Genomic DNA, 144179 nt, shown 5'->3' on the forward strand with positions numbered 1-144179 from the left:
TCTCCTGAATTTACATTGGCATGCTCCTTAACGTGGATTGACATGCTCGTTACGGTGCATTGACATCCTCATGAACGTGGATTGACATGCCCATGAATGTGGATTGACATCTCCCTAAACGATGATTGTTTGATATGCTCCTGAACGTGGATTGACACGCTCCTGAACGTGGATTGATTGACATGCTCCTGAACGTGGATTGACATGCTCATGGACGTGGATTGACATGTTCATGGGCGTGGATTGACACGCTCATGAACGTGGATTGACATGCACATGAACATGGATTGACATGCTCATGAACGTGGTTTGACATGCCCCTGAACGATGATTGATTGACATGCTCATGAACGTGGATTGACATGCTCCTGAATGTACGTTGACATGCTCATGAACATGGAATGACATGTTCCTGAACGTGGATTGATTGGCATTCTCCTGAACGTCGATTGAGTGACATGCTTCTGAACGTGCATTGACATGTTCCTGAACACGGATTGGAATGCTCACGAACGTCCATTGACATGCTCCTGAACCTGCATTGACATCCTCATGAACGTGGATTGACATGCTCATGGACGTACATTGACATGCTCATGGACGTACATTAACATGTTTATGAACGTGCATTGACATGCTCATGAACGTGGATTGACATGCTCATGGACGTACATTGACATGCTCATGGACGTGCATTGACATGCTCATGAACGTACATTGACATGCTCATGAACGTGGATTGACACGTCATGGACGTACATTGACATGCTCATGGACGTGCATTGACATGCACATGCACGTGCATTGACATGCTCATGAACGTGGATTGACACGTCATGGACGTACATTGACATGCTCATTGACGTGGATTGACATGCTCCTTAACGTGGATTGACATACTCCTGAACGTGGATTGACGCCCCTGAACGTGGATTGACATGCCCATGAATGTGGATTGACATCTCCCTGAACGATGATTGTTTGAAATGCTCCTGAACGTGGATTGACATGCTCCTGAACGTGGATTGATTGACATGCTCCTGAACTTGACATTGACATGTTTATGAACGTGCATTGACATGCTGATGGACGTACATTGACATGCTCATGGACGTGCATTGACATGCTCCTGAACGTGCATTGACATGCCCCTGAAGGACGATTGATTGACATTCTCCTGAACGTCGATTGAATCTCATGCTCCTGAACGTGCATTGGCATGCTCCTGAACACGGATTGGCGTGCTCCTGAACGTTCATTGACATGCTCACGAACGTGCATTGACACGCTCTAGAACGTGCATTGATATGCTCATGAATGTGGATTAACAAGCTCATGGACGTGGATTGACATGCTCATAAACGTGGATTGACATCCCCCTGAACCATGACTGACATGCTCCTGAACGTGGATTGAGACGCCCAACGTGGATTGACACACCCCTGAACGTGGATCGACATGCCCCTGAACGATGATTGATTGACATGCTAATTAATGTGGATTGACATGCTCCTGAAGGTGGATTGATTGACATGCTCCTGAAGGTGGATTGACATCCTCCTGAACGTGGATTGATTGACAAGCTCCTGAACATGGATTGACATGCTCATGAACGTGCATTGACTTGTTCATGAACGTGCATTGACATGCTCGTAAACGTGTATTGACATACTCCTGAACGTGGATTGACATGCCCCTGAACGATGATTGATTGAAATGCTCATGAACGTGGTTTGACATGCTCTTGAACGTACATTGACATGCTCATGGACGTGGATTGACATGCTTACGAACGTGGATTGACATGCTCCTAAATTTTTCATTGGCATGCTCCTGAACGTGGATTGACATGCTCGTTAACGTGCATTGACATGATCCTTAACGTGCATTGACATACTCCTGAACGGGGATTGACATGCTCATCAACGTGGATTGACATGCCCATGAATGTGGATTGACATCTCCCTGAACGATGATTGTTTGATATGCTCCAGAACGTGGATGGACATGCTCCAGAACGTGGATTGATTGACATGCTCCTGAACTTGGATTGACATGCTCCTGGGCGTGGATTGATTGGCATGCTTCTAAATATTGATTGACATGCTTCTAAATATTGATTGACATGCTTCTAAATATTGATTGACATGCTTCTCAACATTGATAGACATGCCCTTGTGTTCTTTCTGTCTACGATTTACACCATCTACAACATAGAGTCCTTTCTAAATGGATGTCTATCTGCTTCGGGTTCAGACCCAACACAATCTCAAGTTATGTTAAAAAATGATAAACCATTTTATACATCGTTGGCAAGTATAAGGTAATATGAACATTCTGTGTGGTCCTCGTTCATAGTTTTATGATAAGACACACACGTTTACTCACGTGATGCAACAGGTAAACAATCCGTATATGATTTATTGTCATGTTTCATATTTTCGTGAATCATGAAGTATTTGTGAATTTTAAGACAATATAATCCACTAGTTTAGATTTCCTGTATCAATGATATGTATCCACGATGACAGCACGTGGCTGGTGGAGGAGTAAGATAGGTTTCAGTGTGGTAGTTCATGGAATAATTTATAAGGAACCCAATGTACGCGAGTATTGAAGCAGTAAGGTCCTGTTTTGAAACATGTTGTCTCATCTAGTATGAAGTATGACTTGATGGTGTCGAGTATTGAAGTATGATATCGAGTATAGAAGCATAATGTGACGAGTGTTGAAGTATGACGTGATGGTGTCGAGTATCGAAGTATGATATCGAGTATAGAAGCATAATGTGACGAGTATCGAAGCATGAAGCGATAGTGTCGAGTATTGAAGTATAAAGGTGACAGTTGAAAATAGAACTCGTAGCTCTCGAGTTCCATAGCTCACAGTATTACTAAACCGATACACCCCAACACTGTTTCACAGCAGTTAGTAGACAGTTGTCGGCGTGTCCCTCTCTTCGTCAAAGAATCCTCCCTTCATCACCGGCTTTAGAAAATAGCATATGGCTTTGAATTCATTCTAAAAAAGGACAGTTGACGCCCTGCAAGATGAGTACAACTGCTCTGAAGTAATAGGACATTAACTAAATTAATATGAACTAATAAGGTAGTGGTTTATGTTTATGTAATGAGCTTGGGTTCGAATCCCAGATTCGTACTGATTATTAGACATAGTGAGACGGTCAGAAGTCAACACCTCACTTTAAACATTCACCTGGAAAAACATAGCTTACCCTGACGTTTCAAACAAAATAGCAATATTTGAAATCCTACCCTGGGTCAGCGTTAACACAGTGACAGACTTATTTCGAAATACAGAAGCCAACCTCGTGTATGAAAGGACATTTGCGACTTGTTTTGTTTGTTTGTTGTTTTACGTCGCACTCAGCAAAATAACGGTGGTCTGAAAATAATCCAGTCTTGACCAGACAATCCAGTGATTGATATCATTGATCTGTGCAATTAGGATCTTGGTCATTGGTGATAAAAAGTAGTTCCCAATTTCCAGCATGTGTATTGCAGAAGGCACGTATACTCAAAACAATGTAATAGCTGACGCTGCCTTTACACAGTGTACATATACAAAGTGTAATGCCGATTTTTGTTGAAAGTGATTGGCCATTTGTGATAAAGGGTGTCATTTTACACGTGTGAGTTCAGAGTTTAGAATCTATAACATGAGCGCAGCAGACAAATCATCGAACCAAAGAAAAAAGCCCACTACTGGTAGAAACAATGTGGGCAGTTACTGCATAGGTCTTCCTGAAAGAAAGGTCACAACAATATATGTGTGTAGTTTGAAAATATCGTTTACATAATATTACCGTTATTTGTAACCCTTTCTCGGTTATCCTATTTTCATGTAAACAAGGAAAGAGGAGTACAAAAATTAATTGTTTATTTATCTAACATATCATTTTTTTACATTTTTTATATGAATTGAAAATATACTACTCCATTTGTTCATAGGAATATTGTGTTATCCTTCTTTGATACACAAACATATATTCATAATATGTCAAGAATATATTTATCTGGCATGTTGATTATTCCTATCAAAAGTTTAGTAGTATAACATAGAGAAAACACCTGAGCAAGGAAAAAACAAACAAAACAATACATTCAATGTAAACAAACCGATCCTATCAGCTGTTTAAATACTAATATCACAGATGAGCTTAAAATGTGTTGGGTACAATGATTATCATAGCTGTAAACCTCAGTGATTGGACCAGAATGTGTTTCATGATGCATGGTTACTCTAATGCTTCAACAGAGACAACCATACGAGTTAATAACGAGTGTTGATTGTCATTTACACTAATAGACATGCATCCTGCCTGTGCGCTGATGTCCATCTAATCATTGATACCTCGACATTTACAGAATCTTCAATAGATTTTCAAAGGCAAATAATAACAACTTTATGAAATTCTATAGAGTATGGGTAACTTTTCCCGTCCACGTCACGAAGGTCCACGTGTATTATTCATATCAGGAATAGAACTCGTGTCGTTGGCAGCATGACTGAAAGCTTGCCCCACGAGGCTAAACCACTGTCATACTGACTTCCTAGTCACAACTTGAATGAGGGCTAAACGGGAGCCGATGAGGGATGTAGGAAATCGTTGGTCATGTCTCACTTCACTCGCCACTGAATGAGGACAACAAACAATGGATAGACATATCACAAGAATAACAATATCACAGGCTTGCAATGAACAACTTAATAATAAACTACAAAATTATATATGAAAACGACTGATCGTGGCTCCTGTCTCCCTTGAGCAATTGTTTAATGTCCTTGGGAAGGTTGAGTATGTTTGGGGTTCTGCAGAGGTTTATGCTGTTATGGCGGTGGTTGTCGAGGAGGTTCAATCAGAGACATCAGGCATCTGTTCAGCCACGGTCGTAGTGTTGTCTTGTGTTGTGTCCAGAGTGTCGCCGACTGCTGGAGTTTCTTCTGGATATGGAGAAGCGTTCACTTCTGTCTCTTCGTCCCCCTTACCAAAAAGTATAATATCAGGCACGTATTGATTCAATTTAATTAATAATTCATCTAATTTCTTTCCACTCCAACGATCCTGAACGGATTTATCCTTTGCAAAGTTGATGTACAAAAGTTGTGTGAACACCATGCTCATCGGACCAGATGGCGGCCATGTCATCTTCTCAAACAACAGAGGCACTATTGGTTTCTTGAGGGCATCAGCGAGACTGATTTCCCTCCTGCAGTTGGCCGACAAAGAATACTTCGAAGTGACACATGAGAGAACGACCTTTGCCCCTCGCACGCCCTTGTCAATTTTGTCATAGAGGGAGTCCCCACCTCCCATTTGGTAGATGTCCATCCAGACGGTGAAGCCCATCTCAGTCAGGCGCTTGTACATGAGCTGAATCTGCTTCTGTTTTCCCCACTGGTAGGAGATGAACACATCAGGAGAGGCTGCTCCAGACTGTAAGAGAAAATATTTCTGTGTAATAATGTAACAAGATGCACAATAAAACTGTCATTTACAAATATGAACGCATCAAACATATTGGGTATTACTGTTTCATGTCAGCCTGCTCCACCTACCTCCACTTTCTGCTGTGTCTGCTGACAGGCGGCCGTCATCGCCTTCACGTCCTTCTTTTCTATCTTGATGACTTCAGCCACAGGATACCACCAGTTCTTGTATTCTATGTACAGGAATGTAAACTTGGACTCAATAAAAATTCACTTCCCATGTAGTATCTTTCCAGTTGCATACCTGTAAAACGCATAACTCATGTCCTTTGTTTTTGTTATAATCCATTAATAAGATCCAGGAGTACTTATGAAAACAGGTTACAGAACGACCACAGTTAGAAGGCTGTGTGTGGCAATACCCACAAGCCATGAACTTTAGTCATATGAAAAATAAAATTGGGTATTCTGTACCTTCTTCAGAGGTGTATATATTAATTTCATTACTTTGTGTACTTTTTCCACATTTCTGAGCAAAACATCCCACAACAAAACCCCAATAGCGATTAAGTCTTAACATAATTGTTTTGGTGGGTATCATTTACCCCTCAGTGTCATTAAACGTTCAACACACACAGTTCACCCTGTCACCTTGCACCATACCACAATTGACACCAAAGCAAAACACACTTACCTTTTTCCACCTTCTGTTCCTCCGGCTTGACGTTGTTGTAGTTGACCTGCATCAGGAGTTCCTGGAACTTGGCTGCTGACCAGTACCTGACGTCACCAGTCTCCTCCCCAGGCCGGGTGAAGAATCGGATGAACAGATACTCACTGAAGATTGGCCCCATTGCGCCTGGTGGTAGCCATGATAGTTTCTCCATCAACAGAGGGATGATGGGCTTACCCAGGCTTACCGAGAGGTTCACCTGAATCCATATTGAATATATATATTCGTAAAGGTGTGGAAATTGAGAAAGTTATACAAAAGTGTAATTGTAGTACCCAGTGTAGGTAACAAATTACAATTCTGTTATTGGTTTCAAACCACAACAGGGAACTATATCAAGAAGTTGTGCCACTGCATATAGTGAGGAAATATCAAGATACAGAACGTGTTTATCATTTCTCATTGGTAGTAAGCTGTACTGATATAAGTAAATGTGTGTTACAAAATGGAAATTCTTGTTTACCAGAACGGATGTGAGCATTACATTAAGGACAGAGACGCATTTATGTAACATCTTCATGATGCTTAGGCTGCAAAGCTTATCATAATGGCTGTTGACACTTCTTCCTTCCTGATATCGATGACCCATTAGTTATAATCCACAACCAACCACAAACATTAGACTCAATCCACACATCACCAATAATTACCTGTGCATTTGCTTTAATTGCAGAAAGGGGGTCAGCCATACCCATTTTATATGCACGGTGAATGTAATCCAATTTCATCCATAAAATTGTGTCTTGATGAATGTAATGTTTCCCACCCTTACAAACTTGAATCTCCAGCTGCCACTTCAATTATACAAAGATGAGTGGTGTGACAGATTGAGATTATGTCTTATCATATTTTTGACTTGTGCAACCACATCCTTGCCTCTCTAATGCCATTGGGAGACTTTGTGTATTTCTCAGTGACACAACATATGACGATCTTGGCTGCTCTGATTCCCTGGTCAATCTTCTCCGCCTCCCATCTGACCAATGTCCATCCAGCACGTGAAGCCTGCCTTCTCCAGGTGCTGCTTCAGAAGCTTCACCTCGTTCTGGATTCCCCACTGGTAGCTGATGAACACCTCTGGAGGCTCCGGGTAGTCAAACTCTTTGTCTTTAACAACAGCTTCTGGGGAGAGAAGTTAATATTTTCATATCAGCAAAGAATGCAAAACAATTACCAAAAATAAGGTAACATTTATCATCATAAATAATACATCTTAATAGAAGTTTCAATGATTGTTTCAGTTACTGTTGCTATAACCCTTTTCAAATCATATCAAACCTTCCATTCTAAAAGGCCATTTGCAAGTCACTGTGTTGTAACATTGGACAAGGTTACTGACCCACTTTGATAAGACTGAAACCTAATCTAACAAGCAAAAGAAACGTTCCCAAAAACAGAATGTCAAGAAAGATACTTTGTCAGAAGACATGAATTAACAACATCATTAATAGTTATGTCATAAGAATCAAGTTGGCCTAAAATGTACCCTACTGCAGTTTGAGGTGCATCAGTTGTGAGGTAGAAGGGTTTGTTTTGGTTGGGATATGCAAGGACGGAGGCTGTTGAAAGCACTGCTTTAGCTTTTCAGCTGCCTGTTGGCAATTGTTAGACCATTCGAAAGACGCATCGTTTTTCAGAAGGCTGTATAGAGGGTCGATGCCAGAAGGTTTGAACAAAATTGAGATAACACAAGGCCAAACCTAAGAAATGATGCATGTCATGGACATTGTTAGAGGGTGGGATCTATGTGACTGAATCTATGAATCTATTTTTGAAGGATCTACATGGATGCCATCTTTGATGAAGATATGCCCTAAAAAGGTGACTTGTTTTGTCACTAATTTGCATTTGCATTTAGAGTGAGTCCTGCTTCTTTGATCTTTTGGAATACTGCCTTGAGGGGATTCAAATGTTCTGAAAACGTTTTAGAAAATATTTTGATGTCATCTACATATATCAATATGTAACCTCAATTAATTTCTTTTAGTGTCTGAAATGGTTTGCTATAATGCAATAGGAGAATATTGTAGGCTGAAATTGAGGCGATTACATTCAAAAACACCATCGAGGGTAAAGAAGGTCGACTTGTGTTTTGTATCTGAATGGAGTGGTATTTGCAAAAGCCACTAGTACAATCAAGGACACTAAAAATGTTGACATGGCTGTCACCTATATGTGGCATCAACGACATCTTCAATACATGGTAGAGGGAATATATAGGCTTGGTAACTGCATTGAGGCGTCTATAATCTACGGCAAAAAGGTGAGAACTACCCCTTTTAAACCATGACAACAGGAGAATGCCATTCAGAATAACTGGGCTGAATGATATTGGCTTCTAACTTTTCTTGCTCCTGCCTGGTACATTCTTTCCTAATGGCCGAATTTGCTTATAAAAAGGGAGTCTAATGGGTCTGGCGTCACCTGTTTCTATTATGTAATGATGAAAGTGAGTATGTCCTGACCAATCTGGGGCAAAAACGGATTTTTGTGATTGGAGAAATGCATTTTACTGAATACTATCAATATTGTCACTATTTTAAAAACGCTTTTTGTGACAAAAGCTCCACCATGATCAGGGGTATTATGAATTGCAAACCACTCCAAAATCCCTAATTGTTTTCACATGATTCCAAAGTGCACAGAAATTATATCTCCTTTTTCTGTTTAATGTATACAGCAAACTTTCAGCATATCCCCTCTTATCAAAAGACCCCTCCTGGCAGGACCTTTAATCCCCAGTGCTATCTATAAATGTTAATTAACACTTCCTTACGTCGCCTGATCTTACGTATGGTCTTTTATTATATAAAAATGCATTATTATACGGCTATTGTCATTGTTCTGTTTCAAAATCGCCTACATCTGTAGGTATTATGTTTCAGTGAACAGTGAAAAAATGTTAACATTCCTTCCAATTTGAATTTGAAAAGTGCCATGAAAAAATATGAAATGGTCCGCCACTAAGAATCTAACATCTTCATCACTTCATCAGGGCAGTGGGGCAACCTAGGAGGAGAGAGAGCTTTATTTCAGTAAAGGGGCCACTGGCCCATTATACAATACATGATATCAGAGTTAGACAATTTCAGCGCCAATGAAAAGTTATTACGCTTTTTAAAAGCAAGCAATATAAATTTAGCTAAAGCATTAATTATGCATGGTGTTTTAGATGTACAGAGTGTTACAAATATATCAAAAGTTACATTTGTGTAAAAATAATAAGGTAGAACCTTACGTCTCAAACTGTCATAGTATGGACATTGTAAACAAAAATTATATTCAGATTCCACTTCAGGTCTTACACAAAATGGACATAGTCTATTAGCTCAAGGTATATTGTACTTCCTTCCATTTTCAATTAGCAAAGTATGACCAGAACATCTAAATTACTCAAAGCAATAGGCACTTACTGGAATACAATCTAGATAATTTTCAAATACATTATATTGCTTAATACAAGAATAAAAAGAAAGTTTTGAGTAAGTTCTTAAACTGCTAGACCATTGTTGGTTATCTATATCTTGTTTTAAAGTTATCAGTAAAACCAATATGATTTACTCCTTGACTATTCCAAACATGGCCAAAACCAAATGAATAAAGAAGTTGTTTTACTTTTAGTGCCCAGCAATTTATTCCTTTTTCTGACAGATTGTATTGATATGAATAAGCATGGCTAAGGATTATATAAGTTTTTTTAGATACAAGTCAGAGCCAATATTTGACAATACGCACATGTGGGGTAGCCTAGTGGTTAAAATGTTTGCTCATCACGCTGAAGACATGGGTTCGATTCCCCACATGGATACAATGTGTGAAGCTCATTTCTGGTGTCGCCATGATATTACTGGAATATTACTAAAAGCAACATAAAGCAAAACTCACTCACTCACCCATCACTGTCATCATATATAATATGAAGCAGATTAACCTTGATCAACTTTAACAGATCACATACCTGACATCTTCATTGCATTCTCCACGATCACAGCAGCATCCATTCTGTCAATCTCGAGTGGCGTACCATTCATTCAGCATAGCCATACATGGGTCGTGCATCTGAGCCCAGCTCCTGATGTCATCATTGGTATAGCCAAGACGACTTGATAGATTTGTCCAATCCAGAAAGCCTTCAGGATTGAGTAGTCTGGCCACGTCTCTTGACCAGATGGGAGCATGACTCAATGTCTGGGTATGGTTGTAAACGAGGTATATGATAAAAGTTACAAATGTATAATGCCCCTTTGAGCATTATTTCAGTTATATGATATTGCAAACAACAACAGCAGCAACAGCAACAATAATATTAATGATGACCCAAATGAGGATAAACAATGACTAGACAATGTACTACAAACAAAAACCTTAAAGGATTCAGTGACAAACAGAAAAGCAAAGGACTAAAAGAATCGCCCTGAAATATTCCTCTTTTAACAGAAATGGGTTCCAAAGTCACCACCTGACCTTGCGAATACATCTCAAGTACAGTTGGCCAGCAATACATTAAAGACTTGAAAACAAGAAGTCGCTCAGGGAGGTCAATGCATTCTGGTGACTTCAGAATCCATTCATGAGGTACAGAATAATAAGCTCTTCTGTAGTCAATCTAACACATTGAGAGGTTTTCTGGTACGTTTTGGCTCTTCAAGGATAATTTTTTAACCAACAGTTGATCCTTGCAACCCCAACTGTTATTATTACTATTATTTATTTTTTTGCATGAGGATTAATGATGGTTAGACATGGTCCAACCAACATGACAGACCTTTTCGTCGAGTTCCTCCACTTTAGCCTTTGTGTCATCCACCGTCTCCTCCAGTTGACCCATCTTCTCCACCTGTTCTTTTACTTCATGTTTGACTTCGTCCAGTTCCCCCTTCTGTTGCCCCAGTTCCTGGTTGACCTGCACCAGACCCTCTTCAGTGTTCGTCACTCGTACATCCAGTTTTTCCACATCTTCCTTCACCTCCTTGATGTCCTCGGCCAGGCTTTCACTGAGAGAATTTAATAATCCGTCATAGTACTAAAATCGTAGTCAGAATGTTCTACAACAGCAATTCCATCATCTATCATAATCAGAAGTACTATAGATTTCAAAATGACAGAAAAGTCATTTACTTACATCACCACTGGATATTACTTGAAAAGGATAATTTGGAATACTGTAATTGTTTTCAATAAAATGAAAGTGAAAAAACCCTTTCCATAATTGTAAGAAATCCGTTCTAAATGTCTATTGTATGATTCCTTCATCTTATCTCAGGGGTGGAACACTTGGGATTTATATTATGGAAGGTCCAAGGGGTCAGCACATAAGACGACGTAGGTACAAGGCAGATCAAGTTGAACATATGGAATATTGTGCAAATGAATGACAAAAAGATAAATGCTTGCATCGTTCAGGTGTAATTTAGCCGTTGTATGTGGTACATTACGTTAGAAAGTTGCCATGACACTCACGCTTTTCCCTCCAAGACATCAATTATATAGGTACAGTGATCCTTTGTTGTCACAACAGTAGATCTCTCCCTCAGGTCCTCTAAGGCAGGCTTGCGGCTCTCCAGGACATGTCGATGTACTTGGCCTACATTACGCATCCCCAAAAGATAACAAACTGTCACGCCATGTACTTCGGGGCCCCGGATCTTCTTCTCTAGAAATGCCATCACTCTCTCACACAGGGCCTGATATTACCAAGAAAGGTTTGTACATTACAGTGAATGAATAGAGATTATTAGCTGAGTGTTATTCCGTATCATATATCAAATATTTTGAATAAAAATTGTAAGTCACGAGGTCATGACTTCAACCAATGCCTCTTGATTCCAAAGGGTGCACCGGTGACCCATGTTTAATAACAGTCTGCCTGTAATGAATGAGGAAGTACGTCATCTTTGCTGCTGACGGCCACATTCGTTAAGACCTGGAGGAGTGAGTACCAGGTTCCAGTTGCGCTGTCTGGTTCCATATCCATCAGGGTTTTCAAGTAGGGAATGAATCTGCAAGGCATCTCAGTAGACAGAGGATCCATGATATGCAAATACAAATTCTGATTGTCGTCGTCGGCTTGCAACAAATCATCAATCAGTCTTTCAAAGTGCCTCTCCTTGAACAGCTGTAAAGAGCAAATCCCCAAACAATATGTACAAGTGTTTCTGCATGTGACTTTTTCCAACATAATGCTATATTAATATGTTTATTCTTTATAATTCATACTCTACTTACAGCATAGCCATCGGTCAACCGACAGATGCAGTAAAAGGTACACATGTTTCTCTTTCCTTTGCAAATCAGATATAGGCTACGTTGTCTCCATATGTAAATAAGTGACACAACCCTTTCTATAACCATATGAATTCTCTACTCAAAGCAGAGTCCATAGTACGATTCCGTCTGTACCAAAATCATGTGCTTATGAATCACTGTCAAACAGTGCTGATACCGTATCCTGCTCCGCCAGTGGCAAACAAACACATGCCTAAGCAAACGCAAGTGTTAACATCAGCAAAGACGGGAACACATGGCACAAGTCAAAATAGGGAATAGCATCGGACACCATATTCAAATTTGGAAATGTCATCCACGTGTCTATCATAATACCTATTGAAAGTTTTGCACGACCTAAAGGGGAAGTTGTGCTCATGGTGGAGAGTTGTACAGTCAGGGTTTTCACATTAGTTTTTCCCTACAGATCAAGATCAGACTTGAGGTCCAAATATAATATGTCCTTTGGTTTTCATTAATAAGCAATATTTAGTTGTTAAATAAGATCAAGTTGGCTCATTTCATAATCATCCAAATGCTTTGCTTGGATGGCGTATAATACTTACAATAGACTGTTTCTTGGCGATTTTGTGCAACCACAGTAAAGCTTGGTGTCGATAGTTGGTGTCAATGAACGAGAACACGGCCTCAAACTGTGACTCCAGAAGGTTCTGACTGTGTGGATAGAGTGATGCGAGGGCATCCAGAAAAAGGAAACTAGCTTTGAAAAACGTCTTTGAGAAGCATTTTGAAGTTGTAGTAAGTGGAGTAAAGAACTTGTTCTTCCATATATCTTATGCTTACTCCCTTTGAAAAGACCAACAACATATATTAAAGAAGAAAACTTTTTTTACCAGATGATGCCTGAAAGTCATATTTAAAGACAAATATATGAATTGCTTCTCAGAAAACTCACATACTACCGGGTGGCCCAGTCGTCTAAGGCGCCGCGATTCGTTGTGCAGAGTTGCGTCTCTTGGGCACGCTAGAAACCTATGATTGTGGGTTCGAATCCCGGTTCGCCCCGATTATGTTTCTAGGTTTGTCAGCACCATACCCATTCTCGTGGGTTTCACCAAAGTGATAAACATCTGAAACCTGCATCACTTCGGGCTTTCCTTCCACATTAAGCTGACACGCCATGATATAACTGGAACTGGCCTTGTGTATTGATAGTAAACAATCCCAAAAGCACTAAAGACTGTGTCCTGAGTCTGTTGTAGCACATGTGTTTAACTGTGGCCTCCAACATTTAAATGATAACATAGTTTTACCTACCAATTAAGGAATATTTGTCTGTGTTAATGCAGGCAGTAAGGATTTGTAGGAAGAATTGCGTCATGACCTTGGTCCCATGGTCCACTAGATTCTGGACCTGCCACATAGCCTGATCTGCGATGCTGGGGCTCTCGTGAGACATCAAGCTGATCAATTGTCTCACCACCGGCATAGCTCTCTGTATTTTCCGAGGATCGTCCAACTGGCAAAGTGACAGAACATGTTAGACTTGGTAGTAAGTAACTGCACCAAAGCTACAGAAAGAAGACACTCTTATTAATGATTTGCTATTATGAGCGTGGTTGAATAGAACTTTGTGTGCAATATAATCAGATGCACCATTTAGATGAAAAGCCAATGCATGTACATGCATGACAGAAGTGGAGCGTGATGCTATGATGAAGAGTTATTTGAGGTACTTTTACATGTAACGTACAAGTCGGACGAACGTGGATCCCTGCTCGTAGAAAAGGTGATAGCGCATTGATTCTTTCTCTTTAGGGTTTTCACCCACCAAACCGTCTTTCAACACTGCTCGGAAGAACTTGATCAGAACAATGAACTCTTTCTCGTCCGGCGACTTGGACGCTCTATAATAAAAGCTTTACTCATGAAGACAACCACATTGCTATTATTCCATCTACTGTATGATTTCGTTTGTGTGCTTCTTATTGCTGCACACCGCAACATTACAGCTGCGTCACTGCTACATGGACCAAACTAATGATCGATATCATGAGCAACGTCCCACGCCGTCGGGGTACGATTACACACAATCAACTAAGTCACAGAGCTTGGCCACCCTGTCCATTTGATGGCCTCTAAATGTAGCTGGGGACCTGCTCTTACCCAGATCCCACACAGAGCTCGGCAGCAGGAAGTGACAAATATCTTAACATGGCTGTCGATTAATGTCTCTTATTGCAAAAAAAAACGTTGGTGGAAAGTTTACCTAAATCGGGTATTAGTATTCGAAGCTGGCAAATAGGTACATTTATTCACTTGCTAATGACAACCCGCAAGTCAGTGTCTATTCAATCTAGTCTGGTACAACTGTCTTTGTGTCTGAATGGTCATGTCTGGTGCCACTGTCTTTGTCTCCGTGTGATATCTGTATAACGCCGCTGTGAGACGTGCAACCCTTGGCGGAAACATACGAGCACCTGTCAGTATGTGTCTGGCAATACGTTCATGTGTTTGAGGTTACATTTTCCAATTACACATAATTGGGGGTCAGTGCGTGTTTCGTTACATTTGGTGACTCCTTGTGTCTGTCCAGTGGAACCCCGTTTGCCCGGAAACCCCACTATACAAATGATACTGTGTGGAATACCTAAACTATTCGCAGGACAATACTCTGTGTGCCTGATTGCTGAATACAGGCGATATCTTGGGGAACGAGGTACCACTCTATCTGTATCTTTGTATCACACAGGGAGGGAGGGCCTAACGATCATCTTAGCGCTAAGATCGCTTGGTGAAACCGTACTTACAAGGTGTCCATCCCGACCCCTGCTAGGTCTTTCACGGTACTGGAGGCATCGTCATTCCAGTCGAACCTGGGGTCTTCAAGCAGTGGGAGTACCCGTGCCATAGTCGATATGATTACGCCTTTGTGATACTGGAAACATACGCAACGCAAATATAGGTTACATGGCATAAACACACGTTTGACATACAGTAAAGTACGTTTATAACGAACATGCTTATAACGAACTGACGGATATAACGAACTGATTTTTTTGTCCCGACTATTTGCTATAGTTATAGTGTATATATGCTTATAACGAACTACGGTTATAACAAACTAAATTAAGTGGTCCCTTCGAGTTCGTTATAACCGTAGTTTACTGTATAGGTTACATGGCATGACATGGATCAACACACGTTTGACATATAGGTTACATGGCATGACATGGATCAAAACATGTTTTGACATATAGGTTACATGGCATGACATGGATCAAAACATGTTTGACATACACAGTGCAATCCGTTTATCCATAGCTCTGGGGGCCATGATCATGTAGTAGGGTAATTCATATTTCGAGTATCAATATTAGACCACAGTGTTTCTGATGGAAAATGAACGCATATCAGCAAAACGATATCAAGTAACAACGAAGTGTGAGTGTATCTAAAAGTCGACAGGAAAGTTTTCATTGCCCTAATGATAGTGTAGGCAATCAGGATGTTTCCGTGCTGATGTTTCTACGTTACGTGAAGTGAAGTGTCATCATGCTTCATGACGTACAAGATATACACGTCGGATCCGTTCATGTTTCCCGTGTACCTTTTTCAGCTGTTCAGGGAGGGAGTATTCGAGAGTTTTACGCCCCTTTTAGCAATATTCCAGCAACATCACAGGGGACACCAGTAATGGGCGTTTTGCAATGAGCCACATTTCAACCATGTGGAGAACCTTATGGAGATTCGAACCGGGGCATTCGGATTGGCGAGCGAACGCTATAAGCACTAGGCCACCCCACCGCCCCTTGTTTAGCAAAGTTTAAAGGGCTGGGCCTGAACTGTGTCCTATGGTTGACAGTGTGTGTACTTGAGCTGCTTTGTCTGACGTCATTAGATGAAGATAGCATGCACCTCGTGAAGCACTGCCAACATACAATGCAACTATACAGCTGTATCAAAGCAGCTTGATCACGCCTTGCCAAAGAAAACTGAGTTTAACATTCTTGTTTTAAACACGCACAAAACGTTTAGAGAGAGGGCGCAAGGGCGTACCTTTCTAATTGCCTGAGATCACATGACCCATTTACCTACCCTCCCTTTAAATTCGATTCGGTGTGCTGTGTCCCTTGCTGCTTTGAATAATTTCGGCTCCCTCTTTTCAAGTAGTGTCAAAGAAAAATCCGCCATTTTTGCAATCATTTTCGACAGAACCTGCTCCCGTCTGAAACGAATTCGATGTCATTCATTGCATAGTCAATAAATAAACTGGACAACAAAAGATTACAAAATAATGCCACGGCACTGAGTGAGTGAGTGAGTAGGCGAGTTGAGGTGAGGGAGGGAGCGTCGCAATCATCACTATTTCAGCTACAACACAACGGCCTGTAGACATTTCAGCCTTGGCCGTGTAAACAAGTGATATGAAAGCAAGGTCTACGTCGTGGCGGTAAGCTGAAACACCATCAACCAGGTCACCCATTGTGGCCACCCGATCCTCATTTTAATCTGGTTTCACAGCCATTGGGCGCCGAGGTCCTTTTCGAAACCGGAATCTGTATGAATCATCATTGTTCGGAACATGCAGACAAAGTAACGGCTTCACCTCTCTAACACATGACGGCGACCTCTCACTGAGTCGTTACACATATCCGTCTAAAAAATAAGACATCCAATCCATGAGTTCTAGGCTTTACAGAAGGATTAAAAGTCATATGTCACATAACAATAGACTGGTACCACATAGTGATGGAGTGTGTAAGGGAGTGAGTGTTTTACGCCGCGTTAAACAGTATTTCAGTTATGTCTCGGCGTGTCAACTTTATGTGGGCCCGGTGTGTTGTCGATTTTTTCTCACTTTGGTGAAAACCACGGGCACGGATGTGGTGCTCACAAATTAAGAATATTAATCAGGGCGAAAATGTGATTCAAATTTTCGATCATAGAATCTGATGTTAGTTTATTATTTGGGTGGTCGGGTAGCCTAGTGGTGAAAACGTTCGCTCGTCACGCCGATGACCCGAGTTATATTCCCGACACGGGTACAATGTGTGAAGCCCATTTCTGGTGTCCCCGACGTGATATTGCTGGAATATTGCTAAAAGCGGCATAAAACCATACTCACTCGTTTAATATTTTGAATTAATGATTGTGTACTCACTCCAACAAATACCCGAAATGGTCCGTGAGATTGCTGAAGTTACTGCAATACTCCCTTGTCTGCTTATCATCCCCAATCACTTGGACTTGTGTCAGGAGGTCAAACAGGTCACACGCATCCTTCAAATGATACTAAAATACACGGAAGCAGCTAAGTTGGTAAAACACAAACTACTTTAAGAATTACTTTATGCAATACGTTATGTCTTCGTCGGCAAGTGAATTTGCACGAAATGTGCCTCTCTTCTCCCACACCGGATCGGAATCCGACAAGTCGGTTGTCTGCAGACCAGTGTGGAATCGCTTCAAGGCTGCTGGATATCTAGATAACTGTCTGTCCTGTATAGACTAACAACAACAAGGCCGATGTGATGTGTGGCACAACATCGTCAATGTCCTTCGACCTTCGACCTGAATGCTACTGAAGGCAGGTTCAGTATCTGGAGAACACCTCATACTGTATATGACGCCACAATAATGTTGTACAGGAAACGGTTTGATCGTGGTGAGGCCGAAACAGCCATGGATGTTGTTTTTTTCCACTATTACAAAAAGGATGTAATCACTGTGCAAGATCAGCTTCACAGGCGAAAAGTACCGCCCAGACATCCGATGTCTGCATCACGACCAGTTTCATGGACGAATATGGCCATCGTGCAAGCTCTGAAGCATGAAGTGACGACTCCATTTTCTTGGCCTGAAAGTTACACCGTTTTAAAACATACTGATCATGGGTAGACGTTTCCGCGAAAAGACAACGCCAAAGACAACGATCAAGACAATGATCATGTGACTTCTAAAACATCTTACCTTCCATTGCATCTTGTTTTGCGATTCATACATCATCATCTTAGCTGCTTCGATTGTTCTTGGTTGATATATTCGTATACACGCCTTGATCAGGTCTATAGTTAACCGGCAATGTGCAGGAGTCCTGAAAGATTTTTATGCCAACAGTCATGAGGTTTCAAAGATTTAAACCAATACCATACCGGCATCGCAAAAGTGGATGATATTTATGGATAGACCTACGTCCAATAAGAGGAAAGTACCCTGTTCCGAATAGTTGATGCATGCTTTCATTTGTATATGCAACTAAACAGAAAATAATTGTTTGAATTTCAGTTACAAGTTGTGTAGATAAAACCTACAGATTTATATCGTTCGTAAATAAAAGGGACAAAACTGTTTCCGTTATCATAAGGATTTCATTTTACGATTCCGAGTGAATCATCCATATGTTTTTGTTTTTAATAATTGATCGAAGTTAGGTAATAGAGTCTAGCCCAAACCATGGATAGCGGCGATATGATTGCTCGAAGAAGGTTTACAATGTCTAGCCCAAACCATGGATAGAGGCGATATGATTGCTCGAAGATAGTTTACAGTGTCTCGCCCATGCCATGGATAGCGGTGGTATGATTGATCCGAGACAGTTTACAGTGTCTCGCCCATGCCACGGATAGCGGCGATGTGATTGATCGAAGACAGTTTACAGTGTCTCGCCCATGCCATGGCGGTATGATTGATCGAAGACAGTTTACAGTGTCTCGCCCATGACATGGCGGTATGATTGATCGAAGACAGTTTTACAGTGTCTCGCCCATGCCATGGCGGTATGATTGATCGAAGACAGTTTACAGTGTCTCGCCCATGCCATGGCGGTATGATTGATCGAAGACAGTTTACAGTGTCTCGCCCATGCCACGGATAGCGGTGGTATGATTGATCCGAGACAGTTTACAGTGTCTCGCCCATGCCATGGATAGCAGTGGTATGATTGATCCGAGACAGTTTACAGTGTCTCGCCCATGCCACGGATAGCGGCGATGTGATTGATCCGAGACAGTTTACAGTGTCTCGCCCATGCCATGGCGGTATGATTGATCGAAGACAGTTTACAGTGTCTCGCCCATGCCATGGCGGTATGATTGATCGAAGACAGTTTACAGTGTCTCGCCCATGCCATGGCGGTATGATCGATCGAAGACAGTTTACAGTGTCTCGCCCATGCCATGGCGGTATGATTGATCGAAGACAGTTCACAGTGTCTCGCCCAGTGTCACGGCTTACAGTGTTTCATCCATAGCATGGATTGGTCGAAGAAAGTGTCATGGCTTACAGTGTTTCATCCATGGCATGGATTGGTCGAAGAAAGTGTCAAGGCTTACAGTGTATTGCCCATGGCATGGATTGGTCGACGATAGTGTCATGGCTTACAGTGTTTCATCCATAGCATGGAATGGTCGAAGAAAGTGTCACGGCTTACAGTGTTTCATCCATAGCATGGAATGGTCGAAGAAAGTGTCACGGCTTACAGTGTTTCATCCATAGCATGGATTGGTCGACGATAGTGTCACGGCTTACAGTGTCTCGTCCATGCCATGGCGGTATGATTGATCGAAGACAGTTCACAGTGTCTCGCCCAGTGTCACGGCTTACAGTGTTTCATCCATAGCATGGATTGGTCGAAGAAAGTGTCATGGCTTACAGTGTTTCATCCATAGCATGGATTGGTAGGAGAAAGTGTCATGGCTTACAGTGTATTGCCCATGGCATGGATTGGTCGAAGAAAGTGTCATGGCTTACAATATCTCGCCCATGGCATGGATTGGTCGAAGAAAGTGTCAAGGCTTACAGTGTATTGCCCATGGCATGGATTGGTCGACGATAGTGTCATGGCTTACAGTGTCTCGCCCATGGCACTGCTAAGGACTGGATGGATGGCATAATCCACATAATGGACCCTCATCAGGGTGTGGTCATCCAGGTTGGTCAGAAAGTCGATCAGCTTCGTCGTCATGACGGTGAAGGCCTTAGAGTTGCCCTGGAAAAGGCAGATCATAAAACATGTGGCTTGCAAACACTCTTTTCAAAATGATGTAATCTGGGGCTACAGATCTGGTAAATATATGACGTATGACCTCGTGTGGGGTGTATGCTGCGACTCATCAGTGAAACAAAGTGCAAGTGTGCCGTGCCACAGGTTTATGTATAACATTATAATAATGGACACAGCTCATGGCATTTCGAAGTTCAAGTTATTGATTGTGCTGCGTTAAAAACAAGCAGATTCGCAAAACCTTTCAAATTACCTGTAATGGTAGTAGAACCTCCCCACTGCTTCTACGATGGAGTGGATTGGACTTCCTGCCTTGGTGTCACAGATCACAGCCACGAAATCCAGCATGTCCCGGTACACACTGAGGTCAATGTGGCCATGCCTGCAGTGGAATCATATCCAATCGTTTGGTGTTTTGATCTGTTCGTTTGGTAGTTGTTAAAGCGTTCGATTCCCCATATAGGCAAATTGTGTGAAGCCCATTTCTGGTTTTCACCGCCGTGGAATATTGCAAAAGACTTGAAACCATGCTCACTCAATCAGTCCAATCGTTATCAGGGTGACGCTTGAAATCATAACAGCTAAACAATCATATTACTAGGAATGAATCATTTGTAACATTTTAAAAATATATCTGCGTAGTAAACACTCTTCTTGCCGGCCCTGTGGTCTTCCAGAACATCGGTCCCCGGAGAGGCAATGGTGTCACAGCAGCTCGGTACATTGATCAAGTCTTGAGACCACACGCCATACCTCATTTGGCAAGTCGCCGCAACCATGAGTTTCAGCATGATAACGCCCTTGCCCACACTTCGAGAGCAACAAGAGACTTCCTCCAGCAGAATGGCATCAGAACCATGCACTGGCCCGCCCTCAGCCCCGATTTAAATCCCACTGAGCACCTGTGGGGCGAGATTCAAAGATGGCTGAATGACGTCCGACCAATCCCGACAACTGCAGCTGAACTGCGTCAGGCGTTCCTCAGAGTGTGGGCTCAAGTGCCTATGGCCTCATCAACCGCCTCATCCATTCCATGTATCGACGTTGCACGGCAGTCATCAGTGCACATGGCGGACACACGAGATACTGACTTGTGATGCCATTTTTCTGAAACTAGTGTTGTGTTTCACGTTAAGAACATCTGACACTTTAATTTCAACCATAATGATCAGTTTTCCCAAGTTTCATCGTTTTAATATGTCTCAAAGTATGTTTACAGTGTATGGACAAATAAGGTTTCTCATATATCTAGCCATGGTGACGTTTCTTTTGAATCAAGGTCGGTCGCGGAGTGTAGTTGGATATATAGGTGACCATGTTCGGCAGCTTGACTCCCGAGTGTATGTACGGCTTCAGTCCTGTCCCACACTGAATTACAAGTAACACATGTAGTGTCTCTATAGTCACTATGTTGCAAGTATACCTCAGTTCAACCAGCAGCGAATGGGTACCCGGAAGGATGACTGTTAAACTTCTCGCACCTCACAGGCAGCTTGTGTCTTACTGTCTCCAGAGAACTGAGAAAGACAATCGAGTGAACACTAAACGCAAGAGAGCACTTATAAATCGGAAAGTTCGCCATACACATTCATAATAATTTATGATATAATTGTATCAGGTGGAGAATCGAACCCGGGTCTTTGGCAGGCTGAGCTACCCATTAACACGTGGGCAATAAGCTGTTTGAAATGACTGTGATTAGAAGAGTGTCAAGTATTAGTACTTTTCTTAAATGTTAGAATCTAGATTGCATTTACATTCACATTTACGATAAGGTTGTCGTTACTCCCATACCTTAACATAGACTTGCGAAGTCGTAGCGCTGAGGTTGTTTTGTACAACGGCAACCGGGACTATACCCGTATATTTAATGATAAGACATTTATCCATAACTGATTGATATATTCATTGTTCTTTCATTTATTTCTCTTACATACCAGTGATGTCAAACAGTATGCCCAGCAAGAAAACCAGCGCTGCATTATGGGTATATTGAAGTTGTATGTGAACTTTATACCAACAAGGGCGGTCGGGTAGCCTAGTGGTTGAAGCGGTAGCTCGTCACGCCGAGTACCCGGGTTCGATTCCCGACATGGGTACAATGTGTGAAGCCCATTTCTGGTGTTCCCTGCCGTGATATTGCTGGAAAATTGCTAAAAGCGGCGTAAAACCATACTCACTCACTCAATATACCAACAAGCGGTCCATTCTACCGACGGCCACTACTACCTACTTCGGAGAACAGGCTGAGGTATTCAAAACAAAAAGTTGGACTCCACACACTTCAGAAATTGCTAAGTCTATTTGTGCTTAGGCTGGCCTGAAAGGCAGATTTACTGGACATTCTGGAAAGGTAAGCTGACGAAAGATAATGTTCTTTAGTTTTATTTCATGTTGTCAGTAACTTGAGCATATGTTGCGAAAACAGTAACACCCTTGGATTGTCAGTATCAACCGTGGCCAGGTCCTGGAAACTGCAGAAATGAGACAAAATACCTCAACCTTGATTTAGGCATTATGCTTCGTTTCTGCATTGTCCCGAATTGAGGTATTATACCTTGATTGAGGTATTACACCTCATTTTTGAAGTTTCTCCTATTGAGGTATTAAAACTTGATTTAGGCATTATACCTCATTTCTGCAGTTTCCCGAGTGGAGGTATCATACCTTGAGGTATTATACTTCAATTCTGCAGTTTCCGGGATTTAGGTATTATACCTCATTTCTGCAGTTTCCCGGATGGAGGTATTATACTTCATTTCTGCAGTTTCCCGGATTGAGGTATTATACCTTGAGGTATTATACTTCAATTCTGCAGTTTCCATGGATTTAGGTATTATACCTCATCTCTGCAGTTTCCCGGTCTCGCCTCGGTGGTGCTGGCTCTCCACCTGCCTCCAACTTGCCGTCGGGATATAACTGTTGAAAGCTACGTTAAGCCCATTCACCCGCCCCTTCAGTAACTTGAGCAGTTTAATACCATGTTATAGAGATACAGAAAATAAAGTGTAGTTCATCACGTATCAGTTGTGAAAGTGATCTTACAGACACACGCACACAGATCTAGTATCTATATCATGTAATAACTTAATTTCTAATATTCGTTCAGTTTACTTTGTTACTACCTTATTAAACGAGAAAGTTGATGAGCAACTAATGATGGAGAGATCTGGAGACAGAGGCAGTGCTGTGCTTGCGACGTACTTCAGAAAGACATTTCTGATAAATTGTAGCCACCCTTGAGCAATGAAAAGAAACAGACTGTTTAAAAAGTGCGAAGTGAAACGGCCAGAGGTTAAAGAAATCACATTTGAAGCCTGTAAACTTTCAAAAAAGGATTCTGTGCCTGAAATTTGTTCTTTGATGACTATGATGGGAGTTCTTTTGAACTTACCAGTAGTTGACTTTTAAGAAGCACTTCGCCTCCCGTCCTCCCATGCCGTCACAAAGGAATTAGACAATAGGTTATTATTCGTATTGTAGTACTGACAAAGGAATTAGACAATAGATTATCATTCATATAGTATTATTGACAAAGGAATTAGACAATAGGTTATTAATGAGGTGTTAATCAAGCAATCAATCAAACAGTAGTGTCAATCAATCAATAACCATTAGGAGGTTCCATTCTAACAAAGTCAATCAAGTACAACTTATCTATGAACAATGCTGTCTATTGTTCTATTGTATCCATAAACAATGCTGTCAATACGGTCTATTGATCCAATGACTTCCAAATAAGAAAGTGTAGCAATATTTCAAAGATGGGAATTTGCACACATAATGCAGATTCTACTTTCAGGGCCTTTGGTTAGCCCTGATACATACTCTTCAAAAAGAAGAAACGCATAAGTGATTTAGATGTATAATTTATATATCATATAAATAATCAACAGATGGTGATCGATTGTTCAAAAGAGGCACACACCATTGTCATTGACCCAGGTTCCATATGGCACACATGGATCAGTAGATTTTCAAGGTGAAGGTCATCTGTTCGCAATATCATGTATGGTCACCACTAGAGTCCAAAACTTCCCATGGAAGCAATGAGATCCTGAATTGTGGCCTGGGGAATGTTCACCCACTCTGCATGCAGAGCTTGTGCCAACTGTCGGGGGTTCTGTGGTTCTTGCTGAGGTGCTGGTTGTCGTCCATCCAGTGCATCCAATAAATTTTCAATTGGGTTTAAATCTGGAGACTAAGAGGGCCATGGCAGGACCTGGATGTTGTGGTTCTTGTCAGTCTTGCTGCGTGAGGTCGGACATTCTCTAGTTGGAAAATGACGTCTCGATGTTGCCGTCAAAGTACCCGTGAAGATCTGGGTTATAATTGGTCTTCAGCAACACATGTTTGTCGTAAGGGGTGACTAACGGGTTCGGGTGGTCAGGCTCGCTGACTTGATGCATGTCATCGTACCATTATTGCATAGATCGATGCTAATGATGTCAATCACTGAATTGTCCTGTATCATTTGTACACGGCCGTCATATAGCTGCTGAGGGAGGTGTTAAAGAACAAACAAAAAAGGTTAAAATCCCCAGAACTTGCTTCAAGGCTGTTCTACTGGTGTAGGAGATGGCCGCCCACATCATCACACGACACTGGTGGCCCAGTTGTCTAAGGCGCCACGATTCGCTGTGCAGAATTGCGTCCCTTGGGCACACCAGAAACCTGTGATTGTGTGTTCGAATCCCGTTTCGCCCCGATTATGTTTCTAGGTTTGTCAGCACCATACCCGTGCTCGTGGGTTTCACCGAAGTGGTAAACATCTGAAACCTGCATCACTTCGGGCTTTCCACACACATTAAGCTGACACGCCTTGATATAACTGGAATACTGTTAAAAGCGGCGATAAACCCAACTCACTCACTCATCACACTGCCACGACCAAATCTGTCCACTTCCTTTAAGCAGTTTCGTGCAAAAAGGTTCCCCCGCGACGCCTGAAAACACGACGTGTATCATCCGCACAGCAAGCATAAAACGTGACTCGACACTAAACCAAACTCGTCTCAATTGCAGTTATGGCCATACTCCGTCACCTTGACACTAGTGACGTCGTAGCCGACGATGCAGATCCGTCAAATGTGACACCTCGAACTGGTCGTCTGGCGCGAATACCTTCAACGGGTAAAGGGTTCCTCGCTGTCTGGGCTGAGATCCAACACAGTCCTGGTATTGCCGTAGTTGTAGAGGTGACCGTGGTGGGTCTTTCAAGTAGGTGAATTCTGTGCTCAAGTTGTGATGCATGGTCGACCGGATCTGGGAAGCTCACGTGTTATCCCATGTGTATCCAAGGTTTCATATTCTAGTAATGGCGCTTGGTGCTACGTGGAAAAACCTGGCTACAGCTGAAGATGATTATCCTGTTTGCAGTAAGTCGATGGTGTTGTGTTGGGCTTCCATCAGTCGTGGCATGTTTATAATTGCAGCTCACTTGCTGTAAGATTGTGATGGCATGCAAATGACAACCTAACATTTCAATGGCCCAAGTGATGCACATGTGTCATGCACATATTGGTGTGTTTTGGTGCCATGTTCTCACATGGTTGTGTTTTTGCGATTTCTTCCCACCAATTGTTTGCAGTACCTCATTTCCCCACAAATCAATCCCAATCCATGCAGAAATGACCAATCTATTTTTGGTATTAATTTTGTATGGATGCTGGCAAAACGATTTGACTATTTTGGCTTAGTTTTTTTTTTTTTTTGCAGAGTACATACATTACTAGACTTACATCCCTTTTCCTCAATAAACGACTACCCACTTCACGTCTTGTCCCCTGGTACCTTCACATGAAGAAAATCGCTATACCTGTTCTTCCTTCTTTACTTAGGAAATACATCATATACAAACATTCATGCTTTATGTGATTGATTGATTGTTGCTCTTAGAAATATTCTAGCTGTATGACAAAGGTTGAAGACCAATTTAACCCTAAACCATGCTTTATGTGAATCGCATTCATCCACAGTTGATGTACAGAGATACCTTTAACAATTTGTTTTAGAATTCTACCATTTTGGTAAACCTAGGGTGGTTGGAATTTAAACCAGGTATGATTACATGCAATCAACTAAGTCACCTAGCGTTGCCACCACATCCATTATTTATCCTCTTACAACCAGTGTTGGATGCTGAAGACAAATGGTGCCACAAATGACGGAGTGTTTTGTTAGTCGCCTCTTACTACAAGCAAAGTCGCCTTTTACGGCAAGCATGGGTTGCTGAAGACCTACCCTGGATCTTCAGGGGTCTTGGATACATGTATCAAATGATGAGATCATGGTCCACTGAAGCTGACTGAAGCTTTATCTTTCCTCAAACATATACAAGTCAAAACGAATGAGTGCATCATCAGAAAGAAATGTGACCATTAGTCACTTGTAGTGTAACCACTCAATCTCATTAAAATCAGATGTAAGTTCTCGCTGCCACTAAACAAAGATCTGAGGACAGCTCATTATGGGTCACGTCAGAACGACCTTTCGCGAACTTTGACCGACCACGGAAATGACTAACAAGAAGTAGACATCAGCCAAATAGAAATCAGCTTTCTGGGGCACTCGTTTCAACCTGGCGACTTCCATTTCAGACTTTGCTTGAAATATATGTTCGAACAGTTCTCGATTAAACTTTTGAAAACTGAACAAACTAACAGTCCGGAATGTCTAATACATGGTTGAGATTGTATGGCAACACCTCCTCCGTTCCAATGTTTATCCCTCGGAAGCGAGAGAAAGAGCAGTCGTACCGGCATTAACGTTTTCGAGGTTGCATAATTAGAAAACACATTCCGACTGTCACTTTCATGATCTGGTAAGCGACGCTTTGATTGGTCGGATGAAATGTCGTTCTGACTTGACCCGTAATGGGATGTCCTCTTTGTTTAGCGATAGCGAGAACTAAGATGTGCTTTTAATTAGATTGTGCAACCACTGACCTGTAGTGAGTTCTTGTCATTAAACAATATATCATGTGACTAACCATGGGTCTGGGTAGTACTCAGAACCCGTCCCAGACCTTTTCGGCTTGAATACTCCTTGCATCTACGTTATACAAAGGGGCTGTATAGAATCCGCACAACAAAGAACAGCAATACTTGGATATAGATCACAGACTTATTTTATTTCAAGTCATGAAACACTAGCTGTGATAATACAGATGTCAGCTGCCAGCTTATTTGAAGCAAGTCCTTCTCCAACAATGGTCTTTCACATCTAAATTTGCTGGCAATATCTTTTTACATAGTTAGCTCTGTAAAGGTATCCCTGAATTCCTTATTGTCACCATGGCAGAACACAGACACTGATCTCAGAGTGTTGTTTCAAAATGTAGTCCTGGATGTTGAGTCTTCGAAACACAAACAGATCCCCTCTCACACTAACAACACCGCATTGATGCAGCCATCATTCTCAGGGTTGTTGGTAACTTGTGCATATTTCCCTGGAAGAAGACAAAAGGAAAGATTAATATCTATTCTTGTTGGCAATGAACATGTTACCATGGTGATAATTAGGTGATCAGCAACATACACAGACACATCATGTCACAGGCAGCTATCCTGAAATACATCCCACACTATTGTTGAGGTCAGGGGCTGTTTCATGAAATGATCTTAATGATGAGATTGTATAAACCTTGATGACCATTTTCTGCCTCCACTCCCTTGGCATGTGAGTGAGTTGGGCTTAACATCACTTTGAACAGTATCTCAGTTATATAACGGTGGGTCACCTTTATGTGTCAGGTGAGATTGGGTTTAATGACGCGTCCAAGATTATTGCACTTATATAGCGACGTGCAGGCACGTTTGCGTGTGTGTATGGCTGCTTGTACTAGTCCGGACTGATGCCAATTTATAGTGCTAGCCCACTTAGATACCATGCCGCAGTTTAACATGAATACCCCTCTCAGACACAGTATACTGACTCTGAGCTGACCAGTCCTTGTTTTAGCCCCTTAATGACAGGAAAACAACAAGTACCATCTTTTATCGTCTTTTGGTATGACGCAGCCTGGAATCCCGGACCTTCCGCTCTCTGAGCGGATGCTCTACCACTAGACCACGGAGGCGGTCTTAGGTGGCATGAAAGACCCAAGTGATGCAATCCTGACATGTAGAGCACCAACAAGAAAATTTATAAAACATGAATTAAACTGGTCTTGGCAAACCAATCTATTCCAAATAGCCTGCACACTATATCTATGAAGCCTATGCTGTACATACCCCATACCACCTTTCCTCCCTGCGTCACTAGACCAAGCTCACTGATGTTAACCTGCAAGGATAGGATAATGTCAGTATTTGTGTAAAATACATAAAAAAATTAAACAACCATGTCAAACACTGTCTGAAATTTGAATACTCTTATCGTGTTCATGCTTCTTGATATTTAAGGCGTTACTTTACACGTATGTAACATGTAATGGTAAAGACAATGTCCTGTGTACAGATGTTATTTTAATAGTCTGTAATCTGGTCTGTTTAACTCAGGAATATACCAGCTATATGACGGCGGTCTGTAAATAATCAAGTCTGGACAGACAATCCAGTGATTGACATGAGCATCGATCCACGCAACTGGAATACGATGACAAGCATCAACCCTGCAGCGAGCGGCAGCCTGACCACCCAATCCCGTTAGTCGCCTCTTAAGACAAGCATAGTCACCATTTACGGGAAGCATGGGTTGCTGAAGACCTACCAGTATTCTACCCCCGATCTTCACGGGTCTATTCTGGTCTCTGAGATCTCATGCAGTCCTGTAACTAATAACATGACACAGGGAATGCTATCCTTACAAAATTGCAACCTGTTTGCACACTGCTTGACTGCCATTCTGTCAGTGACAAGCTGGTAATTTGGGAATGCAGACTGTACACTTTTCTAGATGTCACCATAACTTACATGAGGAGTTTGACAGTAGCCATTTTGTCCTTCAAGCATGCTTACTGTGTCCTGTGTCATGTCATCACCGAATGGAGCAGAAAATCCAGCATTTGTTTAATTGTAAATTTGTGCCGCACTCAGCAATATTCCAACTATATAACGTCAGTCTCTAGATAATTGAGTAAGGACCAGAAAATGTATCAACCAGATCAGCAAGACTGACCACCTGATGCAGTTAGATGCACCTTTCGACAAGCATTGATTGCTGAAGACTCGGACCGTCACATGGGTACATTATAAGAAGAAATGAATCCTGCTTTAATACCTCTACAATTGTTCCCTTTGTAATAACGCCTAGTGATGTGTACATTGTAGAACTTGGGTTCTTCTTAACACCAATGATGGGAAGGCAGAATGTGGCTTTCAACTCAGGATGTGTCACATGTGCCTTTCGGAATCGCAGACCCTGAAACCAAAAAACTTTATGTCACTCCTGATAACAGCAATTATGATGTAAATGTATAGTCACTCACTCACTCACTCAGTTGCATGTGTAAATGTTCCTGACAATCTTCTGATAATCAGTTGGGAAGGCCTCTATAAACATGTCATTGTTTTATCTCCTTAATGCCAGGAGACTATCTTCTTTTAACATTGTTTAGTATGACACAGCCAGAGATTGAACAACCGACCTTCCACACACTAGGCAGACGCTCTGTCCAAAGTCATGTGTCTTATAGACTGAAGGTTCATCATGGTAAAGGTACACATATTTAATACCGGTCAGTGTCAATAACAAAACAATTCCCTCCACATACAGTAGGTGCAGAATTATGTCACAACGACAAGTCATTATTTTCAACTGCCATTGCAAAGCCAGCAAAAGGACATGGATTGAACGAGTAAAAGTATGCACACCATAGGTCGAATGAATCTTTCAAACTTGGGAGGTTTTCTTGTGAAGCCTTCTCCCACAAATGTAACCTTGGTGACCATTCTCTTCCATGCTTTCCCTGGAAGAAGATAACAGTATGAAAACATAATGGTCATTTTACATGCATTGTAGGCATATAAGGACAGCAGACTGAGATGAGCAGCAAAAGTGTTTAAAAAAACAACGGCTCCCCAGGATATAGCGCTTTGGCTTGATATCTCCTGGAAGATATTGTGATGACATCAGTTACCAATCACTAAACTCTAAGCCACTGAGGCTGGTTAGCTCCACTTGTTACATGCAAGACACTGGTTATTTAAGTTGTATGAATGACTTGGGATGATAAATACCATCTCAACATATAAACATATAACTGGCGAGTTTCAAGTGCAGATGAAGATTCATCATCCAGAGAAAGGTTCTTACAAATAAATATACACTGCTTCAACAATGTCCACAACACTTATCATGCTTATGCTTCAATTAGTTTATACTTACGTTTAGTTTTTCCAGTCTTGATTACTTTGAAAACTTCTGATTCACTCATTCCTTTAACTTTAGGAAGAGGAACATCCCACTTGCCCTGAGAGAAAATGTTACATAAATATCACATCATGATAAATGATCCTTAACTAATCCTCTTATTAGTTATCACTGAAAATTATATACGAATGTCATAAAATAGTTCTTAATGGTATCAAAAACGAAAATGATCATTAGAACAATCAATTAGATATTGATATAATAGCCAATACAAGCATCAGAAAGATTCAAAAGACAATACTGAAGGACCCATAGTTGACACAAAAGATAAGTTACAGTACAAAAAAGTGCCTATTAAAATACTTACAGCTTTTTCCTTCCTCTTCTGTTTAATCATGTTAGACAGGACCTTGGCCCTGGACTGGCCTTCTCTGTCTAGCAAATAGGCCGGCACTGCTCCTTGAGGAACCTCATCACTCTTCTTCTGCTTCGTCTTTCTTTCCTCGTGCATCTTGATGCTAGAACAATGTCAATGGTTGGCTGAGTGAGGGAGTGAATTTGGATTAACACTGCTTTCAACATTATTTCAGTTATATAACACCGTGTCATGTGTTGGCTGAAGTCAAGTGCCATCGATATAGCCATAATGAAATGTCCTGTTATTGACATTGTCATATGACTCTTTCAAAGTGGAAACCTTAGTTAGCAGTCATCACAAGCAAGTTTGATCATATAGGTGGTGGACACTGCTCCATGTTCATTGGTAGCTGGTGATAAGAATGAAAAAGGCTCTTCAGCCAATTTTTTTGTTCTTCAGTAGGTTTTCTGAATATGATGCCATTTGCATTGTGATAGGATCGTTTAGCATGTACCTATTACTTACTGTACCCTATTGTCTTGCATTTTTTACACATATTTGGCAAAACAGTTTTGTACTTGGAGGAACAAGTGGATAGTTAAACTGTCAACACAGTCAAGAGTTCAAATGGGACTTACGTCTTCTTCATCTGTATTTTTTCTGAGTGCCTCTTCTTGTTGTATAATTTGGCTCTGAAAGGAAAACAGAAATGTTTCAAGTCAATTTAAACAAATGATTACCTTAACTCAAGCTTTACAATCCTTGCATAATAAACAATAAGAAACCAGATTTTAAAATTTGAACACAAACTGAACCATGCTGAAGTCTTCAAAAATCTTTGTAATTTTTCAGCATGTTCAGTCAATTCACATGTAGCCCAAGCTGTACTCACTTTATACCCCTCAGCTTCTTCGCTTTCTCTGCCAACTCATGGGGTAGACGACCCTCCTTTTTCCTCCTGAAAGGTTTCAAATCATATTAGAATTTGAATTGCTGGCAATTGACATGATTGATAGAGGATATTTGTGTATTTCAATATCTGACAACTAAAATTTATTATTTAAATTATTGACAAAAATCAACTTACTTTCTTTCTTCATAGTTGAGTCTACGTCCATGTCTCTTTTGGTGAAGTTCTATATGCTCGTTCTGTGGCTGTAAACAAAACAAAAAACAAAACTGTCAGATATTTGTCAAAGTTTTTAACTTCCAACCTCACAAATAATTCATCATGATTACCAAGTTAAAAGAAAATTCTGACAACATGAAAAAGTTCATGGTCATCTAAACAACATGGAAAGTTTGCACTGTACAGGACTTTGAAGCTAAGCTAATGATTTAATGTAATTAGACAACGATCGGGAGTAATGCACTTTAGCGAGCAACGCTATGGTGTATAACGATGTTTTTCGCATCACTCTCATGATTACTCAAAGACTACAGGGATTAACGCATTGAAAAGGTAAGAATTTATGGCTCACCCTTGCTCTAAGCAGGCTAACCCTAAGGATCAGTAAGTGGTGTAGGATTGTAAAGATGTGTCCGTTTCCCTAAGACTGTAAAGGGATGTTGGATCTTAAAGGCGTGTCAGTTTCCCTAAGACTGAAAAGGGGTGTTGGATGGTAAACGTGTGTCAGTTTCCCTAAGACCAAAAAGGGGTCTTAGACTGTAAAGCGAGACCCACTGGAGCATGAGCTAAGGTCACGGTTTAGCGAGACATCGGTTGCACTATAACGCGATAATTGAGCGGATGGTAGCGCTTGGGCTGTGCCTGGTAAGCTGCATTATTGCCCAACACTCTACAACATGCGCAATCATAAATAATTAGTGCTCCATTAATAACCAACATGACCAAGTGATCAACAACCAATTGTTTACCTTCATCTTGATGAGCACTGCTAGTATCTATTATGTGTCCAGAGATTGGAACACGAGAAAACTTTTACAGCTTTTCCTCAAATTACATTTGATTATTGGTTAAAAGGTATAGCTAACCATTACCCTTCCTCACAACTAACCCTAGGATCCCTAAAGGCGTGCTTGACTCTGAAGATCTTTGTAAAAGGCGCGTTTGATTGTCACGTCGTGCCCTAAAACCAAGGACCTTGCACTCTTTCCGACTTCTATCTTGGCTGGGGATGCACACTAAGGCTTACAACTATGTACCATTCGGAATATTTGCTGTTTTTGAGCTGGGACCTTGCTAGCCGAGATGTAGGGGCATGTCTTGACTGTAGGACCTCATCGCAGCTCTCCGCTGGGGCCTTGCTGGACATATTTCCATACAAACACTATTATATATCGACCATCTTCGGTCATGTATATCATGTGTAGGTTCTAAGTCTTACCATATTGAATGTGTGTTAGTTGCTTATGAATTCAACAAGTGTTGAATGTGTGGTGCAAGTTATTCACAACACAGTTGTGAAATACACCAAAACAACACGCTGACACTGTAAAAAGGAAGTTGAACAATGCGCATGCGCTTGACTTTATAAACGTCTGAACAGTGATTTAGAGTTTATTTTGGCCCCTTTATGTGTGGGCGTCTTATATAGGCATGATTACGATTTTGTAATTATCCTAAAAGGTGAAACTAATGACAGAAATAGCAATCTACTTTGTGATGTTCTAAGTTTGAAAATCATTATTCGAAAGTGTTTACACAATTTTTATGTTATAAGGGCAGGTAACTCTTACATATTTCCGGTTAGGAAGAGCGAGGTAGTCTCATTTTAGTCATTTATGTAAACATATTGCCCTTCCTGCTGATTGTCATGATTTATTGATTAAACACATACTTTTGAAAAAGCGAAATTGCAGTCAAAGTACCGTAGCTCGCCTCCAGATGTGACTTATGCCCTCACGTGAAGTCTCAACCGATTCACTTTTATGGATGCATTCTTCCGACTACGCAAGATAGACAAACAAACAGTGTATGTGGTAATAAGGAACCCTTGAAATCGATAGAATTTGCAACTAATCGAGTATGGCTCAACATCCTAAACTTCATCTGTTAACCTAATTTTGGTATAGACCTGCTTATCAAAAGGTCGAATGACTGCCTTAAACCTCAGTAATGGATTTTGCTTTTGAAGTGTCATGCTTGGATACCAGGTGTATGTTGATTGCATTCTCAGATGGGCAAGACAGCTGTATACTGCATGTAGCTTTATGGTGCTAATATTGGTTCCAGCTATATCATCACATTATATGTTTTTTTTACATCATATGTTTTGGACAGCCATGTTTATTGCGATTATTCACCCTATTACAATGAGTGTGGCGTCACCCTTTCATTGTAAATATTCTACTCGCAAGAAAGATTGTTACCCTCTAGAACAGACTATGTAATTAGCTTTCATGGCCAGATATCACCCTGATGACATTATTTGATTTTGGTTATACATTGTAATTACGAATATAGTCACATTAGTGCATTTTGTGAGGCTAAAATCATGATGGGAATCATTTTTATTCCAAGATTTACAAAACCTTTTTCTGATTATTTTTCTCTAAGTTCAAAAGAACATTTTGAGTATTTTTTATAGTAAATATGCCGCAGAACTAAACAGTGATTTTTCTTTAGAAAGAATTCAACTTTCAATAATGCTGAAAGTAGGAAAGGTTTGTCAATAAAGGTTATTATCATGATCATTCGAAAACTTTGTTATTCAATGATTGATATAACATGAGTGATCCAGATGTTAAAGCATGACACCCACCTCTGGTGCCTAGGAGGTTATTACACTAAAGCATGACACCCACCTCTGGCGCCTAGGAGGTTATTACACTAAAGCATGACACTCACCTCTGGCACCTAGGTGGTTATTACACTAAATCTTGACACTCACCTCTGGCACCTAGGAGGTTATAACATTAAAGCATGACACTCACCTCTGGCGCCTAGGTGGTTATTACACTAAAGCATGACACCCACTTCATGTGCCTAGGTGGTTATTACACTAAAGCATGACACCCACTTCATGTGCCTAGGTGGTTATTACACTAAAGCATGACACCCACCTCTGGCGCCTAGGTGGTTATTACACTAAAGCATGACACCCACTTCATGTGCCTAGGTGGTTATTACACTAAATCATGACACTCACCTCTGGCACCTAGGTGGGTATTTCACTAAATCATGACACCTACCTCTGGCACCTGGGAGGTTATTACACTAAATCATGACACTCACCTCTGGCGCCTAGGAGGTTATCTCAGGGGAACCTAACTCAATTTTCTAAGCACTAGCCTGAATAGTGATGATATTCTGGCAGAATATCAATAATATAAAAGTTATCATGCCAGAATGATATTTTAACATTGTGAACATTGTGAAATAGTTTCAAACATGTTGATTCCATCAAAATAATATTTTAATACCTCATTTAAGCAATTGTTTTTCACCCAAGTGATTTTTTTCAGTTACAGCAATGGAAACTGATGCTCCATCTGATGACGGCGAAAGTGAAATACCTATGAGTTTGTGTTCAATGGCCAGCATTCCAGATTCTCTCCTCCTCAGTATCTTCAGTAACCTGGTTGCGAAAGATGTCTTGAAAGCTTCTCAGGTGTGCAGTCGGTGGCGAGCAGTAGCATACGATGAGAGCCTGTGGCGACAGCTAGTGTACAGGAAGTGGAACATCAGTGGCAAGATCGCTCCTGGGTACTGCTCCTGGAGGAATGAGTACAAGCGGCTGTATTACTACGCGCCTCTCGTCTGGAGTGAAACACTCACTGAACACTCAGATGAAGTTCTACATGTTAGCTTTGCACACAATGGCTCTCTGTTTGCTACCACATCAAAGGATTGCTCGGTGAAGGTATGTATGTCATGGTGTGTAAAGACTATGTTATTTTTGTCATGTTACATCTACTGACTGGTGGTGGCACATGGTCCTATGCACAGTGCACAGGTCACAATCAGGTGAAGTTAAGCAACATCAATCGCGGAGAGTTCTTGGATGGGTGACCGCGTTCAGCAGCTAAAGCACATGCAGCACATGTGGTGTCTCCTTGGGGAAGTGACTTTGTTTGAATTGTGCCTCTGTTCACCCAGCAGTGAACGGGTACCCGGTAGGAGGAGATGGCAATGTGTTTGTTAACCTTCGAGCGCCTGACAGGCAGCTTGGGTTGTGTACTCCCCAGGGAGCTGAGAATGATTGTTGAGTGCACACTGATCCATTGACTCACTTCCTGTACATGCCAAAACGTCTACCGTTTGTTCTTCATGCCAAAACTTCTACCATTTGTTCATCATGCCAAAACTTCTACCATTTGTTCTTCATGCCAAAACTTCTACCATTTACTATACATGCTAAACCTTCTACCATTTACTATACATGCCAAACCTTCTACCATTTGCTCTACATGCCAAAACTTCTACATTTTGTTCTACATGCCAAATCTTCTTCCTTTTGTTCTACATTCCAAATCTACCTTTTGTTCTACATGCCAAATCATCTACATGCAAACACAGCCCAAGAGACAGCCATGCTATATATAAACTGATAACTGGAATGATTATCAGAGAAAGCTTAGTTTGTAATGTCAGAGTTAGGAACTACCCAACTAGTCTTGTGTATTTGTTCTGTAGATATTCAACTCAGTTGAAGTTAAAAGGATCCATTCATCTTCTTGTTGGTTGTCAGGTCTGGCAAGTTGGGTACCCTACAAGGCTGAAGTACAGCTATGACTTCCGTGCAGGGTACAAGTGGGACTTCACTCAGTTCTCCTGCTTCAACGAGGCAGACACCATGCTCCTAGTCTCCAGCGTCAAGAGCACAGAAATGGACAGGAGGGGATTTGTGGCAGTCTTGTCTGTCCAACACAGTCAGTCATAGTTCTCTCTTTGTCTTGAACCAACTCAGCTGCGTAAGATTCCAGTGGACATACTGCAGTGTATACAAAATGATTGAGGGTCTTGATATTTGCTGCAATAGGATTAATCAATTATGACAAGAAACCCTTGACCATTCATTATTTTGAAAGACTTTCTGTCATATCGGCCATGCATTTTCTAATAATATGTTTATGGACACACGATACAACTGTATAGCATTTCAAAGCAAGTTTTGTGAATGTTAAAGCTACATGGTTAGTGCCCACTTCAAGCGTGAACTTGAAGTCCATATCACTTGCAGAGGGGTGAGGGTGGGGAGCTTACTGACTTCTGCTTGTGCCACGAACATGATGCTCTTTACTTAAGAAATAAATCATCAGTGAAGTTGTTTGTTGTACAATAAAACACTGCAAGGAGAATAAACCAGGAGATATCAAGATTTTGTACACCTTTCTTAATGTTGTTAATAAGTTGAACAAGCTTTAAAAACATTTACCCATATTTAAATAATGATGACTCACTGAAACAACCCAACCTTGGCAATGTCGGCAACTCCATTCTATGTACAGGGGGGTTAAGTTTGGTATTCTCACAATTTTTACGTCGATTATCTGCACCTTTTCTTCCAAAACCAATTGTCATATTTCTCCCACTTTTGGGTGTGACCGTTCGGCCATTGCCTTCATCTGCACTGTACAGCTAGATCTACGAGGAACAACTAACTAGACATTTCCCTCTCAAAAATAACATCGTCCAATTTATAATGTCATCAAGTTGCGAGCTCTTGTTCGAATTTGCAGAAATGACTTCATGATGGAACAATGTTTTGTTGTAAAATAAACTTCATTCTTAATTGTCCTGCAATTTATCAAGTAGCTGTCTTTTATATGACGATACAAAACCGTGAACCAAGGCTCACTCCCGTCTGAATCAAATCGTCCAAGCTCGGGGTCAATACAAAGAATAATGACCCACCGAAACACTGGACATGACCCTAGTTGTATGAGTGTATGTAATTTGTTCCTAGTTTCAGAGTGAGAACTACACATAAATAGCAATGTATCATGTTTCATAATATTTTCAGATTTCCAGCTACTCCGAGTGGTATCTATGGACCCGTCCCAGTTGTTTGGGACATGGCTGAATGGCTGCACCTTCTTGGGAGGGTCCCTAGAGATTAGTCTAGACAGATTTGCTACTACTGTCCAGATACAAGCATTTGAGGTAAGAAGTAGTCATAGGAAGACACTATTCTGATGGGTCAATACGGAGTATCAAATCACATAACCCTGATTTTGGTCAGGACCATCTCCGTGGTAGATGCCCGGAGAGCGAAAGGTTGTGGGTTCGATCCCCGGCCGCTTCATACTAAAAGATGTTACTTGTTGTAACCCTGCTTGGCATTAATGGGCTAAAGCAAGGACTGGTCGGCTCAGAGTCTGTATACTGTGTCTGAGTGGGGTATTCATGTTAAACTGCGGCGTGGTATCTTAGTGGGCTAGCACTATAAAATCAGCATTAGTCCGGACGAGTACAAGTAGCCACACACACATTTTACTTGCACCAATCTCTTTACCTCAGAAACAATTGGACATGACATATTTAGGGCTGAGAATCTTCCACGGATCTGTGAATTTCTGCAAGTTTTAGTGACCACAGATTTGTAAAAATCTGATGGCTTCATGGGGTCAAGCTGCCCAACACCCCAAATTATGGATCATGCTCCATTGAAAAGAAGTTTCAGCTGAAAAGGAAAATATCCATCCTCATCCCTGTGTGTTTCAAGTGGCATATTTTATCTGTACTTGAATCATAATGTTTAGGAACTGCTATCAGCGTTAGTTGTGACAAGTAGCATATTTTATCTGTACTTGAATCATAATGTTTAGGAACTGCTATCAGAGTTAGTTGTGACAAGTAGACTATTTGTCATGTTCCAGGTTAAGGATGTCCCACAGCTGCTTCCAGCATCTGCATCGGTTGAGACCCACTCAGGCCTTGCTCTGTTTACATTCTGTAGTGAGACAGCCAGTCTCATCAAGTTTCTCACTGTCGTTAACGTGCCATGCAAAGGTATTTCTCCTATTCAGGAAACCGAACTTGAAAATATTGATGAATCTGGGTGTTCAGTGATTCACCATGAACATGATGAATGTACGAAAGAAGATGTGTATCCTTCTGTTGCCACCTCATCAGGAAACTCCAGCAAAGGGGAGCAGTTCTGTAGTAATATTGTGATACAAGAAAACGGACACCCACTGCATATGGATTATTTGGATGATTCAGAAATGGAGGAGGAACCGGAAGAAAAGTATGTTACAAAGCGAAACACGAACACTCACCCGAAGAGGAATGTAACATCAATGCATCACTTAAAACTGAGGAACTTGATATATGTGACAGGGGAATTTGCAGTGGCTCTGCACCAACTTGGGTTCAAAGATATTTCACCAAACACAATTTCTGACATAGTGGTTGAGCGGACAATGGAGTCAGTTGTGACTGACCTTGACAGTATTCAGAGCCACATGGTGGTGAACTATAGCAACCAGGACATCGAGATGAGGCGGATTCGCAAACCTGACATGTCCGATCACATGATTGATCTGAATGGTCATGTGACCGGTCTGTGTCTCTCTCAGGACAATCGGTAAGAATGGCATTCTTTATCTTCTAATTTCTATGCTTTCCTTGCTAACTACATCAGTGTTCAGGGATTTACCTTTGTCAGTATATATACTACTCAAAACAAGTTAAAGAACACCCACAATTGGAAGGCTGTGTGTTACAATGTTACCAGACATGACAGATTAACTATAGTCATATAAAAAACATTGTGTGTTCTTTGAGTTGTATATTTACGTATCAAAGGGAATCTTGGTAACAATTGATTTCGGTCCCAGGCATTACGACCACTGTGCCAACAGCAAATAAAATACATCTATGTGATGCTGTATCATACTGATACCAGTATAATATATGGGGATTTGTTTGACTGATGATGGTTATATCATAGACATTGGGACTGCCTCCATGGCCTAGTGGTAGAGCGTCCTCCCAGAGTGCGGAAGGTCTGGATTTCGATCCACTGGCGTGCCATACTAAAAGACATTAAAAGATGGTACTCATTGTAACCCTGCTTTGTGCTCAGCATTAAGGGGCTAAAACAAGGACTGGTCGGCTCGGAGTCAGTATACATGTACTGTGTTTGAGTGGGGTATTCATGTTAAACTGCGGCATGGTATTTCAGTGGGCCAGTGGGCCTTTATATTGGCATTGGTCTGGACTATCACAAGAGCTTCACACACATACATGCATGCACGTTGCTATATAAGTGCAATAATCTTGGACGCGACGTTAAACACCATCTCACCTCACCTCACCTCACCTCACCTCACCTCACCTCACCTCACCTCACCTCACCTCACCTCACCTCACCTCAGACCTTGATTAGTGTAATGACTGAAGTACTGTTGAAAGTGTCACAATAGTAATACATTTTTGTAAAAAAACTTTGGCAAAATTGGGCATCAGACCAAAATTACATTTTCTGTATAACTATAAGGGCACAATAAGGCAATAAATCAAACATTTATAAAAAATGTAAGACTGGATGCATTTTATTTTTAGATTAATTTTTAAACACACAATTGAAGGCGTATAATCATGATAAGTTTATAGGTGGGATTCACATGAACAGTTGTGGGGTGACACTTCTCAACATTTAATAGGGATAAGATATGTCTTTCTATTTAAATATACACTTGACATTTTATGAGAATCATTTTTTGTGTATCGTGTAAAGATAAAAACATCCCTATCACAAGTGGAGTAGTATACTTTGGGATACTGGCAATGCTGGTGTTTTGCAGGTATCTCTTTGTAAACTGTCGACCGTGGGTGGGGAAGATCGATCGCAGTGACCCATGGGCAACGCCAGAACTTTCCCCGGAGATAGAAGTGCGGGTGATTGACCTTCAGGACCTGAGTGACACAGGGGTCAGGTACAGAGGTCACAAGGGCTACTCCCAGTCCACGATGTGCTGCTTTGTGTTCCTGGACTCCAGTGAACACTACATCGGCAGGTGTGTAGACATATTAACTAGCTACATTTGAGAGAGACTCATATTGTATAAATATTATTATCATACCTCCATATCAAAATGATGAGATCTGATTGGTCTACGTGATATTGATAAAATACTGTGTGTCATGCCTTGGAGGGGAATAAATTTCTCAGCAGGGGTCTAAATCTCTTTTACCCCGCCACGACAAAGACAGACTGCACATGGATTTCTGAGAGGCAGGATACATCCTCTATACCCTGCTTCAAAGCAAAAAGTCGCAGGTTTTTTCCCGAGTCAATGGAAGTTATGTGACACAGCACAAGCTGACCTAAGCTCCATCTTACAGCTGTTTTCTATCAATTTTGAATGTACCCCTCGTGATCCTGCTACAACTTATATTCTTGATTTCCCTCAAACATAAGTATTATTTCATTGGACAGTTATTATTCATGTTTTTGGTTCTTTAACATTTGAACTAGACTCATTATGGTAGCTGATGAATCCATGGTATTTAGAATAGGAAACACTGGATGATCAAAGATGGGTAAAAGAATTAGTTCTCAGGCAATGGTTTTTGAAAATGTGTGTGTGGGTGGTGTCTTTCTTCAGGGGGTTGTTCAAACTTGTATGTAACCAAATAAACAGTTGTGTAACCAAATAGACTACATAAATGGAATACAGTATTTGACTACCATTGGACTTGGAACATGTGAGGATTTTTTTGGTTGTTTTTTTAAATGGAAATAAAAACGAATCATGCGGCAAACTTTATTATGATGCGGGCGGTGCCTGAGAACCAAGAACATTATTTCTTTTAGCCTGTTCTTGCCATGTATTCTGCTGCACAGTTGGCATGATGGCGTCCTTGCTGTAGTTTTATGTAATTACTGTAAAAGTGGTTTTGTTTGACAACATTGGGTTGGTAAATTTCAGTTTTTAGCATGTTTAGAGATTCTTTTTTTTTTCTTTTTTTTTATTGTTCCCAGAGTTGGAGATTAATACAGTATTCCATCAAAAACATATTTCGGATAGCATAGAATGGCACAATACACTCATTAAAAAATTATTAAAGGGTTGGAGTTTTCTGAGATTCTTTATCTTACAACTAATGATCACTACCCAATTAAAAAAATGTAAAACATGTATACTGCTAAGTAATGCCTATCAAACATGTATACTGCCAGGTAATGCCTTTCAAACATGTATACTGCTAAGTAATGCCTATCAATCATGTATACTGCTAAGTAATGCCTATCAAACATGTATACTGCTTAGTATTGCCTATCAAAGATGTATACTGCCAAGTAATGCCTATCAAACATTTTTACTGCTAAGTAATGCCTATCAAACATGTATACTGCCAAGTAATGCCTATTAAAGATGTATACTGCCAAGTAATGCCTATCAAACATGTATACTGCTAAGTAATGCCTATCAAACATGTATACTGCCAAGTAATGCCTATTAAAGATGTATACTGCCAAGTAATGCCTATCAAACATGTATACTGCTAAGTAATGCCTATCAAACATGTATACTGCTAAGTAATGCCTATCAAACTGCTGTATGTTAGGCATGATAGGGAATTATTGTAGTATTATTTATTTACTGTAAATGTAGTATTGGATGTTTTGAAAATTTGATTGAGGCTAGTCATAGTGGATCCGTGAAGATGCGGGGTAGAATAGGTCTTCAGCAACCCATGCTTGCCGTAAAAGGCGACTGCTTGTCGAAAGAGGCCACTAACGGGATCAGGTGGTCAGGCTCGCTGACTTGGTTGATGCATGTCATCATATATCAATTGCATAGATCGATGCTCATGATGTAAATCACTGGATTTTCTGGTCCAGACTCGATTATTTTCAAACCGCCATCATTTAGTTGGAATATTGCTGAGTGCTGTATTAAACAACAAACAAACAAACAAACAAACAAACAAACAAAGCAAAATTGAACATAGTTTAAGAAAGAGATGACATGGTATTATTTGTTTCTGTCAACAGCGGGAGTGAGGACACACAAGCTTACCTCTGGGACCGCCATTATCAGTGTTGTCTTGGTGTGTTTGGACATGGGCCAGGTGTTGTCAACTCTGTTGGATTTAGTCCTCGAGATGAGGAATACTTTGTGACTGTGAGTGATGACCACACCATCAAGATTTGGCGATCAAGAAACAGATTAAAGCAAGTCATAGAAAATGCACAATCTTTGGATAGATGACGGAGTATGCAGATGGTGAATGTCTTTCTCTTGTATGCTGTTTAATTTATTTTCCATGTATTCACTAAATTTTGCAATATGGAATTATTTCTACTCATATTTTTAATGTCGGTGATGTGTAGTCTGTAATCATTGATATTCTTTTGGGGCTTGAAAATGTCTCATGAAATATGCATCGGTATCTGCTTACATTCTAAATTTCATCAATAAATCAGGTTGAACGTGATTGTATTTTCAAGACCTAAATTTATGCATGTGATGGGAACATGAGAATATCAACATGTTATGTGTATGAAACAACATAATTATTTTATATCTATGATCTTTAAATTGTTATAGGACATCTTGCATATGATTTCAACATTGCTTCTCCTCTCATCCCGTTGATGTCTACATATATAGCCGATATTGGTTTGCAACTAGTCAGACAGATTGAAGGTTGTGTGATGTTCGTGGACTGATAACCATTGAAAGACTTTCTAAATAAAAAATAATGAATTTGCAATTATTATGAGTAACAGCACATTGTAGCGTTGTCCTGGCAGCCTGTGGGCACCTGTAAGTCAGCAGCAGACTTATCAGTGGTCGATATGGTGAACATCCCTCTCCTGTTCATACTCTGTACCATTGTGACGGTATGTGACCATGTGACCTTATCTAGGTCGTGGGGACCCATTCTGCCCCAGAACCCTCAGGACATATTGTTTCTTTGTGTTTCAAGCTTGTTGCTTGATCTTCTATACTTGTCTTGATACTCATGCTATGTGGTTCAAGGTCATTTTTCAGAGTTTGTATTTGAACATGTTATGATCCAAGTTCTGTTCAACATCATGAATGTGGGAAATAAATGTAAAGTATTGCTTATTCAGAACAGTGAGAAGATTATCTCACACTAATAAGAGAGATATCCCTTCTTGACTGGAATAAATTGTACACTTTGAGGTCGAGTATGTAGGCAAAATATTTATCTATCAAAATATGTAAGGAAAAACAGGCCACAGAAACAGATCTTGTACTTTGATCAAAAAAATTTAAGATTAGGAGATCACAACTTGTTGCTATGGTTTTATGTACATACTCATACTGATGTGACGATACCATTTACAATGTATATGATAGTCAGAAAGTCTTTGTGCTTGACTGTGCAGAGTTGTGTCCCTTACCTGAGCTAGGATCTGTTAGCCATTGAATCAAATCCCAGATTAGCTGATCATGATCCTTGGTAAATGTCTACAACCAGGATCAAGTTTGTCTTACCTCTCGAATTGGCTGCTACACAGTGAGAGAAGTACTGTACTGTGTTAAACCCAACTCACTCACTCACTCTTGGAAGCTGTCTTGCTCTAATTATCGAGAGAAGACAAGCTGCAGGTATCACATGATATCTCTCATTGTGTATAGATTGTAGAGCAACTGTAATAATGTGTGCTTGATCTTGTTTTGGGTTTTCATGATTGTGATGAAAATCTTCATGTCTGCGTGATGGATGTGGTTTTAATGCGAGTCAGGTTTTCTGTAGAGGTCAGTATATATTTATGATCAAAGTTATTACTGTGATTCTTTCATTGTTGAATTTTGTTGTTTAAGCTTGTTAAACAGCAATTCACCCTTTAGTGATGGCAAATGTGCTTCACCCTGGCTGGCAGTGTGAGACTACTCACAGAAAGTAAGGGCATGCTTCTGGCTGTGAATGTTCTGGATGGGTGATAATCCTCCATGTCTTATTGACACATGCATATTGATGCACATCATGAGTACACATGGAGTACATTTGTCATAATGTGCTTGTACAATTCGCTGAGTCGCATCTCTTGGCTCATACCAGAATCCTATTTGTTTGTTCAAATCCCAGATTCACCTGATTATTGTTCATGGTGTGAGCACCATGCCCATCAGTGTTAGAAATTGGCAGTAGTCCTATGGTCCTTGCCAAACTGCCCAATAGTTAAGGTATCAAGGACAAGCAGCAATTTCTGCTTAATGTTATCATTATGAGGACTAGTGGACTTAAACTGTTTCTATCGCTGCTCATGGGTTTCAGCCAAGTGATATAAATATCCAAGACCTGCATACTAGGTGCTTCCTTTTAACATCAAACTGACAGGGATGCCGTGATATTGGTGAGATTCTGCTCAAGGCAATGTTAAACCCAACTCACTCACTCAGTGTGCTTGGGAACTGGTCCTTGTAAACACACTGCAAGGAGATGGGAACTTTATTATCATTTATGGAAGAATTTGAATATCACTTCAACATGAAGATAAGACATGAGGGAAAGTGAAAGGGTAGGTAATGTCCTAACCACTGCATAATCCCTCAATGTAAGACAGATGTAAGAAACAAATACATGGTATCGAGATAGTATTGACTGCCCAAATAATCAGAAACTTGGGAAATGAAGAAAACAATCAAATGTGGTGTTTCCTTATTTTCTGTCGAGAGTCATATTACAGTGTTCCCTCAGTATTGCAACTTCAGGGGTAACTCGGTTATAGCGTGCGGGACCGCATGGCTCACAAAATTTACTTACATTTTTTAATGAACTCAAGTTTAACACTGACAATGTTTTTCCCCATCTCAGAAACCATTATCAACTGATCACCGAGAGCATGTAACACTGGTCATCTACCCTCTACAGCTTCACCTTGGTTTAACCGCTGATCATCTATAACGCTCAGCAATTATTTGGACCCCGAAGGTAGCGATATAGCAAGGGATCACTGTAATTTAAAAGTGATAGGTATGTCAAATTACTTGAGATATGCATGAAAACGACATACCTTATCCAGATTAATAGGAACAGGGACACAGCAGGTTGTTTACATGATAGACATTAAGAATTATGCGATACTGAATGTCTACCTCACCCTATCGCTATGGTAATTACCTGAACACCTTTTTTCCTAGAGAACAGATGTACTACAATCGTAATTCAGATGGATTTTTAAATGAAACGACTTAAAAAATAATTATTGAATTAGTTAACGTTCACCCTCCATATTAAAACTCAATGAAATCTAAACTTCACATTTTTCTCAGCACTGATCAATATTCTGTTTCAAATTTTGTACTTACTATATATAAACTGCTGGACAAAAGAAGGTATAGACTTGAAAATTGGATTTGACAAAAAAAATTATAAATGTTATGAAAAGGCTGAAAATGTAAGGTCCACAACACAGCAATGATATGGGTGTTACAGGGTGTATACTTTCTGTTGCCCAGCAGTTCATTCTTCTCTTGCTATGAATACAACCTCGCTGTCAAGCCCCATGCTTCAAGCCAGCCAGAGGTTTATAATACCCAGGATATTCAGGGTCATCTGTTGAATAATCTCTCGGATTAAGTCGTCTCCACCGGATCATAATAAAACTTAACATGTACTGGGTTTCATGTTGTTTATTCTCAACTAGTGCAGGGCTGACAACAAAGCTTGGCACTGTAGTGGATGTCATACGTACACCACAGTAGTCAAAGGGAACACTTTAAAACCATGACACTGTCCAGAGAGTGCCAACCCTCCCTTCCATCTCTCTCACCACTTAATTTGTTTTGGCATCCAATTTAAGAACTCTTGAGTCATAACAGTGTAAACAGCTGGTACATAAGAATTAGCCTTGGATTTTCACATAGTGCATGACCATGTATGCTTAAAGCTTAAGGTTAACTCTCTTATTGATCTGCCACTCTGTATTCAACACTGAAATATTGGCACCTACAGCTGGGATGATTGACTCTGGTACTCTGGTACTCTGGTACTCTGGTACTCTGGTACTCTGGTACTCGGGTACTCGGGTACTCTGGTACTCTGGTACTCTGATACTCTGGTACTCTGGTACTCTGAAACTCTGGTACTCTGGTACTCTGGTACTCTGATACTCTGGTACTCTGGTACTCTGGTACTCTGGTACTCTGATACTCTGGTACTCTGATACTCTGAAACTCTGGTACCCTGGTACCCTGGTACTCTGGTACTCTGGTACTCTGATACTCTGAAACTCTGGTACCCTGGTCAGGTGGGTCCTGAGTAGCACCCGGGTACCCACAGGACTACCCGGACCCATGGTTAGTCACATGATATATTGTTTAATGACAAAAATGATCTGAAACTCTATGGTTACACAACAAGTCCTTAATGTTAGTATTTCTTTCTTACCTCCATTCCTTCTGACATTCATGTTTTGAATAAAGATTAAACTTCAGTTAACTTCAGTGTATGCACGACCAGATCCTTTTATCTGTGTATCTAAATACATTTCGCCAGGGCTAGTCAAACTATTCCCAATCGGACAGTTTGTACCCATCTCTTGAGACCCACAGTGGGTAGCCCGTAGGGTCGGGTGGTAAGGGGTTGAGTACCTGGGTAGGGTCAGGTAATAGAGGGTTGGGTACCCGGGCAGTAAATTTTGACTCGTCCCAGCTCTATTGCCACATGTACTGCAGCATCCAGAACACCACTTACAGGGCTCGGCATCTGTTGTACCAAAAAGGGGTTGGCACCTTCTGTCTAGGGTTGGACATTCAAGTTTAGACAAATGCAGCAATTAGCATGTTATTATGACAGAACATCATATCCACATATGAATATGATGAATTCTACAAGATATGCATATAGGCAAAATAGTATTTTAGTACATTTTATCCTGATGATGAGAGTTGCATGATTTACATCATCTACAACCCATTAAACAGGTAAACTGTAGTATACAACAATAATTCATTATCACATTAACATATTATTTCATTTCACTACATTTGAAAGTTTGATCAAATTTAGTCATTTGGTTAAAATGAAAAATGTCTTGTGAACAATGCTCTAAAAGATGTAGATTCTAAGGCTTGGAATATGAAACATTACTGCTTGGAAATAGTGAATTACTGTGAATGGATATGTTGTACATCATAATGCTGTCTGCTATAAGACTACAACGGAAGATGTCTAATCAACACAGTTCCAGGCTTTGCAAGACTCATGACTCCATCAGCCACTAGCACTGACGTCTGGGCTGAAGACTCGTGACCACACCACCGCCTTCCGGAAGTCCTTGCAGTGTCGGAGCATATACAGCGACTCTGAAATGGAGGTTACTCAATTTTATAAGGGCAAAATACGGTACCATGGAAACAGAGCCTCTTGCATCAATGTGATGAAGATGGGGTGGCCATATGTCGAATCTACCAAAGATCCACTTGTATATACAAATCTCATTTCTGGTCAATCATATTATCGGAATATTGCCCAAAGTAAACTTAACCAAACTTACACTTGCATCAGCAAAAAAGACCTGAAAGTAATGAATTAACTAAATATAATTCAGACATAAATGAAAAGTGTTTTTTTTCAGTGTCATTATCAAATCTCTTGTCATGAAGGATGTGAATGACATGACTCGATCTGTGAAACTCATAAGGTAGTTTTGCTAATTATTGTTTCATTGCTTCAAATATTGCTTCATCGAAAACTTTTTGGTGGCAATACTTCTTCATGATCTCAACCAAATTATTAACAGTACTGACCTCTGGTTTGTTTCCTGGAGACAGGGGAGACAACTTCTGTGGAGCTCTCAGACAGCGTCAGCAACCAGTCAATTGCCTTAAGGTTGAAGACATTATTCATTGTCAGTAGGGCAAAGGAAATACATGTTCAAAGACAGTGGTCTGTACAGAGCAAAAATTAAAAGACAATTCACATCATATTTCTAAATTTTTATTTCTATCATCTTTGATTAGATGAAATGTGAGTTGGATCGAGAATGAATGAAAGGCTGCTAACTGTCCCATCAGCTATTTTCGGTCGACATGAGCATTGACGATAAACAGTAAATGGCTGTCTATATATTTTAACCATAACAACACATGTTTAATTCTGTCTAGGTAGGGTAGCCTTGTGGTTAAAGCATTCGCTCGTCACGCTGAAGACCCAGTTCCCAACATGGGTACAATGTGCGAAGCCCATTTCTGGTGTCCCCCGTCGTGATATAGCTGGAATATTGCTAAAAGCGAAAAACGAAAAAATCACTCACTCACTCATTCTCTAGGTACTATGGGTACAGATTACCCCACATTTTTTATAAGGGCTGTCTAGAAAGAAGATCAAGTTGTTACAAAGTGTAACCTGATAGTGTCATCATACACCAACCTGCCAGGGACCCATTCCACAAAGCAATGTTAGCGCTAAGACTGTCATAAGTCAGTGTTAAAGAATGGGAGTTACGACCGACTTAGCGCTAAGATCGCTTTGTGGAATGGGGCCCTGGATTGTTTCACCACTATAAGTTTGCATTGCTTAGATTAGTATATTTACTGTCTGGCATGACAGAGCTGGAATACTGTTGAATGCAACATCTGTGATCAGACATTATGATGTCGGACTAACAATTACATACCTTGGACATGATTTGATCCCAGGGCTCTCGCTCCAGCCTAGCTATGCATCCAGGCAAAAAATCAAGACAGTCTGGCAACATTTTTGCATAGTCAGCCACCCAGTTGTCTCCCTTTGGTGCTTCATCCCCAGTGGTGAGTCTGAAAAGTGATGGCTCCACACCAGAGATGGCTCCTGCTGCTGAGTTTGTCCACAGACATATCGCCCTGGCAACCACTTCCACAGCACACTGCATGACCTGGACAAACAGGTCAACAAGGTCAGAGTTGTCAAGTATTGTATTGTGGCTCTGTTTTGATTGACCAACGGAATACAGAAATAATCCACAAACAAGAAAACAGCATTATTATTATCCCCCCGCCACATGGCAAATGAGAATTTTGTTTGTTCATAGAGTAGAAGATACACAGCGAAAGGACAGAAACTCCAGAACCAACACATTACGGCATCAGTCGAGACAAAGTCACTGGAACTCTTTGTGAATGGCTTAATTGCAAGCACTAAAAAAATGATTAAATCCACTGTGAAGTAGGCTGGTTCAGGTGCCACTAGTACAGGTAAATTGTGGTTTGTGTTATTTGTCACCATATACCTGGTACAAGTCTTTTGCCAAGTGTTATACATCTCAATTAGGTAATTATGGTAATGGTTCTCAGACAACCCTTCATGGATCTTTTTGTAGAAAATCCAAAAAATAGCAACACAATTTCAGTACTCTGTTATGGATAATATGAAAATATGATCCAGAAATGAACACTACAACCCATCATATTCTTAAGGTACTCTCTGGGAATGAAAGTAACCTGTATTTGGGTTTAGTCTAACTTGTGGCCAAGGAAAAAGGCACCAGTTCAGCATGTGTTTCATACATATGCAAAGTTTCATAATAAAAAATTAAACTGTTTCTGAGTTATGCTCTGGAAACAAATGCTACTTGTATTTGTGTCCACTTTGTTGCCAAGAAAACAGAAAAAAGTATTATTTTTAGAAATACCAAAACATCAAAAAGCACCACTTCAGCATGTGTTCGGCAGATATCAAAAGTTTCATAATAAAATAGTAAACGGTTTCCGAGTTATGCTCCAGAAATAAACGTTACACATATTTGAGTCTATTCCAGTTTGTTGCCATGGAAACACCAAACATATTTTCTTAGAAATACCAAAACACCAAAAGGCACAAGTTAAGCATGTGTTTGATACATATGCAATGTTTCTTAATAAAATATCAAATGGTTTCCGAGTCATGCTCCGAAAACGAAAAGTGATAGATGCACGCATGGACAGACAGTACCTATTCTTATATCCCCCTCCTATTTCCTGACGGAGACCATAACCAAGAGGTGAAATATACAATAAACCTGGTTGCATCACAGCAGTATCACTATCAGTGTTTCAGATTGAATGTGGGTCACTAATTTACAAATTATTTCCTTTGGGCCTTATTCCATCAACTGATCTTTGTCCTTTGTGTGTTGTTAGTCCCATATTTTAAAGATGGCCATACAAAAGTCACAGTGCTAAGATTTGTAGAAGGAATTCCAGATTAGGATCTGACCTCTATGTGTGGAGGTGCCTGGTCTGGCAAGGTTGTGTTGCCAATGGCGATGTTGCGAATGTGACCAAGCAGTTCCAGAAGCCACTCTGTGCGGTTGACAGGTCTGGTGTAGTCGGTGGAACAGCCCGCCATCTGCTGGAAGCAGTGAGCCAGCAGGTGCAGCAACAGTGTCTTCTCCCTAGACAAAGAATCAGGCATTCAAACTCATGTCCAGCAGGTCGTGGTAGCTAAATTACACAATCCTGCAGTGAATTTACAAATTTAGACAATTGGGGCCCCATATATGCCCACATCTGATGGATTAAGTACACATCTACATGGGGTCCTACATCTAATTGATCAAGTGCACATCGACATGGGGTCCTACATCTAATGGATCAAGTGCACATCAACATGGGGTCCTACATCTGATGGATCAAGCGCACATCAACATGGGGTCCTACATCTGATGGATCAAGTGCACATCAACATGGGGTCCTACATCTGATGGATCAAGTGCACATCAACATGGGGTCCTACATCTGATGGATCAAGTGCACATCAACATGGGGTCCTACATCTGATGGATCAAGTGCACATCAACATGGGGTCCTACATCTGATGGATCAAGTGCACATTGACATTGGGTCCTACATCTAATGGATGAAGCGCACATCAACACGGGGTCCCACATAAACTTTGAGTGCAGTGAGAAAAGTGTTCAAGAAATTCTATAAAAGGTTGAACTCACGAGTGTTGACTGTGAATGATCGCGTCGATGCAACTGTTCAGTAATGCTACAGGCTGGCGGCCATTTGCAATGAGGAAACATCTGACAAAAGTGCCTTTCACGAATGTCTGGTCTTCACTGAAATCCTCCAGTGTTACTTCATCCAGGATCTCATCCGGGAGGTTGGACAAACACTCAGACATCTGGCAGTACAGCGCCACCTGGTGACAACATGGCATTTACTGAATACTTATAATCACTGTTTTCCTTAAGTTTGAGAAAGGATTTGAAAACATAATATTCACTGGAAATAACTCAAAATTATGTGATGTTTCTACTGTTGAAAGGGAAGTAGGGTGAGAAAGTAAGAGTTCACATTCAAACTTACAAGATTACTCGTAACATATATATTTGCAGGGATTACGTACAGACAACCCAATGATCGGGGATTTGAACAAATGTTTGCCAACCGTGTCATGCAAATCTGCACAGTGAATTGTGGCCCCTAAAACCACCTCACTCTGCAAGATGATGCAAAATGGACTCTACTGACTTTGGTCTAATGTAATACACAAAAGCGACATTCCTTTCCCAGTCCTGTAAATATACACGGTACCTGCAGGGTAGGCATCATAGCCTTGTAGATGACTTGGGTGGCAGAGTAGAGGATCTTGGTGACAGATTCAGGTGGATCCTGGACCTGCAGGGCAAGGTTCAAGCCTCGAAGTACGCACACACACATGGGCATGTCCTTGTCAGTGAAAGGATCCATACATCCACGCTCCAGGAACATCTGCAGTATAGCAGGGCCCACTGACTTGATGAGGTAGGGCAGGGACTGGTACAGGAACTCCTTGCACTCCGTCTGTTATAGAGATCATACACTGGTGACTAAAGAGATTATACACTGATGACAATTTAGATTATACAATAGTGACTATAGAGAATATACACTGGTGCCTATAAAACTTATAGGCTGGTGACAATAGAGATTATACACTGATGACTTTGGAGATTATACACTGGTGACTATAAAGATTTTACACTGGTGGCAATAGAGATTATACACTGGTGACTATAGAGAGTGAGTGAGTTTAGTTTAACGCCGCTTTTAACAGTATTCCAGTTATATCACGGCATGTCACTTAATGTGGGAGGAAAGCCCGAAGTGATGCAGGTCTCAGATGTTTACCACTTCGGTGAAACCCACAAGCACGGGTATGGTGCTGACAAACCTAGAAACATAAATGGGGCGAACCGAAATTCGAACCCACAATCATAGGTTTCAGGTGTGCCCAAGGGACGCAACTCTGCACAACGAATCGCGGCGCCTCAGACGACTGGGCCACCCTGACTATAGAGATTATATACTGGTGACTATAGAGACTATACACTGGATACTATAAGGCTGCCAAAGCTCAGTTAGTACAATTTGTCAGTGTGACAAGGATACCCACCTCCAGAGAGTTGAAGAGCGGCGGTGTTAGCCACGATGAGATGAACATGGCTGCTGTTGGAGCTGACAGACTCTGGGAGACGGCCATCTTGAAACACAGACACCTCACACTTGTCCCTGAACAAAACTAAGATATTAGAACCAGTATACACGGTATAACATGAACACAAATCTTTTGCAAAATTCAAAATGTTTTCACAAATGTTTAATGAAACAAATTTTACATACCAAAGTTGACTCTCATGAAAGGGGAGAGAACTCCTGCCCAGTTTACAGGTGGCAGCACTTGTTTGACATCCTCCTGGACAGCAGTCAAAGCAACCTTGACAATTTCTGGTGGGATAACCTCAGGTCCTGCAATTATGTTTAGTAGACAGTATACAGTGTTCATAACATAGAAAATATAGGGGAATGGTTGTCCCAGTCTTCCAAGGTACCACAATATGCCGTGCAGAGTTGCATCCCTTTTGGCATGCCAGAAACCCATGAATATTATTTTGAACCCAAAATTTGCCCTGTTTATGTTTCTAGGTTGTCAGCACCATACCCCTGCTCACATGTTTCACCAAAGTGGTAAATGCAAAGACCTGCATCAGTTCAATCTGTCCTCCACATTAAGCTGTGATATAACTAGAATACTGTACACAGCGACGTAACTCACTCACCCATGCACTGATATACGGTAATGTATTACTATGCTAGATTCAGTAATAAGATCCCATGTTCAAACTAAAGGTCATGACATTATATGATCATAATCAAGTGAGTCGTTGGTATGAAACGGAGGAATTGCCAACTTTGTAATGACGGAATTGTTAATTGCAAGATTGATACACTTCTTAAACTTTAAGTTTAGTTGATCATGAAACTAAATGATCATTCAATTATATTTGATCAATTTGAAACAGTACATGAAAAATCATATGTTCTGAAAGTAATGGAAATTCTTGCTGTAGCCTGTACGTGGGACGTGTTTTATCCTACCTTAAAACTAAAACCCAATTACTAATGCAACGTAATGCGTGCAAGGCCTGGAGGTTACCTCTCTTCCCAGCCTCGATGAGGAGATCTACCAGGGCCCTCAGGATGCTGCTCTCCGGCAGGTAACCATAGCTCGGTGGGACTGCCCAGAAATACATGCACAGTGGACATGATACAGCACTCTGTCACTTCTTACAACTCACACACATGTTTAGTCATAAATCTATTTTGAACATCTGTAAACGTTTATTTTCTTTAGTTTAATATTTTTCCTTTTCTGTATACTGTACACAATGATGATGAAAGGCATTGATCAGAGTCATACATCTAATGTGCCAGAAGATAGAGCCACAGGGCTCTGTACTATAATATATCAGAAAGGAAAAGGTGAAAGAGGATTAGCAAAACATGTGACAGAAGTATCTACTAAACAGAATCCTCACAGCATGTTCATTAAGTTACATAATGCAGCAATGCACAAGGCCTATTGGCACTCGACTTTCAGACAATGGAGCTTGAAAATTTGAAACAAACTACAAAAGTGTATTTGCCTAATAACCTCCCTGTAGCAATATTCAGTTTGTATTTGCGTGATAATAAACTAGTCAGTGTGTATTTGCAGGTTGACCTACCGCTAGCTCGGGTCTCCGTGATGGCACATGCTGACAGATAGAGATGTCCCAGCATCCATGCGCTGTTACTCTGAATGCCAAGGTCACTGGACTTTGCAACGACTGAAGTAGCCATCTTGATGACACTATCTGCATCAACATCAGTTCCAAGGAGAGACGTCCCACTGCCCTGAACCTGTGCATGACAGTTGATATTAACACCAGGATTGGCTGTGCTGGTCCGTCTTGATGGGGAAAATCTAGGGGTTCCTTCTTCCCGAGGCACCGATGTGATGTTAAATTTTAACTCACTCTCACTCTTCCCGAGGCAATGGAGTTAACTGACTGTAGAAGTCCAGTTTTCCATCCTTGCCGAACTAGGTTGGAATTATGGAGTTATATTTTGGCTGGACTAACAAGTCTTTGCATAGTCCAATCAAAATCCCGTAATGAAATCGACATCATGTTCACAAACATCATGACAACTGCCGTGCCGAATTCGATTGCAGGATTAGAAGAGCATGTGTACCGTCAACAGGACATCAACATATATTTTCCATCTTTTCATGTTTTTGATCAAGGTGCTCGAGTGATTTCAGGTACTTCACATGGTAAAACTTGTTTAATTACAATAAAGATATGTATTATTGATGACAATGTCATGACTGGGCGCTGCGATATGGTTTGATGAAAATGCAAGTAAGAGGTGGAATCTGATTGGTCAATAGGAGGGGCGTAGAAGGGACATAACTCTAAACATCCACTAGTGGCGCTAGAATCAAGCCCAGAAATTCCAGCCTAGTTCAGCAAGGGTGGAAACTTGACTTTTAGAATCAGTTCACTCTCTTGCCTTGGGAAGATGGGGTGTTAAAACCCTGGCCCTTCATGCTTCAAACTTGAACCTTATTGAAGCCCATCCTCTGTGTCCACCACCCTGTATTGCTGGAATGCTGTCTGAAGCGGTATAACCAGTCATTCACCATCAGTCACTGGGATGAAGGCTGATAATGAGCATACACTCAGGGGGCTACGTTTGTTCAACTGTCCTATTCTTAATTTTGATGGACCTCAGATGAGAGAGCGACATGATCACGGAATACCTTAACTGTCATAATAACAGGACATTGTAACATTGTTTTTAATGTGCACTATTATTTCATTGCGTTCTAACATACACAGTTGCACTAAGAATATTCAGAAAAGTCTATGAGTTATGTTCCAGAAACAAACCTTGTTGCCTTGAAAAGCAAGAACTAAACTACCATATTTGACGTAATAAGCGCCCACTCTAATAAGTGCCCACAGCGATATTTGCTACTATATATTGGCTAGTGAACAATCCCAATTAGCAACTCTTCCAATTGATCAATGTACAGAAGACTTATAAATTCACGGGGTAAACCTTGGCTTGGCCCCAAACTTCATGAAGAATATCCCTAACAAGCGTGTTAATGCAAATACAGTGACAAATAAACTGATGAGATGTAATTCCCAGTCGCATCCCTTCAGCAAATTCAGGTTAACGAACAGTTGATAATAAATGAACTTCGTCAAAACAAATGTGAAATTTGAAATAAAACATCACAAGACATGATTTACCGATTAAATTGTCGGATCCCAATGACAGCAGCATATCGAGGAATCACTGCTCTTAGATACAGCAGTGGCTGTGTATACTTACTGACACCAATGTCCTCTGTGTATACTTACTGACACCAATGTCCTCTGTGTATACTTACTGACACCAATGTCCTCTGTATATACTTACTGACACCAATGCCCTCTGTATATACTTACTGACACCAATGTCCTCTGTATATACTTACTGACACCAATGTCCTCTGTATATACTTACTGACACCAATGTCCTCTGTATATACTTACTGACACCAATGCCCTCTGTATATACTTACTGACACAAATGTCCTCTGTATATACTTACTGACACCAATGTCCTCTCGGAGCACTTAGATACCACAGTGGCTGTGTATACTTACTGACACCAATGTCCTCTGTGTATACTTACTGACACCAATGTCCTCTGTATATACTTACTGACACCAATGTCCTCTGTATAAACTTACTGACACCAATGTCCTCTCGGAGCACTTAGATACCACAGTGGCTGTGTATACTTACTGACACCAATGTCCTCTGTATATACTTACTGACACCAATGTCCTCTGTATATACTTACTGACACCAATGTCCTCTGTATATACTTACTGACACCAATGTCCTCTGTATAAACTTACTGACACCAATGTCCTCTCGGAGCACTTAGATACCACAGTGGCTGTGTATACTTAGTGACACCAATGTCCTCTGTATATACTTACTGACACCAATGTCCTCTGTATAAACTTACTGACACCAATGTCCTCTGTATAAACTTACTGACACCAATGTCCTCTCGGAGCACTTAGATACCACAGTGGCTGTGTATACTTACTGACACCAATGTCCTCTGTGTATACTTACTGACACCAATGTCCTCTGTATAAACTTACTGACACCAATGTCCTCTCAGAGCACTTAGATACCACAGTGGCTGTATATACTTACTGACACCAATGTCCTCTGTATATACTTACTGACACCAATGTCCTCTCAGAGCCAATCAGAGCCATCAAACCATTCAGTGTGGACACCTTCTGTCTTGGCGGGGTTTCCTGTACACAACAGAACTCTATTGTTATTGGTGGGACATACAGAGCTTGACTGAGGTTTCAAATGGTAATTTTAGCACCATCAAATCTACTACTAACACCTGACATCATAGTCCATGATAGAGACGTGTTCAATTTCAAACCATCTTGTATGTGTTCATAAAACACACTCTAAAATATGTTTTCTGCATCAAAAGTTGTCACACAATGAACATTCTACAACCTGGGCACCATTCCACAAAGTGATCTTAGAGCTGCGACTATGGTAAGCCAGTGTTAAAGTATGGGAGTTACCATCACCTTAGTGCTAAGATGGCTTTGTGGAGTCTACATTTTGTGACCTATAATATTTAATGCCAGAAGAAATCAGGATTGAAAAGAAATATTTCTGTGGTGATGCAATAACTTGAATTAGATGCATATTATTCAAGAATTGACTTTCACTTTGTGTGAGTTTAGTGAAATATGAACCTTCACAGAGTGAGGGCCAAACCGTATGAACGTCGGGGCTTGCAACACAATGAACTCACACAAAGTGAAGGTCAACTCTTATTATTTTTATATCACCATTCTACACATCGAGGTATGTATTACACAATTTCATTCAGCATATGTGACTTCATGTTTACACTGACAGCAATACAATAACCAGCTGTAACGCAGAATAAAATAGTTCATCGAAAGGAGAGGTTATATGAGCATATGTATGCTCAACTTGCTCGACAGAAACATCTTTTGTAGTATGGGAAACAAAATAATATCATCATTAGGTGAGAAAAATCTCTCAAGAACTACCTCAGTAAGTCGGTCACAGTGACAGCACGTAGTAATACATCTAGATGAAGTATGGGACGTTAAAATGGCTGACATGATAAACATGACGGGAGGTATTTCTGAAGTTGTTCCTTAACCTGTGGCGATTACAAGTGTAAGACATCATTGATTAATTGGCCGATCATTAAAAGGTGATTATAAAAATGTGTCAAATAAGTACTTAGGTAACTTTATAGATTGTTGTGGGCTGTCACGTGTCTGTCAGACACAGATCAAGTCCGTAGTTTGGATGTGCATTTCTTCATTTTGTTCATTAGGATGGGTTGAAGTGAGGATATTCTTAAACGGGCATTCAGTCAAGCCCTCTGACTTATCCCATGCTAAACCACTAAGTTCAAGATAATAAGGTCAAAATGATTGGAAAATAGCCTTCTGTATCTATTAGTGCTAGGGAATTGCCAGGGGTTTCCCTAGGAATGTGGAAGTTGTCCGTCAGTGTTTCCGTCCTCTAATTCACCAAAGTCATTGCAAAATACATCCAAAGAAATTCAAACATCCACATCTTCCTCTAAAAACTGTTAACCAGCCACCAAGTAGTAGAAACAAAGAACACTTCACCCTACCTCTGATGCCAGACCTTTCAGCCAGTCCTGAACCAGCTTTGTCCGCAGTTGACCAATAGTTGGATGTCCCACTTTACTGAGGTTGTAACACAAGGCCCCCAGTGCCAGACAGACGCCTGTTACCTGCAGACATTACTGGTTATTAGTGTGGAGGAAATCATCCAAGGTATATAGACCATGTATACCACAGCACTTTGTTACCTGCAGACAGTATTAGGTATTATTGTGGAGGAAATCATCCAAGGTATATAGACCATGTATACCACATCACTTTGTTACCTGCAGACAGTATTAGTTATTATTGTGGAGGAAATCATTCGGGGTATATAGACCATGTATATCACATCACTTTGTTACCTGCAGATAGTACTGGTTATTATTGTGGAGGAAATCATCCAGGGTATATAGACCATGTATACCACATCACTATGTTACCTGCAGACAGTATTAGTTATTATTGTGGAGGAAATCATTCGGGGTATATAGACCATGTATACCACATCACTTTGTTACCTGTAGACAGTACTGGTTATTATTGTGGAGGAAATCATCCAGGGTATATAGACCATGTATACCACATCACTATGTTACCTGCAGACAGTATTAGTTATTATTGTGGAGGAAATCATTCGGGGTATATAGACCATGTATACCACATCACTTTGTTACCTGCAGATAGTACTGGTTATTATTGTGGAGGAAATCATTCGGGGTATGTAGACCATGTATACCACATCACTTTGTTACCTGCAGATAGTACTGGTTATTATTGTGGAGGAAATCATCCAGGGTATATAGACCATGTATACCACAGCACATTGTTACCTGCAGATAGTACTGGTTATTATTGTGGAGGAAATCATCCAGGGTATATAGACCATGTATACCACAGCACATTGTTACCTGCAGATAGTACTGGTTATTATTGTGGAGGAAATCATCCAGGGTATATAGACCATGTATACCACAGCACTTTGTTACCTGCAGATAGTACTGGTTATTATTGTGGAGGAAATCATCCACGGTACATAGACCATGCATAACTCATATTCATTGTGAAAATGTTACATATAGACATGTTGTTGTATACGAGACATATCTTTACCTCTGGGTTCTGAGCATGTGCCCGAGTGAGACTGTCCACCACAGCACCGACTCTCTCAATCTGGAGGATGTTGGCTGAGAATGCTCGACCACTGATGCAGGAGACTGCGACACAGACGGCCTGAAATACAAACATTGTCAGCAACCCGAAACCATGCAACATCATCGGGGGAAGACGAGAATGTGATCCATGATTACAATAAAAACATTATCCTCAGTCCATTGATTGTCAGTTTTTATTACTCTCCCTGACATTAAATTACTGGACTATTTTATCCAAACGAAAATCACAATATGTTGACAGCAAAATGACTTCATCATGACTTCCCATTCCCAAAATTTGTGTCATGTTTTTCATGACCCTGCCTCAGTTCCAGGTATAGTGTGTCACACAAGACTCTCCAGATTTACTCAAAGTGGTAAAACAATTGTTTTATGATCCTCCTATAAGTAAAATGTCACCTGATACGAGGAGTCTGTGGATGGCGTTTCCTCCATCAACATGGTCAGCTTGTCGTGCACTGCAGACACGTGGGCTCTCGACTCTGTCTTCCCCTCCTCACACAACCCACTCACAGCCAGACCCACGCCCAGCAGACAACCAGATCTACAGCAGTCACACGGCAACATCGTGTCAGATAAACCAGGAATCTCTTCTCATTTGTGCTCATAATTTGTGAATATACTCACCGCCAAAAGAGACGCAAACCATAGAAACATAGAGAGAAGTATGTACGTTAAGAACAGATGTTTCCAATGTATACCAATTAGTGACAAAACAAAAAATCAGTCAGGTGTTACCACAGTATCTTTATTCTTATCACGATATGCTGCACATGATTTCCACACTTTACATGCTAATCCTGCAAGAGACAAATGGTCCCGAGTCATGGATCCATGATGTCACATGTGATGTGTTCATGATGTTTGTTTGTGCGTCCAACCAATCTATTATCTCTTGAATATGAGTAATTCTTCATATATTAACCAACATGTATCATAACTGCGTTTCTTTTGTCAGTGAGTATTTACACCCTTACAAACAAAAAAGTCTTGAAAAGATCCATTGAAATGTCTTTACAAACAGAATATACCTTCTCAACAGGGTCTTGAAAATATAATTACAATTTTTAAGATGCTTCCACAACTTCTCCAAAACCATACTATTTCCAGCAATGCTTCCAAATAGTCAGTAGACGAGCAAAGCTTTATTCCATATTCTCGACAGTGTTAGAACCAGCTAGGCCTAATTGTAAGGATGTGTCCACATTACCTTTCCAACTCTCACAGAGATGCTTCCAGATCTGACCATCTAAATACTGACCAACCTTGATTGCCATCAATCTTAATGTATAAAGTGTTATTGATTCTGGTAACAACCTGAACATGTTTTCATGCGGAAACCGGTCACACATGAATTCTAGACATATCATTTAACGTTTGACATTCTAAATATGAACCAAGTTGGATGGTGATCACACTTGATCAGTGTCTAACTAGGGACTAACCATGCAGCACAGAAAGTTTTGCTAAAATCCATCAAGATCTGTCAAAGGTATTACTTAGAAAGCAACAATATGTATTATGTAATCTACTTTCCTTGTCAATCCGATTATATTCCTTCACCTGAGAGCATTAGAATTCTTGCGATTATTGTTAATGATGTTTGATTATCTCACCTGTTCTCCAAGTCCTTGGACAAACAGCAGCTTTCTAACACATCCATGGTCTTCCATATGTCAATCATGCCCTGTGCCAAGTACAGCAATCACAAGTCTTTCATAGGCATTTAGAAGTTGCAAGAACATGAATACATCACACTTTTTTATGGATAATAACTTCATCTTTCACCTGTAGCCCTGAAACCTTGTTACAAAGAATAAAGAAAAAAAATGTCATAGCTTACGTAATTTACACATATCAGGATCTAATGTGCCTTATTGTATACAGTAAATTATGTTTATAAGGAACATGCTTATAATGAACTGATGGATATAACAAACTTACTTTTTTTGTCCGAACTATTTGCTGTAGTTATGCTGTATATATGATTGTAACAAGCTAAGGTTATAACAAACTAAAATGAGTGGTCCCTTTGAGTTCGTTATAACCGTAGGTTACTGTATATACATTCTGCATACTACTTTCCAGATGAATGAAACTATTTTAAGACTCCATTTTGCACATCATTTGCATATCTGGTTGTTTCTTAGCACCAGACACTTCATTCAATATTCCAGCTGTTTAACATCAGCTTGTAAACAATCATGCCGTGCCAGGACTATACAGTGATTGATATAATGAGCAAATATTCGGGTACAATGACATGCAATCAACCAAGTCTCCAAACCTGACCTTTCAATCCATTAAGTCGCATCTCCCAACAGCATAGGCTGCTAGGGATGTATTCTCATTCAGAATCCCCACTGGGGTGTAATTCATAATTCATTGCAGTAAATGATTCAGGCAACTGTCTATCTTACGAGTGTAAACACTCAGGTCTCCTAAATCCTACAGGAACTAGTTCTGTGTGCATGACTATCCCATACCATAAGACAATCGAGTTGCAGCTGTAAGCCCTACACATCATTTCAAAATGTTTCCATTTGCTTTTTCAAAATGTACACTGTAAATCTTGAAATTAACATGAGCGTGAATTAAATGCAAAAAATGCGAGTGGTCATTGCTCGCATTAACTAGACATCTATGTCTCCAAAATGACCATCAGCAATAAGACGGCCTCACTGCACACTTTGGGTAGCAGAAATACCAACTTGAATATACCAATCAGTGAACTGTTGTTGGTTCAATTATTTGATTGGCTTTTAACTTTCTTATTGCCAGTCAACCGAAGTAAGGATATGTATCATTCCATTGGGGATTGGCGAGAAGTTGCATTAATATTGAGTCACATTTTTGGCTAGAGATCAGCAGACGTATTAATTTCCAGATGTATTAATTTCAAGATTTACAGAATCTACTTTAACAACAACCTGTCTCAATAATCCTCAATTCTTTGTAACAAACTCAATGTGGTAAGATCTGGTGGAACACAGTACAATGATGTTATGTTATATTGCTACTCCACAGCTGCCTGAAGCATCACCTGCAGCGGAAAAGACTAAGCAGAGTTTCAATCTAATTAAGGCTTAAAGAAAAGAATTGGTTCTCAGGCAATGGCTTTTGAAATATAGAGCGTTAGGGCAGTGTTTTTTTTGTTTTTTGTGTTGTTTGTTTTTTGGGGTTGTTCGAAGTACTATGAAACCAAATAAACAGTTGTTTAACCAAATAAACAGTTGTTTAACCAAATAAACAGTTGTTTAACCAAATAAACAGTTGTTTAACTGTTGTGTAAATCAACCTGGGAATGGAACTCCCTACATAAATGTATTCCTTGGCACCACAGGAGGTCATGTCATATGAAATTGTCAGCCAATCAATGTTGAGGCTTCAAAGTCACTGTACGAGCAAGCACATCATTCAGGGTATCATGTTCCAAAAAACGTACAGTTTGGATTGGAAATATAAAAGGTGGTACAGTTAGATTGTTGTATATATTTGATCCATTAAGACGTATCGGAAGCAGTTCAACTGAAGGAAGTTTTGCGTTTTGTGTCAAGATGGTAGCAAATAAAGATGAATCATAACAGAAAGTTGCCATCTGATTGGCTCAAGCACCCTTTATTTGGGCTGCCACAATTGCTCAGGATTCACCAAACTGACCTCGTCTGAAAGGTTTGTGAGGTCTTTATACATAGAGTAATCATACTTGAGTAAACAATCTTATCTACATGTTTAAGAAGCAGAATCCTCCATTGTCTATATCATGACAGCATCCGACATTCATACACACCGAACTGCTTACACAAACACATTATTGTCCACTGAAATGTCAGGTTTCTCACCTTTGCTCCCCCAACATCAGAAATGTGTTCTTCAAACAGTCTGCCCAAGAACATTCCCAGTCCCAGGCCATAGTGGAACTGAAGAACTGGCGATTCCTCACATCCTGGTTGCCCTGGCAACCTGTCAGTTGCCATTGAAATAACCTGGTAGATTCTATCTGAATCCATAGTGATGAAGATGGGCACGAGCTGTGAGAGGGCCACACAGGCAGAGGACCTGGCCAGAAGACTGGCAGGGAGTTTGTCACCAGCCGTTCTCTGCAAGAAGCAATACATGGAAACAGTGTTCGAAATAGATATCGCCCCGTGGGGTCATGGCCTTCATTTGTTCTCAGGCTGATAGTTTTATATTTCAGCAGGCCATTACGGTCTTCAGTTTATTTAAGTAATTAGTTATTACTCCTTGCAATTGGGATACGATGACATGCATCAACCAAGTCAGTGAGCCTGTCCACCTGATCCCGTTAGTCGCCTCTTATGACAAGCATAGTGGCCTTTTACGGCAAGCATGGGTTGCTGAAGACCTATTCTACCCCTGATTTTCATGGGTACAGAGTGTTTTGAGTCCCATCAAACACAACTATTCACCATTACACATCCATGTTATCAGTCCAGCATGACAACAGCGCAAGGACCTACAGTAGTTAAGGTTTGTTTGTTTGTTTGTGTGTTTGTCTGTGAGTTGAACGCCACAAAATTCCAGCTATATGAAGGCAGCCTGTAAATAATCCAGTCTGGACCAAACAATCCAGTGATTGACAAGCTATCAACTGTGTCACAGAACCTGACCAATCGATTCACTATGTTACCTCTAACAAACAGCACAGCCTGCTGAAGACCAAATTTAACCCGGAAATCACCAAAAGGGATTTAATCTTTTTAGCATTATGGCAGATTTTATGTTTGAAAGGACGGACACCTATCAAAGGCTAAACTTTACCCCCTATTTAAATACCGTGTAATCCACATGATCTTATCTCAGTTAAATTTGAATTACGTCATAAGAATTTACATTTCTGTTTGTCATCTAATATTTTAACTTCACTTTTTTTTTTAACTTAACTGTAATAACATCCACATAATAGTGCATGTTTGAAAGCAGTTCTTTGGGTACAGTACCGTAGATGATCATAGATAAGTCGAATTTTGAGGACCAGAAAAAAGATCTTGTAGAAAGGGGTCGGCCTATGTAAAGGTTACACTTTCATCAAACTATTTTTGCTGTTGGTAAAACAAAACTACAATATATCGCTTCAGGTGAACAAAATAAATATACAATGAACCCTAGTTATGACCAGATAGTGTAATGACAGGATTAATTTGCATGATTCGATACTGACTGTTGATATTCTATTTCCAACGACGGATCATGACGAGACATAGTTTTAGGTTGGTGGCCTGGCTTATGTACAGCACATAACATTTTGATACAGATTTCAAGGACAAAGTTAATACCTTGGTTTAACTTTGAGATCAGCTTATCTACAGTTATTTACGGTATGTTGGTTGTATAACAAACTTCTATATGGGCGGAAAGACCAATTGTTTACATGTGTATGTTAATTCTGGGAGCAAGGTTAAATATAGTATCTTCAGTATAGAAGCTGTCATCCACAACATGGCTTTGCTATTCACCTGCAAACTCCTACAAAGTCAAGCTGCGACTATGATTATTCCTAAGACATATTTTAGACCAGTCATGGAAAATATAATAATTTTTTTCAAAAACATCACCTGTTGACACAAGCCAAGGATCTTCCCTTTTGGCTTGAATGAGACTTCCATCAAACACATGATGGTATCCATGGCGACAGTCAGCCAATGAGAATGACTGAGATGTTGACACGTGTCTTCAGCAGCTTTCAGCGACTCCTCGTCCAGACCGGTAGCGTGTCGTGATGCAGACACTGCGAGACCAGCCAGTGCCAGGACTGAGTTCCCTTGCCTTGTGGGGTTGCCTCTGTGGAATCAGGGAGCAGTCATTATTGCAGCTTGTTCCAAGATGAAACTAATTGATGTACTCACATCCTCTTACCTTACTTCTGGTTCTTTCAAGTACCCTTGCCACATTTTTCACAGCTTCTTGACAAACCATTAGCTTGGGCATAGAATACACAAATTAGCTGACTATGTTTTAGGTTATTTCTCATAAAATTGTTTCGGTCATTTTGGTTTAGTGAAAAAGATATCAAGTTCAGGATTATTAATATTCAGGTGAGCTATAAGCTTGCCATGTCGGGCAAGTGAAACCACTTTTACTTACCTGGATGCTGTCTTTATGAGATCTGCGATGGCATCTCTAACCCTGTGACAAACAGAATAATCTGATAGTGAGGATGAAATATTGCTGAAGGGGTCGTTGTCGGCACAGGTACTGCTGATATATACCTTAGCCAAAATTGGAATACAGAAAGGTACCCAAGGATGAGTCCATTACCAGTTCCTTGAACACTTACGTATACAACACGTCCTGGATGCCAAACTGCGGTAAAATTCTTAAGAATGAAATGCATACCAGCGTGCTTCATAAGAAACGATCAACCACAGTGACATACGTACATTACGCTAATATTCCATGACAAACACCATTATCCAGCATGCACTCGTCATAACGCGAACCAGAACTACAACATGAACCAGTTTCGGTTTCGGGTTGGGGAATATGGATTTGTCTGCCATTTAGGGTACTGGGTACCTTTCTGTATTCTGATGTTGGCTAGGGTACATATCTGTAGTATCTGTTAAATCTATAGCCAGATATACATATAAGTAACATGTTTTGAAAATTGTATATTTGAAGAATTACAGCCCCTCAATCAAACTTCAATTAAAAGCAAAAAACGTGAATTACCGTTAAATATTAAATAAGGTTTTGTGTCTTGTCAGCACTATAACAACGAATCATTATAACATGAAAGTCTGAAAATGGTCCAGACAACCAACGGCGACATCCTGTCAATGATTTTGTCACCTCCAACAACAAGAATGGATACTGAAGGTTTGATGTGTATGATAGCTGGAAGAGATAAAAGGAGAGCATATGGCTAACTTATTTGTGAGAAACTAAAGATAAAAATTACCAAAGCCATGCTGTGTCCTGGGCTAGCTTGGCATCACTGGATTCAATATCTCCTCTCTTTATTTCCATCTCTAGATCAGCTTTCTTGGCCTGTAATGATAATATGAATGACTGGATTGTAATTGGCAGGTGGGGAGATAATTCATGGTCATACAAGAGTTATCTCCCCTTGACCATTATCACAGTAACAGATGTCAAAGCCAAACTTGATTGATGAAATTGAACGTACCAGCCTTCATAAATAATGTTGTAAATGAACCTGAATTACCCAAATTATGAGAATTATCAGAATCATATAATGAACCATTTTATATTTCTACAGTGAAAACCCATTAGTCGTCCATTAGATCCCAACCTAGCTCTTGATCTTTATTTCAGAGATGCTTTGGTAAGTCAGATGGCTGTTCCCATTGAAATCGTCTGGATTAACATTTTTTTTTATAAACACATCATGCAGTGCTTCAATTTGTTCCCAGTAATCCTCCTTTGGGATTTCCGATTCCACAAATAGGCCAGAGTATCCCTGTTTTCCTGGGTACATTAGGAGTGAGTGAGTGGGTATGGTTTTATGCAACTTTTAGCAATATTCCAGCACTATCACCAGAAATGGGTTTCACACATTGTACCCATGTGGAGAATCGAACCGGGTCTTCAGCGTGACGAGCGAACACTTTAACCATTAGCCTATCCCACTGCCCCTGTGTACATAAGGGGTTTTGGTGAGTGAGTGAATATTGCTACATGGCACATCAGTATGTTTGCAGCAGTGTGCAGTTTATATACATTAGTATATTTCTCTGTACCAATGAAACATTGATCACGGAATGTGTTTTTAACCTCTCCTGAACTTACCATGTTTTTCAGTGCCCCTTTCTGAGTCCCACAGTAATTTATCAGTTACTATACAAAAAACTAAATATTATGTAATATAAAATATTCAAAACAAAATAAAAGGTAAATTCACTGTCCAATTAATGAACGTAAAACACTCACCTCCAACATGGCTGTGAAAAGTCTGTCCACAAAGGAGGTCCAGGCTTGGGGCATGAGCATACATCGGTGCCACTCCGAGGGCTGCACCGGCACCTGAAGCACATACATGCTCCGTAGTGAGGCAGAACACATACATACATGCTCCGTAGTGAGGCAGAACACATACATACATGCTCCGTAGTCAGGCAGAACACATACATGCATGCTCCGTAGTCAGGCAGAACATACATGCATGCTCCGTAGTGAGGCAGAACACATACATACATGCTCCGTAGTGAGGCAGAACATACATGCATGCTCCGTAGTCAGGCAGAACACATACATGCATGCTCCGTTGTCAGGCAGAACATACATACATGCTCCGTAGTCAGGCAGAACACATACATACATGCTCAGTAGTAAGGCAGAACACATACATGCATGCTCCGTAGTCAGGCAGAACATACATACATGCTCCGTAGTCAGGCAGAACACATACATACATGCTCCGTAGTCAGGCAGAACACATACATACATGCTCCGTAGTCAGGCAGAACACATACATGCATGCTCCGTAGTCAGGCAGAAAACATACATACATGCTCCGTAGTCAGGCAGAACACATACATACATGCTCCGTAGTCAGGCAGAACATACATACATGCTCCGTAGTGAGGCAGGACACATACATACATGCTCCGTAGTGAGGCAGAACACATACATACATGCTCCGTAGTCAGGCAGAACACATACATACATGCTAAGTAGTGAGGCAGAACACATACATGCATGCTCCGTAGTCAGGCAGAACATACATACATGCTCCGTAGTCAGGCAGAACATACATACATGCTCCGTAGTCAGGCAGAACATACATGCATGCTCCGTAGTGAGGCAGAACACATACATACATGCTCCGTAGTCAGGCAGAACACATACATGCATGCTCCGTTGTCAGGCAGAACATACATGCATGCTCCGTAGTCAGGCAGAACATACATGCATGCTCCGTAGTCAGGCAGAACACATACATGCATGCTCCGTTGTCAGGCAGAACATACATACATGCTCCGTAGTGAGGCAGAACACATACATACATGCTCCGTAGTGAGGCAGGAAACATACATGCATGCTCCGTAGTGAGGCAGAACACATACATACATGCTCCGTAGTGAGGCAGAACACATACATACATGCTCCGTAGTCAGGCAGAACATACATGCATGCTCCGTAGTCAGGCAGAACACATACATGCATGCTCCGTTGTCAGGCAGAACATACATACATGCTCCGTAGTGAGGCAGAACACATACATACATGCTCCGTAGTGAGGCAGAACACATACATGCATGCTCCGTAGTGAGGCAGAACACATACATACATGCTCTGTAGTGAGGCAGAACACATACATACATGCTCCGTAGTGAGGCAGAACACATACATACATGCTCCGTAGTCAGGCAGAACATACATGCATGCTCCGTAGTCAGGCAGAACACATACATGCATGCTCCGTTGTCAGGCAGAACATACATGCATGCTCCGTAGTGAGGCAGAACACATACATACATGCTCCGTAGTCAGGCAGAACACATACATGCATGCTCCGTTGTCAGGCAGAACATACATGCATGCTCCGTAGTCAGGCAGAACATACATGCATGCTCCGTAGTCAGGCAGAACACATACATGCATGCTCCGTTGTCAGGCAGAACATACATACATGCTCCGTAGTGAGGCAGAACACATACATACATGCTCCGTAGTGAGGCAGGACACATACATGCATGCTCCGTAGTGAGGCAGAACACATACATACATGCTCCGTAGTCAGGCAGAACACATACATACATGCTCCGTAGTCAGGCAGAACATACATGCATGCTCCGTAGTCAGGCAGAACACATACATGCATGCTCCGTTGTCAGGCAGAACATACATACATGCTCCGTAGTGAGGCAGAACACATACATACATGCTCCGTAGTGAGGCAGAACACATACATGCATGCTCCGTAGTGAGGCAGAACACATACATACATGCTCTGTAGTGAGGCAGAACACATACATACATGCTCCGTAGTGAGGCAGAACACATACATACATGCTCCGTAGTCAGGCAGAACACATACATACATGCTCCGTAGTCAGGCAGAACATACATACATGCTCCGTAGTGAGGCAGAACACATACATACATGCTCCGTAGTCAGGCAGAACACATACATACATGCTCCGTAGTCAGGCAGAACATACATGCATGCTCCGTAGTCAGGCAGAACATACATGCATGCTCCGTAGTGAGGCAGAACACATACATGCATGCTCCGTAGTGAGGCAGAACATACATACATGCTCCGTAGTCAGGCAGAACATACATACATGCTCCGTAGTGAGGAAGAACATGCACAAGACAAGTCTTTCAATGCCATCAAGATAGGATACACATAACAGTTTTGTTCCTCATAATAAAGTTGACACCAGAAAATTCTCTCTCTTATACAGAATACAGTTTCATCTTTGGTCAGATCAATTCCTTTACTAGTCTTACAGATATGCCTGTCACTGCCATTTACCTTAAGCCTTAGGTATTCGGAGGATGAAAATCGGTAAAGCAATTAGGCTGGTTTGCCTCTAAGTTAGTAAATTACAAAAAGTAACATATTCATTTTAAGAAGCAATCAAGAAGTGAATGAATTTTGTGACGTTGCAGCACAAATATTACATCACAGCATCCTATAAATAACTAAAATAGTTGTTTTTTTGTGTGTTTCTTTTCTTGTTTAACTCCCTAGTCAGCAATACCCCAGCAATATGATGGCAGTCTGTACATCATCTCTATCTCCAGGGCTTTAAGTTTGGTAAATCTACACGAATCCCTGGATCCATTCATGTGGTTCTCATGATCTTAAATTACCCCCCCTTGACTTTCAACGATCCAGTGATTGTCATAATAATATCCCAGGTAGAAAATGAAAAAATTCAAACAGATGGATAATTGACACCATAAGACAGACCCGTGTCTATTTGACGTTGAGATCATGACACATATCTATGGATGTTACCTCAGAGAGGAGGGTGATGAACATCTGCTGATAGTTTTTGCCGTGTGAGACGATGTAATGACGTCTTGGTCTGCCATCGCGGCCAACTTCCACTGGAGGATCATAGCAAAACAGCAACCCAGCTGACAGGAAAAAAAACAACATTCACCCGAGGGCATCAGACACAGGGATGAGTCTAGTGGGACACCTGTGTTTACCACTGCAAAGTGCTGCTATTGACATACAATACTTAGACTTAAAAAAATAAAAGAATTGGTTCTCCGGCAATGGCTTTTGAAAATATAGTGCAGGCAGGCATTGTTTGTTTTTTTGGCTTGTTCAAACTAGTATGTAGCCAAATATACAGTTGTGTAACATCAACCTGGGAAAGGGCCTCCCTACATAAACAAGCATACAAACACCTATGGCTGCCATGACAATAACACGAGATGTACCTAAAGCAGTGTGCATGTAAAGGGAAGTAACTGTGTGCTATATTGGATCACATTTTTTTTTAAGTATTAGGATTATTTCATTTATTCTTTGAGAATGGAAATAAAAAATGAAACGTACGGCAGACTTTATGATGATGTGGGCGGTGCCTGAGAACCAAGACTAGTATTTCTTTCAGCCTTATACATAAGATCGCTACACAATAAATTGCAAAAAACAATGAGTGAGTGAGTGAGTTTGGTTTTACCCCGCTTTTAGCAATATTCCAGCAATATCACAGCGGGGGACGCGAGAAATGGGCTTCACACATTGTACCCATGGCGGGAATCGAACCCGGGTCCTCGGAATGACGAGCGAACGCTTTAACCACTTTAACCCCCAAAAACAATGAAGAAGAAAGTGTGGTTTATTTCATGTTCTCCCATAACAGGGCTTGATCTTCAATCGCCAGCAGTGGTTTATTCGCAGTGGTTTATTTTTTTTCACCTATCTGATTGGCTGCCTGAGAGTGGAGAGTTGTGTCATCGTGTTTTGATTGGCTGGCTAAAAATAATTGACGGCACTATTTTCGGATCGGGGATACCCGAGGTCGTCTAGTACAGGAAGTCCCCAGCAGGCAAAACATTACCGTAGTGACAATGTTTCCATTGCCGAAAGTTGATGACCGAAGGAAAGTTTGTGGGGGAAGAAGGGGTATGATATATGGAGATATATCACAGAATTTCGGCTTCCCAATGTACCAGATTCAGTTGCAGAATGAGAAGACGGTAACCGTTGCGAGATACCGCATCGATATTATCGGGACCAGGTGAGCAGCCCCGGTACATTCTTTACTGGGCGTTTTCGAGGCTAATAACAAAGCTCATGAAACAGTTAATTAATTCATGTAAAAATACCGATGAAATAGTGAAACAAACCATATTGTTTGGTATTTTTAAAAAACAACAACTGTCAACCACATAAGAAATGTCACGTTCCAACAAAGTTTTGATCTAGAGCCGATCGATCAAAAACATATTTCATAGATCTATTAAATTAATCGAGACTTAAATTTCATATTTTAAGAAAATAAACACTCAGATAATTTGGATCTAGAGCAATACTCAATTTTAATGCAGGAAACGATCAATCTTTGCTGGACGGACCGTACATCTCATGACCAAGATGTTTTGCAACCACAGCAGATGTTTCCCCTTTCAACAGGTGGAGTTTACCAAGATCAATATAATTAATGTATTTTGGCCTATAATTATTTGGTGTTTTTTTAAACATTAAGACTTCAATTATTTAAACATACTATCTCAGGACAATTAAGAAACTCATTATGAAAAAAACAACATTACCCCGTTAAAACTTGAATACTAGTATATTAAGTCATACCTAAATCTAAATAAACTCCAGAAAGTAATATATGTATTTATATTTTTTCTTAACTATTTTGATTTATTATAGGGAGCAGACAAAATGATGAAGATAAAGATGGTGGGCACCAATCAACCTTTTTTAGGTATTTTTTGCAAAAGCAATATTCTTTTTTTTTCAACAATGATGTACATTTATGCATCTTAAAATATATTGTGTATTTTAGATAGGATGAAATAATCTCAAAATTAATTTCTTATTATAAGTTTCAGGTAGAAACTCAATATCACAGTCAATTATTTTCAGAATTTACAGACAATACAGAGTATTATGACATGTAGAATTAGGTTTGTCTCAAGTATATTCTTTAAACCAAAGATTTATTATTTACCATGATTACTGAAAAAACCCACTTCTTTAGAAATGCATTAGGAATGTCTAATTTTAATTTAAATACTTTTTGCCAAAAAAAAATCTCATATGAACAGGTCACTCAAATACATATTTATTATTATGTCTTGTTTTCATGAAGTTAAAAAGAATGTTTAAGAACATGTTAATTTTAAACTACCTTATCAGTAAGTCTTAATTTTAATCTGATAAAATAACAAAAGAATAAAGTTTGGAGGTAACTGTTGCAGTAAAATTACAATGTAAAATTACAAGGGTATTAAAATGCAAATATTTGTAGAACTACTGAAATGATAATTTATTGTTTACATACTATCCTATGTATTTATGTTTCACACACAAAAAATTATTGTGCTTGTCAAATTCACATTGTTTCTTGTCATTCACAAATATGGGGAAATTAGATGACTCATTTAGTAACATTTGGTGTCATGATGTTAAATATCATGTTCAAAAGAAAAACTGAAAAGGTTTTCTTTATATCATAAAAACACATGGGCTCACAATGTTCAGGAACAAAACAAATTGTAAAAAAGATGACATGAAATATTCATCATTTTACACATTAAATTATTCACTGTAAAACTAGTTTTAAAGAGGTAAATTCGTCCAAAAAATTTACAATCCATTGAAGGATCTGAGAAGATGTAATCAGCTGATCCGTTGGTAATATTATAAAATCTTGCCTGATCAATCCTGCTGACAGTTCCTTTCGGCACTTGTTTTTCGTTAACAATAGTTCACAATATATAAGACAATATTTAATTTCCTCTTAATTGGGTTTATAACATTTGTTTCTAGCGAACAAATAAATGAATAACGTATTTACATACACTAAAAAGGTGGGCCTATTTAGTGTTGCGCATTGAAAATGATAGTCACGGCGAGACGAATGCAAATAAAGTTATGGGCCGAGAAATCCAAAACCATTAACAAATATCAAATCACATTACTAATTCTCAAAACGTTACCCCCATCAGCTTTTAATAGTTAACAAAAAACATAACACGAATGCTAACAAGTGGCTTGCCTGTCACGGAAACTTCGTGCGAGTTGTCTTCGCTAGAACCTTTTTACCTGTTTATGTTACAGTTGTCTTACTGAGCATATTCGAAAACGAGGCTGGGGGGAATCCCGAGTGGTTACTAAACACGGGAAATCTTCAACTACGAGCTCGACTTTTTATGGCATATTGTTATGGGAGAAAAAGGATTAACCACTGTGTTCGGTTGTTACCGAAAAATCTACACACGAGTGATTAATCTGTCACAATTAATTTATCGTGACAGATTAATCACTCATGTGTAGATTTTTCGGTAACAACCGAACAAAGTGGTTAATCCTCTATTTCAACAATGTTCTGTCATGATGTCTTTTCTGGAGATTTGAACACACGCAACTTGATGACGTTGTATATTGTACAACGTTATTTCTGAGAGAGAAGGGTCTTGTGAGTTGTGTCCCATAGATGTAGCTGGGCAACTCAGATAAACAGTATGATTAAACGATTGCATCCGGAGAGATATGACAATCGTTATTGAGAGAAAAGTTGCAGGTAATTAAAGTGAGGATTATGAGAATATGTGGGAAATACCCACCTGTGCATAAAATGGACATGTCCGACATTGCCAAGGTCAGATTCTTTAAGGGAGTCATCAACATTAAAATACAGGTAAATATGTTAGAAGCTTGAACATTTTATCATCATCCTGTAAGAGTCTGTACATGATGTTGATATCTCATATAAGAAATTAACAACTCATGGTCATTGTTTATCATACAATAAAACACTGCAGGGAGAATAAACCATTCAGGTTTTATTGTATGCCCCTCATGGTTTATTATCCCTTTAGTGTTTTATTGTACACCCATCATGGTTTATTCTCCCTTCAGTGTTTTATTGTATGTCCCACATGGTTTATTCTCCCTTCAGTGTTTTATTGTATGTCCCACATGGTTTATTCTCCCTTCAGTGTTTTATTGTATGTCCCACATGGTTTATTCTCCCTTCAGTGTTTTATTGTACACCCATCATGGTTTATTATCCCTTCAGTGTTTTATTGTACACCCATCATGGTTTATTATCCCTTCAGTGTTTTATTGTACACCAATCATGGTTTATTCTCCCTTCAGTGTTTTATTGTATATCCCACATGGTTTATTCTCCCTTCAGTGTTTTATTGTATGTCCCACATGGTTTATTATCCCTTCAGTGTTTTATTGTATGTCCCACATGGTTTATTATCCCTTCAGTGTTTTATTGTACACCCATCATGGTTTATTATCCCTTCAGTGTTTTATTGTACACCCATCATGGTTTATTCTCCCTTCAGTGTTTTATTGTACACCCATCATGGTTTATTATCCCTTCAGTGTTTTATTGTACACCCATCATGCTTTATTATCCCTGCAGTGTTTTATTGTATGATAAACAATGACCGTGAGCCATGTATTTTTTAAATATGGTTAGAGCACTAGCAAGCTAAGAGATGTTAGTGTATTGGTATGTATTGGTGTGTGTTAAAGGGAAACAACACTCCAAGTTTGAATGTATTGAAATATGGATCAGTTTTTTTCTTTGTGGATTCAAAATGTCCTCATTATGGACCATAATTCATATGAATTTGACTTGTGTTCGGCGCTATTCTCACTACGCTGCGCAAAGCAACACCTATCAGAGAAAGAGAAGATACAATAAAGAACTGTGTTTTTTGTTTTTGTTGTTAATAAATGCATACCAACTTGAAAGGGTGAAGCTATGGGTCAACGTAATGTAATGCAAAGTCAGAAACTACATGGTGTCCCTTCAGAGAATTCAGGTTCATGAACAAGTGATAAAAAACTTGGTCAATAAAAAATTAAAAATTTGAGATGAATTATCACTAGATATGATGGTTTATTTCAAACAATTTTTATGTAATAGTCGGATGAATCAATCTGAGACTATTATTTTATCAGAATTGATATGGTTCGATATCAAGTTATTTTAGTTGCAGCTAAATAATACTAACGTTAAGCGTAGTACTTTGGAACAACTGATTGCTATTGCCAGATATTTTGTTTTACATATGGAGCAATTTGAGGCCTCCAACATTCTTACTACATCAAATGAATATAAACAAAATGGAAATATTGTAATTACAATCGACAAAAGAAACATAAATAATATCAGTCAGTTACCTGCTTCAAGGAAAGTATCTGTTGATATCCACATACATCTCAAGCTGTACAAAGAAACTGGTTCGATGTCATGCGTCTTTGTAGCAATCTAATATTTTAAGTATATAGCATTTTGGGGTAACATAACTCTCAACTGATCAAGTAAGTTTGTTTCCTTAATAATAGTGGTCACATGGTCTGCATGTCAGCTATTTAAACATACCCCGGGTTGGGAATCGTCAGTTGTTCTTTCACCAGCACCTGGTAAAGTATGTAGTTGACTCTCGCATCTGGAATCAAGACCTTTTCCCTTTTCACTGTTATCAGTTTTCTTGTTTGGGATAATGTTGTAACTTGTTATGTTAATTTTAGATTTGGGTTGGGAGAATTACCATAGGTATGAAATAGGTTTATTTTAGGGCATTTTATTGTGGGAGCTAGATTGGTGGTTGTTATATATAAAGTTAAAGAGTTGGTGTTTAACAGTTGTACGTAGGTAGGGAAGGGGAACAGTACGTAGGTAGGGAAGGGGAACAGTGCGTAGGTAGGGAAGGGGAACAGTATGTAGGTAGGGAAGGGGAACAGTATGTAGGTAGGGAAGGGGAACAGTACATAGGTAGGGAAGGGGAACAGTAGGTAGGTAGGGAAGGGGAACAGTAGGTAGGTAGGGAAGGGGAACAGTACGTAGGTAGGGAAGGGGAACAGTACGTGGGTAGGGAAGGGGAACAGTGCGTAGGTAGGGAAGGGGAACAGTATGTAGGTAGGGAAGGGGAACAGTATGTAGGTAGGGAAGGGGAACAGTACATAGGTAGGGAAGGGGAACAGTAGGTAGGTAGGGAAGGGGAACAGTAGGTAGGTAGGGAAGGGGAACAGTACATAGGTAGGGAAGGGGAACAGTACGTAGGTAGGGAAGGGGAACAGTAGGTAGGTAGGGAAGGGGAACAGTACATAGGTAGGGAAGGGGAACAGTATGTAGGTAGGGAAGGGGAACAGTATGTAGGTAGGGAAGGAGAACAGTACGTAGGTAGGGAAGGGGAACAGTACGTAGGTAGGGAAGGGGAACAGTACGTAGGTAGGGAAGGGGAACAGTACGTAGGTAGGGAAGGGGAACAGTACGTAGGTAGGGAAGGGGAACAGTACGTAGGTAGGGAAGGGGAACAGCACGTAGGTAGGGAAGGGGAACAGTACGTAGGTTTGTCTGTAAATAAGATGATGAAGGTTTGCCCCCTGTTGTCTTGTTAAAAGTAAACTTTAAATCAAACTTCACTATTTGTGTTTTATCCATAATTAGAGTTGATGACTCGGTCAGGAGACTCATAGGACATCTAGACAAAAGAATACTGCACAGGGAGAAGAGAACACCCCACAAAGCACCGCAGTCAAATATCACACTTTTGCCATCAATTTCTATGTTTCTATGTCACCGGGCACCTTTTAACGATGTTAGAGGGTGCCTATTACAGAAGTATATATATCCAAACATTCTACTTCCTGTAAACTCTCAGAACAAATAACATGTCTATGATGTACTCTAGGGAAATATCAAGGACAGCAAGCCAGTGTTGCTAACTGCTGCAGAGCCATGAATGTTTTGTGGTAAAGTTACACACACACTTGCTAGTCACTGCAAAAATCCAGTCAGGAATACAAGCCACGGAACCATAATATGTGGAATTACCAACACAAACTATCAGAGCTGCGAGGTAAATGCCTTCCATAGCAATGATGGCCATATTTGATTATGACAGATCACTAAGTCGAGGTTGATACAGTTTTTTCAGGGCATTACAATTTGTAGAGGCCTCAAGGTCTGTCATTTCCATCAAATGAAGGAGGAATAAAAAAAAATTTAGGGGCAAGTAGACAAGAAAATTGACCACATATCCCTCCTGATGTCTACCATCAGGCACAACCAGGGCTCCACGTCAAATGGTGCTGACACTGTCCAGGACTGAAGAGGAGCATTGCTTCAATAATTCCATGGCTTCAAGCCACAGGACCAGCAGGGCAGGAAGCAGCCTCTTGCTTCAGTTACTACTGAGTACTAATAGGAGATGCTTTCTTTGAAGTCATCACAGCAGAATCAATCACATCTGTCAGTAAATACTTATTGTCACAAAAGACCTTTTGTCTGTGAAGACCTTTGTCAGTAAACGCCTTTTGAAAGTAAAAACATTTTGCTTCAAACCAAACGGAGGTGTCCATTCAACATGATCTGACCGATAACCATAATAGATATTGTGATAAAACATGTCTTACTTCGCGAAGTGCTCCAAATAACGTGAGCACCTTGATTAAAAACATGCAAAGATTTGGATATCTGTAGACTCAGAGTTGACGGTAGACATGCTTTGCAAATCCTGCATCCTGCACATCAGCTTACATATCAGATGTCAATTTCGTTTCTGATAGGACAATTAATAGACTTGTTAGTCCAGGTAAAATATAACTCCATAATTCCAGCTGAGTTTGGCAAGGGTGAAAACTGCCTCTGGAAGATGTACACTATAGACAAGTAATGTATTGCTGCTGAGTGTGTGGTTACAGACGTAATTTTAGCTCTGAATATTATTTCTCCCAACTAACATGCTAGTCCAGGGCGAAGTCCAGGCTGGTTGGTCTTCTCGTACTGAGACAAGATAAACCCTGGGATACTGCTGACTGCTTTTCCCTGATTGGCTGCAGCTCCTTGTCGCCGTAGTGACGAGTGGTAAATGCCTCTTGGCAAACTTTCTACCTCTTTGCCAATCATGGATGATAAAAATACTTCATAATCTGAAAAACAAAAACAACAAAAAACAACTATATATACACAAGTCTGTGGTGCTGATGAAGAAAAAACTACTGGAGGGAGAAGAATTCAAACCTAATCATAGGATTCTGGCACTTAAAAAGGGACACAATTCTGCATAGCTAACTGCAGCACCTAAGATGACTTAGCCAAGAGTGTATCACAATCTTTTACCAGAACTACAATAAGCTACTGCTTCTGGAATACTTCACCAATATTACAGCTATATCATGATGGCTTTCTGACGACTAGATCAAGTCTGGATCACACAAACCACGAACAATCCACTCAATTCACAGCACACAATCACCACAAAGCCATCTTAGTGCTAAGGGGATTGTAACTCCCATACTTTAACACTAGCTTACGATAGTCACAGCACTAAGACGTTTGTGGAACGGTGCCCTGGTCATAGCCTAGCAAAACTGCAGGGGGTAGATCCGTCATTGTGATCACTGAATCCCATGGTTGTCACCTCTTTCCCCACCACAGAGTCCACATGTAGCGAGATCAAGAAGAGCCATCCTTACAAGCTGAGATTGAGGACACTTTGAACATGACAGTATCATAAAACCCTCCAGATTTGTGATTAAAAAGGAATGTCTGGATGTTGACCTACCTTCGAGAACCTGCGCATGGAGAGTCTTGAGCAGACGGGTGAAGCAGACGCCGGGTACAAATGTGAGGATCTGGTCGATGGTCAGGTTGGGGTCATCTTGCTGTGCTGCTATTTGAGCCGCTTGCTCACGGAGGTCTTCTGTTACCTATAAGGAGAAACATGGACGGATCAATCTTGGGATCTGTGTTCAACAGAGCTCAGGGTCTCGTTGTTGTAGCCACAATCTGGGATAAGCATGAGGCAGTGCTTGGAAGCGCTGGGAAGCAGTCTGTGGAACAGTGCACTATCTTCCACTGTATCCGCACACATAGATATAATGTTACCAAGGAGAAAAAACATATAGAAGTTAACTTTTGAACTTTTGAATTAATATTTTGGTGTAAAATGTAAATAATTTCACTATACAGGTGATGTGTAAGAAGTAGGCTAAAGCAATATGCCACTCCTGCGCTGATCAGTGATGAATAATTTGCTAATAAACTCCTTATGTAAACATTTTACTTTCAAACAATAACAATAGCCTCTTCTGTGGGAACATTGGTGACTTCATTCCGAGAGAAAGACACCGTTCAATGTGCCTCTAGTGCCTCTCCACACTGCTAAGCTCCTCCCAGAGTTGCTGACTGTCACTCTTCAGCACTGTGCCACATCTGGGTGTTGTGTAGCACAGTGATGGACAGCGCTAGATACAGCTAGGCATAACCAAAGCGACCCAGAAGACTTGAGTGAATGGGGGCATCAGTGAGTGAGTGAGTGTGTGAGTGTGTGAGTGTGTGAGTGTGTGAGTGAGTGAGTGCATTGGTGAGTGAGTGGGTGAGTGAGTGGGTGAGTGAGTGAGTGCATTGGTGAGTGAGTGAGTGAGTGCATCGGTGAGTGAGTGGGTGAGTGGGTGCATCAGTGAGTGAGTGAGTGCATCAGTGAGTGAGTGAGTGAGTGCATCAGTGAGTGAGTGAGTGAGTGCATCAGTGAGTGAGTGGGTGCATCAGTGAGTGCATCAGTGAGTGAGTGAGTGAGTGCATCGGTGAGTGAGTGAGTGGGTGCAGTGGTGAGGGAGTGAGTGAGTGCATCAGTGAGTGAGTGAGTGCATCAGTGAGTGAGTGAGTGAGTGCATTGGTGATGAAGGGAGTGAGTGCATCAGTGAGTGAGTGAGTGAGTGCATTGGTGAGTGAGTGAGTGAGTGCATCAGTGAGTGAGTGAGTGCATCAGTGAGTGAGTGAGTGGGTGCATTGGTGAGGGAGTGAGTGAGTGGGTGCATTGGTGAGTGAGTGCATCAGTGAGTGAGTGAGTGGGTGCATTGGTGAGTGTGTGGGTGCATCAGTGAGTGAGTGAGTGCATTGGTGAGTGAGTGTGTGGGTGCATTGGTGAGTGAGTGAGTGCATCGGTGAGTGAGTGAGTGCATCAGTGAGTGAGTGAGTGCATCAGTCAGTGAGTGAGTGCATCAGTGAGTGAGTGCATCAGTGAGTGAGTGTGTGGGTGCATTGGTGAGTGAGTGAGTGCATCAGTGAGTGAGTGAGTGAGTGCATCAGTGAGTGAGTGAGTGAGTGAGTGAGTGCATTGGTGAGTGAGTGAGTGAGTGGGTGCATTGGTGAGTGAGTGAGTGCATCAGTGAGTGAGTGCATCAGTGAGTGAGTGAGTGCATCAGTGAGTGAGTGTGTGGGTGCATTGGTGAGTGAGTGAGTGCATCAGTGAGTGAGTGTGTGGGTGCATTGGTGAGTGAGTGAGTGCATCAGTGAGTGAGTGCATCAGTGAGTGAGTGAGTGAGTGCATTGGTGAGTGAGTGAGTGAGTGGGTGCATTGGTGAGTGAGTGAGTGCATCAGTGAGTGAGTGAGTGCATCAGTGAGTGAGTGCATCAGTGAGTGAGTGTGTGGGTGCATTGGTGAGTGAGTGAGTGCATCAGTGAGTGAGTGTGTGGGTGCATTGGTGAGTGAGTGAGTGCATCAGTGAGTGAGTGAGTGAGTGCATCGGTGAGTGAGTGAGTGGGTGAGTGAATGAGTGAGTGAGTGGGTGAGTGAATGAGTGGGTGCATTGGTGAGTGAATGAGTGGGTGCATTGGTGAGTGAATGAGTGCATCAGTCAGTGAGTGAGTGGGTGCATCAGTATGTGAGTGAGTGAGTGAGTGGGTGCATCGATGGTTGAGTGATTGCATCAGTGAGTGAGTGAGTGGGTACATCGGTGGGTGAGTGAGTGGGTGAGTGGGTGCATCGGTGGGTGAGTGAGTGTGGGTGCATCAGTGAGTGAGTGAGTGAGTGGGTGCATTGGTGGGTGAGTGAGTGAGTGGGTGCATCGGTGGATGAGTGATTGCATCAGTGAGTGAGTGAGTGAGTGAGTGAGTGGGTGGGTGGGTGAGTGATTGCATCAGTGAGTGAGTGAGTGATTGCATCAGTGAGTTAGTGAGTGAGTGAGTGAGTGATTGAGTGGGTGGGTGGGTGAGTGATTGCATCAGTGAGTGAGTGAGTGGGTGCATCAGTGAGTGAGTGCATGGATGAGTGAGTGAGTAAAAGGGTGACATGTAGTAATCATTCCCAACCAGTACACTACGCACAACAAGAATGAAGTGAGCAAAGCTCACATACCCCCGTTATCCCCGCTGGTCAACAACAAATAGTAAATAGTTTGTTAATTAATGAAATATTACATATTTCTAACTGATTTTAACTTCAATGTTTTAAAAACTAAGATTGAGTTTCAGTGACAATTGACACCCCCCCCCCAAAAAAAAAAAAATCACCCATGTTACTAGTGTTCACTACAAGGAAGTAGATCACCATAAACACCTTTCAATAAAAATTTGATTGAGGAGTTACATAAGAAGAATTATGAAAAGGACCAAAAATTGTTGATATAAAAACACATAAAAAATGGAACAATATCATATAAGAAAATTAATACATCAATCATTTCCATCTAGCCTTAACAGATATGGTAAAGAATTCATAAATTCAAACTAACACAAAGCACAGATACTTATGATAATCTACATGTGTGGAAACAATTTTGGAAAATATATTAGCTATACAAAACCAGTCATCAAAATTTCTAAATTCCATCATGTTTCCATAAAAACAGCAAAAGAAGCTGAAGCTAGGATACATAATATTGTAAACATGGATCATACAAAAACTCTACCCTAAATTTTTGTTTCACCATGATTCCAAGGAAGCGGCAAAAATAAAAAATCCAGAATCTTCAAACTAGCAAAAGGCACAAGTACTCATTGTGGTAAATGTGTGTAGCCAGCTTGATGAAGCTAGGGTGCATAGTTAAAAAGATATGGGCCATACAAAAAATACCCACCCTAAAAGTTAAAGTTTCTTAATGTGTCCATGGAAACGGCAAAAATTAAAAAAATCACAATCTTCAAAATAGAAAAAGGCACAAGTACTCATTGTGGTTAATGTGTGTAGCAAGTTTGGTGAAGCTAGGGTGCATGGTTAAAAAGGTATGGGCCGTACAAAATACCCACCCTAAAAGTTTAAGTTTCTAATGTTTCCATGGAAACGGCAAAAATAAAATAATTCAGAATCTTCAAACTAGCAAAAGGCAAAAGTTCTCATTGGGGTAAATGTGTGGTGAAGCTAGGGTGCATGGTTAAAAAGTTATGGGCCGTACAAAAACTCGGACGGACGGACGGAAGGACGGACGAACTGAATGCTATATACCCCCGATTTACTTCGTAAACGGGGGTATAATAAAGAGCCTCCCGGTTGTATTATGGACTCAAAACACCCCTGCTATATCCCTTTATCCCCCAGTGAAACAAGAATACATAACCATGACAACGGTTTCCCTGAACAGAAATCACTGGGTGAACATCCTCCGAACAACTATCTCCTTTCAGGGGAAAAATAATACCCCGAACTTAAATTACACAACTGCTAAATATTTTTTTAGTCCATTATCAACTCAGCAGGAGTGGAGATAGAGAGCATTTTTTAACAGTTAATGACAGGTTTTTTCTTGAGCTGGCATTTGAAAGCATGTCCTTTGATTGGTGTGAAAAGTGAGAATGCTTAACTCGTAACCACAGTTTCCAAGGCAGGTTGTTTTGTGTATTGAACAACATCATATATCAGTGAAAATCAAGTGGCACCATGATCTTACAAGGCAGTAGTTCTAATGATCACACATTTCATTTTGGTTAATATATAGACAACTTTTATCAGGGAAATTATTTTGTCATTAGCAACAAAACAATTGCTCCATGGCCAATTCACCAGTGAGTTCTTCCTTGCAAAACAAACCTTAATGAGAAACTCCACGTCACATTCGTGCTTTATAATAAAGTAGCTGAAGATGTTAGCCATTGTTCATGATTGTTTGTTTGTTTGTTGTCTGATTCTGCACTGTAAGACGCGGCCAAACCAGTGATTGATATTGTGAGCAATGATTTGTTTGTTTCTTTGTTGTTTAACACCACACTCAGCAATATTCCAGCTTTATGACAGCAGTCTGTACATAATCAAGTCTGGACTAGACAATCCAGTGACTGACATCATGAGTGAGTGAGTGTGGTTTTACGCCGCTTTTAGCAATATTCTAGCAATATCACGGCGGGGGACACCAGAAATGGGCTTTGCATATTGTACCCATGTCAGGAATCGAACCTGGGTCTTCGGCGTGACGAGCCAACGCTTTAACAACTAGGCTACCCATCCGCCCCTGACATCATGAGCATCGATTTACTCTATTGGGATACGATGACACGCACCAACCAAGTCAGCCAGCCTGACCACCCTATCCCGCTAGTTGCTTCTTACAAGCATAATCACCGCTAACGACAAGCATAATCGCCTTCTAGGGCAAGCACAGGTTGCTGAAGACCTATTCTAACCAGGATCTTCACGGGTCTGTGAGCAAGGAACCAGGAGGATGCAGGAGTACAATGACACGCAACAACCAAGTCACACAGCCTGACCACCCAATCCATTAAATCACCCTTACAACCAACAAAGGTTGCTGGGGAGCGATTCTAACCCAGAATCCTCACGGGGGTGATCATGATTGATTGAGACAATGTCTATTCTTGGGATTGGGATACAACATTAGTGAAAGATAGACTGATCTACTGGTGACACAGAATTACAGATTATCACACAAATGTGTGCCTGTTTTCACCCAGCAGTGAATGGGTACCCGGTAGGATGAGATGGAAATGTGGTTGTTTACCTTCCAGCGGGAGGTTGGGTTGGATGCTACCCAGGGAGCTGAAAATGATTCTTGAGTGCACATCCAGTGAACTGGGTAATAATATCACTTTAAGCATACCTCTGAGTGGTGTGGAAATATGAGCAATATAAAAAGCCTATTATTATAAGCATGACTATACCAGATGCTTACATGTGCAGGCAAGGAGCTGACGAGGAACTGGTCCGGGGAGAACGCTGACAGTGCTCGCAGTGCTGCCCCCTGGATGGTGCTGTTGTCACTGTGACAGTATAACCACAGGTTCCGCACAACCTCCAACTGAAAGTTCTGGAAAAAAAGACAAACAAGATCATACATTCTGAGTAACAACTGGTAGACGGGATGGGTGCACTGTCAGCTTGTAAATCCTGTTTTGCAACACAAAAATGCACATGCAGCTGTTTATTGTTAGATGAGGGAGTGAGTATGGTTTTCCCCGCTTCTAGCAATATTCCAGCAATACCATGGCTGGGTACACCAGAAAATGGGCTTCACACAATGTACCCATGATGGGAATCGAACCCGGGTATTCAGCGTGAGGAGACAAAGCTTTAACCACTAGGCTACCCCACCGGCCTCTTATTGTTAAAAACTCTAGCATACTTTTGTGGAAGTTCTGGTATAATGATGGCAGACTTGCTATCAGTCTTGCGTGTGTTTATCTAAGAACGATAAGCCCATCAGAGAGTTTGATTTAATTTTGAGGTATATTAAGGTTTGTTCACACTGGTTTACGTTGAAAGTGGTTTGTCCTGATCACATGTAGCGACATACCTCGAACTCAGGGGTCTTCTCCGTCAGTGAGGCCACAAGAGAAAATAGGTCACAGATCTTCTCCACGACTGGTGGTCTGGAATGAGTGAGTGAGGGAATATTGTCACATGCAGTGGTCAACATAACAATGGCCATAGTGAGTGAGTGAGTGAGTTGTTGAGTGAGTTGTTGAGTGAGTGAGTGAGTGAGTGAGTGAGTGAGTGAGTGAGTGTGATATTAGATGCCTTGTCAAAAATATTACAGTTATGTATCACTGTGGAACTAAAATCCTGGGTCAACAAACAGGTGAGACCTACCTACAATCCTGGGTAAAAAAACAGGCAACACCTTCCTACAATCCTGGGTCAACACACAGGCGACATCTACCTACAATCCTGGGTCACCACACAGGCGACACCTACCTACAATCCTGGGTCAACACACAGGCGACACCTTCCTACAATCCTGGGTCAACACACAGGCGACATCTACCTACAATCCTGGGTCAACACACAGGAGACACCTACCTACAATCCTGGGTCAACACACAGGCGACACCTACCTACAATCCTGGGTCAACACACAGGCGACACCTTCCTACAATCCTGGGTCAACACACAGGCGACATCTACCTACAATCCTGGGTCAACACACAGAAGACACCTACCTACAATCCTGGGTCAACACCTACCTACAATCCTGGGTCAACACACAGGCGACACCTACCTACAATCCTGGGTCAACACACAGGCGACACCTACCTACAATCCTGGGTCAACACACAGGCGACACCTACCTACAATCCTGGGTCAACACACAGGAGACACCTTCCTACAATCCTGGGTCAACACACAGGTGACACCTACCTACAATCCTGGGTCAACACAGGCGACACCTACCTACAATCCTGGGTCAACACAGGCGACACCTACCTACAATCCTGGGTCAACACACAGGCGACACCTTCCTACAATCCTGGGTCACCACACAGAAGACACCTACCTACAATTCTGGGTCAACACCTACCTACAATCCTGAGTCAACAACACAGGCGACACCTACCTACAATCCTGGGTCAACACAGGCGACACCTTCCTACAATCCTGGGTCAACACAGGCGACACCTACCTACAATCCTGGGTCAACACAGACGACACCTACCTACAATCCTGGGTCAACACAGGCGACACCTTCCTACAATCCTGGGTCAACACACAGGCGACACCTTCCTACAATCCTGGGTCAACACACAGGCGACACCTACCTACAATCCTGGGTCAACACACAGGCGACACCTTCCTACAATCCTGGGTCAACACACAGGCGACATCTACCTACAATCCTGGGTCAACACACAGGCGACACCTTCCTACAATCCTGGGTCAACACACAGGCGACACCTACCTACAATCCTGGGTCAACACACAGGCGACACCTTCCTACAATCCTGGGTCAACACACAGGCGACATCTACCTACAATCCTGGGTCAACAAACAGGAGACACCTTCCTACAATCCTGGGTAAACACCTACCTACAATCCTGGGTCAACACACAGGCGACACCTACCTACAATCCTGGGTCAACACACAGGCGACACCTACCTACAATCCTGGGTCAACACACAGGCGACACCTACCTACAATCCTGGGTCAACACACAGGAGACACCTTCCTACAATCCTGGGTCAACACACAGGTGACACCTACCTACAATCCTGGGTCAACACAGGCGACACCTACCTACAATCCTGGGTCAACACAGACGACACCTACCTACAATCCTGGGTCAACACAGGCGACACCTTCCTACAATCCTGGGTCAACACACAGGCGACACCTTCCTACAATCCTGGGTCAACACACAGGCGACATCTACCTACAATCCTGGGTCAACACACAGGCGACACCTTCCTACAATCCTGGGTCAACACACAGGCGACACCTTCCTACAATCCTGGGTCAACACACAGGCGACACCTTCCTACAATCCTGGGTCAACACACAGGCGACACCTTCCTACAATCCTGGGTCAACACAGGCGACACCTACCTACAATCCTGGGTCAACACAGGCAACACCTACCTACAATCCTGGGTCAACACACAGGAGACACCTTCCTACAATCCTGGGTCAACACATAGGCGACATCTACCTACAATCCTGGGTCAACACACAGGCGACACCTACCTACAATCCTGGGTCAACACAGGCGACACCTACCTACAATCCTGGGTCAACACACAGGAGACACCTACCTACAATCCTGGGTCAACACACAGGTGACACCTACCTACAATCCTAGGTCAACACCTACCTACAATCCTGGGTCAACACCTACCTACAATCCTGGGTCAACTTGTCTGCCAGGACGGCCCAGGCTGACTGGATGTTGATGACCTACAATGATGACAAGACTTCAGTCCTACAGTGCAGCAAGGTAGAAATGCCAACATCCCTAAACAATGCATAGTGCGAAGTCCAGCAGTTGTCATTGAGATATGCAGAATTCTAAAACCAGTGGATTTAGCATCTATAACATCAATACCACTGTTATTGTGGTGCCCTACATAAGGATGTTGGAAAAGTAGGACTGTTATATTTCATTTGCATGTTCATGTCTTGTTTAATTCTGGCAATATTCCAGCAACATGGTGTTGGCCTGTAAACAAAAGTTCAAACCAGTGATTGATATCATGAGCAACGATCTGATCCATAAAGTCGACTCCATGGCTTAAAAAATCAAAGAAATGGATTTTGAAAATATAGTGCAGGCAGACGGTGTTTCTTGATTTTTTGTGGTTGGGGAGGGGGGGGGGGGGGGGGGGGGGGGGGGGAATGGGGGGGGCATTTTTCTTGCATTTTTTATGTTTAGCTTAAACCATGTTTCACCAAAAGCTGCAAACATGGGTACATAGAAGTCTCAGAGCTACAATATCTTCAGGAACATGCTGCTACTGAGAGTGTGTGAGTGAGTGAGTTGGGTTTAATGTCACTTTGAACAGTGTTACAGTTCTATCCTGGGATGTCAGCTTAATGTGGGAGGAACGTCTGATGTGATGCAGGCCTCAGATGTTTACCAGTTTGGTGAAACCCACGAGCACGGGTATATATGTGCTGACAAACCTAGAAACATACACGGGTGCCCTGGACATTAACTATGTCGGATATGGTCTGTCATATAAGGCAGCTGTAAGTCTAGGTTTGCTTTGCCAATGACGATCAGCAGCGTTGAGAAGTATCACTTCAACCTAAAGCTGTGACATCTTATTGACTTGGCTGCTGGATTGTACAGACCTCTGCCTCACAGAGACTAGCCAGACCCTCCAGGACCAGGGCACAAGCGGCGCTGCCCTCCTCCCCACTGTGGCTGTTGAGGATGTCCGAGATGGGAGACAGGAGGTCCGACCCATGCTGCCCAGGTCTGAAACATGGAAGTAAACTCATCCTGAATATTGATGTGATGGAAGGAGGACATTTCTTTAAATAGTACCAACCAAAGTGGGTATTTTCACTTGGGATCTCTTTACGCAAGAACTAACTCCTAAAAAAACCCTATAATGTCTTCATCAGTAAGACTAGATATGAAAGAGAGTGATTAATAATAAGAACAGCAACCCTTGAATGACTAGCCATCCTCTAAGTCCTCCCTTACCTCAGCTGGCAGATGTCTCGAATGGCTGCAGCTTTGGCCAGAGTGACCTCGTCAATGCCGCCTGGAACAATTCGTCCAGGGGAGTTGTCTGTGAGCAGGTGCAGGAGCTGTGGGAAGGTGCGGTCTTGAAGTTTCCATAGCGAAGTCATCAGTCTGATGGATATAGCTCGAAGTCTTGGAGAGTTCGACATCAGCTGGATTGTCTTCAGGATAGGAGCAATGCAGAACTGGAAGCAGATGAACACTGCATGTGATGTTGGATGTCTTAGCACCAATAATAATGCAGAGGGAAAACAAAAATGTTGAGAATATTATATCAGAAACTGTTCATTACCAACATTGTGTGGCCAGTCTGGATACAGCCTCCTACCTTGTGTGTGGCCAGTAGCCTCCTACCTAGTGTGGTCAGTAGCCTCCTACCTTGTGTGTGGTCAGTAGCGTCCTACCTTGTGTCTTGTCAGTAGCCTCCTACCTTGTGTGGTCAGTAGCCTCCTACCTTGTGTGTGGTCGGTAGCCTCCTACCTTGTGTGTGGTCAGTAGCCTCCAACCTTGTGTGGTCAGTAGCCTCCTACCTTGTGTGTGGTCAGTAGCCTCCTACCTTGTGTGTGGTAAGTAGCCTCCTATCTTGTGTGGTCAGTATCCTCCTACCTTCTGTGGTCAGTAGCCTCCTTCCTTGTGTGTGGTCAGTAGCCTCCAACCATGTGTGGTCAGTAGCCTCCTACCTTGTGTGTGGTCAGTAGCCTCCTACTTTGTGTGTGGTCAGTAGCCTCCTACCTTGTGTGGTCAGTAGCCTCCTACCTTGTGTGTGGTAAGTAGCCTCCTATCTTGTGTGGTCAGTATCCTCCTACCTTGTGTGGTCAGTAGCCTCCTTCCTTGTGCGTGGTCAGTAGCCTCCAACCTTGTGTGGTCAGTAGCCTTCTACCTTGTGTGTGGTCAGTAGCCTCCTACCTTGTGTGTTGTCAGTAGCCTCCTACCTTGTGTGTGGCCAGTAGCCTCCTACCTTGTGTGTAGCCTCCTACCTTGTGTGTAGCCTCCTACCTTGTGTGTGGTCAGTAGCCTCCTACCTTGTGTGTAGCCTCCTACCTTGTGTGTTGTCAGTAGCCTCCTACCTTGTGTGTTGTCAGTAGCCTCCTACCTTGTGTGTAGCCTCCTACCTTGTGTGTGGCCAGTAGCCTCCTACTTTGTGTGTAGCCTCCTACCTTGTGTGTGGTCAGTAGCCTCCTACCTTTTGTGTAGCCTCCTACCTTGTGTGGCCAGTAGCCTCCTACCTTGTGTGTAGCCTTCTACCTTGTGTGTGGCCAGTAGCCTCCTACCTTGTGTGTAGCCTCCTACCTTGTCTGTTGTCAGTAGCCTCCTATCTTGTGTGTGGTCAGTAGCCTCCTACCTTGTGTGTGGCCAGTAGCCTCCTATCTTGTGTGTAGCCTTCTACCTTGTGTGTGGCCAGTAGCCTCCTACCTTGTGTGTAGCCTTCTACCTTGTCTGTTGTCAGTAGCCTCCTATCTTGTGTGTGGTCAGTAGCCTCCTACCTTGTGTGTGGCCAGTAGCCTCCTACCTTGTGTGTAGCCTTCTACCTTGTGTGTGGCCAGTAGCCTCCTACCTTGTGTGTAGCCTCCTACCTTGTCTGTTGTCAGTAGCCTCCTATCTTGTGTGTGGCCAGTAGCCTCCTACCTTGTGTGTTGTCAGTAGCCACCTACCTTGTGTGTGGCCAGTAGCCTCCTACCTTGTGTGTTGTCAGTAGCCTCCTATCTTGTGTGTGGTCAGTAGCCTCCTACCTTGTGTGTTGTCAGTAGCCTCCTACCTTGTGTGTAGCCTCCTACCTTGTGTGTGGCCAGTAGCCTCCTACCTTGTGTGTGGCCAGTAGCCTCCTACTTTGTGTGTGGCCAGTAGCCTCCTACCTTGTGTGTAGCCTCCTACCTTGTGTGTGGCCTCCTACCTTGTGTGTGGTCAGTAGCCTCCTACCTTGTGTGTAGCCTCCTACCTTGTGTGTTGTCAGTAGCCTCCTACCTTGTGTGTTGTCAGTAGCCTCCTACCTTGTGTGTAGCCTCCTACCTTGTGTGTGGCCAGTAGCCTCCTACTTTGTGTGTAGCCTCCTACCTTGTGTGTGGTCAGTAGCCTCCTACCTTTTGTGTAGCCTCCTACCTTGTGTGGCCAGTAGCCTCCTACCTTGTGTGTAGCCTTCTACCTTGTGTGTGGCCAGTAGCCTCCTACCTTGTGTGTAGCCTCCTACCTTGTCTGTTGTCAGTAGCCTCCTATCTTGTGTGTGGTCAGTAGCCTCCTACCTTGTGTGTGGCCAGTAGCCTCCTATCTTGTGTGTAGCTTTCTACCTTGTGTGTGGCCAGTAGCCTCCTACCTTGTGTGTAGCCTTCTACCTTGTCTGTTGTCAGTAGCCTCCTATCTTGTGTGTGGTCAGTAGCCTCCTACCTTGTGTGTGGCCAGTAGCCTCCTACCTTGTGTGTAGCCTTCTACCTTGTGTGTGGCCAGTAGCCTCCTACCTTGTGTGTAGCCTCCTACCTTGTCTGTTGTCAGTAGCCTCCTATCTTGTGTGTGGCCAGTAGCCTCCTACCTTGTGTGTTGTCAGTAGCCACCTACCTTGTGTGTGGCCAGTAGCCTCCTACCTTGTGTGTTGTCAGTAGCCTCCTATCTTGTGTGTGGTCAGTAGCCTCCTACCTTGTGTGTTGTCAGTAGCCTCCTACCTTGTGTGTGGCCAGTAGCCTCCTACCTTGTGTGTGGCCAGTAGCCTCCTACCTTGTGTGTGGCCAGTAGCCTCCTACTTTGTGTGTGGCCAGTAGCCTCCTACCTTGTGTGTAGCCTCCTACCTTGTGTGTGGCCAGTAGCCTCCTACCTTGTGTGTGGTCAGTAGCCTCCTACCTTGTGTGTGGCCAGTAGCCTCCTACCTTGTGTGTAGCCTCCTACCTTTTGTGTGGCCAGTAGCCTCCTACTTTGTGTGTAGCCTCCTACCTTGTCTGTTGTCAGTAGCCTCCTACTTTGTGTGTGGCCAGTAGCCTCCTACCTTGTGTGTAGCCTCCTACCTTGTGTGTGGCCAGTAGCCTCCTACCTTGTGTGTGGTCAGTAGCCTCCTACCTTGTGTGTGGCCAGTAGCCTCCTACCTTGTGTGTAGCCTCCTACCTTTTGTGTGGCCAGTAGCCTCCTACCTTGTGTGTAGCCTTCTACCTTGTCTGTTGTCAGTAGCCTCCTATCTTGTGTGTTGTCAGTAGCCTCTTACCTTGTGTGTAGCCTCCTACCTTTTGTGTGGCCAGTAGCCTCCTACTTTGTGTGTAGCCTCCTACCTTTTGTGTGGCCAGTAGCCTCCTACTTTGTGTGTAGCCTCCTACCTTTTGTGTGGCCAGTAGCCTCCTACTTTGTGTGTAGCCTCCTACCTTGTCTGTTGTCAGTAGCCTCTTACCTTGTGTGTTGTCAGTAGCCTCCTACCTTGTGTGTGGCCAGTTGGGGTATGGCCTCCAAGATGGTCAGCTTCATCTCGGTGTCAGGCTCCCGGCCCAGCCGGTACAGCAGGAGGGGAAGTAGACCTGGAGCCTGTTGATTTAAACAGATTGAGGAGGTGGTGAAATGAGGTTTAACGTTGTGTCCAAGATTATTACACTTATATAAAAACATGCATGCATGTGTGTGTGTGTGTTAGACTGCTTGTACTGGTTCAGACTGATACCATTTTTTAGTGCTACCCACTGAGATACCATGCCACAGATTAACATGAATATCCCACTCAGACACAGTATATGCCGAGTGCCAGACAGAATACCAACAAGTTCCATCTTTTAACGACTTTTGGAATGACGCAGATGGGGATTGAACCCCAGACCTTCCGCTCTCCAGGCAGACGCTCTACAATTAGACCACGGAGGCGGTCTACCTCTGTCATGTGAATTATGCATCAGAACCTAACAATAAATTAAGCTTTCTCACATGATTCAGTTAAAGATGGAAAAGAATGTCCAATCCATTGAATGAAGGAGATGTTATGCCACTTTAGCAATATTCAAGCAGGGGACACCAATGATAACTTTTATGTGCAGAACCAGTCACAGATTGGCGTCACCACTGTTACCACTACTGCAGCCAAACAGTCCACAACTCAGTCCTGTATAAAGGTATTTAGCATCCAAAACTCCCTACTCAGGAGCAGATATCACTTGGGTGAAATCATCCAAGATATCGTTTCAATGAAATTGTATCAAAATACTCTGCAGACCATTGTGATGTCATCTGTTACCCTGACATTACAGTCAAATGAGATCATTAACCCAAATCAACACTGAATAAAAGGTAACTCCATAACAGGCAAACTTCAAAAGTTTTAAACTTTATTGATTCGTGTTGATTTGATATCAAAAGACACTTGAGTAAGATTCTACATTTATTCTTTTATATGGAACATTGTGAGATAAATCTTCTTTTTAAACTTTCCCCTTTGCCAAACATGAAAATGTTAATGCACTTCTAAATACAAATGTTGTTTAGTGAGTGCGTGAATGCTGTTGTATATTGCAGCTGTATCACAGTCACCTGTAAATACCTACTATGGTCTGACAAAGCAGTGCTTGAACGCATGATCAATGATCTGCACCATCAGACTATTGTGACACATAGGCAACTATGCTTGTCGTAAGAGGCGACTAACGGGATCGGGTGGTCTGACTCGCTGACTTGGTCAATGCATGTCATTGTATCTCAATTACATAGATCGACACTCATGATGTCAATCACTGGATTGTCTGGTCCAGATTTGATTACTTTCAGACTGCTGTCATATAGTTGGAATATTGCGTGCGGCGTTAAAAAATAAACAAACAAACAAATAGTAACACATAATCCTTATGTTAGTTGAATCATGTCAGGCATTGTTGCTGGTGACCTTTCTATACCACAGTACAGTGTACAAAATGTCTACCTGTGAGTAATCATGCTTGGCAATCTCCACCATTGTTGCCAGAGCCTGTTCAGACAGCTTCTTGGAGGATGAGACAACGAAGAGGGCAGCGGCCATGTTGGTGACGTTCAGCGGCACCATTTTGAATCTGGTGATGTTGGAAGAGACACTCTCTAGCCAGACACCAGCAGTGGTCTCACTCCGGCCGAAGGTCCAGGCAAGGGACACATACATCTGGTTCGTGTAGCCGTCGGGGGTGGCACTAGGCAAGACGACACTCTCCTACAATGGTGGTATTGGCGATAACAGACATGACAATCTTAGTCCTAAGTCCGGTTATAAGTGATATCCTGACAGACTAGCAATATATTTGAGAAATGTATCAACATGAAACAATACTGATATTAACAAAATCTGTTTGGAATTTCACCTTCCTTTTCATAAAATAATAATATCGAATTGAAGATACACATTCGTTTTTATCTATTCAGAACACATTTACCTTACACAATCAAGATCAACTTCCAAACATGATAGACTTGACATCAAATGAAAATAAACTGTGGTGTATGTCCTTCAAAATCAGCATGCTGGGAGGCCAATTACATCACTACAGTGATAGTGGTGACTATTGGGATAATCTTGATTAGTGTAATCTTGAATAGTGGTGATTAGTGGGGGCATCTTGACTGTTGTAATAGTGATAGGTGTGACTAGTGGGGGCATCTTGACTGTTGTAATAGTGATAGGGGTGACTAGTGGGGGCATCTTGACTGTTGTAATAGTGATAGGTGTGACTAGTGGGGGCATCTTGACTGTTGAAATAGTGATAGGGGTGACTAGTGGGGGCATCTTGACTGTTGTAATAGTGATAGGGGTGACTAGTGGGGGCATCTTGACTGTTGTAATAGTGATAGGGGTGACTAGTGGGGGCATCTTGACTGTTGTAATAGTGATAGGGGTGACTAGTGGGGGCATCTTGACTGTTGTAATAGTGATAGGTGTGACTAGTGGGGGCATCTTGACTGTTGTAATAGTGATAGGTGTGACTAGTGGGGGCATCTTGACTGTTGTAATAGTGATAGGGGTGACTATTGGGGGCATCTTGACTGTTGTAATAGTGATAGTTGTGACTAGTGGGGGCATCTTGACTGTTGTAATAGTGATAGTTGTGACTATTGGGGGCATCTTGACTGTTGTAATAGTGATAGGTGTGACTATTGGGGGCATCTTGACTGTTGTAATAGTGATAGTTGTGACTATTGGGGTCATCTTGACTGTTGTAATAGTGATAGGGGTGACTAGTGGGGGCATCTTGACTGTTGTAATAGTGATAGGGGTGTCTAGTGGGGTCATCTTGACTATTGAAACAGTGATAGTTAAAAGCACTATTGATATAGCTGAACCACTTCTGCAGCAGTATTGCGACAGTTAGATGAAGTATCCTTATCTTCACACAATGAGCACCTAACAAGCGGAACTTGTCCTCGGTTCTCAATCTTCAGGAAATTGCCCGGGAACATAGACAAGAGGAATTTAGCTCTTACTGTAGTCTGGTGTAGATTTTTAACTTATGAACATGTTCAAGGACAATTGTACAAGTATCAACTAGGGGTGGGAATTATTTAATATTTTTATCTCATTCCTTTTATCAAAACTATTGATTGTCAAGCATCTATTGATGTCAACTATCAATAATTCAACTTCACATCAACACAATTTCCAAGGTTTCTATAACTACATTTGTCAATCACAGACGTCCGCAAGGTAGTGTGTGTAGTTGGGACTATTGCATTAGTACTGCAAACATGAATTCCCTGCACAAACATCCATAATGATGAATTTAAATCTCAGTGAATACAACCCCACTGCGTGTTCGAAGGGATTTCAAACTGTGATGAATGTAGCACATGGCACAAAGGTCAAGAACTGATCGTTACAAAAGGTAAAGTAACATTTTCTAATTTAATTTCAATTTTTACTATCTGCCCAGGGCTCAAGCCATCTAACTTTCTCATTAGCTTTCCACATTAGATGCAAGTTTGGATGATAAGGTAAGATCTATTCATTATCTCAAAGAACAAATTAATGTGTGTTTTTTATCACATCATCAAAGAGTATATTGTATTTGCTGTAATAAGTGCCCAAGGCTCATTGGCTCAAAGGTGTGTGTTTATTAAAACCATACACAAGTTAAATTTGTTTTCAGGGATCGAGCGGAAGAGAACAGAAGTTGTTCAAATGTTCATGAAATGTTTTCGATAATAGTATCATACAGTTACATACCCTTTCTACACTGCTATGTTTACTGTAAAAAGATGTGTAACATGCAAGAATGTTTGGATTATCACTGTAAATATTCAGGCTTAGTACCAGGCTCTCATAGAGATTACTTACAGAATGGTCAGGAGTTGGATCTCAATGGAGAGCTTATAATACAGGGAATACAGTAATGTCATCAGTTTTATTGGCGTCATCGGTATGGGTGTAGGGTAGTCCAGTCGTTAAAGCAATTGCTCGTCACACTGAAGACACGGGTTCAATCCCTAACATGGAGTGAGTGAGTGAGTTTGGTTTTACACTGCTTTTAGCAATATTCCAGCAATATCACGACGGGGGACACCAGAAATGGGCTTCACACATTGTACCAATGTCGGTAATCGAACCTGGGTCTTCGGCGTGTCGAGCCAACGCTTTAACACCAGGCTACCCGACCGTCCTCCTAACATGGATACGTGTGAAGCTGGTGTCCCCCTACTGTTATATTGCAGGACTATGGCTACAAGCAGTGTAAAACCATACCTGCTCACTCACACGGTGGTAGCTGACTTACTTTCACCTGATGAATTCGGTCAAGCCAAATCAAGTACAGTACAGAATGCTTCCTGAACTTGGGAACTGATGTCATATTATATTAGGACAGTCAAGTTTGTTCAGATGAGACTTGTAGACTGTACTTGTTTGGCAGCTGATGGCTGATCAAATACTCTTCAAGGCTCATTGATAAACCCTTTTAGGAGAATTTCTATATGCCCTGATTGTTAACTACATTTTTTATATCAATAAAAAGCATAAAATTTGATCAAACAAAAAATGGTATTTTCACATGTCCTCTTGCCATAGATCCAACCTGAGGTAAAGATGACAATCTCTAAAACAAGCCATCATCACAATGTAGTCATATATTCAAATAGTAGAGATGACTCGACAAATGATTTAGCCATTTCATAAATAATTTGCAATTTGGATTTAAACTTTTCACCATCCATTTGTTTAAAAGGTTTTCATTTTAAGCTCATCCATTTGAGAATCGTTTTTTGAAAAACATGACTATAAAATGATGCCAACGGGCTCGCATGAGAGATTGATATAAGAGACCCAGGAACAAGGGCTGGACTCCATAATAACTGAAGTAGGTAACATGTTTACTGCAGACTGTCATAGCAGGAGTAAGAGGGAGAAATTACAGACACTCTAACAATTACCTTCACTTTTACTGACTGACATGTAAAAAACACAAGTGTACTGCCCAGACCTGGTCTCTGTACATGGCACAATCAAGCTATTGATCCCTCTCGAAAATAACCAATTGTCTGACAGGGTCTGACTTCTATGGATATGCATGCTCAATGCCTTGGTAAAAAATATTTCATGAAGAAAAAATCTTAAGAGAAACAATTTCGATCTATTCTTACAATTGTGTTGCAATGTCGTGATCTTCCTGACTGACAAAGAATGGTGCTCCGACATTCATACAGCTTGGCCCTCACAGTGTTCTGGTTCTCAGTTCATTGAACTGACACAACGTGAAAGTAAATACATAAAACATTCCCTTTAGACCCAAGGATAGTGTGAATTATTGCTCGGGTAGTTGGGATATACAGCATTGATCAGTATTTCCGCTATACCATGGTGTGGAAGTCTGGCAAAAAGCCCATAGTGACGTAAGTCTCATATGCTACTAAAAAAAAGTATAAATCACCCGATTCTATCATAATACTATAACTACCCGATTCTATCATTTTACTATAGGTAATCTGTCATGACAAACAAAAAGAATTTAACAGATTAACTATAGTGATATGAGTGAGTGAGTGAGTATAGTTTTACGCCACTTTTTGCAATATTCCAGCAATATCCTAGTGGGGGACACCAGAAATGGGCTTCACACATTGTACCCCTGTGGGGAATCAAACCCGGGTCTTCGACGTGACGAGCGAATGCTTTAACCACTAGGCTACTCCACCACCATTACAGTGAAAGAATCAGGTGGTCCTGAACTTTATTTAATAGTATATACTCCTTTGCTGAAAGCACAGACATGGAGACAAACCAAGGTTCATGGTGAAATTTGAATTTGAACCCTCAAAAGATCCCGACACTTGATCACATAACTCTGATCACCCAATTACTGCAGCTAGACAACAAAGCCAGCTACCAATGACCTTCATCATTTATATTGGGAGACGTAAGTACAGTCGGGACATCTCTCTGTAGGGAAGGTGGGACTTAAACTACAGATTCTGAGATAAAGATTGGAACATGTAGGAAAAAAGCTCAGGCAACTCTTCTTTGAGATTTTCAATGCACATTTCTTGAATAGGATATTCGGATAAGGAAAATTCACCCTATTAACATTTAAAGTGTCCACACAGAGTTGCTAAAGAGGACCAAACAATCCCAGGAAACATCACTTTACAGATCTCAAGGCACTTGCAACATGGAAGGTTGGTTTGTGAACCATGCATTCCGTGGATATTTAGTTTTGCACACAGTATCCTACAATGACACAATTGTCCTTTCAAGGACATGGTGATCCCACAAGGCCACAATTGCTCTTTCAAGGACATACTGATCCCACGAGGCCACAATTGCTCTTTCAAGGACGTACTGTTCCCATATGGTCACAATGGGCCTCTTAAGGACATACAGATCCCATGAGGCCACAATTGCTCTTTCAAGGACATACAGATCCCATGAGGCCACAATTGCTCTTTCAAGGACATACTGATCCCACATGGCCACAATTGGCCTTTCAAGGACATACAGATCCCATGAGGCCACAATTGCCTTTTCAAGGACATTCTGATTTGTATTCCCATAATGCATGTCAGGACAAAGTAGAACACGCTTAGATAGTCTCTCTGTGCATGATACAACTCAGGAGATTTCCATGTAACGGATGACATATCATGGATGTGCAACACAAATCTCCATGATGCAAGGCCTTCCACTGACACTGAACATCATACATCTCCACATTCAGCCCCAAGCCTCGGTAGAAGACCCCATTCCTGTGTAATTTCCCTCACTCTGTTACATGATTGCTAGGATGAATCAACCCACAGATATGTATGTATACATAAAGATCTGCCCAAAGTGCAGCTCCCACTGACAGTATGTAGATTCTTACTCCTATCACTGTCCTCCCACAACACTATACATCTCTCAATGAGACTCTCCAGCTCATAAATCTGTCATGGGTGAAGAATGGGGTTAACAAAAACTTGTTCATCAATGTTATATTCACTGAAAAATAACAGCAAAGTGCAGGAAAAAAAACTTTGTTGACATTTGTCTTATAATTTATATGTATTTCCAACCTGGAACTAGAATTTATTTTAACATGTAGGCTCATAGAAACTACTGCTGCAGGCTTTTGTGCTGTGACTTAAAAAGAGGCAACTATATCTGTGGTCGTATAAGGCCTTGTATTATAAACCTACTGCCACTTTCGGCTATAGTATTGTAGGTTTCTTGCTATCACATAGTAACCTTGTGAGCGGTACCATCTTCAAGTTAGACATGCTGAAAGGTTTCACATTTAGATTGTGAGACCTGCTTGGAGGCTTCATATTTGAATTGTAAGACCTACATTTTACAGTTGAATTGTATGAAAGGCTTTTAATACATCTAATATCAAAACAATAGTATACTACCTCTAGAATACAACCTCTGTTACATCATTGCCAGAAATCCTGTATAGCTATACCGTATTCGACGTAATTAGCGCCCCGCTCTAATAAGCGCCCACGGCGATATTTGCTAAACAATTGGCTAGTTAACAATCCCAAATAGCACCCCTTTCGATTGATTAATGTATCACAATGATCACAATTGATCAATGTAATATGTGTGCTATATGCACCCTTAATTATGGGACATTAAGTTCTGCAAAAAATATATCTGTCGTATATAAACACTTCAGGCTGTCAACATAAACCACGAAATATACCATCTTTTTTTTTTCACCAAAATAATATTCTAATAAGAGCCCCCTATTTCTAATTTTGAGAGCACCCTGGGCGCTTATTATGTCGAATATGGTAACATAATTTCAGATTTTCAACACATCTTTACTTCCAGTGTTTTTTCACATAAAATTCCATGACATGATAGAATCACATGATGTTAAGTTTAGAAACCCACTGTTTTCCCACTGGGGCAACCGATGAAAGGGGTGTTCAATCTTACATGTCATGACTTCAGTTGTCTGCATGCTGCACATGGTCTTTCTCTTGATCGCTGTCATCAATGTATTTGATAATGCAACTAATGTATTGTTTCACTATAAAGTATTTTCAACCCCTCAAAGTCATAGTTTAGCTGTAACATAATGGTGCCAATGCTGATGTTGTCACATGTTGGAATTTACAGGTTGGACCAATTCATTTCTTGGTTTATAGTTTAAATTATGAAACATCCTGGTCAGTATGTGAACAAAATAAAATAAACACTTCTGATATTTTTGGATGTGATTTAACAAATTATTTTCAAACTTGAAAGCCCATGAATTTCTCCCTTGAAATATCAAAATCTTAACAGCACTGACTAAACTTAAAATACCTTGCAGCAGTATTATACTTTATTAATTGTGTTTTATTACATCTTACTGTTTTGTTTTATCTTGTCTACAGACTTGAGTGCAAAGCTTCATTTTATCATTAAACTTCCTATATTACTCATAATCACCCAAGCGTTTTACTGTTTTGGGCAAATTAAGCAAAAATAGTATAAAAGTATAAAATTTTGCCATGTTTTCCTAACAAACACAAGACAATTCATGATTTCTTTGTGTAAAAACACAAACATATTAAACACTGTGCTTGTTCAGAGTCTTGACTCCTGTGCAAGTTGAGATAAGACGAAAAAGCCATTTTCTCCTATCTGAATGCTTGCCACTAACAACTGACTGTGTATCAGCCCTAATAAATGTCAGCCATTACTTTTGACAGAGCAAATCATTGTTCGCAAATGAATGGTAAAGGAATGCACTTGCCTCTCGAGACTTGTCCTTCACAAAGTTTTTGATGATCTGTTCAATGGTAGTGAGGTCATCGGCAGCAGCTACCATGACCTGTTTGCGACAAGTGGACATTGCTTCCACAGAAGTGGGCGTTGACAGGATCTGAAGGAGAGGCTGGACCAACATGGCTGCCAAGGCCGACGGACACTGGTCAAGTCTGGTCAGCAAGAGATTGACTGAAATAAATCATTAGTTACGCAACAGTTAAGAAACTTTGGAAAGAATGTTGGGTATTAACACATTTGTAATCTTGAAACCATTTTCTGTATGTATAAACAGATCAATGTGTTGCCTCTCCCACATTCACTCACAGAGACACACACACAGGGACACACACTCACACACACAGACAAACACACACACACAAACACACAAAAACACACACACAAACACACAAAAACACAGAGACATGCACACAAACACACACATATGCACACAGACAAACACACACACACACAAACACACACAAACACACACACAAAAACACAGAGACATGCACTCAAACACACACAGATGCACACATGGAGATACACAAACTCACACACACACTCACACAAACACACAAAAACACTCAAATATTATTGAATTAATTTTTTTTGATAAAATAGATTACAAATATGAGTCCAGATTTGTGTTGTACAATGAACACTTTTTGGTACCGATAATGTATCGATGGGATTAACTTGCATTAATCAATATGGATTCGTTGTTATTTTATTTCCGATGACAGATCATGACGAGATGTAGCTTTAGGTTGGTGGTCCGGCTTATGTACCACACATTACATTTCAATACAGATTTCAAGGACCAAGTTATTACCTCGGCTTAACTATGAGATCGGCTTATTAACATCATATACGGTAGCGATTGACAGCTAGTTCAAGGTATACACATGGACATTACCAATCTGCAGGAGACATAGGCACCGTGTTGAGGCAACAGACAGCAGCAGCTCACTCAAGGCAGCAATGTTCTTCTCACAACACACAGCCTGAAATCACAGCAGTCTCACAGTGACATTGCGATCAGTGACAATATGATTTTTCCATTTCTAACATGTCAAATTGTTTGTTTGTTTCTTTGTTGTTTAGCCACATTCAGCAATATTCCCGCTAAGTTCAAGACCATGGGCTCCCAAATAGTACCTGTTCTGACCCAAGAAGATCTGGGGTAAAATAGATCTTCAGCAACCCATGCTTGCCGTAAAAGGCGACTATGCTTGTCGTAAGAGGCAAACTAAAGGGATTGGGTGGTCAGACTCACTGACTTGGTTGATACATGTCATCGTATCCCAATTGTGTTGATCGATGCTCATGATGTTAATCACTGGATTGTCTGGTCCAGAATTGATTTATTTACAGACTGCCTTCGTATAGTTTGAATATTGCTGAGTGTGGCGTTAAAAAACAAAGGAACAAAAGTACCAGTTCTATTTAAAGATCTGTACATAATGCATAAGTAAACCACACTCAACATCTTATTGCTGTATACTGTGGAGTTGTAGATCTATATCTCTATAGATCTGGCTTGGTCATAAGGTCATGGTACAACAGACCTAACTTATTGGATGAATTCACCATCAGGTAACATGTCTGGGGAGACTTTTGTCTCACACAATATAAAGTTATCTGTCCATGCACTTGATACGATTCAGATCTCAACACGCACAGTGGAAGCCTCAGCCAACAAACAGAATCAAGGACAAGCTTAACTGTCTCATTATTACCCAATTTGTGTGCCCCTCTTGATCCGAGTTTAGGCAAGAACTGTCAACAGCCTGAAATTAGTCTCGGCTCTGGTTATTGGGAACATACAACTGATTTCACATATTTGAAGGGTCCCCAAGTTCACCTTTGTCTGACAAGAATGCCAATCTCAACAGACTGGTAGCAGTTAAAATGAATTAAATGAGTTCATGGCGTATTCGCAAGGTGTGGTTTGCGTCATGTATAACTTGCTCTGTCAAACCAGCGGTAAATGGAGTGAGCATCCACCGAGGCAGCTAGGGCATGATGACTCACAAGATCAGCAGGTAATGACAACATCTGTTTTCCAACGTACCTTTTTTCAAATACAATTCATAATTCGATACATTCATTTAGTCTTTTTTTATTCCTCATAAAGAGCAAATTGTCCATGGGTCGTGGACCGATCATAGAGCCTGATAACAGGATCCAGAGATCATCAAAGTGCCTGATAACAGGATTCAGAGATCATCATAGTGCCTGATAACAGGACCCAAAGTCAACATAGTGCCTGATAACAGGATCCAGAGATCATCAAAGTGCCTGATAACAGGATTCAGAGATCATCAAAGTGCCTGATAACAGGATCCAGAGATCATCAAAGTGCCTGAAAACAGGATTCAGAGATCATCAAAGTGCCTGATAACAGGATTCAGAGATCATCAAAGTGCCTGATAACAGGATCCAAAGTCAACATAGTGCCTGATAACAGGATCCAGAGATCATCAAAGTGCCTGATAACAGGATCCAGAGATCATCAAAGTGCCTGATAACAGGATTCAGAGATCATCAAAGTGCCTGATAACAGGACCCAAAGTCAACATAGTGCCTGATAACAGGATTCAGAGATCATCAAAGTGCCTGATAACAGGATTCAGAGATCATCAAAGTGCCTGATAACAGGATCCCAAAGATCATCAAAGTGCCTGATAACAGGACCCAGAGATCATCATAGTGCCTGATAACAGGATTCAGAGATCATCAAAGTGCCTGATAACAGGATTCAGAGATCATCAAAGTGCCTGAAAACAGGATTCAGAGATCATCATAGTGCCTGATAACAGGATTCAGAGATCATCAAAGTGCCTGATAACAGGACCCAGAGATCATCATAGTACCTGATAACAGGACCCAAAGTCAACATAGTGCCTGATAACAGGACCCAGAGATCATCATAGTACCTGATAACAGGACCCAAAGTCAACATAGTGCCTGATAACAGGACCCAGAGATCATCAGAGTGCCTGATAACAGGATCCAGAGATCATCAAAGAGCCTGATAACAGGATCCAGAGATCATCATATTTTAATAAATAATTACTCTTTCACATATTTTCACAAATAGGTCATTATATGCCACTTTTCCCTGTTATTAATGCACTTGTGTCACAAGTGCCCACACAGCCACACATCACAGAATAATCTCACTGTAACCACCATCTGGGGAACAACATGTTATCTGGCATACCGCCATGAGTGATCTACCATCTGTATAATTTAGACTTTTTTACTTTTCAAACTTAGATACACAGAAAATCAAACAATTACTAGATTTAGTCATAACATGTATAATCCCAATCTGACATGACTGAACACATTATGTTGGGTCTGTGCAAATCTAATTCCTCACATCAACAAAGTGTGAACCATTATCCACCAAGGGTCATGTCAGTTCCGCTGGCGCCTTCAACGCCTTTCAACAAAATGTGCACGTTTTCATCTGTCTGTGCCCTTGGGTGCTCAACACAGGGAAATAGGAGACTTTATTTGTGTTGTGGCCAGGGTGTTGACTTCCTAACACTTCAAGTATGTCCAAACTGGAGACTCGGGACTTGAAATTTAGATTAAATTGCATAAGGCTGGAGGACATGGCTGTGCACACAGTTGAACTCCCTAGGGACATGGTGTATGTATTGTATATCTTCACATTCATCCAAGATGCAATTCTATATAATTTTTACTTCCGTTCTCACATGTTTAGTATTAGTTTAAATACATTTAAAAAATAAAAGAGATATTCATTGACATGTTCTAAATGCATGAATTCCATTGTGATTAAACACAGATTGATAAAAAATTGAAAAAAATCAGCTAATTTATTATTGCTGACAAAAATTCTGTCCATCACATCTTCAACTTCATATCATCAACAAAATAACAATTTTAAGAATAAGAACAAAATGAATAACTTGAAAAAGAAACAAAATTTAACTCAAAATGTAATGAAGTGAAATGGTATTATGTTTATGTAACATGTCATCAGATGAATCAATCTAACAAAATGCTTACGCTGATGCTTGTATTTGTAATGATAAATAGAAATGGCTTGTTCAGAACCATATTGATGTTGAATTTGGAAAAAAAAAGTTTTTCCCAAGTTGTTATCACATATCAGATTTTGTGTTTGTAATCTTGCAAAAATATAGACAAAAGGCACTGAAGCTCACCACGAAGCACCTTCAGTATAAGGAAGAGTGAGTGAGTGAGTTGGGGTTAACGCCACTTTTAACAGTATTCCAGTTAAATCACCCCGTGTCAGCTTAATGTGGGAGGAAATCCCAAGTGATGCAGGTCTCAGATGTTTACCACTTTGGTGAAACCCACGAGCATGTGTGTGGTGCTGACAAACCTAGAAACATAATTGGGCGAACCAGGAACAATGATAGATTTCTGCCGCCTTAGACGACTGGGCCACCCATGCCCCATGTATGAGGAAGAAAGATGCTTTCAGTAAAAATCAAATTTCTGGAAACTACATGTGAAGTCTAGTCAATGCCTAATGAATCTGCCCGTCCTGAAAACCCCATCCATTGTATGTTGCTTGGATTCCATGTTACAGAAACAAGACTGAATTGAATGCTTTTATTCTACAGTTTAGTTTTTACAAGTGAAATGTCCATCAATTGCAGAAACTGACCAGAAAAACAATTTCCACTTCGAAGAACTTCCCATTACATTTGTCACATAAATAAAAGCGACAAAACACTTTCAATAATCATGAGAAATTTCTGCCAAGTAGCTGAGTCCATTCTACGATTCCAACTATGATCATTATCAAATAGCAATGATATCAGATGTTCATAATAAGGTCACCGTATCCTGCCCCCTGGGGACACCCATCACAAACACATGCAACGGCAAGCCAAGTGGTCACCTAAACATACACAGGGACATACGAATTGCACTGGACATCATTTTGGTCACTGATGCATCAAATTTCTCCACATGTCTACCTTAAACTTTTTTAAAGCTTTACTTAATGAAGGACTTGAATGTTTTCATCCCGATAAAACACCTCTTGAGCAAGAGTTCAACAACACTCTTTGAAATCTTTGTACCTCAAAAGTGGAAAAATGTAGACACCAAAGCCAGGAGCAGCTGGAATAACGCTCAGCATAAAGTAAAGTTGGCTATTGGGAAGTCTAGGTCATTGTTCTTGCCATACAGTCTTGTGGATAGTTAATTGTCACTCGGAATCATTATGCATAGATCTAACTGTGTAACAGATGAGGCAGTTTCACTTGTCTTTTTCATTTCCATTTTCAAATTAGCTATGTGATCATTATTGAACGATGTCAGATCAAAACTCATTCCTAACTCTCTACAGAGGTCTTGCAACATGTTTGCCATGGAAATTGAACAGTTAATGAAGTTGAAATTATGACATTTGGACAAATATCTGATGAGTTTCATAAATCCTAAAGTTGAAAATATAACATTCACATAACAGTGCCTAAATGCTGTATCATAACAATCATAAAAAGAGCAAATGTCGGGTTTGACCACACAACAAAACCCTGATATATGGTAGTGTATTTTATTGTGGAATAAAGATTGCAACTGTGTAACACTGTTTCTGTTTAGGTTCGGTAGACGCTCATTGCATTGTGTTTGGACAGTGATCAGTCGGGTTTCTATGTTTAGATCCGAGTGTGGTGTGTACACTTCCGGTCCAGTATACCGCGGAAAGTGATGGCTTTCATGTGAGGATCGCTCATCATCCCTGATTCTCTGCCTATCCCATCAAGGAAGCTTGACCTCTGTCGCCGCTTGGTGTATATATATTATAATCACTGGCTTATGCTATCACCACTGTATTTTTGTATTTGATACTAACCCCAGCCATCATATTGTATACTGTCATTGAATATTGTACTACCCGCTCTATTGTGTACTGCCATTGTAATTGCTGCGCAGTACTTTATGTTGATTTGTAAACCTAGTCAATTTTGTAAAACATTTGTTGATTGTATACCACTTGTTGGTTATTGTTGGTTTGACACTAAGTTCTTTTACATACAGATTTCTGGGTTAACATACTGTTTCAATTTGGGAATCGACACATAACAACTTCCATTAGTGTGTTACCTGGGGGTGTTTTTCTACACAGAGCAGCAATGCCTTCTCTAGCCTGGTACTGTCAGTGCCCATTGTCCAGCATGGCTGTAGGGTGCCCAGACAGCAGGACACCAGCCCTGCCAGGGTGGACATCTCCGTGGGTGACCAGGTCAGTCTGGTGGCGGTCCTCAGAATGTCCAGGAGGAACACTGTCAGGTAGGCCAGTTGATCAAAGGTCTGCATCTGATGAGAGGAGGTGAGATGGTATACACATGGCTTTCAGCTGCAAGAGACGCAAGCACCACCTTCCAACAATAGTAGCTTCTCTCATGAAAAGTACATACAATTAACTAAAAACTGAAGCTTGAATTTTTGTTTTTTATGTAACACTGCATAAATATTCCAGCTATACGGCAGCGGTCTGTAAATAATTGAGTCTAGTGCAGACAATCCTGTAATTGATATCATGAGCATTAATCTGTGCAATTGGAATAGGATGACAAAAGTCTGACCACCCGATACCTAATAGGAGAAGCATTGATTCCTGGATTTTCACGAGCCAAATAGCCCTGATCAATAAGACTTCAAATATTCACATTAAGTGGACTTTAAGTTGCTATATGGCTGACATATTAGCAATGAGATATTAAAGTTTATTATATACTTTAGTGAGAAAGAAGAGTGAGTTTTCTGAAGTTGAGAAAAGTTATATTTTCATTCCAGTGAATATTACACAAGATATTTCACTGCTGTGAACATAACACTTTGACGCAACTATCTTCATACAAGAGTTACTGTCCCGCAATTTGTCTCCCTTTATTGTAAGTGTCAAGTCCGTTAATAAACTGTTGACTTCCTTTTTATGTTAGTTCCACACTGACAAAGCAAAATAATGATAGATGGTCATTTATGGAGTTAATATCAGTTCTTGTCATTTGTTATTTTCTGGAAAATGTTTCATTATCAACTGAAAATCTCTCATTTAACTCATCAATCGAGACTGTTTGTTTTGCAAAGCTCCATTTCCGTTACTTGACCCGTGAGTATTCTTTCGCTTCGAGCTACAGTCTCGTGGATTTCAGGAATATTTTTTGTTGAAGTTGACTTTGTATATAATCATATCCCAACGTATGATAAAAAATTTTTGGTGACCCTAAATATATTTTTTGTTACTTTTGTATATATTTTTTAAGATGCTGCAACTACTTTTGAAGTCACAAGTACAAGGGGTGCTGAAATGTCCTTGTGTGTAAGGTAGGGAGAATTTACGTCTCAAGGGGTTACATTTGTAATGAAATAATTTAATTTTTGGGTCAACAACTTCACAAAAAGTATATAATAAATAGGATATTCCATGTGTAGAGTGAAATATCATGTTTCTCTCATCACATGACGGGGGAAAAGGAGATATTTTCACTTGTCGCTACGCCACCATGATATTTCCCTTGACACATGAAACATCCTCTTTTTAACTTCCTATCAGAGATCTGATATAATAATAAAAGGAACAAGAAACATACAGCAAACTATGGTTATATTGAACTCAAAGGCACCACTAACAGTTTGTTATAACCATAGTTTGTTATAAGCATATATACAGTATATATACAGTAAATGAAAGTGACCAAAATCAGTTTGTTATATCCGTCAGTGCGATATAAACGTGTTCATAATAAACGTAGTTTACTGAATTTCAAAGTGAAAGTATTTGTCTGCACCCTCAATTTCCATATATTATATATATATATATATACTTCTATATATGTGTTTTTGAGTCAATAACTTTCTCATGTAGACTTACTGTTTTGTTTACTACCAGCCATATTTGGACCTGGCCATGGTAACACATGTCACAATAGTTTTCCCAAACCGAAACTAGGAAACTATTAGCACATTTAGGAGACAGATAAACACTTGGAAACAAATAGTGGAATCGTAACAGCAGTCTGGCATTTGCATCAAGCAGCTAATATCTCATTAAAATCTATCCAAATCTCGAACTTGCAGATACACCACATGAACTTATTACCGGTACCTGGAAGCAATGAAGAATTGATGCCAAAAATGAAACCACTTGTTTGGCTCCACTGTCTGTTGTATCAAAGCAGACATCAATGAGTGCTCTCTGTAGGCCATTTCTCATTGGCTGATACTGAGCCGTCTGCTGAGGCTCAAGGAATACAAACTTCAGAAAGGGGGAGATAACTCTGATGGATATTTGTCTGATTCTGGAAAATAGCAAAACAGAGACATATGTTAGACAAATGCGATAGTATTATCTATTACAATAACTGATGTAACAAAATCAAATCAATAAGAAAAAACAAAAACGGGGTTCAATCCCTGGACGCGTCATACTAAAAGACGTTAAAAGATGGTACTTGTTGTTACCCTGTCTGGCTCTCGGCATTAAGGGGCTAAAACAAGGACGGGTTAGTTTGAAGTAAGCATACTGTGTCTGAGTAGGGTATTCATGTACAACTGTGGCATGGTACCTCAGTAGGATAGCACTATAAATCGTCATCAGTCCGGTCTAGTACAAGCAGCCACACACACATGTGCATGCACGTTGCCATAGAAGTGCAATAATCTTTCACTTCACCTCAAGTGCTATAAGTTGCTCAAGTTGCTGTGCACTATCCTTGTCTGACAACCGTTGTTTTGGAATAAAATGTATACTCATCCCTCATATAATTGTGACTGAGTTGTGTTTATACCGCTTTTAACAGTATTTCAGTTATATCATGGCAAAGGGAGGAAAGCTCCAAGTGATGCAGGTCTCAGACATGTACCACTTCGGTGACACCTACGAGCACGAGTATGGTGCTGACAAACCTAGAAACAATATCGGGATGAACCGATATTCGAACACACAATCATATGTTTCTGGCGTGCCCAAGGGACACAACTCTGCAGAGCAAATTGCATCGACCACCCGTGCCTCCCATCACTCATATAAAGGGCAGAGATGATGTCAAGGTCAATCAACACTATTAATTGACACGAACAGATAATATTTATTTCTTGGCATGGTACTCAGAATTAGTCAGTCATGGGTTCAAATGGCATGCACCAATGTGGGACTAATCCTTCCCTCACATGCTGTGATTGGCTGAAATACTTTTCAAAGTGGTGCTACTTAAAGCAAAACTTACTCACTCCTAACAATTGCTAGCAGTAACCAGGTATAATCTACGACTACGATACACTATATTTGATGCTATTAGTATCACACACTAAATTAGGGGGCAGGCACCCCAAAAAGGTAGTCCTGCACCATGACTGTGAAATATCTATTTTTGGCTTTATGAAACAAAAAACAATCTAGAAACGCATACAAAAGCAAGTCTTGCCAGCTCTTGTGAAATAGCATAGGGAAATTTTTATAATTTTTTTTTAGAGTCAAGAAGGAAATTGTGTAATATAAGATTTCATAGACTAAATGTTAGTCTACCTAAAGAGGAGTCTACCATTGTTAGGAAAACCAAACAAACTTGTCCACGAAAATGTTTATTTTCATAAATGTCTTTATTTCATTTTGGAAGAGGAATTTCATTTAAAATCTGTCTTCCCAAACACTTTAATTTGAGCAAAGAGAAACTTTTCCACATTTCATTAAAAGTCTGATGAATATTTTTTTCCGAGTCTCAAGTGTGAACCAGACATATTTAACTCTTTTTTCTGACGTAAGTATGTGCCATTCAAGCCGTCCCCCGGGAACAGTGGTAATGCCAGGCCCCTTGTTGATACTCTAAAGAAGATCATTTCATGACAAATCTGTCTAGCTATCATTTCTTATACCTTTCTTTAAAAGCAGTCCTCAAGTATTTTTCAAAACTAATTATATAAGATTACAAAGTCTTAGACAATGCAGCCATTCATATGAACCTATCTACACAAAATAAGGATAAATGATGTCGTAACATGGCTTTTAGATACCAGATAGATCACAGACTGTCATCTGGAGACAAATTGATGGAATTAATTTCCTTGTTGTTCATTGGCATGTACAGCCAATATTACAGCAACTGATAGTATTTACTCTGCACATCAGCATGATCAGGTCTAATTCGATCAAAATAGGTCCATTGATCCCAACCTTGTCCTGAATGCACCCTAACTTTCCAACGGGAAACATGAACCATTTTGACTTCACCAATATTGACCTTTATAGATCTGGATTCTCCATCCATAAAGTGATTCTTCTTTTATTGAACAATACCTAAAACAATTCATTGCTTGTAATACAACAAACTGAGTCCGACTAAGGTGCTAGACATCCTCCTGAAGTTTCATGTTCATCTTTTCAGTGGCTTTGAAGGAGATAGTGAGTGAGTTGGGGTTAACGCCGCTTTTAACAGTATTCCAGTTATATCGCGGCGTGTCAGCTTAATGTGGGAGGAAAGCCCAAAGTGATGCAGGTCTCGGACTTTTACCACTTCGGTGAAACCCACGAGCACGGGTATGGTGCTGACAAACCTAGAAACATAATCGGGGCAAACCGGAATTCGAACCCACAATCATAGGTTTCTGGCGTGCGTAAGGGATGCAACTCTGCACAGCAAATCGCAGTGCCTTAGACGACTGGGCCACCCATGCCTCCTGCTTTGAAGGAGAAGTCGACAGTCAATTAATGGAACAGATGGAGGACATGGCATTCATATAAGCTCACATCCACCCCCGGACCAGATGAGCTAAAATTTCAAAGCATAGAACACATGGAAGTTGTAAATGTCAAAGAGCACCTCTACAGACCACTTGGAGGATGTTAGCATGTAAAAATTATCACTGAGGTACCGTGAACAATTTTTTGAATGTTCTCAGGAAAAGAATTTATTCAGCCATTCCTACTATTAGCATGATTATTATAATTGACCTTGTTTCAATAGAAAATGACAAATTAAGAAAACTGGAGAAGAGTTTGCACAACACGCTAAAAGGAACATTTAACGACATCATTATTGACTTTCAGGATGGCAGTTATCCAGGCAGAGTGACAGAGGTGGAGAAGCTCACCATCCACTGATAATTTACTCCTGGAGTGGGGATAAAGTGCATACCCAGGAAGATGTGTTGTCTCACAACAAATATCGTATTAAATTCAAGGGCAGATCCTGGGGTCAAAAGTGGGGGCTGGGCCTATTGGCCTATGAAATTGTTATCACATTCTCGTCATTCTTTTTGATAAATATTCAGTGTACATTTGTATATTACACGAGTTGTATATCAAGTATGTTTGCATGTTGGTTTAATCATTAGGAAGAGAAGCATGAGGTCTTATTAGGGGTCTTAATGGCCACCTGAACTACAAAACTTAATAAATGATGCAAATATTTTAAAATTGTTATTAATGTGATCAGAAATGTTTAGTAGAGCGAGAGCTTGCATTTGGTCTGTTTCACACTTGCAAATGTAGGGGTCACTAAATTTAACATGTGTCAACAGGGCTTATTGTAAGTGGTTGTGTAATATATGAACTTGAGCAAGTGTTGGATCCAAGCAGAGTTTTAAGGTGATGTAGGAAAGGACAGTAAAAACAAATGGATGCCAAAAGATGGATTAAAAACAACCAGGCCATGACATATAAGCTCACTTGATGTTCAGTCTATATCATAAGCATGTGCACAAATTCCGTTTACAACTCAAGTCATTGTGTACACAAGCTTTTTTTCTGCCGACGTCATACTGAATGACCTTGACCTATGCTATCCAATCTAATGTCAGAAAGATTCCCAAGTGTTATATAGGTGGTATACAGGTGTGTATACGGGTGGTATAGAGGTGGTATACAGGTGGTACCGGTATAAAGGTGTATAGAGGTGGTATAGAGGTGGTATAGATGTGGTATAGATGTGGTATACAGGTGGTGTATAGAGGTTGTATAGAAGTGGTATAGAGGTGGTATACAGGTGGTATACAGGTGGTATACAGGTGATATACAGGTGATATACAGGTGGTTTACCAGGTATGGAATCTCTGACATCTGTCATACACACATGGTTGAGAAACCAAATGCAGCAGTGGCAGATCAAATACAAACACTACAGGGGGGCTGCTTAATAAGAAACCACCATACCCTTTACACTGTGTCTGTAAGTTATTACATATAGACATATTTTGATATATGTGTCTGTAAAAGTTTCATGAACATATGAATAACAGTGTTTGACTGTATGCTCCAGAAATAAAATATGACATTTGTCACCACTCGCCCCTTTCCGTTACGTGCAAGAAGACTTGTCCCCCTATCATATTTATAAGTACCCAAGAATATCTGATTGAGTGTTTGAGCCAGGTTTGATTTTAACAGTATTCCAGTTACATCATCACAGTATGTCAGATTACTGTGGGAGGAAAGCCCGAAGTGATACAGGTCTCAAAAGTTTACCACTTTGGTGATACCCACAAGCACGGTATGGTTTTGACAAACCTTGAAACATAATCAGATTCTTATAAAACAAAAAGATATATCCTGCTTTTTTTGTTACACTGAAAAAGAAGACCATCTGAAATCAGAATTAAATGATATAACATCAATACATCCCATTACGTGACTTTGTTATCACAATGATGGCTCCCTCGTTGGCTATAATAGAAGTGACGGCATGGAATATAATGCTTCCTACACATCAATACACGGACTTGGAGGCGTTCAGCAGAAGCAAGCATGCAAACAGCTAGCACAAACAGAAAGAGAATTACCCTCACAAAATCCCCCTTGAGGGACGTCATCAAATAATCCATGTTTTATATGACAATTGGAGTATCAGGCAATAGATAAATCTAAATTCCCTACACTTATTGTAACAGGGGTATTATGCAGATTTCCTGGCAATCCCTGTGTAAGGGGAGATCCCTGTCAGATACTGGGAACATAGGGTTCCTGTGGGCAAGCCTCAAAGTAAAGGCACTCATCTAAATATCCTCACTGAAACAATCCATTTTATTTGTTTTTTATGCTGTAAGAAGAGCGAAAAACTACTTTGAAAGCTTTTAAACTTTCTCAAATGACATCTAGAAGTTTTATCATTATTAGTTTTAACTTTTATATTATCTGTTTTTGGAATCTGTGTTACATAAGCTTAAAGGTATAAATCCTATTCCAATTTATTACAAAGTAATTCCTTTCCATTTAGATACTTCTGATTGGAAAACAGTTTACTAACTTTGAAAGGTTTTATGTAGCAGAATCCTTGACACAAATGCAGTTCAAATGTATGTAAAAATCTGTTCTTGATTATCATGCTTTGATCATATTTCAAAATCCTAATTATATATATTACCTCATGGAAAATATCCCTAAAGTGATTAATGAAACAGAGCTCCAAGACACATTAATAACTAATAGATTTCAGGAATATCTGGCAAATGACAGCAGGCATTTGAAATACATCTGCAGGCAAACCGCGTTATCTCGAACCTTCGATTTGTTTGTTTGTTGTTTCACACTGCACTCAGCAATATTCCAGCTATATGATGGCAGTCTGTAAATAATCGAGTCATTTCAGTGATTGATAATATGAGCATGGATCTATGCAATTGGGATACGATGATATGCATCAACCAAGTCAGCAAGCCTGACCACCCAATCCTGTTAGTCGCCTCTTACGACAGGCATGGTTGCCTGTTACGGCAAGCATGGGTTGCTGAAGACTTCTTCTAACCCGGATCTTCACAGTTCCCAGACATTAGAGATAAAGAGGCATGAACATCCAGACAGATCAAGTAACAGTATTATAGATATAGAGCAATATGATTGCATAAACAAGAAATGAAAACACATGTTAAAGTGGGCACTGAGTCCAAGATAGTGCTATATATGTTTATCTCAAATTTGAGATAAGCTGTCAATTTTATATGTATCTGTGTAGTGAAGTGATTGGGACCGGAGAACGGGTTGAGATGTCAGTACATTGGAGATAACGGGGTTCGAAACAATGAGGTTCGACTGCAGTAACAACGAAGAATGAAGATGATGTGGAAAGGCTGAACTGTCATAAGAACAGTTTGTCATTTCATTCTTTCCTTAAAGTATAATTAATCCAGATCATACTTCCACGTATCCTGTCTATTTACAGGAATAAGGCTACAGGGAATTAGGTTGGATCTGTTTTGTATCTATGAACCTTGGATACCATGTCCAGTGGGTCCTTCTCTGGAAATTATTTTGGCAATGACTGCCGTTTTTCAGAGAAACATTTTTCTACAAGGTCAAGCTTGCCACCAGTAATCCGGTCAAATCTGGCAGAACTGGATAATTCTCTGATGACTGCCAGCTGACAAATTTCATATTGGACATTGATGGTCTGTCTAGACAATGGTTGCGGGGGAAACTGATGGCCTGTCTAGACAATGGTTACTTGGACACTGATGGCCTGTCTAGACAATGGTTACTTGGACACTGATAGTCTGTCTAGACAATGGTTGCTTGGACACTGATGGCCTGTCTAGACAATGGATGGGACACTGATGGTCTGTCTAGACAATGGTTGCGGGGACACTGATGGCCTGTCTAGACAATGGTGGCGGGGACACTGATGGCCTGTCTAGACAATGGTTGTGGGGACACTGATGGCCTGACTAGACAATGGTTGCGGGGACACTGATGGTCTGTCTAGACAATGGTTGCGGGGACACTGATGGCCTGTCTAGACAATGGTTGCGGGGACACTGATGGTCTGTCTAGACAATGGTTGCAGGGACACTTATGGTCTGTCTAGACAATGGTTGCTTGGACACTGATGGCCTGTCTAGACAATGGTTGCGGGGACACTGATGGCCTGTCTAGACAATGGTTGTGGGGACACTGATGGCCTGTCTAGACAATGGTTTTGGGGACACTGATGGCCTGCCTCAGACAATTGTTGCGGGGACACTGATGGTCTGTCTAGACAATGGTTGCGGGGATACTGATGGCCTGTCTAGACAATGGTTGGTACAGTGATGGCCTGTCCAGACCAGTGAGGGTCAATACATCAAAGAGAGGGTCAAGTGAGGGGCAATACATCAGAGGAAGGGGCAATACAACAGAGGGAGGGGCAAGTGAGGGCAATACATCACAGAGAGAGGGGCAATACATCAGAGGGAGGGGCAATACATCAGAGAGAGAGGAGCAATGCATCAAAGGGAGGGGCAAGAGAGGGGCATTACATCAGAGGGAGGGGCAATACATCAGAGAGAGGGGCAATACTTCAGAGAGAGGGCTAATACATCAGAGAGAGAGAGAGGGGCAATACATCAAAGGGAGGGGCAAGAGAGGGGCATTACATCAGAGGGAGGGGCAATACATCAGAGAGAGGGGCAATACATTAGAGAGAAGGGCAATACATCAAAGGGAGGGGCAAGAGAGGGGCATTACATCAGAGGGAGGGGCAATTCATCACAGAGAGAGAGAGAGAGAGAGATGGGCATTACATCAAAGGGAGGGGTAATACATCAGAGAGATGGGCAACACATCAAAGGGAGGGGCAATACATTAGAGAGAAGGGCAATACATCAAAGAGAGGGGCAAGTGAGGGCCAATACATCAGAGGGGGGGGGGGGGGCAATACATTCTAGGGAGGGGCAAAGATGTGATTCAAGGACCTTAAGTCTTTTGTGGCTTGTGATAATTCCTTTGAAATACTCCTATAGACCACCTATAGACCACCTACTGATCAAAATCCATCAACATCCAGGTCAGAAATGGTCTCAAGCAATACTACAATGTCAGTCTAAATGTATCAGTCGTCTGTTGAAGCCATGCAACAAACAGGCACCAGGTTTCACAAATCAACTGTTGCACTGTGTTTTAATTCCATGGCAGTTGAGTCTGGTCTGTGATTGCTTTGTGGAAGATTACATAAGCATTTCAGAAACACACTGACGAAAAACCCTAAAAACCCTAAAGTCCCTGGTTAGAATTGGTCTTCAGCAACCCATGCTTGTCGTAGGAGGCATCTAATGGGATAGGGTGGTCAGGCTTGCTGACTTGGTTGAGGCATGTCATCATATCTCAATGCTCATGATGTCAACCACTGGATTGTCTGATCCAGACACAGTTACTTACAGACTGCTGTCATATAGTTGTAAAATTGCTGACTGCAACATTAAACAACAAACAAACAAACAAACAAACAAACAAACAAACAAACAAACAAACAAACAAACAAACAAAACCTTTGTGGTTGCTGTCATGCTATGAAGAGAAGGAAGAACACAAACCTGTAAACTCGGATGTTGTGTCTGTCAGGCAGAGGGCATAACTTTTGCGAGTGAGTGAGTATTGGTTAATGCCTTCTGTAGCAATATTCCAGCAACATCACTATGGGGGACACCAGAAATGGGCTTCACACATTGTACCCATGTGGGGAATCAAACCCGGATCTTCGGTGTGACAAGCAAACGTTTTAACCACTAGGCTACCACACCACACCACCTTTTGGGAGTTTTTTGTCCATGATCTTACACTTGCATGATCATATTTCATTTATTTCATAAACTGACTTCATCTGTTAATAATGAACCCGTGCTTCAACCAATTGCATATCAAGTGAAGTTATTAATTCATTATGAAAGATGGTGGCACGTGTGTCCTGTCACTCTTGACCCTTCGGCTGGACACACATCCTGTCATGTATGTCTGGTACGTTTGATGGAGAGGGTGTCCCTGTCAGTCTCCCTCTTATCTTCCGTGTTGAAGTACGGAGGGAGTAGAGACGACAGGACCCCTCAAACCCTTGTCAACGCTCTTCTCATTAACCAAAACATACTTGACTTTATCCCAATACACATAACACAACTTTTCCAAACACCTTGCCCTTTGTGTTTGGAAATTGAAGATTTTTACACCGTGATTGAATATCTTTCTTTAAAAAAACCCAACTATCTCACCACAATGGCTATATTTCAATCAGCTTGTTCAGAGCATACCTTCACCAGTTTGAACATATTCAATGTTCAAGATATCCTCTTGCCTTTAATGCTTGCACATGCATTCACATCTCAACTGACAGACATTCTTTATTAATTGTAAGGCCAACCAGCATTGACTGGCTTACGGGATAAGACTGAGACCCCATAATGTGTCTAGGCAGCAGATGAAGCTCATCAGTTGGTAAACGGCAGCAAAGGGAAGTCATTCACTGCCTCAACATCTGCAGCTGTTACTATGCCAATCATTTTGAGATTTGTCTGGACTGACGCCATAAACTAACACTGACGATGCAAACATTTTGATTGGCCCATAAAAACTGTCAATAGATGAGTGTAAAAAAGGATGGGTAAAGATAAATGGATTTTCTTTTGTATACAAAGCGTACCAGAGAGGGTTTTGACTGGTGGAAAGAGAAGAAGCCTTGGAGTTATGGTAATTGCCATAAACATGGGCCATAAAGAGAGTCAAATGGATCCCGGAATGTATTCGCTCTACTGGGTCCTGATCAACATGTGGATCACAGCACTGAGACTGTTACTGTCTGTAGGCAATGGGTGGCCAAGTGGGCATTGCATCTGCTGTAACTGGATCAAGTGATGTCCTTCAAACCCATACTATGGGACCGCCTCCGTGGTCTAGCGGTAGAGCGTCTGCCTGGAGAGTGGAAGGTCCGGGGTTCAATCCCTGGCCGCATCATACCAAAAGACGTTAAAAGATTGTACTACTTGTTACCCTGTCTGGCGTTGGGCATTAAGCACTGGTCAGCCCACAGTCAGATTACTGTGTCTGAGTTGGGTATTCATGTTAAACTGCGGCATGGTATCTCCGGACTAGCATGCATGCACGCAATATAAGTGCAATAATCTTGGACGCAACGTTAAACCCCACCTCACCTCACCTCACCTCACCTCACCCCAACATAATATGGATTACATTTAAGTTCTGTAAGTGTCATTTTGAAGGATCACCCGAAACTTCCAGAATGATTTTGAGTTATTTATTGCATACAGGTGTTTGGGTTAGTAGGTTTAGTGGACATTCGACATTGGTTCTGTAGTGCAAGATGTATTTTGTCAGTAATTAACCTACGTACATGTATTTGTCCTCTCTATAGCAATTAGTGGCATTATCAATTTCGCTGAGTCAAATACAAAATAGATGTGTGGGCCAAGAAATTAAAACAGCCCCCCACTGTGTTGCAAAATGAACATATATCTTTAATGGTTTTCTTACTGTACTTCTGTTTGGTGTCAGTCAGCAAAAACTTACTTTTATATACAATTTATGCGAGTGGCGGGTGCTACAAGTGAGGCAGGACATGCTTATCCTGTTCATGAACACCTGGTGTCATCACAGATTTTCGGTGATCCATTCATTCAATTTCACCGATTTTTTGCCTTTTACTCCCATTAGAATCTGTGTTCCCAGGTAATTGAGATCGGTTATTCTCTGCCCTTTGATGTTTTATATTTAATGTGGGTTTTTTCAAAGCCATCAAAGAAAGAGTGGTCAGATAAATAAACAGAACTATTTTCATTGTATTTCATCTGGTTGTGGCTTTTTGCTCCAGTCGGCTAATGTTGTAACCTCCCTAAAAATAGGTGTTTCCTTTTGTAGCCTCCCGCACAGTAAATTGTATATCCAACAAATGCCTGAGCTACAAGACCATTGATGCTTCGACCACTGACATTTCACACTGATATCTCATGACATTCATGAAATATAGCACTTAGCCTAGAGAAAAATGTCACTCTGCATTTAACAATGTTATTTTTCGAGACATAATAATTGATTGTGATGACAATGTCACCCTGCTTGGTGTAGATATAGCAACATGTGCAAGAAGGCTTCTAAACAACAAGCAGTCTAAAGAGCATGGGTCACTACTTGCTAGGCAGGGTCACGGTCATAATCTACAAATCTTTCATCCACACAAACATCTGGCCCTTACATTTGGTAAATTGCACCAACATCAACGCTAAAACGTAAAATTCCAGAACGTGTCATAAGATGTGTTGATACAGACTACAATAGTCCTCTTCAAATCCTGCTTTCTTCAGTTGGCACTAAATATCTCCAAGGAAAACACCTCCAGGATACGGCACAGGAATTTTTTCAAAATTGTTCACAAAGGTTAACCTCAGCAAACTTTGATAAATGTAATCAATCACCCGATTCCCCCAGGCAAGACCATATACCAGAGATCCCCAGGGTAAAAACATCTACATTCAGGATATATTCAGTTGCCTACAAGGTCTCAAGAGTCTGGAATTGTATGCTGAATGACTTTTGAAAAGTTAAAATCATATAGTGATTTCTTTTGGCTTCTTCAGAGCAGGTCAGACCCCATATACAGATGCTGTATATGTGAATTTGGTAATCAGTCCCCCTGTGATGTCTCTTACTTCATAAGCATTTTAAGGTAAAGACATTGATGTATTCTTATCAACTCAGTTGTCATTATTTACATGTTTTCTTCTTAATCTGTACAACTGTTTGTTGGAATAATAGCTCTAGAGAGCTAATGTTGTATTACTGCTTGAACAACAGACATTAAACAAAGTTTCCCGTATCTTGTATCTTATACACCTTTGTCATGGTTGAGATAAGTTTACTGCATTGAACAAATGTTGATTTTATACATCCTGGGATGCTGTTATAGCTATCACAACTCCAGACCTTTTGTGTGTGGAAAGTCATCATTATACATTAAAACGAACACGCTTATAATGAACTGAATTTTTTTGTCCCAGTCATATGCTGTATATATGCTGTATATATGCTGTATATATGCTGTATATATATGCTGTATATATGCTGTATATATATGCTGTATATATATGCTGTATATATGCTGTATATATGCTGTATATATGCTGTATATATATGCTGTATATATGCTGTATATATGCTGTATATATATGCTGTATATATGCTGTATATATGCTGTATATATGCTGTATATATGCTGTATATATGCTGGTAATAATGAACTAAAATTAGCAGTCCCTTTGAGTTCATTAACCATAGTATAGTGTAATTCAATTAATTTAAAGTTGCTATGAACTATGGAAAGCTATGAAAATGCACAAACATAACAACACAGTATGTGTAATAGGTAAAATCCCAGTGTAGCCTTTACCGAGCTTTATGTTGGAACATCGTGTATACATGAACTCTGAATAATGCACAAGATTGCACCGTCCTGCTTCTGACATGTAACCTTAAACCCACATTGCTGGGATGCGCTTTTGTTGGAACATTGTGTATACATGAACTCTGAATGGTGCACAAGATTGCACTGTCTTGTTTGTGATATGTAACCTTAAACTCACATTGCTGGGATGAGCTAATGTTGGAACATTGTGTATACATGAACTCTGAATAGTGCACAAGATTGCACGGTCCTGCTTGTGATATGTAACCTTAAACTCACATTGCTGGGATGAGCTTATGTTGGAACATCTTGTATACATGAACTCTGAATAGTGCACAAGATTGCACCGTCTTGCTTGTGATATGTAACCCAAAACCCACATTGCTGGGATGAGCTACGACTGTTGTAAGCCTATGTTAAAGAATGAGAGTTACAATCATCTTAGCTCTAAGATCATTTTTTTGCAAATAGGCCCAGATTAGAAGTCACCTGAAACAGCATTTCAAGCAGAAAAATATGTAAAAGATTTACTCATTGATTTAAAAATACCAACCATAGATTGAACCCAAAGGAGTTAGATATACCAGTATTGAATCCCCAACAGAAACTATGAATACAATAATCTTAATCTTAATCTCTGCATATAAAACAATGCCTTGGAGAGCAGGAAATACATCATGTCCAGTGATGTTTTATATCAAATATTATATTTTTATTGACCAAGTTTGTTATACCTGTTTGTTTACCAGATTTCACTGAAGGTATAAGATGTGTTTGTTTTTTAATGCGCATAACACTCGATAAGTCTTTTTTTAAAACTCTGAAACGTGCAACGGTGATCGTGTTTGGCAGAGCATGTGTACTGTTTTGTTGATCATCTACATGGCCAACAACTCCACATCAGTTAAATATCCTCCATAACGCTCATCAATTATTTGGCCCCAAATGTAGCGTTGTAGCAAGTGATCACTGTACCCAGTGTGAATGATAACATGTCAGCAAATATTCAATGGTCAAAGACAGTATTTGGATCCCTCAGTTATTTAATATTGATACATGATGAATTACATGTCAAAACAATTACCAAGACCATATCATCCTAACTCAGTTGTATTTTTGGAAAGACCGGAGACAGCAGTTCCGTTTCACAATGGCCTCAAGGTGACTCTGAAGTGATGCGGCATGCAAGTCATTTGACACATGCATCAACGGCAATGAAATTTACTTGTCACTCAACAGAAAGAACTGACAACTGCCAGACAAATTTTCACCCATGGATCAATTATGGCCTAATAGGACACATGTCTTCATGATCTGCGGCAGTAACAGATTAATGGGAAAAATAAACGTCAGCACCATAGCGATTTAAAGTGGATCACTGTCAAATAATCAGTAAAAATGGAGAGTAAGTACGTGAAGGTTTTATGCAATTGTCATCAAGATTTAAGTTATCTCACGGCTGTAAATTATTAACCATGGACCAGAGCTGTAACTAGTGATACATCAGACTACAATGACATGCCATGACCTTCGTCAGTGTGTTTGTTTGTTTGTTTGTTTGTCTGTCAGTCTGTCTGTTTGTTTGCTGCACTCAGCCATATTTAGGCTACATGACAGCGGCCTGTAAATGTTCAAGTCTTGACCAGATAATCCAGTGATTGTCATCATGAGCATTGATCAATCGGGATATGATAACATGCATTAAGCCAGTCAGTAAGCCTGACCACCCGATCCCGTTAGTCACCTCTCACAATAAGCATGGGTTGATGAAGACCATGGCATGACACAACAGATTAGCTATAGTGATATAAAAGAATCGGGCATTCCTTAACTTCCTTTGAATAGTATACTTGAGTAGTATATTTTGCTAGAATATTGCTGACTGCAACGTACTTCAGGGAAGAACCATTCTGCCCTTGAAAACTCACATAGGAAATGTGAAAGTCTTCCTTGGCGAAAAGTAATATTTGTTTACACCTACTTTCCCAATAAAATCCTGATTAACATGGGTTTCAGTGTAACAGTCTGGCTAAATTTGATATCATTAACATGACAAATGACAGGAAACGGCCTTAGCGCTGCACTCTCTGTTCTCTTTTATGCCAAGTCATTTATTCTGTCTGATATAGATAGGTTTCACAATCCGTGCCCTGCTGCTAACATGCTGTCTTCGATGACCTTGTTAAGGCCTATTATGTTCGACCCTGCTCATATCCGTTTCAGACACACTCCGACACAACTCCAAACACAGACAGAAGAGTTGTTTCCGTCTTATCAAAGATTCGCTTACTTAACTCTCAAAAGGTATTTCCTACGTACAACTGTAAATACGGTTTTATTCATAAGAACAAATTCAAATGCTAGAAGCACTCCATGTTGATTGATTATATCAGATTCAGTGGGAATCAAACTTTAAATACCCTTCAGATAAACATAGGCGGGAAATTCAGACAAAATCAATGCCAAACTGTGCTGGCCAATTTAAGATGTCAATAGTTGCAGGGATAACAGTGTCTGCCTGATATTGTGTTTGTGTTTCCTGTGTATCTTCAGTAATAAGAGATCTGATGTATACTGGCATGCACACATTCATCAGCAACCCTTGTGTAACTGATGGTGAGAATGTTGGCAGAAGATAAGCGATGATCTATTTATCTTTATATACATCGTAAAACTTTTCACACACTGATGGAAATTTATGCACAATCACCTGTCAAAATCCAGTCATAACGTGATACACTGAAATTTTGGTGTTTACATTTCTTGAAGGGAATCAATCAGTCCAGCAATAACTTAATACGGCCTCCATATCTTCTTAAACAACCTGACCAACACACTGCCTACTCACCATGCTATTGAAGTCAGATGCCATGTTAGGAGAATAAGCAACGCGTTACAAGGAAGTATGGATCATCTGTCCCGAGTGAATGACTGGTATTAATCCTAAGCTGAAGCCTTTGGCAAGGGACTTGCACCTTTCATTCACAAGGGACACATAATCCCTAATCCGAAAACTTTCAGGTAGGTTAATCTATATATTCTCATCGACAAAAGTAACACGAATATGATAGATGTTGGTTAATATATGAAGAATAACTCATATTCAAGAGATATTAGATTTGGTTCGATGCACAAATGAACATACTGGTATGTTGAATGAACCGACGATGAACATGTGATTAATGCATCACAAGTGAATTCATAGATCCTTGACTCGAGATGCACCATTTGTCTTGTGCAGGATTAGCGTGTAAAGTTTGGAAGTCATTTGCAGCATATCGTGATAAGAATAAAGTCACTCTGTGGTAACACTTGACTGATTGTTAGTTTTGTCATTAAGTGCTACACATTGGAAACATCTCTTCTCAATGTACTTACTTCTCTATATGTTTCTATGGTTCGTGTTTCTTTTGGTGGCCGTGAGTTTATTACTTTTGACTATCTTAAGAGAGAAACTGAAGAAAGACTATGAAATGTCAACCTCAAACTGAAACCTTAACTGAAGATAGCTGATTGTTCAGATGAATGTAATAATGTAATCAGTTTTCGACAATTGGTACTACTACTACTACTACTACTACTACTACTACTACTACTACTTAAACTACTACTACCACCACCACCACCACTACTACTGTGTATACCGCCTCCATGGTCTAGTGGTAGAGCGTCCGCCCAGAGAGCGGAAGGTCCGGGGTTCGATCCCCGGCCGCGTCATACCAAAAGACGTTAAAAGATGGTACTTGTTGTTACCCTGTCTGGCGCTCGGCATTAAGGGGCTAAAACAAGGACTGGTCGGCTCGGAGTCAGTATACTGTGTCTGAGTGGGGTATTCATGTTAAACTGCGGCATAGTATCTCAGTGTGCTAGCACTATAAATCGGCATCAGTCCGGACTAGTACAAGCAGCCACACAAACACACACACACACACACACGTACATGCACGTCGCTATATAAGTGCAATAATCTTGGACGCGACGTTAAACCCCATTTCACCTCACCTCACCTCACTACTGTGTATAGTCACATTGTGCCAAATCCATCCTTTTGAAGCTGGAAGTGCTGTCAATGGATCAGTCTGCACTCGAATTTCATTCTCAGCTCCCTGTATACAACCAATGCTGCCTAATGAGCCACAATAAGGTTAACGGCTATACTACCATCTCATCCTACCAGGTACCCATTAACCGAGGTATATTTCGACAAAGTCCCATGTCAGCACAATATGTAACATGAGTTTCAGTGTGGGGCAGGGCCAAGCCCAACAAACTCTTAGATGTCAAACTTCGCAAATATGGTCACCCATCCACCTACTCTCCACAACCATCGTTGTCTGATTAATGACCTGTGCACTGTACACAGGACCACATAACCCCACCTACCTATTCTGCCAATGGGGTACTAGGGGCCTTCTCTGGCATGGAATCCCCAAGAGGACACAATTATCTATATGGACCTATTCTGAAATGGAATCTCAAAGAGGGCACAATTTTCTATATAGACCTATTGTGCAATGTAATCCCCAAGAGGACACAATTATCTATATGGACCTATTGTGCCATGGAGTGAGTGAGTGAGTTGGGTTTTAACGCCGCTTTTAACACTATTCCAGTTATATCGCGGCGTGTCAGCTTAATGTGGGAGGAAAGCCCGAAGTGATGCAGGTCTCAGACGTTTACCAGTTCGGTGAAACCCACGAGCAAGGGTATAGTGCTGACAAACCTAGAAACATAATCGGGGCGAACCGGGATTCGATCCCACAATCATAGGTTTCTGGCATGCCCAAGGGACGCAACTCTGCACAACGAATCGCGGCGCCTTAGATGACTGGGCCACCCGTGCCCCCCTTGTGCCATGGAATCCCCAAGAGGACACAATTATCTATATGGACCTATTGTGCCATGGAATCCCCAAGAGGGCACAATTATCTATATGGACCTATTCTGCCATGGAATACCCAAGAGGGCACAATTATCTATATGGACCTATTGTGCCATGGAATCCCCAAGAGGACACAATTATCTATATGGACCTATTCTGCCATGGAATCCCCAAGAGGGCACAATTATCTATATGGACCTATTGTGCCATGGAATCCCCAAGAGGACACAATTATCTATATGGACCTATTCTGCCATGGAATCCCCAAGAGGACACAATTATCTATATGGACCTATTCTGCCATGGAATCCCCAAGAGAACACAATTATCTATATGGACCTTTTCTGCCATGGAATCCCCAAGAGGACACAATTATCTATATGGACCAATTCTGCCATGGAATCCCCAAGAGATCACAATTATCTATATGGACCTATTCTGCCATGGAATCCCCAAGAGGACACATTTATCTATATGGACCTATTGTGCCATGGAATCCCCAAGAGGGCACAATTATCTATATGGACTTATTCTGCCATCGAATCCCCAAGAGGGCACAATTATCTATATGGACCTATTGTGCCATGGAATCCCCAAGAGGACACAATTATCTATATGGACCTATTCTGCCATGGAATCCCCAAACATATACACATATAGATTACCTATTAGGGCTGGAACAAGTTTAAATTTACTACCCAGGTACCCAACCCCCTATTACCTGACCCTACCTGGAAACCCACTGTAGTTCTCAAGAGTTGGGAACACAATTCTGATTGGGAACTGTTTTACCGAAGCTCTGGCAAAACTATTGACGTAACACATATATCACGATCTATCATGCACTGAAGTTGATTGAAGATTTTTCTCGACATAAACCTATAATGGTCAGAAAAAATGCAAACATTAGTGACTTGTAGTTTGGAGGTTTATCATTATTGTTATCAAACAACATATCACATGACTAATCACAGGTCGGGGTAATCCTGTTGGTACCCAGGTCCTACTCAAGACCAACCCGACTTGAGAACCCAAGTAACCCATCCCAGCTCTAGAAACTTTTGTTTGTTTGTTTTTATGTTTGTTGTTTAACGCTGCACTCAGCAATATTCCAGCAAAATGATGGCAGCCTGTAAATAATGGAGTCTGGACCAGAAAATCCAGTGATTAATGTCACGAGTATTGATCCACTATTCTACAATGGCATCTCCAAGGAAGCACATACACATATAGGGTAGCATGAGCATATATAGGGTAGTATGAGCATGTATAGGGTAGCATGAGCACATATAGGGTAGCATAAGCATATATAGGGAAGCATGAGCATATATAGGGTAGCATGAGCATATGTAGGGTAGCATAAGCATATATAGGATAGCATGAGCATATATAGGGCAGCATGAGCATATATAGCGTAGCATGAGCATACATAGGGTAGCATGAGCATATATAGGGTAGCATGAGCATATATAGGGTAGTATGAGCATATATAGCATAGCATGAGCATATATAGGGTAGCATGAGCATATGTAGGGTAGCATGAGCATACATAGGGTAGCATGAGCACATATAGGGTAGCATGAGCATATATAGGGAAGCATGAGCATGTATAGGGTAGCATGAGCATATATAGGATAGCATGAGCATATATAGCGTAGCATGAGCATACATAGGGTAGCATGAGCATATATAGGGTAGCATGAGCATATGTAGGGTAGCATGAGCATACATAGGGTAGCATGAGCACATATAGGGTAGCATGAGCATATATAGGGAAGCATGAGCATGTATAGGGTAGCATGAGCATATATAGGATAGCATGAGCATATATAGCGTAGCATGAGCATACATAGGGTAGCATGAGCATATATAGGGTAGCATGAGCATATATAGGGTAGTATGAGCATATATAGCATAGCATGAGCATATATAGGGTAGCATGAGCATATGTAGGGTAGCATGAGCATACATAGGGTAGCATGAGCACATATAGGGTAGCATGAGCATATATAGGGAAGCATGAGCATGTATAGGGTAGCATGAGCATATATAAGGTAGCATGAGCATATATAGGGTAGCATGAGCATATATAGGGTAGCATGAGCATATATAGCGTAGCATGAGCATATGTAGGGTACCTACTCTGCTACAGACTCCACCCAGGGTAATGCATGAGTGGAAGAGTCCACAAACAATGCACAATGCACAATTACAAGCTCATATAAGCCTTCAGTTCAGGAGAACTTGAAATTCCTGATGACATGGCGCTGAAGTCAGTGAACATTTGATTGAATCATTCAATTCTAAGGTTCTTTTCAAAGACAATGTGTGGGAAGAGAAACCGAAAAGACTTTCCATGACTTTGTCAATTTCGTGATAGAAGCATCCTTAATTGTGTTTCCGTGTTCTGCAAAACTGAAATGGAATTGTTACCAAAAAATGCATTAGGCTGTACTGTTACCTGTCTGTACCGAAATAATTTATACAAATGGGTATGTCAGGACCATTTTGTTCTGACCTTGGGAAGGGAGTTGTTCGGAGCGTTCATGTGATGTGCCATGTACAAGACAGGCAGAGGAACAGCCAGTAATATCTTAGAGGCCTGGGAAGACCTTTTGTTGCCGATTGCTTTGTTTTTGATTTTAATCTTCAATTTTTGTAACCTATAACTACCATTTGTTTCTAGTATTTTCTGGAACAAATTCTTTTTTTCAAAAGAAATCCCAGACCACAAGAGAATATGATTGGTTCCTTATTATATACATTTACTTCTTCAGACATCATACAAAGCCAATTCTAGCACAAGGATGAACACTGACCAGAGAGCAGGTCTTCACAGGTGGTCATTTACTATCCATTCCATGCACCACTGCTGCCAACTGATCCCCATTCAGTCTGCCTCCTTCTATTGTAACCAACTGATCCCCATTCTGTCTGCCTCCTTCCATTGTTGCCAACTGATCCCCATTCTGTCTGCTTCCTTCCATTGTAACCAACTGATCCCCATTCTGTCTGCCTCCTTCCATTCTTACCAAATGATCCCCATTTTGTCTGCCTCCTTCCATTGTTACCAAGTGATCTCCATTCTGTCTGCCTCCTTCCATTGTAACCAACTGATCCCCATTCTGTCTGCCTCCTTCCATTGTAACCAACTGATCCCCATTCTGTCTGCCTCCTTCCATTCTTACCAACTGATCCCCATTCCGTCTGCCTCCTTCCATTGTAACCAACTGATCCCCATTCTGTCCGCCTCCTTCCATTCTTACCAACTGATCTCTATTCTGTCTGCCTCCTTCTATTGTTACCAACTGATCCCCATTCTGTCTGCCTCCTTCCATTGTAACCAACTGATCCCCATTCTGTCTACCTCCTTCCATTGTAACCAACTGATCCCCATTCTGTGCCTCCTTCCATTCTTACACAACTGATCTCCATTCTGTCTGCCTCCTTCCATTCTTACCAACTGATCTCCATTCCGTCTGCCTCCTTCCATTGTAACCAACTGATCCCCATTCTGTCTGCCTCCTTCTATTGTTACCAACTGATCCCCATTCTGTCTGCTTCCTTCCATTCTTACCAACTGATCCCCATTCTGTCTGCCTTCTTCCATTCTTACCAACTGATCCCCATTCTGTCTGCCTCCTTCCATTGTAACCAACTGATCCCCATTCTGTCTGCCTCCTTCCATTGTAACCAACTGATCCCCATTCTGTGCCTCCTTCCATTCTTACACAACTGATCTCCATTCTGTCTGCCTCCTTCCATTCTTACCAACTGATCCCCATTCTGTCTGCCTCCTTCCATTGTAACCAACTGATCCCCATTCTGTCTGCCTCCTTCTATTGTTACCAACTGATCCCCATTCTGTCTGCTTCCTTCCATTCTTACCAACTGATCCCCATTCTGTCTGCCTCCTTCCATTCTTACCAACTGATCCCCATTCTGTCTGCCTCCTTCCATTGTAAGCAACTGATCCCCATTCTGTCTACCTCCTTCCATTGTAACCAACTGATCCCCATTCTGTCTGCCTCCTTCTATTGTTACCAACTGATCCCCATTCTGTCTGCTTCCTTCCATTCTTACCAACTGATCCCCATTCTGTCTGCCTCCTTCCATTCTTACCAACTGATCCCCATTCTGTCTGCCTCCTTCCATTGTAAGCAACTGATCCCCATTCTGTCTACCTCCTTCCATTGTAACCAACTGATCCCCATTCTGTCTGCCTCCTTCTATTGTTACCAACTGATCCCCATTCTGTCTGCCTCCTTCCATTGTAACCAACTGATCCCCATTCTGTCTGCCTCCTTCCATTCTTACCAACTGATCCCCATTCTGTCTGCTTCCGTCCATTCTTACCAACTGATCCCCATTCCGTCTGCCTCCGTCCATTCACCTCGCATCAAGAAGCCTTAGTGAAAAGTCATCTACAAATCCTGACAGTAATTAGGTCTGTTGTTTTAAATGCCTGTGATATAAGTAACATCATGAAGGCTGTAATGGTTTGTAGTTCCCTGACTCTAAACCATTTTTCATGAAGTGAATCAGCACAAAGTCCATTGTGAGATTGATGGATCCTCGAAGACAGTTAAACTGTCTGGTCTATCCTTCGCCGTCGTCATTGTGGTTACTACACCGTGTGCCTTCCTAATCAAATTGGAAAAGAAACCTGACTGTCACCTGACCAGGTACCTATAGTGAATTACTGATAAACTTGATAATAATTATTGATAAGCTATAATGATCATAATAAACTTCAGTTGTCATAGTGAGTGGGTGAGTGAGCGAGTGGGTGAGTTTGAGGGTGTGAGAGTGATAACAGGCTAAAAGAATAGGCTAGACTTGCTTTACCATATATATAACACATGAGCTGACATTTCACACACAAACTGTAACCAATCAGTCTTTTCCATGCAGCCACCTCAAAGGTAAGATGTGTTCTCATAAACTGTTAGGGTGAGGCAAAAAGCCCCAAAAGAAATTGGACAATTTTACTTAAGTTTAATTGGCCTTTGGATAACCCTGTAAACACCAAAGACTTGTCACCAATGATGACTAAGGAGTTCATCGGTGTTCAGTCATGTGGGGCTCTGCTGAGACAACTGTAGGCATCATCATGTCAATGATTGCTAACCAAATTCTGTCATTGGATGCTCTCATTGAAAATGCCACTATTTGGCAACAGAGAACACCTATAAGCCAAGTGACTACCAATGACACCTGTGTGCGGTCTCATAGTAATATATAGTTTCATTTCAACACTAAAAACTCAAAGACACAATCACTCAAAGTGTCAATGGAGCCAAACAAATGCCGAACAACTGCTTGTTACGGAATGATGCACCCTCCTGAGGCAAGGTAGTTAACTGTCCAGTTAACCGTCCAGCTTCCACCTTAGCCGAACTAGACTGGAATTTTAAGGCTCGATCATACCGCTACCAGTGGCTAATATGATTTATGTCCCTTCTACGTCCCTCCTCTTGACCAATCAGAAATCTGCATGGCAGTTGCCATGTTGTTTACAAACAGGACATCGATTCCGTTCCTCAATATTGATTGGACTATGCATAGACTCAAAAATCCACCCTATAAATAACTCAGAAATTCCAGCCCAGTTAGGCAAGGGTGCAAACTTGACCTTTTTAGTCAGTTACCTCCCTTGCCTCGGGAAGTTGATGCAGGTTTCACCTAATGATATGGCAATAAATGATCACACAACCCACATATTTTCTGATCTACCTGGGTAGTGTTGCATATGCTCTAAGACTATGGCCGAGGTGTGGGGTAATTGATTTCTTGATGCAAAGCTTCAATAAGGCCACAAATCTCCTTGAATATTGCCCTGTCACTCACACCGTCAGAAGGAGTGCCCCATACACCTGCTGCCTGCGCACATGACCACAGACCCATCCTGATTAGCTGATCAACACAGCAACTGACACAATGTCTGACAGATTCCTCATCTTGTTTTATCCTCTTTGGATGCTTATGAACTGCATGTCTGGGAAGAAGGCAGGACACACTTCATGTTGAGACTTAATTTATGGGAAGTATACGACATCAGAATAGCTTTTCACGTCTGCTCTGTTCTGGAAACTGCATTCTAGCCCCAGTCAATATCCAATGCAAGATGAGATTGTGCATCATTCAGACATGATATATATACAAACCACATATCTGTAAATGCCATATCACTCATAAAATCGACACCTCGTAACTTTGTTTTCAATCAAAGTCCTAAACAGCATCTCGTAAACACACATAATTGAATCATTTGAACATAAACATTTGAAACTCATAAAATGAAATATTCATGTAATACAAATACAATTACTCAGTTGTAACAGACTCGTTTCAACAAAGAAAACACCAATCTTATCGTCCTATCAAACAGGAATGATTCCTTCAAGAAGCTATAACTTCCCTCCGCTCCTGGACGTGAATGGGTACCTATTGAGGGTTGGGACCACCTCACACAACAAGGAACCTCCTGATAAGTAGACCCAGACTGTCAGTACAATGTGATGGTTCAATAGATCCCAGATCTCTCTTGATGGATGTTAGAATACTATGTTGCTGTTCTCTTGAGGAGGGCACTGAAAGTATTTCTGCCAAACCATAGTCTATGATTTATGGGATGCACTATGTTCAGTGACGTCTTTGATCATTTAGTTTGAGATGGTAATTTCACATGTTAATGTTATATGTTTCAAATTCATATTCTGGATCTATTTGGGGAAAGATTTTGTCTGATGCGAATTGCTGTAAAAAATGTTGTAGAATTTGTCTGATGTGAATTGCCATGAAAAATGTAATTTATGGAAATACACCAAAAAGAACAAATTGATAGATCTATATCAGATAGAAATATGTAACTGATATCAATTGAAAATTAATTTTATGTTTGCTAAAGATATACCTGTCAACATAAAATAGGAAGAGTGACAAAATGATACAACGATGTTGTAGATTGGTCATGATGAGTGGGATGAGTTGTAGGACTGTATCATGGACATTTTTCACTACTAACATACATATCACATTGTTTCATGACCTCCCTTTAATCATACACATGGCGGAAAAAGCGAACAAACTCGGAATGTTTTACAAATTGCAGCACCATCTGGCGTTCTTTATCGTCAACGTTGTCCTTTAGCAGTTTAGTGTCCTTTTTGTGCACTGAAGTTCTTTAGTACACATAGTTCTTTCTTTAAATATGACGTCTTTTTTGCGAGATGTTCATTGGTGTTGTTTTGTATTTTGAGTTCATTATTCATATGTAAATAATTCGTATTTGTAACATTCATTCTTTATTAATAACGTTTGACTATTATTGCATACTTTTGTCCTTCATTTCAACTTTGTATTTTTCTACCGAATGGCTGCCCATACTTCCCCCACTGTATAATAAATGACCAGTCCCTAATGATAAGTTTACAGTTTTAGGTCATCCAAAATGAACAATGAAAACATGAATGAGCTCATTCGTGACCAACTCGTGTTATTCCAGGACAAGCCGAATAGCGACTCGTGACCCTCTCATGGCCATTTTGGTGACTGAGTTTCGTCTTAACGCAAACTGGCATACCTAAAACAATTGTCAACTTGTTGCGTAATGGCTCACATATATTTCCCCATATATTATTTTTATTTCAGGTGCAATTTAAAGCCCATCGGGACATGCAGAATTATACAGTATGATTGAACACATTTAACTGTGTCTTCGGTATGTTTTTAGATGCAAGACATATGTAAAATCAAACATTATTCCTGAGGGATTCTTTGACGAAGAATTTGAAGCCATACATGAATTCTCATTGGTTTAATTGTTGTATTTTCGCACATAACATTCATTGATAGGGGGACGAGTCTTTGTTCAGGTTACGGAAAGGGGCGAGTGGTGGCTAATGAAATGAGCTAAACAAACACACATACCTGTCATTGTCATGGCAACAGATTGCATACACCTGCTGTTGTAGGAGCAGCCAACTTTCTGGTCTGTTGGTCAGGACAGTGATGAATGGATGGGGAGGAGTCCTGCAAATAGAATCATTGAATCACATTGAATTAGTTCTGCAAACTGAATCTCATTGAATTAGTCCTGTAAACTGAATCACATTGAATTAGTCCTGCAAACTGAAACACATTGAATTAGTCCTGTTAACTGAATAACATTGAATTAGTCCTGTTAACTGAATCTCATTGAATTAGCCCTGGAAACTGAATCACATTGAATTAGTCCTGCAAACTGAATCACATTGAATTAGCCCTGGAAACAGATTAACATTGAATTGCAAAATTTAATCACATTGAATTAGTCCAGCAAATTGAATCACGTTGAAAAAGTCCTTGAAAATTATCGGTGCCATGATAATTTTTTTCACATCATCAGCACATTATAAAAAAAAAGAAAAAAGTGCTTTTTCCAGTATTAAATCCCTTGATGTCTGTGATGTCTGAATTTTTTAGAACCATGGTGACCCGATATACTGCCTAACAACACAAGAGTAATAGCATGGAGTAGTCTGTCACACAGACCCTGATACAAATATATCCAATACAGCCCATGCAAGTCTATAATGTTTGGCAAGTCTAGATTACTGCAGTATCTGAAAATGAAGAGAGTCTCTGGGGTCCTTTTTATTAGATTTTTATTAAGATAATTTATCAACTGTTCTTTTCTGTAAGATATATTCATTTCAGAGACTAGATATTAGTCTAAGCGAGGAGAAGAATGGCACAATGTGAGCTGAACCTACTCCATCAATCAAGTCAATTATAATCAAGTGTTTGCCAGACCAACCAGTGGTTGATAGCTGCAGCATTATCATGATTATCAATGCTTACCCTCACGTCGGCAAGGTGGGACATTGTGACCACATGGCCCTCATTTTAGTAGACTCTAATGACAATCACAGGGACCCTCAGGGGCCTATTCCATCCATAGAATATCCCAGGGCTGTAGGTTAGGGGAAATGTGGTTTAACGCCTCATTCATGAGTGCATGTGCGTGGGCGTGGGCTGGTGCATGTGCATGTGCGTGTGCGTGTGGGTGTGACTGCTTGTGTTAGTCCGGACTAATGCCGATTTCATAGTGCTTGCCCACTGAGATATCATGGCAAGTTTTAACATATATATCCAAATCAGACAAAATATACTGACTCCAAGATGACCAGTCCTTGTTTTAGCCCTATGCCAGGCAGGGTAACAACAAGTACCATCTTTAAACGTCTTTTTATATGAACCGACAAATTTCATCTCTCAGGGCAAACACTCTTCCACCAGACCACTGAAGACACTATTCCACTAGACCACAAAAGACACTCTTCCACTAGACCACAGAAGACACTCTTCCACTAGACCACAGAAGACATGCTTCCACTAGACCACAGAAGACACTCTTCCACTAGACCACAGAAGACACTATTCCACTAGACCACAGAAGACACTCTTCCACTAGACCACAGAAGACACTCTTCCACTAGACCACAGAAGACACGCTTTCCCTAGACCACAAAAGACACGCTTCCACTAGACCACAGAAGACACTCTTCCACTAGACCACAGAAGACACTCTTCCACTAGACCACAGAAGACACTCTTCCACTAGACCAGAGAAGACACGCTTCCACTTGACCACAGAAGACACGCTTCCACTAGACCACAGAAGACACGCTTCCACTAGACCACAGAAGACACTCTTCCACTAGACCACAGAAGACAGTCTTCCACTAGACCACAGAAGACACTCTTCCACTAGACCACAGAAGACACTCTTCCCCTAGACCACAGAAGACACTCTTCCACTAGACCACAGAAGACACGCTTCCACTAGACCACAGAAGACACTCTTCCACTAGACCACAGAAGACACGCTTCCACTAGACCACAGAAGACACTCGTCCACTAGACCACAGAAGACTCTCTTCCACTAGACCACAGAAGACACTCTTCCACTAGACCACAAAAGACACTCTTCCACTAGACCACAGAAGACACTCTTCCACTAGACCACAGAAGACACGCTTCCACTAGACCACAGAAGACACTCTTCCACTAGACCACAGAAGACACTCTTCCACTAGACCACAGAAGACACTCTTCCACTAGACCACAGAAGACACGCTTCCACTAGACCACAGAAGACACTCTTCCACTAGACCACAGAAGACACGCTTCCACTAGACCACAGAAGACACTCTTCCACTAGACCACAGAAGACATGCTTCCACTAGACCACAGAAGACACTCTTCCACTAGACCACAGAAGACACTCTTCCACTAGACCACAGAAGACACTCTTCCACTAGACCACAGAAGACACGCTTCCACTAGACCACAGAAGACACTCTTCCACTAGACCACAGAAGACACGCTTCCACTAGACCACAGAAGACACGCTTCCACTAGACCACAGAAGACACTCTTCCACTAGACCACAGAAGACACTCTCCCACTAGACCACAGAAGACACTCTTCCACTAGACCACAGAAGACACTCTTCCACTAGACCACAGAAGGAATCCCCAGGGATGTAAAGTACAAGGTAGGATGATGGCCCTTCACTGCCCACTGGATATTTTCAAAGTTGACTCTCTTATTTCTATAATGTGACAGTTATTGACACGACAAAGTATGGAAGAACATTTAAAATAAGCGAAATAGGGTAATGATGTTTTATTTGCAGAAAAAATGAATGTATATAGCAAGTCTGTGTCCCAAGATGATGTTTAAACCATGTGTCTTTACCTACCTCTACTAAGAAAGTCAATTTGGTTCTAATACATAATAATGTATTCAGACAACACCTCTTAACTTTCTTTTAGCATCTTGTGACACATCTTAGAAATACCATCACATTTTAGGTCTAAACCATGTTACTGACTGACATAAAGTCTATTTCTCATTCACATGATCAAATCTTTGATAACAAGTCGTACCCATTTCTTAATAATGTATATCTAGTGGGCCAATAACTAAGGGGCCTAAAATTATTGTACCTTGTCCTTTTAAGACTTGACAGCAATATCAGTTAGACGCCTCACATTTGATAACCTGAATGAGACTGGTCTCTAGGAACCCATCACCCCAGAAACTTTGCCAACACAGACACAGTTTTCTGTCGTAAATTACATTACATTGTCCTTCCCAAACAAACAATCATCTTTCGTTTGATTAACGGCTTCACCCCTGGAAGAGACTTGGTATATTCAACACAGTCTGTTATTTCAGACTTCAAATCAAACTATTATTTTCCCATCCCAATACATACAATGAAGTGTAATTAAATGGTCGTGTGGAGATTCAGTAATATAAGCTTTGCTTTATTGCATTGTCTCTGACGTAGTATAACACAGATTGATATTGATGTGTGAAAAGTCTGTCTGCACTGAATGGTTCAAGAGAAATTCAATTTAATCATGACAGATCAAGTTTTGACAAGTTTGTTCTCTGTGGAGCCAAGTAGATTCTTTGGATGACTACATAAATCAATAAGATTTTGTATCATTTTAGAAAGAATGGTTATCAAAGCCTGGACAGTTTAAATTGTATTTTGTTTCTATTTCAAAGAAGATCATGTAGATAACTGACTTGTCAAGTCTAGACAAAGAGAAACTGTACGCAGCAAAATCTAAAATCAAATTTGGGTAAAAAGATAATGATATCATCTATTTTGTACACAGTGTTCATGTAAAAAAACAGTGGTACCGTGCTTTCCCTCACAAGCATAGCATCAAACAACATGACGTAGATAATGGCTAACTTATTAATGTTAACAAGTTGGACATTCTATATACTTTTTTTCTCACAGAGTAAATTGCAAAGTTGATTGATCAATTATGTACAACTGGGTTCAAAACAAGATAATACAATTTTCAGTGACAGACATTTTAACATGGTATTGATACATTGGTCAGAAAAAAATCCTGAAACGGTTCATCCAGAGACGAATATTTAGTTATCTGGAAATGGAGTGAAAGAGTTGAAAATATATCAGTAAGATCTGATATCGATAATTAGATAGGAACAACATGAATGTACAAGTGGATTAAGTGATAACTCAACCAACAGTGTTCCAAATATACTTTTGTAGAAGAAGCCTGATACAAACTTGATCAACACCTTGACCAATGTGTCTTCACAACCTGCCTTGCAATATGGTTGCATGTGATGCGAAGTTAAATTTTAACTCAACCACAACCTGACAATGTACCAAACTCTCCAGCATCATAATATTACTGTCTACATAGATTTTCATAAAGTTTCTGAAGATTGAATAATAATTGCTGGATTTATTGAATACTTACTGCATTTATTGGACTTACTTAAGCCGTGAGAGAATTTGAAAGTTTTAAATCATATGTAAAGTTCATTTTTGTATTCTAATTTCGGACTGAAAGACCTCATATAGACTTAAAAAAAATATTCAGATAACATTTTGAATGTGCCAAAAAATCATTGTTGCTGTTGTCGTTGTTATTTTTATTATTATTTGCAGATTGAAATAAAAAATGCAGCAAAGAGGGTTTGGGTGATCCTGGCACAGTCTGGCTGGTTAGGCTCATCATCAGCTCAGGGCCCTTGCCCCCTCTACACGCATCCCAGACAGCGAATGGGACTTCTCCCAGGAAGCGCTACCTAGTCAAACCCACCCAGAACTTTTTGGAGAATGTGAAGACTTCCCAACACTGCAGCCTTCTGCATTACCCAGATTGTCAGAAGGGCTGTATTCCTGGTAGAAAACCTGGGTACTCTCCCAATGACAAGATAGATTCCTGCAGCCCTCATTATGGAACAGACCTCAGGAACAAATTGGGTCAAGTGCAAGATGGGTTCCTGCAGCCCTCATTATGGAACAGACCTCAGGAACAAAAGGGCAAGAGCAAGATGGGTTCCTGCAGCCATCATTATGGAACAGACCTCAGGAACAAAAGGGCAAGAGCAAGATGGGTTCCTGCAGCCATTATTATGGAACAGACCTCAGGAACAAAAGGGCAAGAGCAAGATGGGTTCCTGCAGCCCTCATTATGGAACAGACCTCAGGAACAAAAGGGCAAGAGCAAGATGGGTTCCTGCAGCCATTATTATGGAACAGACCTCAGGAACAAAAGGGCAAGAGCAAGATGGGTTCCTGCAGCCATTATTATGGAACAGACCTCAGGAACAAAAGGGCAAGAGCAAGATGAGTTCCTGCAGCCATTATTATGGAACAGACCTCAGGAACAAAAGGGCAAGAGCAAGATGGGTTCCTGCAGCCATTATTATGGAACAGACCTCAGGAACAAAAGGGCAAGAGCAAGATGGGTTCCTGCAGCCATTATTATGGAACAGACTTCTGGAACAAAAGGGCAAGTGCAAGATGGGTTCCTGCAGCCATCATTATGGAACAGACCTCAGGAACAAATTGGGTCAAGAGCAAGATGGGTTCCTGCAGCCATCATTATGGAACAGACCTCAGGAACAAAAGGGCAAGGGCAAGAGCAAGATGGGTTCCTGCAGCCATCATTATGGAACAGACCTCAGGAACAAAAGGGCAAGTGCAAGATGGGTTCCTGCAGCCATCATTATGGAACAGACTTCTGGAACAAAAGGGCAAGGGCAAGAGCAAGATGGGTTCCTGCAGCCATCATTATGGAACAGACCTCAGGAACAAATTGGGTCAAGAGCAAGATGGGTTCCTGCAGCCATCATTATGGAACAGACCTCAGGAACAAAAGGGCAAGGGCAAGAGCAAGATGGGTTCCTGCAGCCATCATTATGGAACAGACCTCAGGAACAAAAGGGCAAGTGCAAGATGGGTTCCTGCAGCCATCATTATGGAACAGACTTCTGGAACAAGTAAGGGGAAGTGCAAGATGGGTTCCTGCACCCATCATCATGGTTGCCTTTGTAACATTTTTGTCCATTGTTTCATGCTGCAGTTAGCAATATTCCAGCTTTATCACAACAGCATCTAAATAATCTGGGACAGACAAAAAAGTGGTTGATATTATGAACAACATCCCAAGCTGTGAGGGTTAGAAACCAGTCAATCAACCAAGTCACCGAGTCTGACCACCAGGTTTAATTCAGTTGCCTCTTAAAACAAGGATAGGTTACTTGTATTATGTAGGCATCATAATGGCTGCCACTGTAACAAGTCAGGTCTAATGTCCGAGGGATGCCATTGTGGCTGCTCATAACAGTCCGGACTCATGCCGATATTATAGTGCTAGCCCACTGAGATACCATGGCAAAATTTTGCATGAATATCCAACTCAGACACAATATACTGACTCCGAGACAACCAGTCCTTGTTTTAACCCCTTAATGCCCTAGGCCAGGCAGGGTAAAAACAAGTACCATCTTTTAATGTCTTTTGGAATGACCCTGCCAGAGATCGAACCCACAACCTTCCTCTCTCCGGGCAGACACTCTTACACTAGACCACTAGAAACAGGGTAATGTTTGTTATTTTAAGAAAAAAATGTTATGATCGATGTATGGATCAGATAACTAAAAGATTTTTTATTTCGACCCTGACAGACAAAAAAAATGATAGATTACCACAGTAAAGATACCTATTACCGCCTCATTTGCCCTGACAATAACAGAGGCATACAGGCTAGTGAGACCACACAGTATCAAGCAGCACAGCACATCACGGCAACATGAAAAACTCAGAAGGGGGTCATCGAAAAAAAAGCCATGCATCTTAGAAACTGCAATAAGAGTTTGAGTTAAAAACAATGAAGTTTGCACTATATAAAAGTAAATAGGTAAGTTGATCAAAAACTTTGAACCACTTTGAAGATATTTGTCTTAGCTTAATATTTGGATAATTTCAGCACAAATTTGACAGGTGATGGATGTTTTCAGACCATGGATGTTGTTCCATTTTCTACAAACTGTGTGTTAAACATTCTCTGATTGGACTATCACTATGTGCGACGTACAGTCTACTCATATTTAAGCAAAGAAAAGTAGGCTTGAAATGGCAAGGGTTGAAACTGGACTTTGATATTGGTGAGTGGACATGCTTGCCTCGGGAAGGTGCAGTTACGTAACTAAACACGTAATGGCTTCCATGGTGGCAGACACTAAGAGGTGAAGCTGGGAGATCTGCATCAGTTTAAATATGTCTGACCTACAGAAACATCTTAGCAGTCTCTGAACAACTAATGAGACTATAGGTCCCTGAAAGGAAAGTTGAAATTCAAACACTGAAGTAATCTGATCTATATTTTAACTATTCCTGTTCAAAGCGAATGTAAATGGAGGTATTTTTTCCCTGATGGTTAATACTTATGGGCATGACAATAAAAACATAAGCGGGAAAGTTTCTTCATAAAAATATGTCAAAGAACATTATCAAAGCAGCCTCAAAAGAAAAGAATCATGAAAACGCATTTTCGTTGAAAACAGATTAATCGAACACTTTCGTTGTTCAGAAGGTTCAAGAGAAGAAACAACATGGAACCAAGAATCATATCAACAAATGATCATTTTAACCAAAATTGGTTCATCATGAACAGACCAATGATTTCCAGATGCAACTCAAACCAAGGTCTGACTTTCTCTTGATGTTGAATACAGAAGACAGAGTTTATTATATTCCACAAACAAATCCATACTTCACTAGTTCCAAAATATCGGGACATGAAAGACTTCAGCAGTTGATACTAATGTACATATTACCAAGCATCTGACGTCTACTACATGCCCTTGTTACTGAGCCGATGCTAATCACTGCTAATACGATCCTGTTTCCGAGTTTCTTATCAGTGGAACCTCTCAATTAATTCGTGAATGTGACACTATTTGGTTGGCCAACAGTTCATGTGTTTCCATAATGCCAGAGTGACGAAGCTGGGGGCATTAATGCTGCTGCAACACTGGCAGAGGCAGACTGAAGATGGGTCACCTTTGACCTGAAGATCAATTCCATCTGCAATGATGGATGATGCCATTGCTTCCAGTAAAGAAAAGACGAGAAGTCAATTCATCATGGTTTTCCCTTTGCTGCAAATTGTGTCTATATGTGTCGCTATGAATCAAACGGTAACATGTCTCCTAAAAACGATGAGACAGCAACTTCAAAGCTTATTCTAATTATTTAAATTATTGATGAGAAAAAGTGAGGGATTGGATTTCTGACAAGTGGACACTTGTCATTACCATATCCTTCTCAATTTCAAATTAAAAACTGCGAAATTAATCAATAACATGACAAATAAACCCAATTCAACAAAAAATTGTTTTTTTGTGCGCAAACATGACATGAATATTAGTATCAACATGTAATGAAATACAATTTTTGTCCATCTTAAGTAGTGTATATTGATTTATGACCCACAAGATGAATAAACAGGTGTTGAGCCACTAAATCTGTACATCACACTTGTTACCCTCACCCCCCACCACCACCCAATGACAAGTATGGCATATTAGTAAATTAGAAGCCCTCACCTGGAGCTACCCTCAACCCCCGGAGCTACCCTCCACCCCCACCCCCCACCCCCACCCAATAACAAGTATGGCATATAAGTACATTACCACATCAAACTCTCACCTGGAGCTACCCTCAAACCCCGGAGCTACCCTCCACCCCCAACCCCACACAATGACAAGTATGGCAGATTAGTAAATTACCACATCAAACTCTCACTGGAGCTATCCTCAAACCCCGGAGCTACCCTCCACCCCCACCCCCACCCCCACCCCCACCCAATGACAAGTATGGCAGATTAGTAAATTATCACATCAAACTCTCACCCGGAGCTACCCTCCACCCCCCACACCCAACCCCACCCCCAACCCCACCCAATGACAAGTATGGCAGATTAGTAAATTACAAGCCCTCACCTGGAGCTACCCTCAACCCCCGGAGCTACCCTCCACCCCCATCCCCCACCCCCACCCCCACCCAATAACAAGTATGGCATATAAGTAAATTACCACATCAAACTCTCACCTGGAGCTACCCTCCACCCCCGGGTCTACCCTCCACCCCCTGCCACATGACATTAGTACCCAGATTACTAATCATCACATCATGTCCTCACCTTGCCCTTATTACTACAGTGTACACAGAAATCTTGTGAATTAAAGTTGGATACAGCCTCGATACAAAAACCAAATCAAGGAAGCAATTAACAAGATAAATGAAGATAGGAGGCCTGGTAAAGTGCTATCCATGTTAAATGGTGGGAGTTTCTTTGGCCATTCATTACAGGACCAGCAGTTGCATGAGTAGGTGCTGACTGCATCATTATAGGCCTGCTTTTTGTAGCATGGTGGGAAAAACAAGAAAAAGCTTGACAACAAAATACACATTTTATGTACTTTACACTTATGAAAAACTCTCTAAAGTAAGAACAAATTTACACAATGAATTAATTATCATTAAAAGCTGGCGTATTTAACCTCAACAAAAATGTTGTATGTAGTAAAATCTTTAAGCTGTAAAGTTAGGAAAGTGTGGCTGATAATGAGGGCC

The 144179-nt window shown here is 40.9% G+C and overlaps 5 protein-coding genes and 1 pseudogene across 5 annotated transcripts; 1 reads left to right on the top strand and 5 right to left on the bottom strand.

Moving 5' to 3' along the window:
* Positions 1 to 4876: 4876 nt before the first annotated feature.
* Positions 4877 to 23852, bottom strand: LOC139453833 (uncharacterized; annotated as a pseudogene).
* A 3673-nt stretch (positions 23853 to 27525) lies between these two features.
* LOC139458934 (ribosome biogenesis protein NSA2 homolog) lies at positions 27526 to 33542 on the bottom strand. The gene is made up of 10 exons (XM_071240374.1): positions 33435 to 33542; positions 32174 to 32241; positions 31979 to 32044; positions 31725 to 31778; positions 31096 to 31246; positions 30744 to 30828; positions 30230 to 30324; positions 29637 to 29777; positions 28649 to 28700; positions 27526 to 27864 (listed from the first exon to the last, which is right to left on the bottom strand). The coding sequence occupies exons 1-10, from the start codon at positions 33435 to 33437 to the stop codon at positions 27797 to 27799; spliced, it is 783 nt and encodes a 260-aa protein (XP_071096475.1). The 5' UTR covers positions 33438 to 33542; the 3' UTR covers positions 27526 to 27796.
* Positions 33543 to 33805: 263 nt separating this feature from the next.
* LOC139471632 (F-box/WD repeat-containing protein 5-like) lies at positions 33806 to 46589 on the top strand. Its single transcript, XM_071254035.1, has 7 exons — positions 33806 to 34022; positions 35515 to 35912; positions 36741 to 36921; positions 38016 to 38155; positions 38872 to 39581; positions 40804 to 41016; positions 43002 to 46589. Exons 2-7 carry the CDS (start codon positions 35523 to 35525, stop codon positions 43216 to 43218), a joined length of 1851 nt encoding a protein of 616 aa, XP_071110136.1. The 5' UTR covers positions 33806 to 34022; positions 35515 to 35522; the 3' UTR covers positions 43219 to 46589.
* A 279-nt stretch (positions 46590 to 46868) lies between these two features.
* Positions 46869 to 47282, bottom strand: LOC139453843 (small proline-rich protein 3-like). Its single transcript, XM_071235298.1, has one exon. It carries the CDS (start codon positions 47280 to 47282, stop codon positions 46869 to 46871), a length of 414 nt encoding a protein of 137 aa, XP_071091399.1.
* On the bottom strand, positions 47086 to 109964 carry LOC139471641 (focadhesin-like). The gene is made up of 34 exons (XM_071254047.1): positions 109785 to 109964; positions 107780 to 107992; positions 102570 to 102657; positions 101640 to 101842; positions 94382 to 94642; positions 92902 to 93006; positions 89473 to 89699; positions 89115 to 89241; positions 88159 to 88217; positions 85841 to 85916; positions 85220 to 85354; positions 79882 to 80026; positions 79058 to 79246; positions 71108 to 71229; positions 68065 to 68157; positions 67073 to 67161; positions 66256 to 66297; positions 65727 to 65952; positions 63993 to 64250; positions 61767 to 61837; positions 60550 to 60694; positions 60089 to 60208; positions 58984 to 59106; positions 57512 to 57589; positions 54939 to 55113; positions 54368 to 54448; positions 53554 to 53679; positions 53327 to 53442; positions 52486 to 52734; positions 51891 to 52090; positions 51161 to 51338; positions 49605 to 49841; positions 48736 to 48811; positions 47086 to 48291 (listed from the first exon to the last, which is right to left on the bottom strand). Exons 1-34 carry the CDS (start codon positions 109890 to 109892, stop codon positions 48200 to 48202), a joined length of 4833 nt encoding a protein of 1610 aa, XP_071110148.1. The 5' UTR covers positions 109893 to 109964; the 3' UTR covers positions 47086 to 48199.
* Positions 109965 to 129546: 19582 nt separating this feature from the next.
* LOC139453853 (uncharacterized) lies at positions 129547 to 131014 on the bottom strand. The gene is made up of 3 exons (XM_071235308.1): positions 130475 to 131014; positions 130187 to 130418; positions 129547 to 130070 (listed from the first exon to the last, which is right to left on the bottom strand). Exons 1-3 carry the CDS (start codon positions 131012 to 131014, stop codon positions 129547 to 129549), a joined length of 1296 nt encoding a protein of 431 aa, XP_071091409.1.
* Positions 131015 to 144179: the final 13165 nt, after the last annotated feature.

Source organism: Haliotis cracherodii, unplaced genomic scaffold, assembly GCF_022045235.1.
Source record: "Haliotis cracherodii isolate W230 unplaced genomic scaffold, xgHalCrac1.p SCAF_1, whole genome shotgun sequence".
Classification (NCBI taxonomy): Eukaryota; Metazoa; Mollusca; class Gastropoda; order Lepetellida; family Haliotidae; genus Haliotis; species Haliotis cracherodii.

Excerpts from the sequence above, each read along its gene's own strand:
- LOC139458934 (XM_071240374.1), bottom strand. Across the intron at positions 31,247-31,724 it reads AAAATACAGATGAAGAAGAC|CATCAAGATGCACGAGGAAA; the intron begins GTAAGTCCCATT and ends ACATTGTTCTAG. Across the intron at positions 30,325-30,743 it reads CAAGACTGGAAAAACTAAAC|GGAAAGCATGGAAGAGAATG; the intron begins GTAAGTATAAAC and ends ATCTTCTTCCAG.
- LOC139471632 (XM_071254035.1), top strand. The coding sequence starts at position 35,523 with ATGGAAACTGATGCTCCATCTGATGACGGCGAAAGTGAAATACCTATG. Across the intron at positions 36,922-38,015 it reads AGTCTTGTCTGTCCAACACA|ATTTCCAGCTACTCCGAGTG; the intron begins GTCAGTCATAGT and ends TAATATTTTCAG. Across the intron at positions 41,017-43,001 it reads AGTGAACACTACATCGGCAG|CGGGAGTGAGGACACACAAG; the intron begins GTGTGTAGACAT and ends TTCTGTCAACAG.
- LOC139453843 (XM_071235298.1), bottom strand. The coding sequence starts at position 47,282 with ATGGGTCCGGGTAGTCCTGTGGGTACCCGGGTGCTACTCAGGACCCAC.
- LOC139471641 (XM_071254047.1), bottom strand. The coding sequence starts at position 109,892 with ATGAGAAATGGCCTACAGAGAGCACTCATTGATGTCTGCTTTGATACA. Across the intron at positions 85,355-85,840 it reads AGAAGACCCCTGAGTTCGAG|AACTTTCAGTTGGAGGTTGT; the intron begins GTATGTCGCTAC and ends CTTTTTTTCCAG. Across the intron at positions 48,292-48,735 it reads CTCCAGGAAACAAACCAGAG|AGTCGCTGTATATGCTCCGA; the intron begins GTCAGTACTGTT and ends CCTCCATTTCAG.
- LOC139453853 (XM_071235308.1), bottom strand. The coding sequence starts at position 131,014 with ATGGAAGGAGGCAGACAGAATGGGGATCAGTTGGTTACAATGGAAGGA. Across the intron at positions 130,419-130,474 it reads GACAGAATGGGGATCAGTTG|GCACAGAATGGGGATCAGTT; the intron begins GTAAGAATGGAA and ends GAATGGAAGGAG. Across the intron at positions 130,071-130,186 it reads GTTGGTTACAATGGAAGGAG|GTAGACAGAATGGGGATCAG; the intron begins GCAGACGGAATG and ends CAATGGAAGGAG.